The sequence below is a fragment of the Hippopotamus amphibius genome, chromosome 2 (genome assembly GCF_030028045.1).
Source record: "Hippopotamus amphibius kiboko isolate mHipAmp2 chromosome 2, mHipAmp2.hap2, whole genome shotgun sequence".
NCBI lineage: Eukaryota > Metazoa > Chordata > Mammalia > Artiodactyla > Hippopotamidae > Hippopotamus > Hippopotamus amphibius.
In genome coordinates, this window is record NC_080187.1 from 143,768,371 (window position 1) to 143,890,266 (window position 121,896).

Sequence of the window (121,896 nt, forward strand, 5' to 3'; positions counted from 1 at the left end):
TCCCCTTGCTATCTTAGGCTTGGTCTTCAAGTCTCCCTTTTACCTGTTAACTTCCCGAAATCTTTCCCTGATCCCTCACTTGGAGTTTGGTGCCCTTCTCATGATGGGCAGGGCATCGATAGCCTCTTTTGCAGTCATAATAATGTAAACACTATTGATTTAGTTAAAATTGTGATGAACTGTCTTGAGAAGATAAGGAAGGAAAAGGCAAGTGTGGGATGTGTGGGTGCGGGAGTGTGTAGGCGGAGAGGTGTGTGATAAGACAGCTTCATCTTCATCTTCTAGAATAGGAGGTTGGAGATCAGTATATGATGGTACAAATTTTTTAAAAAATCAGTCAGTAATCATGTAAGCATATGATTGAGAATTAGGGAGGTAAATACCAAAACAAATGGCTTAAGAGTTTGAACTTTGCAGGGCTGGGTTAAGGGACTGTTGGTATTTAACCAATGTTTATTGTACAACTGACCAGATAAAAATTAAATTGGGAAAATAAGTAAAACAGATCAAACCAGAGCCTCTCTGCTTGGGCTAGAGAGCAGAACCTGGCCCCGGCCCAACCCTGGCACTCTCACAGCATAATTTGAAACTAGACAAACCATGGTTTCGAGAAATTCCCAGGAAACAAGAGAGAACTGCTAAATGCCTTAGATGAGAAACAGCCGCTTAAACAACAATTAGTCTCTCTGTGATTCAGGATGAGAGAATTTTGCTGTATTTAGTTTCTGCAGAGAAGCTAATGCAGACATCTCCTTTTTGTAGTTTATTCAGCACTCAGAATCTAGAAGCAGCTAGAGTCTCCCCTCACCCAGGCTGTATTGCCTGAAACCTACGAACTGTCATCGCCCCCACTTTTAAGAAGCTGTATCTTTTTGAGATGTTTTCTCCTGGCTGAAGATGCGCCTTCCTGGTCCTCTGTAGAGATGTGAGGAGGTCTTGATAAAGCATGTAGGGAAAAGCCCTGTTCACAGAGCTGTCTCTGACAATGTGTAGAATTTTTCAGACACAATCTGGGCCGATTTAAATCAAGGAAACTGCATATTTTGCTTAAGTCTTTCCTGGGCCAAGTTTTTAGATAGATTTCTAGCAATGTCAATGCATGGTCTATAATTATAGTATCTTCAGATTAGGAAGAGGCTGTATGAAGATGCTAATGAAACCTACTGCATTTAGGAAACATATCAGCCTGAATCTTGTAGAACAGGGATGTATTTTCACTATCTTATGTCACAGTCACATATGAAATATGTTTTTATTAAGCATCAGGAATTTATATATTTATAAAATGTGCAACAGGGAATGTTACATGTGGGGTCTGCCCCAGGAATTTCCAGGAATACCTCTTTCTGCGGGGTTTGTAACATAGAAGAATTTTTTTTGAGGTGTGTCCCCAGGGTTTTCACACCCATGGCCATTCTCAAGAGTGAGTCCTGCCCTCCACCTACACACACACACACACACACACACACACACACACACAGCCATAGAACAGAGAGGTGGCCAACCCAGAGGAAGCGCTCCAGAGGTTGAGCTAATTGCACCTCCCTGCCCTGGGGATTAGGAATTGGGTTGCCTAGAGACAGGGTCAGTTAATATAGGCACCAAAGTTTAGGGTCATGAAAAGACCAGCCGTGTTTCAGCAGAGATGAGAAAGCCAGTCTGCAGGGAGAGAGAGAGAAAGAGAGGGAGAGAGAGAGAAAAGGGAAAAAGCAGATGGACTGGAAAGCAGAGATGAGAGAGTTCGTGTTCTGAGAGAGACAGGTCATCGGGCAGAGACGAACAAAGGCTAGGAGACAGAGACCAAGCAACAGAGTGATGGAAGGACAAAGACAATGGAACACAGTGAGAAGAGAAAGTGGCATACACTGAGTGAAAGACAAAGGGACGGGGAGACGGCACCCTGGTTCCCCATATGTCCCGCCACCCCCAGCCTGGCTGGCCCTCGGCCCAGGAGGTAAATCATCACTTTTCCTGTCCCTTTCGGCATAATCTGAAATCTGGATGCTTCAGTCACCAGTGCTTGGGATGGAAGGCAGCTCATATCTGTTCTGGTCATTTATTTTTATCCTTTTGCGGGGAGGGGGCATTCAGTGCTTTTTTTTTTTCCCCCAAAGGGATAGGAATTAAGCATGACAGTCAGTGTAACAAAACTCGCTAAACATGTCTCTGTTCAGACAATGGTATTTTTTCTCTGTCTTCAGTCATTAAGTCAATGTTGCTGTAGGAGTGACACTCAAGTGACCGGGTTTTTTTTTTTGTCCCCAAGGGACAAAAACTCCTGCCTCCTTTCTTACCGTGCACTGGTTGGGTGATGTGTCCAAGGTGATTGTTCTGGAGCTTCAGAGAGCTGGAAACAGTTGATCCGTGTAGGGCTCTGCCTTGGTCATCCCTGTGGAGTAAAAACTCCCCAACCTGCAGGTTTCGAGGGTGTTCTGTCCACCAGCTTGTAGTGTGTAGTAGATACTCAATGACTCCTAGAATGCACAAGGGACACACGAACAAGTGCCCGTGAGTATAGCCGGGGCCCTGGGAGTGGGAGGAGGAGAGCAGAGGGCTGAGGTCCTGGGCTTTGGGGGTCTCCCCCGTTTCCAGGTGGGCCATGGAGGCCTCTTTCCTGCCACGGCACTGGCCGTGACATCGCCTGGATGGCGCTGGGGAGTGTCCTGGGCTGTGCCTGCCCTGGGACGGCCCAGGCTCAGGAGCAAGTGGGAGTGAGCAGGCTCACTTCCAGTCTGGCTCATGGCAAAGGACTAGAGGCGGCTCCAGGGTGCGCTCACAAGGGTGGGAACCACGGGGATCTGAGAGAGGGACCTGGCTGCCCTTTTCTCATCACAACGGACATGCTGGGTGAGGCTCCGATAACGCCACTGCCATCTCCTCCCTCCATTGCTTCCTGTGTCCCTGCCTCAATTCTGCAGGGGTAGGGGGTAGGGGGCCCAGCCCAAGCCCATCCCGCTGTGCAGAGGGATAGCAGGGTCTGGAAAGACGGTCCCTCTGGTCGCCACCCAGGGCCAAGGCGCCTGCAGTGTCACAGAGCTGCAGTTGCCAGTGGTGGGCTGGGCTGCAACCTCCCCAGCTGCCCCAGGGGGAGGGCTGAGGCTGCCCCACCAGCCCCAGCAGCCCTGCCAAGTTAAGGCATCACGGCCAACTCTCCTCTCCCAGTGTTGATTCAATTGTCCCTTCACTTGTTCATTGACTGACCGCCTCCTCCCACGAGAACCCAAGGCCCGGGAGCCCACAGAAGGTGCTCCATAAGCATCAGAAGCAGGACGAAGGACTCTCCCTCTTCAGGCGTCCTTTAGTCTCTGCATTTCACCAAAGGCTGGTGAGGCCATTTTCCTGAATTTCTGGGTCCGAGAGTTCCTTTAATTGTCTTCTTGGCTTCAGGAGTTCTCGCAGGCCCTTGTCCCCTAAGGATTCTGTAGTTTTCACTCTATTATCTCAGGCAATGACTGTTGCCCTGTGAAGTTCAAGGCTGTCCTGGTTATCAACATTTTTGAAAGTCCTCTGACTCTGTTTTCTCTGCTTGAAATTTGGGGAGAAGTCTTTATTTTTCCATCAAGTTTAGGAATTTGACCAGGATGTACCTTAGGGTTGAATTGGCTTCTCATTTGAATTGGTACAAGATAACCCATCTCAGTTCATTATAACAATTTATTTAGCAAATATTAAGGGCTTACTATGTGCTAGGCACTGTTTTAAGTTCTGGGGAGACAGCAGTGAAGGAAACAGAAAAAACTCTCTGCATGTGTGGGGGGGTGGGGGGGAGGAGGGGGAGAAGGAGGGAAAGAGGAAGAGAGAAAACAAAAGTTTTGATTACTGACTGTTCCATTGCTTTATTTAGAAACTTGAGGGACTTTTCCCCCCCATATTAAATCTTTATACTTTATCCTAAATGTCCAGCATTCTCCCCTAGCTTTGCTTCCATCTCTCCATGAATTTCCATTTCCCACATAGGTTTTTCTTGCCTATCTCGTTTAATAATCCAGTCTCCTTTAATCCTATTAATCACAGCTTCTGGTGACAAGCTAATGTGACAGGCACCCACTTGCCCTGCACTGTCCTTGTCTGATCGCCCTGAGAATAGGTAATAGCTATTTTCTAAAATCTTTCATTTCACGTGAGCGATCCTTTTCAGAAAATAGGATTATCAGTACAATTTCACTGCTTTCTTCTTTTACTTCTGTGCTCAGGGCTTTCTCACTGGGATCAGATTAGTTTTCTTCCTCTTATATTCAGACTTCCTTGCAATTCCTGTGTAAATCCAATAAGAGCAAGTGGATGGTTTTAAAAAAAAAAAAATCACTAAACCTTGTAGTATATATTCATTCAAAAGGGAGGAGAGAAAGGAAATCAGAAAGGAAAGGAGGGGAGGGGAGAAGAGAGGGTGATGTAAATGGTGCTGGAGATTCTGCCTTCCTTTCTACTCAGAGAGCGCATGCCCCACAATGAGCAGAGGTCGGAGATGTGATGGGAACCTGTGGTTCTCTCCGTGGTCTAGGGTCTCGTGTGCCCCTTATATGTGAGCATCTCATCATGACTTTAATATCTAAAGATGTGTTTTTCATAAAACAAGACCCATAAGGTAAAGCAACTACTTCATCTGCACAACCAAAGAAACAGCTATCTCTTCCCAATTGAAGGGAAAACTGACTGAAGTGGATTTTCAATAGATGGTACTAGACAGCAGAGAAATTTATGGGTAATTTAAGGGGTTTTCATGAGTAACTCTGACTATATGGGATAAAGTCCTTTTTTATCATTTTTTTTTAAGTTTTTTTGGTTTTTATTTTTGGTGCAGACCATTTTTAAAGTCTTTATTGAACTTGTTACACTACTGCTTCTGTTTTATGTTTTGATTTTTTTGGCCTCGAGGCAAGTGGGATCTTAGCTCCCCGACCAGGGATCAAACGTGTACCCCTTCCATCGGAAGGGGACGTCTTAACCACTGGACCACCAGGGAAGTCCCTATATGGGATAAAGCCTTTCACGGAGATTTTTGAATCCAGTCCTCAGGTAAGATGTGACCCCACTGTGTGTGTCAACCACAGTGTCTGGGATGCCATAGCCCCTTCTGATGACCAAAGTGGGCAGACACCTCTCCCCAAAGCCCCCAGTTTACAGGCCCCCCTGACAATCTCTGGCTTGGTACCAATAGGCAACATGAGCCAATCAGACGCGCCCTCCCTGAAACCTGTGATTGGAACTGCCAAAGAAGAAGGCTGTTAGCCATGGCAGCTGAGGCTTGGAAGTCACACTGCCACTTCTGCAGCTCCCTAGTGGTCACACGGGTCAGCCCTGTTCACCGTGGGAGAGGACTTCATGGACACAATTCACTAACAACATTTATGGGTACCTGTGACGTGCCAGGCACTGTTCCAGGGATATAGAGATGAGCAGGCCCCGTCTCTTAAAACACTTACCCAGAGGCAAGCAAGAAATAGGTACGTGAACAAGATGGCCAGAGAACAGCAGAAAGCCCTGAGTGTAGGAGCGAAGCCATGAATTCTCTTTGCAAGGAACTGTTTTCTTTTGGAGAAACAGCTCTCAGCTTTCTATGGGGTTCTGCTGCTGTTCGTAACATTAGGTATGGAAGGAAGGTTGACGAGGGGAAATGATGAAGGGGTAGATCGTGGGGGATATACATCATCAGCTCACTTGGGCTTCCCTAAACCATGGAAAACTCTTCCTATATTTTGAGAAGTCCCCACCCAACGAACCCACACCTCCCCATGGTAGAAGCCAGTTCATTTCCCAGCCTCACTTGCAAATAGGGCAGAGCATGTGACGTAAGACACCACCCATCAGATGTGCTTGCACGAGGCTACGTGTCACTGAGAAGCAGGCGCCAAGGCATTTTCTCTAGACAGGATGACAGCGGGTCCATCCGGCTCTCAAGAGGCAGCAGCGGCAGGCACCCCAGCGGTGGTGTCCATCACCAAGTGCGCCTCCGGGGCAAACGGCCGTGAGTGCAGCGGGGGTGTCCACACAGACGGCCTCCACGCCTGGTTCTCGGCTTTCCCGGAGATTTTATGAGGCACCTAGTATCTTTTAACAAATTCCTTTTCCGCTTAAACCAGCTAGAGAGGAGTCTGTTGCTTGTAAACAAGAACTCTTGCTGGTACATGAAGGGAGAAGAACAATAATCCAATAAACAAGATAATTTCAGATAGGGGTCCGTGCGAGGAAGAAGGTAACACATGGTGATATGAATGGACGTCTCCGAAGGAAACGTAGCGTGACACGGACACTGACTGCATGTGTAAATACATCGTACTAGCAACCCACAGAATGCGCATTACGTATCATCATTCATGTGGTACCTACACATTCGTAACAGTGAACAACAACCAAAAACACAAGGTGATGTGAAAGAGAGTGACAGGCTAGGGCAGGGGCTATTTTTGATAAGGTGATCACGCGAGCCTATCTGAGGAGGTGACATTTGAGTGGAGACCTGAACGACCATAAGGAACCCGCCATGCAACGATCTGGGTAAGGAGACTTCTAGGCAGAGGGAGCAGAAAATATAAAGGATGAACTTGGAAAGTTGAGGAACAGAGGGAAGGTTGGTGTGTTTAGCAGGTAAAGAAGGACATGATGAGGGACTTCCCTGGTGGTCCAGTGGTTAAGGCTCCGAGCTCCCAATGTGGGAGGCAGAGGTTCGATCCCTGGGCGGGGAACTAAGATACCACATGCCGCATGGCACAGTAGGTAGAGGCCAGTTCATGCCAGCCTTTGCAGGCCATGGCCAGGCATTTGTATTTGATTCTGAGAGTGGTGGGAAGCCATCAGAGGCTTAAAACACAGAGTGACATGAGACTGCGGTGGCCAGTCTCCAGAACGCCTCCATTGATCCTCACCTCCGGGTATTTACAGTCTCGTGTGGTCCCTACCACAGAGAATATGGCTCAGGAGTGCAACCACTAGGACACTGCAGAAATGAGCGTGTGACTTTCAAGGCTAGGTCATAAAAGACATTTTGATTTTGGGACTTCCCTGGTGGTCTGGCAGTTAAGACGCCGTGCTCCCAATGCAGGGGGCCTGGGTTCCATCCCTGGTCGGGGAACTAGATCCTGCACGCATGCTGCAACTAAGAGCCTGCATGCCGCAACTAAAGGAGCTTGCACGCTGCAATGAAGATCCCTCATGCCACAACTAAGATCTGGTGCAGCCAAATAAATAAATAAATAAATAAGCAAATAAATAAATATAAAAAGAAAAAAGACACCGTGACTTTGCCTTGCCCCCTGTGTCACTCCCTCTGGGGAAGCCAGCCGCCACATCGTGAGTGGAGAGGCCCACTGGTGATGCACTGAGGCCTCCTGCCCACAGCCTTGCAAGTGACACACCTTGGAAGCAGATCCTCCAGGCCGGTCAAGCCTCCAGATGACTACAATGCCAACCGACATCTTGACTACCACTGCACGAGAGACCCCGAGCCAGGACCACCCAGCTAAGCAGCTCCGAATTCTTGACCTGTACGTGTGTGTGATCATAAATGTCTGCTGTTCTAGGCCACTGAGTTTTGGGGTAATTCGCCACTTCTACCCATGTGACCCCTGGTGTCTGCTCTGCTTGGCAGATGCCCATGCTTTAGTGGTCATTAGGGACCTTGACTATCCGCCCTGAGTGGGAGTAATGACACAGAGAGGAGGTAGAGTCACAAGTGAGATGAGACCAAGTGGTGGAGGCAGAGAGGAGGGGAGCACCCTAGGGAGAGCTGGGTCACTTGTGCTATTTGGAGGAGCACAGAAGAAAGATCTCAGCCCAGCTTGGCTAGAGTCTTGGCTCCTCCTGCATCCAGGTTGTTCTCCTGTGTTCCCAAGTCTGTGTCCTCACTGTAAGTGTCCCACGACTTGGGGTGATACGGGTGAGCTCTCTTCCTTGTTCACCTTGGAGCAATTCCCGAGCTGAGGCTGGAGGATGTGGCCGTTCCCTCTCCTGGTTCCCTCTCCTGGGCTGAACAGAGCGCTCAGCCCAGATATGGGCCCTGGGCACCGGCCAGCTTCCTCCATGCACCGATCATCAGCCTCCCCAGCCAGGCAGGAGAGGGGCTGTGTGAAGGGCATCACTTCTTCATCTCTTCACTTCTTCCCATTAGGAGGGGCTGGGTTATATAGATTCAGATTCTGAGTTGTGCTCCTCCTTTTTTATAAAAAAAACATTTATTTAGTTAGTTAGTTGCATGGGGTCTTAGTTGTGGCAGGTGGGCTCCTTACTTGTGGCATGCAGACTCTAAGTCGCAGCATGCATGTGGGATCTAGTTCCCAGACCAGGGATGGAACCTGGGCCCCCTGCATGGGGAGCGCGGAGTCTTACCCACTGCGCCACCTTTTTTGTTCTGGCTGTGCCTGAGGGTTTGTTGGGGTTGATTTCAAGGACATTTTAATGGGATTTAGGGATGGGAGGTGCTGGAATTTCAGCTCATTCTAAATAACTTCCTGAAAATCAGACACATGGCATTAATTTAAAAAACACTAAATAGAAAAAGTTCAAACAATACAGTAATACAAAAACTGCACTCCCCTTACTCTTCCATGCTCTGGTTATTGATTATCTTCGCTTTTTCTCTGATATAAACACTTCTGTGAGGTGCAGACTTGTTCACATTTCCGCGTACTGCTGAGCAAGAATTTCTAAAGGATAGATTCCTAGAAGTTTATCTGCACATTTTATATGCCGGTAGGTTCTCCCCACGGTCTTTCAAAAGACTGTACCAGCACGTAAATGCCACCGTGTACAGGAGCACGCCTTTCTTCTTGCCAACACTAGATATTATCACTTTTAAAATTTGCATTTCTCTGATCCCTAGTGAGCATAAATGTCATTTCTCAGCCAGCAGCCTTTTGAATTTCTTCTCTTGCAAATTGCCCGTTCTTGTCCTTTGAGCATTTATATATTAGAAAATAAAGCTTCATCCTTCGATATGAAGGGACCCTGCGTATTTTAGGCTATTATGCATGTTGTACCTAATGTCTATCGTCTGCCTTTTATCTTTGATATGGTCTCTGGCCCTACAGAAGTTTTAAATTTTTATAAGGTCAAATCTGTCCACTTTTCCCTTTAGGGCGTCTAGATTTTGTCTTGCTTAGGAAAGTTTTTCCTACTCCAAGAATATTAAAAAAAATATTTTATCATATTCTCTTCCAGTGCCTGAATAATTCTGTTTGATGGCAGATGTCAAATTGGCCTCCAGAAAGGTTGTACCAATTTACATCCCATCAGCCGTGTGCTTGAGCCCTTCCCCACACCCCCACCAGCCCTGCGTCCACGGTCGTTTCAAATCTTTGCCAACAGTGAACAATTTGTATCTCGTTGTTTTAATTAGCATTTCTTTAATTATGAGTGAGATCCAGAAACTCTTCATATGGGTATTAGTTATTTGTATTTCTTTTGCTGTGAACTGCCTGATGGTATTTTCACCCTGATTTTTCTGTTGGCTGTCAGTCTTTGGCCCGGCCCCCGTATGGTAAATACGTCCCCCACTTTGTCCTTACCTCTCTTCTGTCTGCTAGCAGCATCTGTGGCCGGATGCTTGGTGCAGAGGGTGGGGGAGGAGCAAGCCCTTGCCACACCCCTCTGGTCACCTTGTCAGCTGCCTGGGCCCCTCCTGCTCCCTGTGCCCACTTGCCCTGCACTTGGTGCACCCCGAGGGCCAGCCCCTCCCTTTACAGCATCCTCTTCTGAACATTTATGGCTAGATTTTCAGCTTCAGCTCCATCCCAGCTATTTGCCTTTCGCATCCTTTACTCATAATCTCTGATAATGAGACTATCCCTTTGTAGTTTCTAGCCCTATGACAGATGTTTTAAAATACATATTTTTCCACTCGGGTTGGAACAGGTGCTCAAGCTGCCCCCTTGATTCAAATTCTTCACCATTAATTCTTTGCTGGTTTTTTTTTTCACTGTTAATTCTTACCTAATCATATAACTGATTTCTCTTGTTGTTTCTTCTGGTTTTTAAATTGTCTTTTCTCTAAGCTTTCAGGTCTAGAATCATTTGGTAAAATGATTATTTTACTCAAGACATTTTAACAAGCTTGCGTTGTGGCAAGCCACACTCTCATTCACACAAACTAGATGACCATGGAGACATTTTTGAATTGAAAAAAAAAAATCAATCAGCTTCTAGACCAGAAGCTGCCCATCAACCGGTCCTCCGCTGGGTGCCTGGTAACCCTGACCACGAGAAGGTGGTAGAACACCAGGGGGCGCTCTTTACAGGCCACAGCCCCTTCTCCAGTTAGTAGTAGTCTCAGGTGTGGCTTCTTGGGCAGTCCTTTATTTATATTAATACAGGCCATCAATAGATGTAATAATAACATCCCTGGACTGGTGAGAGGCATCTCTCAGGCTTCCCAGAGCCTGGGCCCACTGGATCTTCCATGTTGGAAACTCTGGGTGCCCTCTCATCCTTTTCTTGTGCTCTTTCCTGTTTTGCTCCGTCCTTTCCCTTCTCCTTCTTTGGTCTTTTCAAAGTCGGAGTCTCCTGCTCTCATCCATTCCTACCTGTCTCCATGCCTTTCTCAGTGTGTTCCACAGAACATCAGCCTCCCAAGATGGTCCCGACAAAAAGGACTCAGGAGTCAAACAGGTCTGAGCAGTGCTGACTACCACGGCAGCCTCTTGGAAGTGGGCTGGCACTTGAGAGCCTCTGGGAAGTCCTTCAGTGAAGACAGCTCTTCACTGTGCTTAATCAGCCGGTACCCCAGGCCTGCAGCAGCACTGCTCTGTGCACCCCTTTATGAGGGTTCTGCAGCGTGCTAGTTCCCAGGCCCCCCGGGTGGGAAGTGATTAAATAGCGTTTGCCGTGGCTTCGCGGTGTGTGCTGGAGTAACCGTGGAAGTTCCCCGGAGCTAGCCCAGGGAGTTCTATCTTCAAAAAGAAGCTGGAACCATAAGTGACATGTTGCACCAGCTCCCACTGCTCCCGGTTGATCCGAAAGAGAAGGCAGAGTCAGAAACAGGAGCCCAGACGGCAGACCAGCCCCCAGGCCCGGGAAGACACAGAGCTGCAGAGACTCCCAGGCTGCTCCTCCGGAAGTTCAGCCTCACAAGCTAGTGAACTGAAGCAACTCTTCGCTTCAGTTCTTCTTCAGGCTTATGAGAAAGCTAGTGGGGCAGCACACAGCCTGGGAGAACTGCTGAACAACCAGGCCTCCCGATGGCAGGATAATGGCCGTGCAGGAGCCCGGGGAACCTTCTCTCCAAGGCACTGCCATTAATGTGGCTCAATTTCACTGACACCCCACCCCCACCCCGCTCTCCCATTCAAGCTTCAAAGTCCTTGGAGGGAACATGTGATTGACCAAGTGGATCAAGCAAACACGCCAGGGGACCCTGTGTGCGCGGCCTGGCTTCTGGGAGGGGAGGGCCCAGCAGCCTCCAGTGTGCATGGCTCCTCCTGCAACCAGTAGAATGGGCACCTGCAGGGCTTGGTGGAGGGAAACCAAGGCCCTGCAGAAAGCAGTTGAGGAAGACCCAGTACTTACAAGGCCAGGTTCTGAGCAGATGAGGAAGAAGCATCATCTGAGGTTAGTCCTGAGGTCCTTTTTTTTTTTTTTTTTTTAATATTTACTTATTCATTTGGTTGTGCCAGGTCTTAGTTGAGGCAGGCAGGCTCCTTAGGAGTGGCATGCGAACTCTTAGTTTTGACATGCATGTGGGATCTGGTTCCTTGACCAGGCATAGAACCCAGGCCCCCTGCATTTGGAGCATGGAGTCTTACCCACTGCGCCACCCGGGAAATCCCAGTGCTGAGGCTCCTGAATCAGGAAAGCTGGTGCATTCAGAAGATCCGAGTTTGGCTGCTAGTGCCCTGGCTGGACTGCTCAGTCACACCAGCTCCTTAGAGAGGAGCCCTCTGTGCATGGAGAAAACTATTTAGGGCTCCTTTCGGAGTACGGACTTGGTCTTCTCAACAAGTCCTTTTGTTGTGTTTCTGAGGTCTAGCAGGAAACAACCCCTTTAGTGAAAAGAGGAACAGTGAAAATGACAGCTAACATGTAGGAAGCGCTTACCAGAAGCAGGCACAGCCCCATCGTCCTGATTTCATAAATCAGGAAACTAAACCACACAGTGGCCAAGCGACACAGAGGCCACTCCCTTGTCCTCACTTCACAGCCGGGAAGAGTGGAGGCAGATATGAACCAGGTGTCTACAGCTTCGGAGCCCACCCATGCCCTCGGCCCCTGAGCGGTACTGTGTCTAGGTCTTGGTCCTATACACAGGCTGACCATACGTCCCTGTTTATGCTGGTTGTTCTGGCACAGTTATGAACAGTGTCTCCTTTCACTCAGAAAAGTGTCCTGGTTTGGATGACAAATTTTAAGGAAAGTAGGGTATGTGGAACCAGGATGAGCATCGCAAGATGCTGATGGGTAGAGTTTGGAAAACCCAGTCCACAGCTGCTCTCATTGCCCCAGAACTCTGGCTCCCGGGGCTCATTCTCCCAGGGTGAGTCTGTATTATATTAGTTACCTGATCTTCACTGCCCCTGGATACCCAGGCACTTTGCAAGGAAGCCTTCTGGGATTTCCATACCCCAAGGCTCTTTGTTTATATTTGGACAAAGAGCTTAGTTTTCCTCCTGTTCCCACCCCCCCACCCCCCCCACCCCCCCCCCACCCCCGCTTCTAGTTACCAGGGTCTGCTCCCTGTTTTCATACATGACCTGGCTAGCAAAGCAGCTGCTGTGGTCCCTGGTGCTCCCAGGTAAGGGCAGCTATGCCCTCAGTGTTTTCCCCAGCGGTGGGTACTGAAACTTAGGGCTTTGGAACCTTCTTGTCCACACTTGCAGGTGAATCCTGGAAGCAGAGGCCTGGGCTCTCCTGGAAAGGGTGCTGATCAAAAGGATGATATTGGGTGCCATCTAGCCGGGCACTGGGGAGTCAGAATTGAATGAGACACAGTCCTTTCTTCAAATTGTTCACAGGACAGGGAGGAGGCTGACTCTCTGCAACAAAATCAGCCCTACAGTTAATAAGTAAAGCTGTGGGCACAAAGTGCATCTCAAGCACTAAAGAGCAAATGAACAGAGAAGGTGTATTGGTCAACTATTGTCACAACAATGCTGCCTAACAAATGACCCCATAATTCAATAGCTTACTGTTAACAAGCATCTATTTCTGGCTCATGTGTCTGCACACTGACTGGGGGCAGCCCTGCCAATTTCAGCTGGGCCTGGCTAGACTGGCTCCTGGGCTTGGATTAGGCTGAGATCTGCCCTGCCACCCAGGGTAAGATGTGCTCATGGCAATGGCAGAAACAAGAGTAGGCAGGCTCTGCCACCAGCCCATGCTAAGGCTGTGCTCCAGGTCTTGTCTCCAAACATCTCATTGGCCAAAGTGAGTCACATAGCTGAGCCCAAAAGCAAAGGGGCCTGGAGTTACACCACTCCCAAAGTGGGATGGCAGAGAAGCAAATATTTGTCAAGCAATAATCCAGACCTCACAAAAGGCTTCACAGACAAGGTGTCATTTGATGTAGGTCTTGAAGGAGAAGTGAGATTTTTCCAGGTGAATATGGGATAGGGCACTGCTGGAATGAAACATACGTGTGTGTGTGTGTGTGTGTGTGTGTGTGTGTGTGTGTGTGTGTTGGGGGTGGGTGCTGTTAGGGTAGTGGTGGTGGCCTGGACATAGAGGCTCCTTGATCCAGAAATCTGGCATGTCCTTTCTTTGAAAACAAGGAACTTCCCTGGTGGTCCAGTGGTTAAGACTCCATGCTCCCAAGGCAGGGGGCATAGTTTGGATCCCTGGTTGGGGAACTAAGATCCCACGTGCCACACGTTGCAGCCAAAAAAGAAAACAAAAACCAAAACAAAAAACCCACAAAAAACCAAAACAATATTCTCTAGGCTCCCCACCCCAGTCATTTTCTTTATTTTCAAATTCTAAGACTTCAACTATGTGCCACCAAATACAAGTTGAAGACTCAGTTTTCAGCAAGGAGTCATATTGTCAAGTATTAGTGCTGGTCTCTCCATTGGGGATTTATGCCAGTTTAAATCAGCCAATTTTATAGCCCACTCACCCCCTTTTCGGAACTGAGGTCTCCAACCTTGCTTCCAGCAGCCAACCCCTTGGCTGTGACCACCAAAGCCCTTCCTGAATTGACTTCTTGGGGATGAGGCAGACATGAGGTGAATCACAATAAAGAACTCAGGAACAGAGGGCTGGGAAACCCACTCTAAAAGGACTGGCAGTGAGCAGGGGATCCGTGCACACACAGAAAGGGGGCCGAACAATGGTGGGAAGGATGGTTACAGGACAGGATGCAAGTAGTTACAAACCTTGACAATGTAAAAATAAGAACTCACAACATTTGGGAGGAGGGCGGAGGGAGGAGGGAGGAGGGAGGAAGTGGCTGAGCTCATTTCCTCATCCTAAATCCGCAGGCTGTCAAGAGATGCCATCTACAGTTGAAACATATTTAAAGAATGAATTCAGCCTCTGGGTATTTTTCTTTCCTTTTAATTTATTTGCAGCTCGGCAATTTCTTTTATTACATTCAGCCTCCTCCTTCTCCTTCTGTTTTTTCTTTCCTTTAAAGACTTTTTTTCAAAAAGAGCATGTACTGTGTGAACACTTTGTGGTAGAAATTTCCATCCGTCTACCTGTCCTTTTCTCTGAATAGGTGCGTAGGCAGATGTCTCCATCGACGTTTCTGCGGGTGCTGGCTTTCCGGACCACTTGAAAATTTTCTTTTCGTGTGTGTGTGTGTGTGTGTGTGTGTGTGTGTGTGTGTGTGTGTGTGTGTGTGTGTGTGTGTGTGTGTGTGTGTGTGTGTGTGTGTGTGTGTGTGTGTGTGTGCGCGCTCTTCAGTGTTACTTGAATTTCTAATAATGTGCGTGCACTATTATTATAAAAACAAAGCCTTTTATTTAAAAAATGAAAATACATTTCTGGAAAAGAGAAGATCCGGCGCTCCCTTCTGGCTCGCGCTTCCTCCGCGCGCTGCGGGACGACTGGCCGGGCCTGGGCCCCGGCGGTTCCCGGGTGGGTGAGGGGCGCGGTGCAGCCCCTGGGGGTCCGGCGGGGCCGGGGCGCGGAAGGCGAGGCGGCGCCGCTTCCCGAGCTGGGCGCGCACTTTTGAGCCTTGAGGGTCTGCGATGCGGCGGGTGGGGAGGCTCGGCCGCGCGCAGGGTCTGTGCTCCACGTCTCCCCGGGTGGCCCCGCCGCTCCGGGCCTGCTTCCTCATCCAGAACCCCAAGAAGCCATCCTCGGCCTGCCTCACTTCCAGGTCGCTGTGAGGGCCGTGTGATGTGCAGGGTCTGAGCGTCCACAGTGGAGCGGTCACTAGAGAGACTTACTAATACACAGCCACCATAGGATTCGATTCTAAGTCACAGTGCCGCCACCCCAGGCTAAAGGTTAAATTACAGAGGAGAGGGTCAGGTGGCAGGACGCGCTGTTTCCGGGTTCTAACAGCCACTCTTATGCCTCAGCTCCATCTAGTGTCCACATGGGGACACAGCCCCATATAACTGGCTTAGTGTAAAATGTCCATACTTGCAAATGGTAAAGCGCTCATCAGGCCAACAGGACTTAAATACGACCAATTTAAAACACTCCTCCCCATAGGATATGTGTATAAAAACAGATGATTGATCTTGGTGTACCCCCCACCCCCAAATAATAAATAAATAAATAAATAAAATTTTTTTAAAAATAAAAAATAAAAAAAATAAAACACTCCTCCCCATAATAAGAATCGGTATTTCAAAGCAAGCGTTATACAAATTCATTACTTCTAAAAGATGTGTGCATCCTCTTGTTGGAAAGGACAGCGAATCCGTGCAACATATCATATTTATAATCATTGAGGTATTGAGTGTCTGCGATGTGCTGGGTACAATTCTAAGTGCTTTCATTATGAGTTCCTTGCACCCTCTACTATGCTGTGAAACTGGGGTGGTGGGGGGAGGTACTTCTTGTTTCACTTTTAAGATAAGAACCCTGGGGCCCACAGAGATAAAAGTAAAAGCCGTCACTCTGCTAATTTCTGAGGGGGAGGGGGCAGAGGCTGCCTAGTGGGCCAGAGAGGAGGAGGGAGGCAGATGGGAAGCTACTGCCAGGCTCAGGAGAGGGAGAAGCGGGGCTGAGACAGCCTTTCCGGACTCAGGCTGGATTTGAGGGGTGGATGCTCTGTCTCCAGCTAGAGCATTAGGCTGGGCAGAGGCTGTGATCCTAGAGAGCGGACAGCAGTCAGCAGTTTAAAAATATTTATTGAGCACCTACTCCATGCCAGGCACCAGAGATGTAGAGTTCAAGTAGAAGGCACGGCCCCTGTCCTTGCAGAGTCGAGAGCCCCGCGGGAAGGCTGGCGTCCAAGGTGATGCTGAACGCTCGCCGGTGCACACGGATCTGTGAAGGACGCAGCAGCGGGCCTCACGGGATGGAATGCGGGTGGGGTAGGAGGCTGGATGTGGGGGGTCATCAGCTTGGAGGCGATGGCTTGAGGACAGTGGATCTGAGAGAAGAGATGGCAGTGAAGGAGGGTACGCAGAGGTGATGGATGTACCCTTAGAGAACAAGAGGAGAAGGATTTACTGGAGCGAGAGAGAGGATTTGGGGGGAAAGGGAGCGGCCACAGGGCTCAAATATCAGGGGAGGGCCAGGGAAGAGAGGGTCTGGACGGGTCAGAGGAGTTGAGAAGGGAGCTGAGCACCAGCGACTCTTCAGGAAGGGAGGGAGACAGGGTCATGGTCGCAGCGGGAGGAGGGCGTTGTTTCATTGTTTTTAGCAAGGAGGAGACAATCTACAGGCTGAGGGGGAAGAGCCGCTGGAGAGGATGAAAAGGAGGCCTGGGGGAGGGCAGGGAATCCTTGGAGGGAGTGCAGATCAATCACACGTGAAAAAAAGAGAACCAGGTAAGGCAGAGGGGAGGGAGGTAAGGATGGGGATAGATTTGGGCAAGTTTGCCAGGAAGAAGCATGGAGTAGGGAGCAGGTGGGAGTAGCTGGGATGCTGAGGGAGCTGCCCCCTGAGGGCCTGGAGTTTCTGGTCATGAGGAGAGAAGGGCCCTGATGAGGGCCTCGAGGAGAGGAAGGGCCTGGAGTGCCCCTGGGTGGCAGGAGAGGGATGGGGTTAAGGGACAGTGTCTGGCTGTTGGTTCTGGCGAGACTCCTGCCAGAGAAATGCAAAGGGCAGAGCAGGAGGAGGGCTGGTGAGGGTGGCATGAAGGCCTCTGACCTGGTGGGCTAGGCCCAGGAAGGAAGGGACCCCAGGAGAGAACAGGCAGGCTGAGAGAAGGGACAAGGGACAGAACCCTCAGTGGGGTCAAATAATAGGGTGTGTGTGGACCAGAGCAGAAATGGTGGCTCAGGAAGTTGGGGTCAGAGATGGGATTTCTGAGTAAGATTTCAGAAGAGTCCCCTTTATGACAAGCCCTGGGTGTGGCTGAGGAAGTGGGTCTCTGAAGGAAGCTGAGGCTGTTTGCTGTTACATAGGCCGGGCCTGTGAACCCTGCTGGGTCATGGAGAGGGGGGTTGGGGGTAGAAAACAGAACCCAAGTCTTTGGTGAAGGGGGTGCTGCCCAGGGGACCCGGGCTAAAGACCAGCATGTGCTGGCAGAGTAGCTGGGGGAGGAGCAGCAGTGGCCTGAACCTCGGAAGGGGAGGGGCTTTAGGGGAGGGCTGGAGTGGGGTCTGGAAGGGGCACCGGGGTGTGGAAGGGGCGCCAGGGTCTGGAGGGAGCAGAATCTGAGCCCCTACAAGGATGCCTCTGTCTGGAGCACACGCAGCTTCAGAGGAACTGGTGCCCCTACTTTCTTCTCAACCTCCCTCAGGACGGGGCGCAACAGCACATCTTAAGAGCACTTGAGAAGCTGGCCAGTGCAGGACCTGCGAGCCACCGGCCAGAAATCTCTGACTGAGGCGGAGCTGAGCGAGAAGGGCTCTCCACCAGTTCATCTCACCCAAGGCTGAAGAAAAACGCCAGATGCACATACAACCTTATCGTGCTGCTTTTAATTACGAAAGATGTAAAATGATGCATTATAAAACTTGGAAGCTACTTTATACAAATTCCAATCTTTAAATATTGTTTAATGAGGGACCTGGGAACTAGGATACTGGCGGGAAGTCTGATTAGTTGCTGTGATGGTTCCATCATGAAGCAGTGGAAGAAACACGCTTGGAACCGTCTGTGCGTGGATCAGAAGAGCCAATGAGAGCCGGAGTTGGAAATGTCTTCAGATATGCAGATAGACTGGAATATACACTTCAGCTCAGGTAATACACAGCAGACTTAGGAGAAATGAAACAGGACAATGGAGGATTCATGTTGATCTTGACAAAGTTTCTCCTGACACCGGATGTCCTAAAAACCACAACCGTACGGAAGGGAGAAAATAAAACGTGGATAGGTTTTTCGTTCTATGCTGTTTAACTGCTAGTAAATGAGAGTAGTACAACCATCAATTTCTTGTGAAAAACTAAATATTGAAAAATAGTTTACTGTGAAGTCTGCAGCCACTTGAGATGCCAAGGACCACGCTGCCAAGGCAGCAGTGAGAAGGTCAGGGCGACCCCGTCCATGGGTGCCCTTGACACCATGTAAGCAACGTGACTTGTGTAATGCCCAAGCCTTTTCACAGGAAAAGATGGGACGGATGGACCTCAGGACAAATTGAATTCAGTGCTAAACCTCACTGTCATCATTATACTCCCCCAAACAAGACACTTTTCCCAGGAGCCTCTATTTCCACGAGTCCCTGGTGAACGCCCAGGGGGAGTGCACTTTGTCCTGTAGGTCTCAGGGTCTCCAGCTATAAGGCTAGGCTGCTGTGCAGACAGAGTTGGGACCCTGACACCAGGGATCCCCATGGGTAAGGCACTGTGTAAAGAGCAGATTATCCTGGAACCTCCATTTTTCAAACAAACAAACAAACAAACAAACAAACAAAAACAACCCTCTCATAACATCAGCACTCCTCCCTGTCTGAAAGGCCGGATCAGTTTTGGGGGTCTCTGACGCGAAGGGCAGCCAGGATCTGGCTTCTTCTGGCACACTGGGGTGCTGTGCATGATGAAAGGCCTTTTGCTTTAACAAAAAGTCACTGCCCCCTGCGATCTAGAAGTTTAACTGGGAATAAGTCTTCGACGTGAGGTCAACTGCCCCTTCGTGAGCCAGAGCTCAGGTGGGGAGGACTCTGGTTTGACTTCCTAATTCAATAGCGTAGGTTCAGGGTGAATGTGAAGTGGGAAGGCTTGGGCTCCACAATGAAGATGGAGCAGTGCACCACTGGAGTTACTGGAAAGACTGGAGGGAAGGGATCCCCCTGAAGACAGAAGGAAATGGGACAAGGTCTGGAGAGGTTAACAGCCCAGGACCCTGTGACAGACCCCTCATGCCACCAGGCACACATGGTGCAGCCTTGCTTCTTTGGGTGGGAGCACTCTGGACCCTTCAGCAACACCCCTGGTGTCTCCTAGGACACTGGCTGTCTGGGCAAAAGCTCTGGCATCTTCATTCCTCCTTCAGTGTGCCTGTCCTCCCTATGTTGTCTTCCCATGCCCGCATGCGGCCCCGCTGCCCAGACTCCTCCCCAGGTGGCTTTCAAACCTGCCCATCAGGTTTCTGGTCAGGGGCTGGCCTGGACTAAGTCAGAGGAGGCAGGTGGTGGTGGAAATACAGTAATACCATTTTATGCTAAGGTACTGATGAGTAATGGTGGTTTCTTAAATTAGGCCTTCATTTTACTACAGACTCTTTCTTCAACCTCAGAGAATGAGTCTCTTCTAAATGCAATTGAAAGCAAAACACGGGTCTGAGAAGGAAGATCTTTTGTGGTGGCCAGGACCCCCGAGGTCCCAGCAAGTGTGGGAGGCCTCAGTTTGCTGAGCCGTTCTGGACACACTCAGAAGACAGTTTCCACCTCCCTGCACACCCTGGAGGAGGATGGGGCGTGCGGTCTGACTGTGGATTTGGTCACCTAGTGTTAAAAGCATATTAAAGTGCGTGCTTAACAACCACAGGCACAAGTGTTAGAAAAGCTGAAGCTCAGAGGTTTGGTAAGGAATAGGGGCAGCACAGGATTAGGCTGCCTTGCAGTGAGGCAGCTTCACTTGTTCGTGCACTCACACACCCATTCACGCGTGTGTGCATTCGATGCGCGGTCCTACAGCACCTGCTCCGCGCCAGGCACTTGTCAGGTGCTAGGGGTTCGGTGATGACTAAGGCACAGTCCCTGCCCCCAAGGAGCTTACAGTCTAGTGGGGTTACAAGAACACCCCCATTCCACAGAGAAACAGCTTCCCCTCTGCTGCTGTGCAGCTGCTGAGTGGACCTGATCCAGACCTCCAGCTGCTCCCTCCGGCTGGTCTGCAGCGAGGGAGCCTATATGGTCCGGAGCTTGTCTGGAGGACGTCGTGTGTCTGTGAGATACCGCGGCCCCCTTCGCTTCTTCCCCAGCCACCGAGAAGAAGCACTGTTCTTTTCAGGCTCATCCGTTATCAGGGGATTTTTTTTTTTCAGTGACAATAAAACAGTCTTCCTTTTCCTCTCATTCATAGGAAAAGGGATACTGAAGCAGCAGAAAAGAGATTACAGACGGGGGGGGGGACAAGTTAGAATTCAGTTTGCTTAACTCAAGTCCATTCTCGGACTTGCATTAAAAATCCTTCTTCATGTTAGAACTGAGGACTCTGAGAGAGCCCCGGCCCTCCGCTCTGCCCTGGGACATCCTGCCGCCGCCTGGCGGTGCTGAGGCGCGACGGCTGGACCAGAGAAGGCATCGTGGGGCTGTGGTACCGTCGCCGGAGGCTGAGCCAACTCCCCGAGGCCTGTGGCCCCTAACCGCCCCCCACTCCGGGTCCTTTCTTCAGTGTTAATTGAAATCAGTGGTTCTGAATACTACACAAGGCTACTGAGGCCTCTCGTTATATTTTCTTAATTTTCCACATTGACCGATTAGATGGTCAATAAAAGATGTAACAGTTGCAGTGATGACCAGTTCATCGGAAGCCCCGGAGCAGCCTGCCTGCAGCAACAGGACCTGAGCCGCAGGCCTGAGGGGCGGCGCCCAGCCCTGTGGTCTGGGAGAAGCTACGGCGTCTGAGATGGGACCTCGTCTGAGAGCTGGGCACCAAGGAATTGGTTCCTTCCATGTCAGAAGCCCGAGATAACTAAAGCCCAGGGGTGTAGCTGGCTCCGTTCTTATTCCGTTCTGTGTTAGCTGTTGCAGAAATAAGTCCTCCTGTTCTGTTCCATTCTGTTCACAGTCGGTCAGCTCGAAACGTCTCTTCAACAGAAGGGTCGAGCAGGCCCATGCTGGAATCACTTAACATGTTGAGTCCATCCAGGCTCAGGGGTTCGATCTGGAACTCTCCTTCCGATGGAAACGCAGTGTCCATGTTCAGGCTGACCTCAGGCATGCCTGCCAGAGCGCTGCTGAGGTCTTTGAATAGGCTGGTGCTCGAGTCTTCTGTGAAGAGCAGCGAGAGGGGGAAATGATGCAGGTTAGGAGGCCTGAGGGCCCAGGTCACTAAGAGGACATAACCGATGACAAGCCCCAAACGCCGCTCCTGTCGCCTTCCCAACCAGGACAGTCATCACCTGTGTCCCAACCATTCCTGGGCCTACAGTTTTGCTCTGGAATCTATGTTCTTTTCAGTCAGTCACACAACTCCCAGTTTTGCAGGTGTTCTCCCTCTGAGCAGCTGTCAATCACTGGAAACTAAGGATTGATAGTTCAGAAAAGGCTTGGCTCACCAGGCCCTTTCCCCACTGCCTCACAGTCTCTGGGGCTGGACACCTACATCTCAAAAGGGTAAAGCTGAGCTGCAGGACGTTCACGTCTTGCTTTATATAATGTTATGTTGTTTAAACTATCTTACGGTGAAATAAAAGCAGCAGCTGAGAGGTGGCCCACACTCACCTGCCGGGATGGTGTTTGGGAAATTCCCACAGTTGGAATACAGGTTTGGTCTCAAATGAAAGGAGTCCTGGGGCTCTCGGGGACCTTGTTGCACCAGTGGCACCTGGAAGCATCAAAGGTCACGCTGTAAGGGGCGGTCTCTGCTTCCGAGGAGAGAACAGTGAAGTGTGCTCCCAGAGCAAAACCAGACGTGCACACTGTCCACGCCCCTTCTCTCTAGGATCCCAGAGTGCCCGGCTGCTGCGACAGCCGACACAGAACATTCTGCCCAGGCAGGGGGATCCTGCCGCGGAGGAGGGGTCTCTGAGGGCCACACTGTGGGCGACATGTCCCTGTTAGCGCACCGCCCGGCCCTCTGTGCCGCCAGGCGATGCCACCAGCCGTGGCTGCTGCGGGCCCCCTGGTCTCAGCCACCTTCCCTGCTCCGCACACCGAGGCCTCTGGAAACTACCACCTGTGGGAGCCCTTCCAAGGCCTTGTCCGCAACCAAGAAGGGGATGGGTGCTTTTCTTCTTTGGTTTCTAAAAAAAATCGAGAAAGTAGAACCCTCTCCTTCTCTCACTCGGAGAGAGGAACCACAGGCAAGCCCCTCTCTGAGAAAGCCTCTGTGAGGATGGCCTAGGCGCCCCCTCAGGGCCTGTTTTAGGTGCCGTTCCTGAAATTAATTTTTAAACCATTTTTTAAAATCTTTCAAAAGTAGGAGTTTCCATCATTTTTTCAGAAAGGCAGACTCAGCTAGACTCATCAAACGGCTTCTTTAGGAAACGGGAAGGCAAGGACTACTGGCTCTTAACACATAGCTTCCCGGTGGCCTACTAGGGAAACATCTGTCTTTATTTATTTTACTGTTATTATTAACTTCTGAAAGTGCTCTTCCTTCTCTCCGTAATATATCCTGGAGCCCAAACCATAATTATTGAATACTATAAAATCTAGGGATATTAAAAAATGGTCAGTGTTAGGGAGAATAAAAAGCAAAATAAAATGGCTGAATGAAAGTACCTTCGGGAAAGAGCCCTGCCCCAGGCAGGATGAGCTCCCCGGAGGCCATGCAGTGTGCAGGGCACAGCAACTCGGGCAGAGGCAAAGCCCCTCCCTGGGTTTGAGTCTCCTCAACATGACAGAGAGATTCGTGGATTGCTTGGTTCCTTCCCGTGTGAATGACTCTACAATTCTATGGCTAGAATGTCATCACAAGTCTTCCACCACTTGTTCAAACAGGTCCTCTGCTAAGGCCTGACAAGTAAATAAGGCAGCCAGCACCAGCCTCTAGGGCTCGGGGCAACACCAGGCTCTGCAACGCCAGAGCACCCCTGAGGTCAGAGGACGGCAGCACCAAGTCTGTTTGGTGTGGGTTCCGCGTGTGGCGCAGCCTGACTGCAGGAGTTGTTGCTCCAAGGCAGAGGCAGGCCCCGGCGATCACTCACCTGCTGCGTAAAGGCTGGGTCTGGCCTCATGGACTGCTGGTCAAAGCTCACATCTGGGAAGAAGTTGGTCAAAGATGAGCCCTTCAGGGAACAAGGAGGGGACCGTTTAGCTTGGAACTCGGGGCAACGTAAGCGTTCCCTCCTCCTGGTGTCCCTGGCAGGACTCACCTGGGCTGTGAGGAGCTGGAAGTCTGACTGCGGCAGCGACGAGGCTGCCTGGGGCTGCTGAGCAAGGGGCTCCTGGGCGTGGGGCTGCTGCAGCAGAGGCTGGGGGAGGTCTTGGGATGCGGGGTAAGGGGGCGGTGGGGACACTTGGGCTTGAGCTTCTGTGGGCAGGAAGGAGAGCGGGCTTCGATCTGAGGACACCATCTGAAAAACAAAGCCACCAACTACTTAGCTTCTGAGTTTCTAGTAGTAAGTCCTTTATGATTAGGAAATGTCAAAGTGAGGAAAAACCCTGAGATGTTCCTTACCCTGGTAGTCTGTACTATGCTCTGAGAAGCCTAGTTCTCTTCCTTCAAAGTATATTTCAAATATCACTTCCCCACAAAGCATTTTCCATTCAATGACAATTTCTATTGTCTTAAAAAACAAACAAAACAAAACCCAGCCAATTGAACCAGTTTCGTCTCAGTTTTCTCAGTGAAAATCATGTTTGGTTTTTTACAGCCATAACTTCTGGTTAAAAATGGAAGACTGAAAAAAGCATTTAGCTCTGCTGTCTCCCAAAACTCTACGAAAACCTCTAAAACAACATTAAACAACAATAAACATTAATAAACAACACGAAAACAATAATAAATAACACTACAATCATAATAAACAACACGAGGACAAAGATAATGAGAAAGAAGAAAATGGCAACAAAATTTGGAAAATGAAAAGCAGATGGACAAGTAGTAGCTGGCTGAGCTGAGCTGAGCTGAGAAAGCCAAACACTCAGCTGGCAGCGGGGAAATGCAAAAGGCATCTGATTTACATCACAGAATCCCTAAAGGGGTCTGGAACCAGGGCAGCAGGCAGCAGCGGGTGAAGATGGAGCTAAACCTGGAGCAGCACTTAGGCTCCAGAGCCCTTGCCTGGAGGGAGACTGAGGGCTGTGCTCTGAAGACTGTACAGCTCAGGGTCTCTAGATGGGGTGCACCAGACCCCAGAAGGCACTACTGAAAACACAGGGCTTATGAGAAAGCCCGCTATCGCCTCTTGAGCCCTCCGCCTCTCTTTCCCAACTCAGCTCTCACAGTGCTGGAATCCAGCCACATGCCAGGCGCAAGATCAGGATAAGCATCCTCTGGGGATCTGACCAGCCTGGGAGAAAATCCAAGTTATGACAACAGAGGTTCCCCAAGGAAATAGCTGAGCTACATCACTCTACCATGAAGACCATACTCAACAGGCCCACCCACCTACACAGAGCTTCCTATCAGTTTGTGTGTGTGTGTTCTGTTCTTAAATATAAGCAGGGTACCAAGGATCACCAGACCATGAGAAAAGCATCTAAATGAAAGTCAGAGACCCAAGCAGACAAACTGAGAAGAGAAACCTGGAGAAGTCTATGTAGGAAGAAGTAGTCATGAAAAACAAAATTATCATTATAATATTTAGGGCTATTAAAAAACCTTTATCTGTTAGAAATACATATTAAACTATTTATAATATGTACCTCTGTGTACATTTTTTTAAAGTAGGGATACGGAGGACTTCCCTGGTGGTCCAGTGGTTGAGACTCCAAACTTCCAATGCAGGGGGCGTGGGTTAAATCCCTGGTCAGGGAACTAAGATCCCACACACTGCAGAGCATGGGGTGCACACACACACACACACACACACATAAAAGTAGGGATATGGATAAAACAAGATTATAAAGATGTTGATAATTATTGAGGCTGGATGATGGGAATAGAAGTATTCATTACATTACGTTTTCTGCTTCTATCCAATTTGGAAAATTCCTATTACAAAAAGTAAAAATAAAAGAAACCAGAACAAAAATTACCCCTAAAAACCTCAGAAAGATCAAAGCTGATATGGTGTCCATAGAATAAGTATGATGCTATAAAAAAGGAACATTCGGAGAACAAGAATTAAAAAAATTCTTGGCAATTTAAAAGTATGAGAGCAGACCTGAAAACCTCAACACAAGGATGGAAGATAATGTTGAGAAACTCTTCCCATAAAGAAGAGAAAAAAGAGAGAGAAAAGAGGAGAGAAAAAATAAGGACGTAAGAGGAAAAGTACAGGATGTCCAACATTCATGCATTCAAGAGAGAACAGAGAAAACTGAAGAGAAGAAATCATCAAAGAAATAATTAAGGAAAAATTCCCAGAAATGAAGGAGATGAGTTTCCAGACTGAAGAAACCCACCAAACAGCCAGACATATCAAGCCGCATTATCTTGAAGTTTCAGAACGCGAGTGACAAAAAGAAGATCCTACAAGCCCCCCAAGGGAAAAAGGGAGATTTCATTCTAAGTATTAAGAATCAGAATGGCACTGGATTTCTCAACAGCAACTCTAGAAACTAAAAGGCAATGGATTAATACCTTCGAAATTTCAAGAGAAAATTGTTTCAAGTTTGAATTCTGTGCTTAGCCGATTATTAGTTAAACGGTGGGCAGAATGAAGACACACTGAAGTCATGCCGGGGCACATGTGCTCTTTCCTGTAAAACTACTGGAGGATTCATTTTTAACTGTATTGAGAGGAGATCTACCCAACCCTGAGAGTTTGGGACTGAATAAGTAATACACACAGAGAAAATCAGACTAAGAAAAAAGTAAGACATTTATTAACTCCCGGGAGAAAAAGATGTTCATTTTGTCATTTCATAGTAAACTATATGGTTCAACTCTGACTATGTTATTATAATCATGAAAACACTAAACACTGAGTGTTGCTCTAATCAAAACTAGAATAAAACACATTACGAAGATGAGCAGGGTGAGTAGGAAATATGTGTGGGGGGGGGGAGTGAGGGGATTGGGAGAGTTGAGAGGGCACTAAACCCTAATCTCCCATGGTAGGATGTCGTTAGATAACACCTAACACTAAAAATCTAGAACAAAATAAGCATGAAATAATACTGTTATACCAGAGAGAGCAGCTAAAATGGCTGAAAGTAGCATCTCCAGGCAGTGAGAAACATGCCTAGTGGGGGAGGGGAAGACAACCGTTATTTCACAACAAGCCCTTTAGAACTATCTGACTTTTTAAATTATGTACGTGAATAACATGGATTTAAAAAAAAATTTTTAAATATTAAGCAAACAAAAAAATGAAAGTATCTGAAAAAGGATGCTCTTTATCCCTACAGTCTCCTTAAAATGTAGCTAGAAAGCAAGAGTAATATTTTTATATTCTATAAAATAATCTTGCAAAATAGAATTAAAGGTAATCCAATAACATGAAAATAACCATTAAAAAGAAAACAAGTATGAAACACCCTCTTGCCCTCTCCCAAAAGGGATTACTCATATAATAAAGATTCTGTCGCTAGTAATTGGTAAAGGGTGACTAATAACTGGACCTGCCAAGTCCTCCTGTTGTGTTCTGTCAACTCCTTCTTGCTAAATCATTACTCATTTAGAGTGAAGTGGTGAGTAAGTGATGTTATAATGCATCTAGGGAGTGACCAACAGGTTAAAAACACATTCATTGATGATTGTGGTAAGAACCACCTTAAGAACTTAGAATAGAAACAAAGTCAACAAGTCAAAATATGACCTTCCCACCCTAAATTTCTGTACCAGGCTTGTGACTTCAAAATGTGCCTCTCTCTAAACAGATTTATTCGGATCCTTTTATAGAGATATGATCCTATTGTACCTAGTATTTCATCAACAATACAAGTATTGTTTCTTAAATTTGTTGTCGTAATTAGGGAAGAGGTCTAACCCAATATCAAAGCTTCAGGAAGGTACTTAAAAGTCATCCTTGGCTCTCCTCTGTGGCTCAAAGTGCCCACAGAGTCAGTTATTGATTTTCCATACCAAATTTAAAATTCCAACCTGACTTCCCTTAGCTATTTCGGACATGCCTGGATTGCACCCTCTACACCCAATCCTTTCCTCCAACTCCAGCTTCACAAGAGTACTGCAAACTGTTCAGTGTTGGCTTAAGAGTAATCAACACAACAAATTTGCTGTGGGAAGATCATTAGTGCACTCTGAACGATTCGATTTCACACAGAAGTGAGAACTGACTGCATGTGAGACCTCATGGACAACGCTTGGTGTGAGGACCTAATCCAATTCCTCTCTGTTTCTGTTTCACTGTTAGTTTGCTTTTACCTGTGAGGCAGGATACGGGTTCAGTGGGCTGGTTGAAGAGAGCTGTCTGCCGAAACCTTGATGTGCTTCCGGGCCAGGAGAAAGCGTGAGAGGGCTGACAGGAGGCTGCCTACGCCGAGAGGGGCCGCTCAGGTTTGTGGTGGAAAGAGACGGGTTGCTAAGGGAGAAGAGACGGACTGAAGGGTGAAGCGCGGAGGCGTTGGGAGCAGATGCCTGCGGGTGGCTATTCAGGGAAGAGGAAAGCGCTGTCTTATTGAGCGTGGCCTGGATGGAGGGGTTGCTCCGAGAACTCTGCAGACCTAGAAGACAACACGTTCACAAGTTACTTGTCGTAATTTCAGACCAAATCTTTTGTTTTCCAAAGATTAAAGAAAACCTGACTTCCTACTATTTGTATTTGATGATGATTCTGAATGAGAAGGAGCTACCAGCAACTCTCCTAATGAGAATGGTACCAACAGCAAAGAAAAGGTGCACTGAGACCGAGAGGGATGATGCCATCAAGATGAGAATGGTTTCTTCTCAAGAAGGAGATTGTGTAAACGACCACTGGGAGAGCAGGACCAGGTAAACAGAGGGCAGCAGAGGCGAATGTTCAGTGTATTCTGCTCCAACCCAAGGAAAAGACCCCAGAGCTGGACAACCAATTCTGTGTGGGGCCCCCGAAAGCCTCTGTCCCAGGTGCACAGCCGGGACCCGCAGCTGTCTTCACTGAGACTCTGGCTCTCGGGGAGCTGCTGCAGTGGCCCTGTAAAGACCCTGAGCACAGCAGCGAGTCACGGGAAGGGACACTCTCCCACGTCTCCTGCCTCAGGGCTCCTTTCTCTCTGTTTTTCTGGCTCCTGAGAAGTTGTTCATCACAGTCTACTCCAATTCAGGGAAAACGAAGCTTCTGCTGGTGCTTTGTTTTATTTTAAGGGGAGGGGAGCAAAGTTTAGGGAGAGCAAAACAGTTTGCAAAAAGCATTTCCGTGACACATGCTGCAAGGGCGCAAGCTCCAGGAGGCCAGGGACCCTGTCCTATGCCCTGCTGACCCCTTGGCACCTGGCCCGGGGCCTGGCAGAGTGGCTTCACTCCATGAATGAATGCATCTCAGTTGGCAATCCCCATGTTTCAGAGCTTGGCCCACCATTCCTGTACTAGCAGCTGGGGCGAGCAGAACTGTGTGCTGTTTCATGTTGATAAAAAGTTAAGTATTAGATTAAAATTATAGAAGTGAAGAAATGACAAAATAAAGCATTTTTAGCTGGCAAGTGATTTTTAAAAGGTAGGAACGATGTCTCTTATAAAGCTCTAAGTAGTTATTCCACCACTCAACTCCCCAAGAAAAGATTAGAGATTTGGTAGGCTCAGATAAGAATTAAAATTAGAACTGAAGATATGAATTTAGACTTTCTTTTTAAACCCACCCATTCAGAAAGAAAGTACACACATCTTTAAAAATATGCGTGGGGGACTTCCCTGGTAACGCAGTGGTTAAGACTCCACGCTCCCAATGCAGGGGACCTGGGTTTGATCCCTGGTCAGGAAACTAGATCCCACATGCTGCAACTAAGAGTTCGCATGCCGCAACTAAGAAGCTCGCTTGCCACAAATAAGACCTGGCGCAACCAAATACATAAATAAATAAATTTTTTTAAAAATGTGCAACCTTGCATACCAAGCATTTTTAAGGACTGCATAGAAACTATAAAAGCTTAAGCACTGGTTCTGATATATTCTAGACAAAATAATACTTGTTTGAGGAAAATAACAGCCTGCAATTAAACACAGGATTTTCAGCTGAAGCAGTGTGTCAAAGGCTGTACACCAGCTTCCCCAAGACCCAAGTGAGCTAAGTGACAATGCAGCTTTACTCATGTGACCTTGGATGTCCTAGTTCAGAGACTTCACCAAGGTCACGTAAGCAGCAGGATAATAAATGACCCCAAAGACCCCAAAATAAAGATGGCCTCTGAAATCAGTTCTTCAAACCTAAAATTATGTAGCACAATGGCAGCATTGCTGTAATCAGAGAAACTTCCAGGTGACCACACCGACACACCATCACTGAGGATCCTTTCTAAAGGAAACGGTCTATGGCCGGGGGCTGTAATACCTGTCCTGGACATTGACAAGCGTGTCTGTCACGTTCAAGCAAATGTAGTCATGTTTCAACATGTGGTCTGAGCTGCAGGCACTCAAACTCATACAGTTAACAGCCAAGTCACATTATGGGTAGCTTTTTAGTACAGCTAGATGCCACACCTTTAAGCACTACCAAAAGTCTGAACCAATAATTTTGAACTATGGTAGATTTCTATTTAATATACATATCTATTAAGTGTAAATATTTTCCTTGTATCCACTTGTATCCAAAGTTTCTAAAATTCAAAATATTCTCTTTTGAAATCCAATGGGAAGTTGGAGGAATGAAGAGAGGTACTGGCAATGATTAAATATCATTATACGTTGATAAGTGCTACAGACATTGTTCAGCTAACACAGAACAGAACGGACACTTATTCTTGAGTCTCCAATCTTATTCTCCAAGTCCCCAGGACACGTGGGCTGGTGAAGACACTGAAGAATGAGGTTCTGCAGAGCTCTCCAGAGCTCAGCAAATCCAGCAGAAACAGAACCACCGAAGTGAAACATCAGTGGGGTTGACAGCTATGAGAGCTGGTGAGTTCTTTAACTCAGATGCAGTCACTCTCATCTATGATTTACTAACATGCCACCTGGCCAGGGACCACCGATGGTTAAGCCACCAGAGGACACAGGCAAAGTCCTTACGGAGCAGGGAGTACTCACCAGAAGAACTTCTTATGCCCAGGTGAGTCATGGCAGCAGGAAGGCTGCCCACACTGTTGCCCACACTCATGCTACCAAACAGGTGGTCACTGGCGTCCAGGGAGGCAGGCAGGGGTGCTGAGTAGTGGAGGTTGGTTAGATCTGGCAACGACCCCCCGGTGTTCAGGGTTCCCAAAAAGGGTGAGAGGCCCAGGTTTTGACCATTGTGTGGAAAAGTGCTGAAAAGAGAAAGATGTGTATTACTTTCTAAGATGCATTCGGCTGTTGGGGACCAGGACACGTGTGATACTTTTCCTTGTTCAGTAAAAGCAGTGGGTACCTAAGATCTAAGTCCTCATGAGGACTCTGCCTCTTCCTTGTTCTGAGAACTTGCATCCTTGGCTTAACCTCTCTGAAGTGCAATTTGCTTACCTGTTAGGTTGGACTAACGATGTCATCTATGCCCACATTACAGGAATATTTTCTGAGTCAAGATTAGATTACTGATGCAAAAAGTACTTTGGAAATTATAAAGCACTATATAAAATGTCAGGTCCTGCTTTGTATTTGTTTGGTTCCTTTTGCTACATTGCTAAATTATCTTTCCTACCAAAAAAAACAAAGTATCTCTGTATCAACTAGACACCTTCCAAGATATATTTTTTCAATTACAGTTTTTATAAACTTTAAAGTGAGAAGGAGATGTGACCATTCCTTTGTCAGAATCTGTTGGGCAGTCACTGGGCCCAGGCGCTGGGCTAAGTGCTGGAGGTGGGATGATGAATGAGCAGAGTGTGTGCAGGCCTGGAGCAAGAGTACAGATGGAGGCCTGCATACCATCTGTTTACATTTTTTAAAGTTATAAATCAAATCAATAAATCTTTAAATGAATTATGTTCTATGTTTCCATCTTGACAAATAGTACCTTTGTAATAGCCTAGAAGGTCGGATTCAAGTTTAGAATTCTCCGACTCCTTGGAGCTCTGCATAGAACATGCAGAGAAGCAGCCCTGGCCCTCAGTCCATGCCACTGTCTCTCCCCCCAAGCCCGATTCTGCAGCACAGAGTGTGCTTGTGGCTATCCCAGCCTAGGGGCCCAGCTCTGGCCACGCACCACATCCCCTGTGGTCCCTTGGACTCCTTCCTCCACAGGAGTGGAGCCCTCTGAAGTGTGGGCCCAGCGAGGGGCCGCCTGGCCCGGGGCTGAGAGGGCACTGCTCTTAGTATGCACGGGCAGGAGGGAGACTGGTAAGGCAAGCGACTGCAGTATGGCAGGAAGCTCGCTGGGCCAGGGCGGATAACAAGTGACACAGGGAATGCAGAAGCAGAAGTTGCGGTCGTGAGGATGGTGGGGAAGGGAAGCTTTGACCAAGCGCACGATGCTGTGCTCATGGAAGTGCAAGCAGCGTGGCGTGGCCAAGGCATCAGGGCAGAGTGGGGGCAAGGAGCAGGGGATGAGGTGGGAGAGGCAGGTGAGGGAGAACAAGGGCACGATGACATGCTGTTCTGGAGTCTGGATCAGGGACGGCAAGAGACAGGGAGCCCAGGATTAAGCTGGAGAACCGCATTTTAGAAATGCCACTGTGGCTGCAGCGTGGAAGATGGCTTAAGGGGGCAGAAAGAGAGGTGGGGAGAACCAGTCAGAAGCGACTGTGTGGTCCAGGTCTGATCTAGGAGGAGAACAGAGAGGCTGAAGAGAAGGAGATGTTGGGGGAAAGTGCCGTTAGCCAGGAACAGGGGAAGATGATGAATTCCACTGAGGACACTTGACTCAGTACAGCACACACAGCAGAGTGCCTCCCGGGGGCCAGCCACTGGCATCAGGACCTCGAGAGGCTCAAGACAGGGAGAAAGAGCCATAAGGAAAATAGCTTGCAATATACTACAGTTCAGTAGCGCAGTGACAGAGCCTGATGGTACAGGGTGTGGAGGCCGTGGCTAGCAGGCTGGAGGCGGCTTTCTGGAGGACGTCTGAGCTGAGTTGGAAGGCTCAAGAATTCAGACGACCTGAACAGAAAGAATCATTTCAGGTAGAGTTCCCAGCATGGGCAAAGCAGAGAGGCACATGATTACATTGTGTGCCCTAGGAACTCGGCTGCCGCAGGAAGGTCAAGTTTAGGAGGGGTGGATGTGATGGGAGATGGGCCTGGAGGAGTAGGCCGGAAGCACGAGGCTTAAACTGACGTGCTGATGACAAGAAACCAGCGGAAGGCTGAGAGCAGGGAAGACATAATCATTCTTAGGACAGACGGGGGAGGGAGGACAGGGTGTGAGGAGCAGAGCCTGGAGGCAGAGAGGTGAGTTATGCTGCTGCTGGATAGTCAAGACAGAATGAGAGCATGGAGGTGGAGGCACGGGGAGGGATGCTGGAGATATTTACGGAAGTACTCAAGCATGACTCCTGATTTTCTGGCATGGGGACTGGTGGAACCACCCCCATCAGGATGGGGAAAACGGAGGGACGTGAGTAGACTAGGGATAAGGGTAGGTGGTGTGGGTAAGATAACGAATTCTGTTTTAGACACTGAGTTTCTGTAACACGGGAGGACATGTCATGGGATGTCTCTTGAGAGTTCCAGCGGAACAGTGGGGGTGGAAGCCCAGCCACGGTGGGTTGAGGGACAGACAAGCAGTAAGGGAGAGTAAGTATTCTTTCAGAAAGTGTGGCTGAGAATTCTGAAAATGAGAAAGAAGTAACCAAAAGGGAATGCAGGGTCTCAGAAGGAGCTTTTAGTGCAGAACCCTTAAGTATATTTAAATGCAGAGAGAAAACCTCATAGAGAGGGAAAGGCTGAAAACACAGAAGAGGGAAGCAGAAGTAGGAGAGGGAGGCCTCCGGAAGGGCCCAGGACATGGGTGAGGCTATCAGTCTTCAACAGAGAGACACCGGTGCCCCTGAGACCAGAAACAAAACAGGATGGTGAGGGGCAGCAGAGACAGGAGGGAAGCTGAGCATTCATTCCTGACAGGCTCTCTTTTCTTGGAAAAAGTAGGACTAGGATAACTGTGGAGGCTTGAAAAGAAATGGGGAAGCAGGAAAGGTATCTGATTTGATGGATGAGGAAGAAGGATGATTTTGGTTGCAGAAAAACGGAATGTGATACCTTGTCTCTTAGATGGCTGGTTGCAGGGTTAAAAGCCGAGGACTAGGAAATAAACCTGAGAACCCAGAGCTGCTCGCTATGAGGGCAGATGGGCTCTCTGACTGAGAGAAGAAAGCTCCACGGGTGCTCAGGTGGGAACGCAGGCAGAGTAAGGTTGGAATCATCGGAGGCAGATAATGTTGTCCCTGGTTCAAAACCCTCCGATGATTCCACCCTTACTCTGAGTCGGGCTACACCAGCCTCCGTACTCGCAGGCACACTCCCACCTCAGGGTCTCTGCACTCAGGGTCTTGCTGTTCCCTCTGCCCTGCCCTTCCCTTCATCCCGGGTTCTGGTCACATATCAGCTTACCAGAAAGCCCTCCCAGACACCCACTGTTGCGTCTCTCCTTACTTTGCTTTCTTTTTCTTCACTGCATTTGCCAATACACGGTATATATTTATTTGCTTAATTGTTTCTGCCTACTTCACTCCACTAGAGCATTAGTTCTTGAAAGCAGGGACTTGATCTGTTTTGTTCACTGCTCTACCCCAGCACCTAGAATCAGGGGGTCAATCAATACCTAAATGAATAGGAGTCACTGAATAGAATTCTACCCCTAACATAAGAGCAAGAAAGCAACTTTCCTCATCTAAGAAACACAGCTTCAAAACTCTCACCCCTCTTGGGGATGAGGGGTTTAAAGTACCACAGCCTCTTCTGAAATGTAGGCCTTCGAGGCCTCAATCACTCATTTGTCTAAGGGTTGAGCCAAAATGTGTTCTTGAGAAGAATCTCCTATCTGTGGGGACATCCTACATACCTAGGGCTGCTGTCTTCTCTCTGGGCATGGGTCCTGGCAGGCTTTTTGACTTTCTGAAGAGGTTAGCCCTCATCTCGGCTCAGCGAGCTGTCAATTACACAGGTTTATATTTAACTAGCCAAAAAGAATGCCTGTACTCCAGTTACTGAGCAGGGAGTGCCCTGAACTCTGCTGCTAGATACCCAGAGAGAGCTTTCCTTGCGGGGGAATGATAAAGAAGGACGGTCTGATGTGGATTTAGTTCCTCTGCAGACCCTCTAAAGTGTGTGCCTGCAACTCAGCTAGATCGGGCAAGGGTCTTGGTTTCAAACCACATGATCTTGGCCCCGGAAAGAGCTGCCGCTTCTGAGCGGGGGTTTTTGGTCCCAAGCCTGCAGGGCAGCCCTGAGGGATGCTGTGCTCAACAGCCCCACACGGCTCCCCCAGTGCTTCTGAGGTGCGGTGTCCCAAGGGCTCCCCACACGGCTCCCCCAGCGCTTCTGAGGTGCGGTGTCCCAAGAGCTCCCCACACGGCTCCCCCAGCGCTTCTGAGGTGCGGTGTCCCAAGAGCTCTCCACACGGCTCCCCCAGCGCTTCTGAGGTGCGGTGTCCCAAGGGCTTGGTCCTCTCTGCGACGATTCATGGGAGAGAGTCCGCCCAGTGTCTGTGTCACCTGAGTGATGGTGCTGGTGGCTCCGTTTCGTGTCTCTGTGGAGTCTGTCAACGTGTGGGCTTTGTCATCTCTGTGGTCTCTGTGTTCTTCCTTGGTCCCAATTTCTTCAGGAACGTCTTAATCTTTTAGTACTACACATATTTTTGAAAGCTGTCTCAAATCTCTCAGGGAGTAAAGTTGTATTCTCCTAAATACGTGAGTTAATTGCTCCACAGAAACTCTTTTTATATTGCAAATTTTCCTATTTATTCATCTGCCATTACTTTTAAAAACTGTAAAATATACATAAGATAAAATTTATCCTGTTTAAGTATACCGTTCTGTGGCATATTCAGTACATTCGTCAGACTCTCTTAGTTAACGTCTGTGTCCCTAGGTGGCCAGGGGCCCACAGCTGCCAAAGGCACGAGGCCGCTGGGCCCCTCTCGATGCCTGCAGCTTCTGCGTCTCCCAGTGGAGCTGTGTGTTTACTGAGAGTCATCCGTGTTATTCTCAAACATATTTATGGCCGTGTTATTTGTTGTTGCAGTTATGTAATATAATTACTTTAAACAGACAAAATAAGAGTACCAAAAGAGAGCTGCTGTTGTGAAAATTCAGTTGACTTTCAGCTTATATCTAACAAGTGAAATTTCTCAAGCGTTCTCTGATGAAGCAGTAAGACTTTCCTTTGGGAAAACCTTCAGGACGGCCTCTGAGCCAAGAACGGAAAGAACAGTATTTACCTGCCACCTCCGACATCACAGGATCGAGGGCGCCCTGACAGGGACTGGATCTGGGGAGAGACACAGAAAGCCGGGCTTACTCACGGTCGAGCCAAATTCAAGTTTTAAAAAGTGTCTCTGCAGGTATCTCGGGGCTCCAGGCAGCGCGCGTGAGAGCCAGCACACGTGAACAGGCGGAAGTGGTCAAGCACGAGACAACACAAGCAACTGCAGCAGCACATCTCGGGGCCGGGGCAGACGCACTCTTTTCTTTCAAAGGAAAGAGCTTCTCTACGGGGAGAAAGGCCAACTCAGGTACTGTGGGACCTCCCTCTCTTCCGCAGCAGGTGAGTTACAGAGAAAGCCACGGTGAAGACAGGGACAAGCATTCCAAGGCTTGTAGAGACCATTAAACAGAGGATGACTTCCTTTCTGACTTCCGGAGGGCTTGGGTCAAATGGCCTTGATTAAAGAAAGGAGTATCTGGTGGACCAGCAATTCTGGACAGAAGCTGGTGACTGGCAGGAGGTGTAGGCTACAAAACAGAAAAATCTGCCTATGACGTGTAACCAGGTTTCAGCGCTTCTTGTAATGTGAATGAGATATGAGGGACCAACAGATTTTTCTGAACGAGTAAATTCACGTGAAAATTAGGAAGTCAAGAGATGGCTGCACTAATTCATCAGCAGCACTATGATAATTTTTATCTGAACCATCATTCAAATCAATAGCCATCATTCCTAGTATATTCTTCCTCTCTCTGTCCCTAGACACCCGCTCTGCCTTTTTTCCCCCAATTCCTCTTGTTTTCTCCTCGGCAGGATTTGACGATGACCTCTGAAGTGCAAATATTCAACAACAACAAACATAGCTGTCCACCCACCTCTTTGGTCTCCCACAGCTGTTTCGGCAGTGGCTTGGGAACATTTAGCAGACTCTCTTCCTTCAACGGGCCGGGGAAAGACACGACTAAAGGGGAGAAGAAGCACATCCGCTGCGTTAGAAGGCAGCCATCCCACCTTTGGCCAAACAAATTATCTTTATAAAAATGATTGATTTGACACATATTTACTGACTGTCTACTAGGGCAAGTGTTTTGAGCGTCACTGTGGGGGTTGCTTAGGTGAGTGAGATACGGATTCAGCCTCTGAGGACTTTATACTCCAGTCAGGGGAAAGGACAGCACGTGAATGCCCACGTCTGGAAGGAGAAGTGGAGGGAGTCCTACGAGAGCGAAGGGCTCAGAGCTGCTCAAGGGGGGACCAGGAAGAGCCCATGCAGGCCTCTGGGGCTCAGCACTGAGGCAAGCCCTTTAGGGACACAGGAAACAGGCATCCCCAGAGAGAGAGGAATATAAACAAAGGCCTAGAGGGAGAGGAAGTGGTGGACAACTACTGAGCAGAGCTGCTCTTTTCAACTGGAGTGTAGGGAAAGGAAAGGAAAGGGGTAGGAAGGTCGAAGCCAGATGAGGGAGGGCCCTGCAAACTTGGCGAGGAGAGCATGGAAGAAAAGGGATGAGGAGAGACCCACAAAAATCCAGGAGAGAGGAAATGAGGACGGTACAAACAGAGAAGAGGAATGTTACATGGAAGACATGGTGGCAGTGAAGCTACCTGGTCATGGGCTGGGCATGGGGGTAAAGAGGAACTGAGAACCCAGAGGACTGAGGCTGGGCAGCTGAAGGGCCCCCTCCTGACTCTTCGAGGCTGTAAAACAGCCTGGCTTTGTACCAGGGGACCAATCCAAGGCTTTCTGCTTTAACATTCTGCCAGGTAAAACGGGAGTGCTGAGCCATGAAAAAGGGAAAACTTTTTGTTCTCAGAGAAACAAGAAGACAAGGGCCGGCCCTCGGGAATGAAGGGGTCTGAAGTCAGGAAGGGGATTCAGTAGAGAGACAGCAGACTGCTCAGAGCTAGGAACCCTGTTAGGTTCCGGCGATCCTGCAAGCTCCCGTGTGACTGTCAAGACTGTCCTGTCTTAGCCCCACACAGGACGGCCTGCTCACCCAAGGATGACAGACCCCAGAGAGAAGCCACTTAAAGCAGAGACTGAAATTTCAGAGTAAATTCTGAGAACGATGCAATGCTCTTTACAGTAACCCACGCAGCACCACCACAGCAGCAGTCGTTGCTGCTCAAACACTCCAGGCTTCGTCAGTGATCCCAGGGGAGTGTCTTAACCCTGATATTCAAACCACTCTCTTTTGAAAAGTTTGTCAACATCCTTGTTTGGCTTCCTTTTCTTCAAATGTTACCTTGTCTAACTATCAATATAAACTGCTTCAGAAATGTAAGCTCCATGACGGCAAGGCCTTTATTTTATGCACTCCTGGGCAGTGCTTAAAATAGTACCTGGTCAACACCGGCCCTACAGCCCTCTCTCAACAAACTGGAGGACACGAATAATAGGTTTGAGAGCCTTTATAAAGCAATACAATGACTCAAGAATAAAAAAAAAAAAACTGCTCTGAAAGGTACCGTTAGATGATAGGAAAAGTTTCAAGGGCTGAGTGAGGCGGCTTCATGACGCAAGGCTACTTCTTGTAAGACTTTAGTCACAGGAACACGGCTGCAGTGTACTCCAGCACTGCAAAGGGATTGTTCCCTTGGAGCAGTTCATTGTTTTTAGTCTCTTCACATCCAAGATTGGTTGGGAATTCTTCCAAGAACTCACTGGGGGAATGCAAACAACCTTGAAGCCATTTCTTTATTTCAGTCCTAGTGGATCAGATATTTATTGCTGTTTCAACTTTTCATGATTTTACTCAGGGCCTAAAATGGCTTGTCCAGAAAGGAGTATATAAGATGATGGAAGAGAATTGTGCCTCTGGTGCAAGACGCTCGTCATTCATCATATTCCCCACGAGTCCTGACCGCTGCGATATATAAACCTAATTCAGTTGTTCACTTCCAGATTATGAAAATTAAATTCCAGATTATAAAATTTTAGGGAAAAGAAAATAGTGGCTGGTACTGAATGAATAAATGAACTGTCAGGCCCTCATTTGTCAATGGCTCCGACAGTCATTTAGTAGATCTCCAACATCACTTTAATCAGCTTCACGAAACTCATTATCTTCTGTAAGATTTGTAATTCCATTTTGCAATCAATTTGCATTTTCCTCACATTATTTATATCTATCAATTACTGGCTCACAAAACTTTCCAAATGGGCAGAAAAAGGCAGCTGAGGAAGGAAGGATGTTAGAATAACTAATGGCTTAAGTGACCAATTTATTAATATTTTCATGTGATTACAACTTTTGCTCCCCCACACAACCTTGTGACTGTGGGACTGTGGGGACTCAGATGATGAGGAGCCTTTGTAATCTAACCACACACTTCCTTTCTCGTGCCTTGATCATGGCTAGCCTTAATTTCATAGAGCATCTCAGAAAAGTAAATCAATCAGCAGTTGTCAACATTTTGGGAAGTCCTGAAAGCAGAGTATTAAGTAGTTCAGATGTTGAAAGAAGGTTATGAATACCACAGTCAGTATCCCACTCAGCACAGGTAGGTAAAAACAGTTCATACCTTCCCCATGTATGTCGTTCTCACCATCACAGAAACCTAGTGGGAAAGAAAAAAAACACTTTCATATGGTGCTTTTATCTTTATTTATTCATGAATTAGTAAGTCTTGTCTTTCTGATTTGAAATAGAATTTTGAAAATTCCAAGACAATTTTGGTACAATGATGTTCAAAGTGCATTAGCATTTACACTAAAATTAAAATAGATATGGTTAATTCAATTCTAAAGTTGGTGCCTATCTACTTTTCTTTAAAATTATCTCTGTCTTAAAGATTTTTACTGCCTCTGTCCTGAAAGAACAATTTACAAAGTCTGAGAACCTATAACCAAATCACTAAGAAAGGAAGTATACAGATCGAAACTCTCTTCCAAATGCTGTATCGTGGGGGAAAGGGGAGGTAACTAAAAAAGTCTACATCACTGTTTCATACTCACCACGAGTGTCTAGAGGAATACACTGGAAGTTCCATGCTGTATATTGTTATTTGTATTTCTTGCAAATAGTCATTTTAAAAAGAAACCTGGGGCTTCCTTGGTGGTCCAGTGGTTAAGAATCTGCCTTGCAATGCAGGAGACACAGGTTTGATCCCTGATCGGGGAACTAAGATCCCACATGCCGTGGGGCAACTAAGCCTGAGAGACGCAAATACTGAGCATGGGAGCCACAACTAGAGAGCCTGTGTGCCGCAAACTACAGAGCCCACACACTCTGGAGCCCGCATGCCGCAACCAGAGAGCCCTCATGCCGCAACGAAGATCCTACGTGCCACAATTAAGACCCGGTGCAGCCAAAAATAAAATAAATGAATGTATATGGAAAAAAAAAAGAAACTTACCTGGAGTCTCAGGCAATTTAAATAGTATATATGATAGCTATTCACAAAGTTTTAAAAATTTGACTTGTAAGAAATTCTGACTCCATAAAGTACTTTTAATCCATAAAATATATTGCAGATGACAAGTAGAGTATACATCCTATTGCTCTAAGCTAAAACCAAATAATTGTGCCAAGAATGTAATATGTCAGCATTCTCCGTGGAGCAATCAAATATACCACGTGAGTTTTCAGTACAAGGTCAGGACAATTTTTTTTTTAAGTTCCAAGCCTTTAAATATAGCTTATGTCAGGTTTAAATATGTTTCTGAGTAAGCTTAACCTATAAGTTAACCTGATTAGTCTATAAAACTTAAGCCAAATGTCTAATAACCATTCATTTAACATCATTAAGTTCCGGCACTGACTGCTAGATGTGGCCAGACGATACAGTGTAGATGAGGAGACAGCATGGAAGCAAATTCTGTAACACAGGCAGAAGATGCAAGATTTGAGTGGTGCCCAGGGGCTGGGTAATACTGAGAATCCCCAGAAGCACTAAAATTAAAAATTAAACACACTCATAAAGACAGCATTTCTCTTAGGCCCATAGGAACAGAATCCACATTAGTGATTTAAAACTCTGTTTAGTGCCCATAAAGACCACTTGGGTAAGCTTGCTAAAATGCAGATTCATGGGCCCCAACCACACAGATTTTGATTCAGAAGCTGTGAGAATGGGCCCAGGAATCTGCATTTTAAACAATCCGTTTAGAGGACTTTACTGCAGATGGTCTTTCGGAGAGACTTGGACTAAGCTGTAACTTCCTCGTGGTCCAACATGTCTGCTAAAGACGGGCAGTGTGAACAGAACACTAGGAGACAGGTGCAGGGACAAAAGGTGTGGCTCTACAATCAGCACAGCAGGAGGATGGGGAGAAGCTTTTGATTCACAGTTTGGTTTCCCTGGGACCCTCATATTGGGAACCTGACCATCTGGATCACTAAAAAGTGACTACTCTATTGCAGATAAAAAATGAAGTTTGAGGTTCAGGAGGACTGCTGTCAGCACAGAGCCAGAAAGGACCACAAATATATTTCAAAAGTCCTACAAGATCCTTCAGAGACAGCAACACGCCTTTAATGAGGCCAAGAGCAAAATTCAGCTTAGCTATCTCTTTTTTAGGGGAAAATATTCCTGATATCCTACCTTGTATACCCAAAAGTATGTCTATCACAGCATTAATTACACTGTACTGTCACTCTCTGTATTGTTCTTCTCATCCTACTGCCTTCTGCGCTTTTATCTTTGTGCCTCCTACACCCTCACACTTTACTAGAAAATAGAACATTCGTTTCAGATCTTCCTGGCTGAAGTGTCAGACAGTCCTTGGGAGCCCACAGTTCTAATCACTCATGAATTTCCTGCACCACTGTGGGCAAGATTACCCATTTCTCTAATCCTCAGGTTTGTCAATACACGAAATATATGAAGACATATTATAGTCACAAAATACGTGTCTAATATATGTTAGGTTTTGCTTTTCTCTAAATGAATAAAATAAAAAACTGACCTTTTTAAAAAAAAATGAAGTGTGACACAGCAATCTGCTATAGCACAATATGCTGAAGGCCGTCTTTATCACTGAGGCACCAATCACTCCAGGTTTAATTAGTAAGGCCAGTTTTCCGTTTAACTACTAAGTCAGACCTGTCCCTGGAGCTTGAAGACTCAGCTAAGGGCTACCTCGTGGAAGTGCCCGAGGGGCCAGCAGACACCCCACATAGTATTCTGTTAGTGCCACCCTCTCTGTCAGACTGGGACAGAAGGAGGGCTTCATGGAGGAGGTGGCACCTGAGTCAGGCACTGAAGGACAATGACAAGGATGATAATAACAAGAGCCAACAAGACTGTCTTTTCACTACGTGCCAGACACTCGCTTGGATGATCTCAGGTCATCCCCACAGCAACCCTGTGAGGCCGGGGCTGTTATCACCCCCAAGATCACATGCTAGGAAGTTCGAACCAGAACTCCGGCACTGTGTGCCTTCAGAATGTCCAACTTGCTGCACCTGGAGGGGTTTAGACACTCAGAAGTGAGGAGGAAGGGGATCCCCAGTGTAAAGACAGGAGAAGGAAGAGGGGGAGGTACAGCAGGGGTGGAGAACAGTGTGGTCTGGCTGGAGCTCAGGATGGGAGGAAGGGGAGAGGAGGCTGGCTTGATGCAGGGAATAGAAGGTTTTGGTTAGAGAAGTGACACGACTATAGCTAAGCTTTAGAGAGACTGTTCTTGCAGCAGAGTGTAAAATGGATTGAAAGGAGAAAGTCTAAAGGCAGGGAGACCAAGTGGAAAACCACTGTAATTGTCCAGGCAAGAAGGAAAGAAGTGGGGCATTTATTGGCAGTGTAGACAGAAAAGAGGTGGCAGATTTGAGATACACTGCAGGCAAGGAAGGAACAGGACTTGGCTACTGAATGGACGTGAGGGGTGTGGAAATGAGAGTAATTCAAGACAACTAACTCCTGGTTTAGAGTTTAGGTAACTAGAAGGATGGTGGTGGCAATAACTGATACGTTAGCACTAGGCTAATGTATAACCAAAATATCCAGGCCTGGATTTTTACTACTGGATAAAAAATACCATGTGATACAACTATAAATAAAGGGATAAAAATAAAAAGGAACGAGTTGTGACTGGATATCTAGAAACGGAGGAAACTCGTATCAGTCCCACAGGGGATGGAGCAGCCACGACCAAGGCTGCATCTGGGTTCTGAGAAACCTCGAGGTCTCAGAGCCACTGCGGGCTGACCTCCTGAGTGTAACCAAGACCATGTTCCCTCGCCCCACCTCCCATGCCTGATGGATCTAAAATAGCTCCTAGCACAGCCTTGATTTGCTGATTAGAGGTGGAGGCAGGGGGTAGATCCCTTAACCAGAGCGTGTCCTTAAAGAAGCCTCCTGGGTGCTTTTCAGCCACCCCATTCTGGGCCCTCCTATCATCCAGGTGACACTTTTGCCTCTCTTTAGATCCAGGGTACTTTTGCCATCCCCCTCTTCCTCCTATGTGTGCAGTCAAGCTTCTTTCAAGGGTTATTTGCATTTTAAACCTTAACTGTGCTGGTCAACGGTATTGCCTCTGGCAAGGTCACTAAGGTCCAAGGCAGGCCTCTTTCCCTGGGGAGGAGCTCAGGGCTGTAGTTCTCAAAGCTGGTGAGACTCAGCATCTACAGCTCTGGGTGCAAAGAAGACAACTCTCACGCCCTCTTCTGCCCATAGCTCAGACTGCTCCCTGAAAGGGCAGGAACCACCCCAGCCCCCTCCTCTACTGGCTGGTGAGGAATGGAGAGGGGTTAGGGACAGTCCTAGGCTATGGGACACGGCACGTGTCACAGAGTGCTCTCATGCTTTCCCATCGGGGGAGGGTGTGTGTGTGTGTGTGTGTGTGTGTGTGTGTGTCTGCGTGCGTCTGTCAGAGAAATGATAATTAAACCACACATGCTGCCAGGGAAATGATCAACATTTCTCTTTATAAATTCTGGATAATTAAACAAGAAGAGAGAAATTATAAAAATCTTGTTTGGTTGTATAAAAGTTTATTTCTATCATTCACATCAACTACTTACCATGCATGCCTAATTGCTGTGCAACTCAATAACCATTATGAAAATTACTAACCATGTATCAGTCTAATGGCTTTGTTTTCTTGGGACACAAATCTCTGCTCATGAATGTATCACAGGCTATTGCTTATGTAGTTAAGCTGTGCTGATGCTCCCTTATCATCTGCCCGTAACCCAAAAAAGAAAAAAAAAATAGTGGGAATATTAACTGCGGTTACATCATTACGTTCAGGAAAGATTCCCAGGGAAAGAGCGGGTATTGCTTCTGCTACGGAGCCTGGTTCTGGGCCTCAATTATATTTTCCCATCACTTTTTAAATCTTGACTTTATTTGGTTGGTCCTATAATAAGAAATACCTTTTTGCAAAGCTAGTTGATATTTTTAAAATCCAAAAGGAAAGAAAATGAAAAACTTTAATGAATGACGGGGGAAAATACATGAAACTATTTAAAAAAGCTCCCACCAACAAATATAATTCTCCAGAAATAATTCCTATCCTTGGAGACTTGAATAATATTTTAAACACACTGGCTTTCCCAAGTAAACACATCCATATTTGGATGTGTTTCTGAGTTCTGCTATACTTGCAAGGCAACTGTGCAGAAGCAGGCACACAGTTCAGACATTCAAGCTGGAGGTTGGCCCACCTTCCACAGCTGTCAGATATTGGGGCCCAACGGTTTCTAACTGCTGATTTGAAAATGAGTGACCGCCATGATTCTAAAGTCAACCCAGGAATTCTGCTCCAGGATTTCTGCTTTCCGTACAGCTCTGTCTCCTAGGATCCACACTGACATCCTTCTGCTTTTCTTATTCATCCTCACTCACACCTTCTGACATTTCTCACCTCTTCCCTCACAGGCAATGTCACTCAGCATAAATACTTCACTTGATTAATCACTTTCTTTAGTTATTTTTTTTTTCTCTCTGCATGCAGGCCTCAAAATCTCGTTACCCATGATTTCCTTGTTCTCCCTCGGCCTTGGCCCTTTCTAGAGAAGCATAAACTTTAAACAGAGGGCAGCACGAATGAAGGAATGGCAGAGGCAGAAATGCAGCTCTTTATTTGGGGTTCCAGGTTAAAACCTATCAGTCTGGTTCCCTCCCAGTCCAGGGAGGCTAAGAGCTTGCTGCACTTCTTTTAGGCTTATATATTCCTATGCTCTACCTATACAGAAGCTAAACTACTCCATCTTCCCACATATCCTGCTTCTCTAAGCGGTGAGCAGTGGACCCACCTCCAATTCCAGCATAACTGCCAGCTTTACCCTCACATCCCCAGGTGTGGAAACAAGGAGCTCATACTTGACAAACAGTGTGGATAAATGTAGCATCTCTGTATTTCACCAAGGGAACAAATACAGCATTATTACAACAAATACAGGGATAATTAAATCCCATCCCCACTACGTGCAAGGAAATAAGACCCGGAATGTTCTCCTCAGGAGGAACAGAGACTATTTAGGCTTTAAACTATCTAAAAAGTAAAGAAAACTACAAAAGCTACTATTATCTTGGCCAGGGATTTATTTACGCCCCTGTTTCAAGACCAAACACAGAGCCCTGTTTATGAAAAAGAGTCAGTGTGTGTACGGAATGGATAGTTCAGGACCATTGTTCCCAGTAGGTTATAAACCCCAGGAAGGCAGGCCTGGACTGTGTCTTAGTGAATTAGAATTGGCTCACGCGCAGGCTAGATGTCAGCAACTAGAGTGTGCTTTGTACGCGTAAGCCGTTGAGTAATTTCTCCACACTCTCCATCACTGAGGGCTCCTTGGTACCAAGCACTGTGCAGAAGGTAAGACCATTAAGATGCTGACCGAAAGAAATCTACTCAGAGCAGAAGGAGGGAAGCATATCCAAGAGAAAGGCAGTCAAGTGACACAGGTTCCAAGATGGCCATCTACAGGCAGGAGCTTTGGGATGTTAGAAGGACATGGCGAGCTCTGGGCTGACCAAGGGAGGAAGGTCAAGAACGGCTCCACGGATGTGGGGACAAAGCTGAGGGTGCTGGTCAGGTGAGCCAGGAGTAAGTTAAGAGAGAAGAGATAGGAACAGGATGAAATATTAATAGAACCTGAAGTAGTTCGTAGGCTTGAGCAGAGGGGCTGGGAGCGAGGAGAGAAGGGAGAGACGTGGGCAAGGGCCATATCCTGGAGTCCACGCCATTCCAAACTGAGAGATTTGGACTGTCCCCTGGAGGTGGGGGGAGGGGGCACTGAGATTTTCAGCAGGAAAGGAATATGATCAGATTTGGGTTCACTCTGGAAGCAGACAGCATGAATCTTTCCCCACTCCTGGTCACCCCTGGCCTCTCTCCACCCCTTTACTCACTCTGGCCCTAGGGAGATGGAATGATGACCTGCAGTAAGGTGGGGAACAGCCTAGCTCCAGCTCCTCCTGGCCAGGGGTACGCCTTCCCTCAGAAAGCAGCCTCCTTGCTGGCCCTGCCCGGCAGTCTGACCTCAGTGCTCCTGCTGTGGGGGGGCTGCCCTCGGCCAGTGCTGCCATCCACTGGGGGATTCAGTCTCCCTCTGGGGTTTACTCGTAATAGGCATGGACCCACAGAAGGCACTTCCACTTGTCAGGAAGAAAGATGGTATTTAGCGCCACCTGTCACTTCTACTTTTATTTCTCAGGTTGTCCAGATCTGGGACGGGAAAAAAGGACTGTCAGAGAACCCAACATAAAACTGGACCGGAAGGACATAAAACTGGAAATAAGAAGACCAGTTAGAAAGTTGTTAATAAGTCCCTGTAAAAATGATGAGGGCCCCAAAATGAGAGAGTGTGGAAGAAAGGAAGCTTGAGGGCCAAGAGATGCCAAGAAGAGAGAATCTGCAGAAGAAGAGGCAAGAGAGAAGCGCCATTCTCATTTCATCAGGAGCATACACACATCTCCTCTGCCAGGAGCTTTTCCCTGAGGACGACAAACAGGGGAAATGCACTCGCCGTTTAAGCTTTTCTCTCTCCCGGTTCCCACAGGACAGAATGAGAAGGCACAGATGCTGCGAGCACTGGGCCTGCGCGTCTTACCCATGTACGAGGCAGGCCAGGCCGATGGGCCCACTCCTCCATAGGGGTCCTGGGGCTTGGTGCTCAGAGCACTCGTGTGAAGAGCGGAGTCGGAATTGGTCCTAAGGGAGGGGGGAGGAGAGAGTCTGGCTGAAAATCCATTTTTTCTTAGTGAAAATGCAATGTTCTTTGCTGAAAATTACCAACGGGAGAGAAAGCAAGAATAACCAATTTACAATTATCCCTAAAATGAGGGGTTTGGACCTACCTGAAGTCCCTCACATCAGTAACAGCCACTGGGGATGGACTACACCCAAAAGACTGTAATTTGTACCTGTACGATCTTACACTTTGAAGTTAATGGCATAACGATCTGGTTCAACAAGGCAGACCTTGGATTCACAGCTTCCTCTACAAAACTTCCCATTTTTCCTTGCAACTCAGAAGATTGCTGTGACCAGTATATTCTCTGCGGCTGCACCAGATTTTCTCCATCTGAGGATAACTCCTCCAATATGAAGAATCCCCTATAGCAGTGACTCTCAAACCCTTCCAGGGAGAATGCAAGGTCGAAACGACTTTCAAAATAACCCTAACATGTTCTTTGGCCTTTCACTCTCACTCTCTCATGACACAGTAGTTTTCCAGCAGCCTTGTGACACGTGATACCACCGTAGGCTGAATGCACAAGCGGAGAATCGAGCTATCTTCAAGAGATCTGTAAAAGGTGCAACAATGCCACTCTTCTCAGTAATTTTTGTTTGTTTCAGAAAATATAACTGTGCTTCTTAAAAAAAAAGATATGTTGACATGTAATGAGTTTGTTGGTATTTTGTTATTTCTAAATGCATTAAGTATCTTCTATAAATCTCTCAATTTAATTTCCAATATCAATAGCTAAATATAAAGAAATATACCCACATAAACAAACACTGTTTGAGGGCCTCAATGGTTTTTAAGATTGCAAAGGAGTCTTCAGACAAAAATTTGGGGAACGATTGAACTTTAGCAAATTTCTGGAATTCTCCCAGGCAGCTCCAATTTATACACAGCTTTGACTCCAAGGGATATTATTTACTTATCTCATCCAAGGGTCAAACTGTCTGCCACAAAAAGAACTTCTGAGAGACTTCAGATTAGCCTAAACTGCTTCGTTATGGGCTGTTCCAGGTGATGGCCTCCAGCGGCCACTAAGCCACGTGGCTTGACTGTGCACCACAGCTGTGTTGTGTCAGACAAGTGAGAGGTGGTTCAGAACCTACATGAAAAAACAGGAAGAGCGTGGACTCTGGGATCAGAGATGCCTGGGTTCAGATTCTAGCTCCTTTACAGATTCAAAGAGACTCAAGAGAATATCAATCCAATGCAGAGAGACAACTGGGAAAATCTGAATATAGACTGGGTGTTAAATAATATTAGGAATTATTGTTAATTTTGTTAAGTGTAATAATGGCATTGCATTTATGTTTTTTTACCAAGGTTCCTATCAGCCTTATACTGTTAGAAATATTTACAGGAGAAATATTCTATTTGGCCGGTGGTGGGTTGGGGGTGGGAGGGGTGGGAGGGTGCAGATGGAAACTGAACAATGGGGACACAGATTTCTTAAAACTATTTTCCCTTCTGCATATGTTAAAATTTTGCACTAATTTTTTTTTAAATCCCAGTTCCATCACATATTAGCTAAGTGGCCTTGGACAAGTCATTGATAATCTCTTAGAACAGAGAATAATACTCATTCTTGTAGAATGTTATCGGGATTGAAAAAAATGACCTATGTGGAACACATACCACTGGGGTCCAGCTCAAAGTGATCATTTAATAGCTACCGTACACTGAATACTTACGCTTCCCACGTTCCTTGTGTATCTTATTTAATCCTCGCAACCATCCCTTGATATTGGTACTGTTATCTCCCTTTTGCAGATGAGTAAACTGAGGCATAGGGAAGCTACATAACTTGCTCAAGGTCACAGAGTAAGAGGCAAACCCTGTCATGCGCTCAGACCTCATGTTCTCACACTGCTGTACTGTCCTGAGCAGACGTTCTCTACATGGTAGGAGACTTGGTTGCTTTTCTTTTCTTTCTTAACACTTCATATAAACACAACTGATATAAACATACTCTGGCAAATGGATGATATATTAAAACAATCAGGAAAATCAAGGTGACGGGTCTTCTTTAAAGTTTATTTCTACTAGAAAACAAGCCATGTACCTGTTAAGTGCAGATGTTAGCCTGAACCCAGGGTGCTTCTCTTCCTTCCAAGGAGGCTGCTGCCTTTAAAAACCAGAACATAAAAAGAAAAGAAGTTCAATCCACAGGGGGCAAAGGAGACCCTCTGGCCTGGGTTTGAGAACTGGCTCTTCTATTCACCCAGCTGCACAGCTGACCTCTCCAGTTCCTGTGATTTCTGATTTCCATGATAAATCTATCACAAATCCACGCAAACAAGATGAGCAAATGAGCTAGCTGGGTATAAAACAAGGTTTTTTTTGTTTTGTTTTGTTTTGTTTTGTTTTTTAATGTGTCATCCTTCTCTCCCCTTTTTTTTATTTTTTTATTTTATTTTATTTTTTTTGGGTACACCAAGTTCAATCATCTGTTTTTATACACATATCCCCGTATTCCCTCCCTTCCTTGACTCCCCCCACCCTCGAGTCCCCCCCACCCTCCCCGCCCCAGTCCTCTAAGGCATCTTCCATCCTCGAGTTGGACTCCCTTTGTTATACAACAACTTCCCACTGACTATCTATTTTACAGTTGGTAGTATATATATGTCTGTGCTACTCTCTCGCTTCGTCTGTAAAACAAGGTTTTATTTCTTTGTTTTTAAGGTCAAGCAAGCACCTTTGAATGCCTTTTGAAATATTTCAAATCTATGACCAACTCCTCTCTGGGGATGTGAGGTCTTACTCCAGATGTGTGAAAAACTACTCCCGTCACATACCCTGAGTGTGCACGTAGGGGGTGCCTGGCAAGCCTGGAAGCAGAAATGCCACACCCCCATAGAGACTTCCATGAAGAGGAATATAACTGTTACAGTAACCCAGTTTATGAAAATATTAATCTAACTAATACTCCTGTTCTAGAAAGCATGAGACAATTTTTCTTGAATACAAATTTTTAAAATCTCAGTTTGGAGGTATCTTTGTATGATCTAAAATAAAATACTGTGTTTATCCTACAACCATGGATCCCAAGATTCTCAAGGGTTGCTGGAAAGCCTACCTGAGGTAGGGGCCAGCCGCTGCCCATCCTCATCCTGACCTTTCCCAGGCCCTGACTACATTATCCTCAGTAAGTGCTGCCAGCGTTTGCTCCGAGAAAGGACGGAGAACAGACCTCAACCCAGAGAGCTAAACTTTCTCAATACGCACTTTTCAAATGCCTCTTAAATCTGACTAGGTGATCTGAAAATGATACCATGCATCCACCGGATAGAACAATCTTCTCAGTTAATTTTATATTCTGTCACCCTCAGGATTTAAAAATACTCAATTTGGGGGTATGTGTTCTCTACATACAAAAATACTCAAATCCACGATGCAAATTACAGTTTCAGGAGCTTACTAAAGACTTTGTTTCTTCCAGTAGCTTACCAAGACACATTATATATTTAAATATAAGACTATCGAATCAGAGTATTATGTTGGTAAATGTATTCCTAATGTGTTTCTATTGGTGTTTAAAATGAAGATCTAGGTTGATTTAAATAACTTTTGGTTTTAGACCTTCATATAACCCTATACATGGGAAGACTTTAGTTTTATAAGAGAAAACAAGAGTCTGTGCTTTAGATTAGAAGTTTCTAAAACAATATTCAAGGTGAATAAAATAAAGCGAAACCATCCAGAAACAGCGTATGCCCACTGTATCTCTGAAAAAATGGCTTGCTTACCTTGGCCAACTCTCATCCAGGGGCTGGGAGGCGTAATTAGCTCCAAACGCACTACCATCAAAGTAGAATTTTCAATAAAGGAAAAATAAAATGAATGGAAAGTAGAGGCAGAACTAAGAGGCTAGAATCGCGGGGAGTTAAGCAACTGAGTTTTGGGTTCCTATCTGTACCTCTACACCCGACAGCTCTTCCTCCACGCTTTGTCTTATCAACTTCCTCTGGAAAAGTCTATTCTGTCTTCTAACCAGCACCATCTTCGCATGATTCATGTGGGGGTGTTTCTTTTCTTTTTTTTGCCTGTCCAACATCTTTTACTTTCAAGAACTGCCTCCACCCCCAACCTGAAACCTGGTAAAGTTGTCACCCTGTGTAGGCCTCCCAGCCCACAGCATGCACCCAGCCCCAGCATTTCTAGTCAAGGTAACTTATCCCCCTATGACTGGTTAAGGGATGGGCTTATGATACAAACAGGGGGGAAAAGAAGTGCCCCTGGCTGAGGTGGTGAGCCTGGGGACCACGTGGACCTGGGTTTCTCTCCCTGGAAGTCAATTCAGAGGTAGCACCTCACAGATACTGAGTCTCAATGCTATTGTATGAACCCTTGGATCCAGCCCCTTGGGCTTCTAGTGACATGAGCCAATAAATTTCCTTTTTTTCAAGTTGAGGGTTTCTGTTTCTTACAACCAAAAGAGAGCAGCATTAGGCTTGTGGAGAAATGTGAACTTCCCTGGGTTTTCAGGGGCCCCATTTTATAAATTCTGTATTCTTCCCTGGGTCTAGCCTGCCTTAGAACATATTCCAGATTAAATGGAAATATGGAAAAACAAATGCGATGTTACACTATACATGCTGAGCACAGCAGAGCCATTTTGGTGAATTTAGTTAGTTATAGCCACAGAACAGCCTTCTTAAAACATTTTACATCATATTATTCTTCTGCTAAAAAATCCTCAATGACTCTGCATAAAAGAAGCCATCCTCAGCTAGGGCTCAGGAGGAAGCGGGAGCCTTGATGGAGAAGGAAGTTATCCTGCAGATAGAAGCTGGCATTAGTAACACATGGGCACTAATGAACTCTTTGTGAAATATTTCCTTTGCCAGAAGCATTAAGATCACAAGTTTCACTTCCTGTGTATTAATTCTGTCATGTCTACTTACCTTCTTTCTTAATCTGAATCTTAGTCAATGCGATAAGACAGAGATATTTTCAAAAGGGAGAATAGGCATTTCTTCAACATTAACTTAATGTATGCAAAGCGCAGATGAGAATACACCACCACAGGAGACAGAAGAGGAGAAGGTGATAAAGAAATAAGAAGGCCCTCTGAGGAAGCACAGCAGCATCTTGGTCGGCAAAGCCTAGAGGGAGGAGGCACGGGGCCTTTCTCTTTCCTTCAGAATTGGATGAATCTCTGTCCAGAAAAGCTTCATTTCAGAAGCAGAAGGTTACCACTTCCCTCAGGACACTGCCACCCTTCAAGTCACTAAGTCCACTTATCTGGAATCTGTAATACAAATGAGAATGCAGTGGTGTAATAATAGTGCAATGATCAAACATCGATCATTTCAATGTTGAGGTGTAAGTCAGCATTTCAGCCATTCTGATGTGTATTAACAACACGGAAATGTAGTAAATTCCTGAAATTTTAATAGGCATAGGCTGAGGCATCAAAAGCTAAGAGATGTGACCTCTGAGCTCTCCTAATTCTCACCATCCACATGCCACTTTAATGGATTTTCAACCCCAGCAACTGTCGGCATCAAGAGGACCACCAATGTTAGCAGCCACTAATGTCGACAGCTTACAGCTAAATTCAACAGAAGAGAACCTGGAAAAGGTTTATTTGTTCTTCTGAAGATTTCAGAAAATTGTTCAGGTGGCTTTAATTACTCCACAACACTACTACGTCCCAAAGAACATCCTAAAAACAAGAAAAGATACCTTTATTTGTAAACTTCAATTTACCACTTAATTCAACGAACATTTCTAGAGTGCCTGCTAGTTGCCAGCAAAAAACCAGAAGAGCAGCATAGGTGACAGGGTTTTTAACAAGCCAGATCAGCTCCTCACCCAGTACCACATCAGTAAACCTAAGTCAAAACACAGTTCCACAGGGACTTCCCTGGTGATCCAGTGGTTGGGACTTCGCCTTCCAGTGCAGGGGGTACGGGTTCGATTCCTGGCTGGGGAGCTGGGATCCCACAAGCCTCACGGCCAGGGAGCTAAGACGTGGAATGGAGGCAATATCGTAGCAAATTCAATGAAGACTTTAAAAACGGTCCACATTAAAAACAAAAAAATCCCAAACAATCCCGCATGATAATGGACCTTATTATTTCTCCCCCCTGTGCACTCCTTTTCAGCTCCTTTTCTGGCTTCTCCTCTTCTGCCTTCAACCCTGATGGCCCCAGAGTTTCTATGGCCTCGCAGCCTCTCAGCCCACATCTGCTTACACTGCTCTCAAAAGCACAGGATGAGGAGAAGGGTCTCAGTACCATGGGTACCATGTAGAGAGGGAGCAGGGCGGGTGGCTGGAGACAGACTCTGGGTGCAGCCACTTTGGGAAAAGCGTCCTGTCCTCCATGCTTGCCCTGGTTGGTCCCACCCTGCCTTTGGCTCCATCTATCACCCACAGTCCAGTAACTCATAAATCCATACCTCCACTCCTCACGGTTCTCATGAATTTCAAGCTCGCATTTCTAACTGCCTACTCAGCCTCTCCACCAAAAGTACCTCAAATTCCATGTAAAACTCCACTCAGCATCTTGCCTCTCATCTGCTCATCTTGTTAGAGTTCGTCATGTGTAATGGAGGGAGCCATCCACCCAGGTGCTCCAGGTGGAAATGTCAGTCATCCCGGGCTCTTCTCTCTCCCCAGGTCCCTGCAGTTCTCTTCCTGCCTCAGTCTATCGACAAGGGGACTCCTGCTCCTCCTCAGCTCAGGGAGTGTTAGAGGGAAAGTTCTCACTCACTCTTCCCCAGAGGAAGAGAAGCAGCCCTTCTGTTGATAAGATAGGACATCTGCTGGCCCACTTCCCCATGGGTGGGGTCACTGACCCTCAGAACTCCAAACAAGTCCCACCCTGTCTTTTTCTTGTGCTGTCTGCTTGTGGCTGGTGAGCACAGCCAGGTTCTTCTTTTGGCTTCCTGTTCCCATGCGGTAAGGGCACCTGCAGGGTTCAGGAACTGCCTGGGGGCAGCCATGCTCTCTCCTCCCCTCCGGAACTCCACGTTCTACCAGGGACAGAGTTTGTGGGGCAGGCCTATGATCGTCCACGCAGCCGGTGGGGAACGTGAACTCCAGGTCTGGTAGGTTAATAGAACTCACCCACTAAGACAAGTGCCAGGGTCAGATTTAATATATAAAATTGGACACAATTTAGTTCTTTCCTAATTTTTCAACCATGTCTTCAACATCACTCAACTTCCTCTTGTCCTTTTACTTCCAGCTATGTCCTGCTAGAATACATCTTAAAGTCAAACATGAAGGGAGGTACATGAGTGAGATCTTTCTAAGTCCCTGTGTGTATGAAAATGTATTCCTGTTTCCTCAGCGCACGAGTACAAATAGGTGGCATGTGGAATTTTTAAGTGTGACTATTTTGTCCTTAAAACTCTTAAAAACTAGCATTTCCTTGTCCTTTGAGATGGAAATCTTTAATGGGTGTTAGGTAAAAATTGGGTTTTCTGATCAAGTAAGTTTTGGAAACCCTGAGTTAAAGATAAGACATTTCTTAACCACCAGGCTTCTCAGAGCCCTAATATAAACTGTGAAGCTTCAAGAAGAGACAGAGAGCCCGACATTTCTCAAATATAACAGGCAGTGCATTCCAAAGAAACAGTGTTCTATAAACCAATGTCCTAAAAATTTCATCTTGTATGAAAAGTATCAAAGCAAGGCCTATTCCAAAGAGGAAAGCCATTCCTAACTTTGGCGGGTCTTAAGGTATCTCTTCACGACTGTTCATTCTAGTTTTCTGGATGCAATATACTCTTAAACCTTTTGGGGAACGTACATCAGAAAACTTCTAAACATTGGCTTTTCTCTCTTCCTAAAAACATCTCTTTTAGAGGAAGGCACTTCTATGATTCTTCAGTGTGTCCCCTTTTTCTTCAATGTATTACCCACAGGTCTGAGATAATATTACGCTTGCTGCAAATTTATGTTAATAGTTCAGAAATTCAACAGGATGGTGTTTGGGATACATGTTTGTTGCCTCTGAGGAGTGAGAAGGGCTGTTGAAGACATGAGCAGCTGCGGGAAGGCAGGAGAGCCTTTCCTCTGAGTTCTCAAGTCCAGGCCGCCAGCCAGGGAGGGACCGGGCAGTGCCTCCCCTCTGCCTGGAGTGTGGCTCCAGACCAAAGCTCAGCTGCGCAGTGTCCAGGTCTCTGCCGGCGGCTCCCCGTGCCAACAGCAAAACCCAGAGCCCACCACAGCAGCCTTCTCTGCAGCGATGGCCGCTCAGCGCCCAGGGCAGGAGGAATGCCCCTGCGCCCGCACTGCGCTGCTTGAGGCTGCCACACTGTTAACAACGCTCATTTTATTTGAGATCCCTGCAGTGGAGGACTGAACCCTTCCCTAAGCCGCTGGACGCATTCTAAAGTAACACCCAAGCCAAGAAACAGCAGGAAGAAGAAAATTCTGAATACATTTCTTCTCTTTGTTCTAAACAGATTCAAACCAGTGTTAATACTTCCAAATAATAAAACTTCATTAAAGAGGTAATAGACTGGTGAGAAAGGCAAACATTTTAAGCAAATTATTTCAAAATCAAATGACTGCAGTCCAGGAAAGGAAAGATGGAACTGCAGCCCTCTTCCCCATCTTCTCCTGAATATATTCGTACCTTTGACATAAAATCACCCCACTTTCTTTTTTTTGTTTTTTTTTTTTTTTTTTTTTTTTTTTTGGCACACGGGCTTAGTTGCTCCGTGGCATGTGGGATCTTCCTGGAGCTGGGATCGAACCCGTGACCTCTGCATTGGCAGGCAGATTCTTAACCACTGCACCACCTAGGAAGCCCTCACCCCACTTTCATATCTTACTAGGAACTCAAGATCCCTTGATTCCTCAAAAGAGACTCGCTGTTTATTCATGGGCAGGCCTACACTAAAGAACTCAAATTTTCAGTCAGCAGATGTCCAGTCCCAGGAACCCCATTAGGTGCCTCAGAGAGACGTCTCATGTCTATGAGTCAGACTCGCACTGTCTGATGAACAACTTTAATTCATCTGTGTATTTGTTTGGCTCTAGCTTCTCCTCCCCTTAGGAGCTGATCTGTGTTGCTGCTGCTCTCATAAGCTGACCTGTGTACATGGTCAAGTTATAACCAGTGACTTATTACCTGAAAAGAGACAGAGTCACCTGAATACACAGTGACGTCTCCCCTTCTGGCACTTTGCACAAGCTATTCCCTCTGCCTGAAGCATTTCTTCCCCGGCTGTCTTCCTCCCTGTATGTCACTTACGATCACCTGAAATTATTTTCCTTTAACCATTTTTTTTTACCTGTCTGCTGTGTGTCATCTCCCACAGGACCGTAAACTCAAGAAGACAGGGACGGGACTTCCCTCGTGGTCCTGTGGGTAAGGTTCTGCACTCCCAATGCAGGGGGCCCGGGTTCCATTTCTGGTCGAGCAACTAGATCCCACATGCTGCAACTAAAGATCCTGCATGCTGCAACTAAAGATCCTGCATGCTGCAACGAAGATCCCACGCTGCAACTAAGACCTGGTGCAGCCAAATAAATAAATAATTTTTTTTTTTTTTAAAGAAGGCAGGGAGATGCCTGTCTCATTCACCACTGAGTCCCCAGTGCTTAGAACAGTTCCTTGTAGAGAGAAAGGGCTCTGTGAATACCTGTTAAGTAAATAAACACATCATCCCCTCACTTGTTACCTATCCGTCAAGCCTCAGGCTTTCCTCCAAGATGCCTTCTCCATCCCCCCAAGACTGGTGCAGGCTGTGCTCCTTTGAGCTTGCACAGACCCTAGGCTGTGTCACCACACCACACTCAGACTGCTCGCTCACCCAGCTGCCTCTCCCACTAAACTACAAGCAACATGAGGGCAGGGACTATGTTATGTTCGCCATGATATCTACAGTGTGTAAATGGCACCTGACACTAATTGTTTTTAAGTGAATGAACATTTTTCTGTTGCTTTTCTTCAATTTCCTACTCTTCCAGATATTCCTCTAGTTGAAAAAGCTGTAAGTATACGCATATATTTAGACTATACTTTCTGCAAAAAAGGATCTGAGATAGCTACAAATATATCTATATGTATTATAATATTTAGAGAGAACACCTACAAGAAAAAGAGAGAATTGAGAAGTTAGAAAAAGATATAATGTTAGTTACATCAAGCAAAGAAACACTCTTTTATTTGAAAGTTCCAAGCAATTTAGACAGTGGCTCCATGTATTGCTCCACCCACACAAGTGTGAATTAGCTGAAGAACGGCCTCAATTCTGCTTTCCCTTTTGCATTCTATTGGAAAAGTTATTACACATTCCAGAAAGGAATGTGAGGGGCCCATCAGTGGTTAAAATGGTAGAATTCTCGCCTCCCAGAAAGGAATTACAAAAATCAGTTATCAATTTCACTTTCCCTGATAGTGGTCACACAATATACAAGACTAGAAGTCAGGGTATCTCAGTCGACCAAATGTGGTGTGACCTGGACCTGGAAAAGAGGAGAAGTAACCATTCACTGGGGTCATTAACCTCACCTCAAACTGACAGAGAACTGCAAGAAGCCTGAGGGCAAGAGAAGCAGTGGTTTCCTCTGTGTGTCCCCACAACTCCTCCCACGGGGGTCTCTCTTGAGTGTGGTCCAGGGGATGACTGAGTGCGGGATCGAGGGAGATGCCCAAGCTGGGGGATCGGTCTGACCTGGGCTGAATCTGGGCCCCTCCAACCTCAGCAGTGGAATTTTGGGCAAGTTACTCTGACACTCAGTTTCCTCACTGGAAAATGGGGGTTAAAAAAAAGTAAAGTGCTCAGTAAGTTTTGAGGACTAAAGGACGTACGAATTGCCCAGCACAGTGCCTGGCATGGGTAGGTGCTCAGTAAACAGGAGTGCCCTCCCCCCCACTTCCTGGTTTCTAGGCTGGTGAAGCCAACTCTACCATCACTGCCAGGAATCCAGCTCTGCAGTAAGGCTCACCCCGCCTTTCTCGTCTTCCTCCACCCCCGTGGGTGAGAAGAGCCAAGGGAGAGCGCAGGCCCTCCTGGCACACTTATCTGTGTCCTCTCCCACAGAATCCAGCTCAGGTCTGCTTCCAGAAGCGCTGAGCACAATGCTGGACCCCCAGCAGCACACCCCACTCTGACCTCACAAATAAAACTGTCAGATGAATTCACAATCTCCTTTTCTGTCTTCCGACTCAACAGCATAGGATTTGGTGTGAGTGAACATCACTACGTAAGATTTTCCTAAACACCAGCTTTATGTTTTAGTTGTCATTTAGTTGTCTTTTTTTTTTTTAGTTGTCATTTTTTGAGTTTGAATCTCCATAAATAGAAAATCATAGAAAATTTCTTCTGTAAGTTCTAGCAGCAGGTCAGTGGGTCAACAGAAATAAAAATAAATCACCTATCTGTATGTCAGTGTTCGCTAGACAGACTAAATCTCTCTAACCTGATTCAAAGTCAGGTTTAAGTCTGACTTTGCTGATTTCTGAAGAAAATGCTGAGAAGGTCTTGCAATGGGGCTGAATTACATGTTGTTTATGTTCAGTTACTTCATTAAACTGAATTTTATTGACACTTTCATAAAGTAAACGCCTACAATGATGCCTCCATTTTTAGCTGCAGAGATGTTTCTGGTTTCCAACTCACTTATTTTCATTGCCTTCGTTCATCAGATAAAATGAAGATTTTTGAGGCCAAAGGGGAATGACAGGGAAGATAAATCCTGAAAACCCTTCAAACATTTCAAAACTTATCCTCTCCTCAGACAATGAAAAAGGATATCTGTCGTCCCGGCTTGTCCCCAGGCCGTCGGTGGAGGGGGTGGAATCGGGTCCGGGCCGGCCTCTCCACCAGCCCGTGGTGGCGGGTTCCCCGCACGCTGTCAGCTGGGTGGAATGCCGGCTGCAGAGAGAATGACAAAGAGTTGGCCTGTGACTGTGACACTGGCACTCCCCCTCAAGAACAACAACTGATAACAACAGCAGATGACACGACTGACTTCATAATTTTACCGGTGTCTATGGCTGTGCCTTGAGTCAAGGTAAATAAAACGCAGCATATGGACCTGTTTCTATGTAATTACAGAATAATTTAATATAGTCTGCTGAAAGTGATATATTAACAGTTGTCACAATTCGGAGACTATGGATTCATACATCAAATCCCAGGAACTAGGAGGTGCGCGTGAAATGTAAACGAGGTATATACTTAAGACAGAAATGAACTGAGTACCTACAGTGTCTAGGGTACAAAAACACAGATGTGGCATCCAGAAATAAAATGGGATACCTACAGACTGGGGACTATACGGTATCTTTTTAAATTTTTGATTGACTCGACACTGTTTAAAAATTCAGGGACCTCCCTGATGGTCCAGTGGGTAACACTCCACACTCCCAATGCAGGGGGCCCGGGTTCGACCACTAGTCGGGGAACTAAGATCCCACACATATGCCACAACTAAGAGTCTGCATGCCACAACTAAAGAGCCCGTGTGCTGCAATAAAGATCCTGCGTTTCTCAACTAAGATCTGGCACAGTCAAAATAAGTAAAATAAATAATTAAATAATAAATAATTTTTTTTAAAAAGAAAAAAAATTCAGGTTTGGGGCTTCTAGTGAAAAATCTGAACATCTTGGCCACATTGGTCCCAAATTCCCATGTGGCAATAGGGACTGAAGCTGAGAGTAGCTGTTCTCTGCAGGTGGGACACCAGACCACTTTCATGACTTCTTACATTAGTCATCTGAGTTTGTGATCCCTGAGTCAAGGAGAGATAAAAGAATACTACCTGAACACAAGTGGGAAACACGCAACTCATTATACCCCAAATGGCACAAATGAAAACATAAACAGATCCAAGATAAATCCAAGATCAATAAATCCAAAGTCCTTCGCTAAGGTACATTCTTAACATTTTTGAGTTTGGCATCATAGAAGGCAATCTTTCTGATCAGCAAAAACCAAGTCCTAGGCTAGACCATTATATCTCACATAACAGAGCAATGTGTATACAATATTCTGCCAGAGATGTTTGTGAAATACATGAAAACAGATTTTCTTTTATGTAAACTGAATCATATGTGAAATACCTAGCTTACTATGAAAGGAATCCTATGACAGAGTATGTCTTTCTGAGGGAGCTTCTTTTAGTTAAGAATTGGTCGCTAATTTTTCTTTGTTAAACATACGAATTTTCTCATACTGGATTTGGGAATGACTCCTATTTCTCCCAAGTGGACTGATAAAATGTCTGGGCTAGCTTAGCTGAACAGGTCTGTCAGCAAAGGGTCCCAGGGTCCCAGCCTGTCTCAGTTTAACTCTATTTTTACGATCCAAATCTATTAACTCCTAAAATAAGAGATCTTGCTGAGGAACAACCTTGGTACTAGAAGGAAAATATCCACTGTGATAGGTAAGATGGATGTTGATTTCAGACAAGAGAGCACACTAACCTAGGGAGTGATAAATGGGAACACCTCTGTTAATCGACAGGATGAAGACCCACAGCACACTTTATCAGGACCTGCTCATACAACAGACATAATTTTAAGAGACAGATGACTTTGTTCCAGGATAAAAGAAAAGGGAGGACTCTCTGGTAATAAAATCACACGAATGATACATGTACTTGAAAACATTTTCATCTAGGAGTCTTAGAGCACAATTACTGCCAGATTGGGCTCCCGGAGGCCAGCCTACAGAGGGGGCCCTGAGGGTCTTTAGAAGGGGATCCAAGGGGACGTCCCTGGCAGTCCAGTGGCTAAGACTCCACGCTTCCACTGCAGGGGGCGCGGGTTCGATCCCTGGTCAGGGAACCAAGATCCCGCAAACTGCATAGTGCGGCCAATAAACAAATTAATTAAATTAAAAATTAAGAAAGGGGGGGGTATCCAAAAAGCAGAAAGCTCCTGGAATGTCTTCCAGACTTCCTATTACACATATATTTTCTATTTACACTTGCCTTTTTCGCCTTCACCCCTGCTAGCCCAGATCCTGTATTACTTGGACTTGAGGGTGGGAGGGCATAATCTCTGCCCACATTTGATATTTTTTTCTCGCCCTTCCCCGTGGCACAAGTTCAACTCTCTGCCCCTGTAGTAGCTGATCTTCTTCTAGACTATATTTGACTTTAGCCCTCTCAACTCACAGGGACTTGCCTTGCTCATCAAATGAATTGGAGCAGTTCAGTCAGGGAAGCTGGAACTGCATGAGGTTTCACAGTGAAGGAGTCTGTTAAACACTATGGTGTTTGGTAGTTGGCCTAAGTCTCTGGGTCCCAAAAAGCTAGGGACAGACAGACTCACAATTCTGTTCCCACCAACTTCCAATCTCTTCCTCGCTAAGAGCTAAAATTCTGCTATTTAAAAATGTATTTCTTAAGCCAACTTTAACACAAAAAAGGAATAAAACCCTACCACCCTGAAGGCCAAGTACTTCATTTTTTTCTGTTCCTTTTCAAGTTTTATCCACAGTTTTTACATGGTGGTACCCACAGCACATTTATCTTTGTGATCTATTTTCTGTACTTAACATTTTATAAACAATCTTCCACATACTACGTAATCCTCACAGTGATTAATTCAGTAAGTGTATGGTATTTCATGTCCAACATTCATAGGGCCAAAACTCCATGATACAGTTCAAAGAACATGTGATTTGGAATCAAAGAAACAGTCTCAGTCCAGAATCCTCCACTTACTAACAAGTTACTTCATCTTCCTTATCTATAAAGTAGAAATGATGATCAGGTAACTTCTTCACAGGCTTGTTGAGAAAATGAAATTAGATTATGTATGTGAAAGCTGCCTTATCCCAAGGATACTGGGTGTTAGGGACTGAACTGTGTCCCCCAGAATTGACTGTATTTGCAGATGGGGCCTTTAAGGAAGTAATGAAAGTTAAATGAGGTCATAAGGTAGGCTCTAATCCATAGGACTGGTGTCCTTTTAAGAAAAGGAAGAGACACCAGGAGGACATGCACACAGATGAAAGGCCACGTGAGGACAAAGCAAGAGGGCAAGGTGGCCATCTGCAAGCCAGGAAGAGTCCTCAATAGAAACCAACACTACCAACACCTTGATTTTGAACTTTCCAGCCTCCAGAAAAATGAGAAAATAAGTTTCTGTTGTTTAAGCCATCCAGTCTGTGATATTCTATTAGGGAAGGTCAAGCAGACTGGGCATCAGAAGGAGGATGAATATCCAGGCGGCGGGACAGTGGAGAGCATCTGGTTAAAGGTGAGGCTACCCTGCAGAACCCTTCCGTGGACAGCAGGAGTGACAGCATCGTTAGGGGCCTCCCCAGCACTCTGAGCCCCCCCACGGTATTCCTTCGCCTCCGCTAGGCACCCATCTGCTGCCCATGCCATGTCACCTCTGAAAGCCGCAACCTGGGATGAATGCCTGAGAAGAATGTTGGCAGGGCCTCGTGACTTGCTTTAACCAATGGATCACGAGCACACATGATATACACCTTGTCCAAACAGAGACTCTCACAGCCTTCCCTCTGTCATGAGAATGCCATGTCCCGAAGAGGGGATGCTCCTTCAGCCACAGTTGCAGAAGGGGAAGATACAGGGCAGAGAGCACAGCGGGGAATAAGGTAATATGAGTGAAAAAGGTTTGCTGAAAGGCCGAGAGTCTTTGAATTGGTTGTTACGGTAGCAAAGCTGACTGACATGGCAGTGACTGCAGAGAGACTGCAGTGAGAGGGAGAGTCCTGTTTTTCCTGACACGTGACAAGGGAGCTGTAAAGTCGAAAGATCCTGCAAACTGGTGCCTCCGTGTTTTGAGGAGGGCCTCAGGCTCAGGCTCCGGCTCCAACAAGCACCACCCTGTCTCAGAACGTGGGAGCCGGACACCAAGTGGAGGAGAGAGGACGCCTGCGCACGCACCTGTACACAAAAGCTCCTGCACGTTGATGCCTGGGATCCGGTGCTGGACGACTCATAGGTAGACGGAGCACGTTCTAGGATACAAGCAGGAAAAGGGCAACACAGAAGAGGAGAACTCTATGCGAGAGACCATCTGAGAGTTGGCAAAGCAGTCACTGAAAAAATCAGAATTTAGCTGGATTTCCTTATCTTTTTGTTTGTCTGCTCTGGATGGCTTAATAGTTTTTATTCTGAAATACACAGGGATGGGAGGTCCAATAACCCCTACAGGGCCTGGGCCAGCACAGGTCTTACTGCAGACGGGAAGGGCACACTGGGAGCGGCGGTGCCCTTGCTGGCAGCTGAGATAACGCGGGGGTGCCAGCGGCCAGCCTGACAGTGAGGTTTAGCACCAGGAGGCTCAACAGGAACCTGAGCAGCAAAGGGGTGGCCAGAGAATTCTGTTTCACACTGTGACTGAACTGCCGGGGGCCGCGCATGGGGAGGAATGGCCGAGTGGTAACCCAAGGCAGGGGAAAGGTGGTTTCTGGGCTCAGGTCCCCTAATCTGAGAGAGTAGACTGGGTGGAGTCCAGCCCAAACACCAAGGTTCCCTGAACCTCAACAGTGAAGGGCAAAGAGGCCGTAGCCATAGGCAATTCTTACTTAGTGGTTGGGCTTTGGTGGGGAGGAGGCAAATTCAAAGTGCTTCAAGGTACTACTTGGAACTGAATGTTCATTTGCAGAGAGGCCCCGTCTCAAGTTCTCCCCGCTTTGCAGAACTTCATGCTCCTGATTGTTTCTGAAAATATCTCTACGTGGATGGCAAATTGGTTCAGGTTTGCAGGTATTAGGATGGCTAATGGGGTGGGGGTGACACAGCTAATGCTGATGGCAGAACTCTTTCTGAGATGAAAGAGGACATGTGAATCTTCCAAAAGAAGTAGCGTTGTGGGGCTTCCCTGGTGGTGCAGTGGTTGGGAATCCGCCTGCCCATGCAGGGGACATGGGTTTGATCCCTGCTTCAGGAAGATCCCACATGCCGCGGAGCAACTAAGTCTGTGTGCCACAACGATTGAGCCTGAGCTTTAGAGCCCGTGAGCCACAACTATTGAGCCCATGTGCTGCAACTGCTGAAGCCCATGTGCCTAGAGCCCGTGCTCTGCAACAAGAGAAGCCATGGCAATGAGGAGCCCACGCACCACAACAAAGAGTAGCCCCCACTCACCGCAACTAAAAGAAAGCCCGTGCACAGCAAAAAAGACCCAACACAGCCAATACAATAAATAAGTAAATAAATGTATACATATAAAAAAAAGAAGTAGCGATGTGAATTTGCAGGCCAATGGCACACTCTCAGAGCAGTGCCGCCAAGAATTGAGACCTCACGCGGGCGTCTTTACGTGTAACACCATCTGCTGTCACCTCACATCACCTCTGAAAGCTGCAGCCTGGGGTGAATGGCTGAACGTGGCAGCTGGATTTCCTTACCTTTCCTGGGGGAAAGGTTACTTCCTCTAATTAGGCACTATTGATCTACTAACGTGACCTACATTTGCACTGACTCTTTTAGCATAAGTACCACATTGCCGGCATATCATTAAGTTTGTAGTTAATTAGAAACCCCAGATTTTTCTCACATGACTAATAAACCACAAGCAGATTCCTACTAAGCCTATGTTTAGTCATGAAGTGAGCTGAAGTCTGAGAACTGGAGAGTTGCTTATTGCCAACTCAAGGAGACTGTCATTATTAAAGGTGTATACGCTATAGCATATTCTTTATACATGAATGACCAAGCCACACTTTTTTCTTGCAGCAAAATCAATTCTAGCTTACAGCTCTATTTCTACATGATGTTATTAAAAGCAAGAGAAATGTAATTTGCAAGTTCTCTCAAGGGAAATATAGATTCCTAAATGCTAGTAGGATGACCAAGTACACTCTTGCAATATAAGAAGTTCTATTGAGTTTTCAAAAATATATTTAAAACATTTTAGAAGACTGAGATTAAGCATATAGATGGTCCCTTTGAAAAGTCTAGATCCAGAATACCATAAGCTTGGTATCTTCACAAAGGGACACCCAATCACTATTCTCAAACAGAAACAATTCTACAGAAGACAACTCTCAATAGCTTCTCTTGTAGACATTATGATGACTAAAGAGCAAAAAAAAACAAAAAACAAAAAACAAAACAAACAAACAAAAAATATATATATATATAAAATTCCTGTGAGAGCAACGAATATTTTTCTGGAATACCACTGTCAATACTAGAAATACATACAGACATGAATTGCACGGGAGGTGATGCCACTGTTATTTTACGGTATGGGGACAATGTGCTAGCTTGAACCAGGGATCATTTGTGTGACAACGTCATCCATCTCAGCAGTGGGCCAGGAAGCAAAGAGAGTCTCTAAGCAACAAAAACAGAACCCTCCAGGACAGCTCTCGGGAGGCAGCCCCTCTGATTCTCCACTACCCCTTACCTGAGCCTGATAAGCGGGGCCACGTGGCTTTTCAGCCCACAGCAGGTGAAAATAAGGCGGGGACGAGCGACACGAGGGAACGGGCTGCTGACCACAACGGCGTCCAGCTCCGTGCTTTCCTCCTACAGACAAGCAACCAGGCTCCAGGGAGGTGACGGGATTTTTCTCACGCTCACACAGCCTGGCAACTTGAACTCAGGATTCTAAGCCTCCCTCAGGCTTCTCTTCACCTCTCCATTCTGCCTCCTTTGCTCAGTCGCCCACATGAAATCTGTTATTTTTGAGACTGTAAGTGGATTTTTGCTGACGTATACAGAAAAAAAAAAAACCATTTTTCCAGAAACGTTCCAGATAAAATTTTATTATGTTCTCATAAATCTACTGAAGACCCCAAGATTCAATTAAAGGGTAAGAGCCCTGCTAAGCTATCTGGCTATCTTGTAGTATAAACAGCATACTTACATCTTTATACTGGATCCAACAGTCTCATTTAGGGTAGGTGTCTGACCATATTTTATACAAGGTTAGTTACAAGTCCCAAGGCTATTTATCAACCATCCCATGCTTCCTCCTATACAATTAAAATGCTACCTCAATCATTCTAAATTCCTCTATATATCTGAGCTCCCAGCTGTTTCCCTACTCCCCAGTAGAGCTAGAAGTGGGTCAGGAAACTGGGTGGAAGTTTAACAGACCATAAAGGTACTGCTAGACACAGTGAGTTAATGCTTGGCCCTGAGGTCACGCACACTCACTAACTTGCTCTAGAGAACATCCAGCCCGCCCACAATGCTGTTGAGCTCTTCTTTAGTTCTTGGTAAATGCATGAAAGACGGACCCCTGGTACTGAATACATTTCTCGGGGCGGGGGTGCAGTGGGAAGAGTGGAGACTTTAAAAGGTCAGGAAGTAAGGCAGGTCCTTGAGCTTGCAGGGTTTCTTATTCATATGCAGGCTATAGTTAATGGAAGATGTTATAGTTCCCCTCTTTTAAAAAGGGTAAGTCTTTAAAAAAAAAAAAAAAAGGCAATCTAACAAATGGACAACCATGCCTCTCTTGGGAACCCAGCTGGAGATCATTTCAGCCACAGCTAGTGCCTCCTTCGGTTCTCATGATAAAGGGAGGGAGTCAGGAAGACCTGCCCACAACAAAGAAGAGGCTATTAATTCACTGTCTTGGAGTTCAATGGAGCGTTTTAAATCTATCTTATAAAATGTGCAGAATAAAAAGGATTTCATAGCTTGGTTAGAGACCCTATTATATCACCATCGAAACAAAACAGAAAAACCTTAAAGTGAAATTCAAAAAACTTTACAAATCTCCAGGGTCAGACCCACCAGGGCCCTGCCAGCCCACCCTGACCACAGCTCCCTAACCTCTTCCTTTGCCTCTGTGGTGGGCAAGAGCTGGTGCTCAGCCCTGCCAGAGGGCAAGATCTTGAGTTCACAAAACTGTAATGCTCCTGACTTCTGGGAATAAGGTCAGGCTCTTCTCCCAGCAGTTGGCCAGTCCTACACTATCTTCAGGCTGGTCTTAGTCCAGTCTTACAGGGTACTCTGGCCCTCAGGGTCCCTGAATCACCTGAGTGGGTAGTTTTTATTTTATTTTTAACATGAAGACTATGCTTTTTTTGCCAACTGAATTTGGGATCCAATCTCCCAACGACCAAATGACTCCTGCTGTGAGGATGAAAAGAAGCTATGAAGAGCAGAGCAGAGCAGAACAGAGACGGTGCGGGCACCCAACCTTCTAACCTGAGACCTGGCCTGTCATCATCTCAGTGTCCCACGCGCTGCCCCTTCCTACTCCTTATTTTTAAACGAAAGGTAAAAGGGGAGAAAAGTTAATAAGATAAACTAGGCATAAAGATTACTCTAAAAAATGACAGCGATAAAACTGTTTTTTTTAAGACAACAAAGGTCCAAACAGTAAAAAAATCACAGCAGTCAAAATTATCTCAGAGAACCAGGAGAAATAATTTGTCAAAATAAGAAAAAACAACAAAGCATAAAACATGCCCAGAGTGCAGGGTCTGGGGCTCATGGCGGAGCGCCTGCTTAGGAAGAGGCAGTTGAGGTCAATATCCCAGGTAGGGCTCGCACAGGCGTCTCACCTGGAGAGGTCAGTCGTGACATTCTGCTGACCTAGTGGGCTGCCAGTAGGGAGACCTGTCATCCTGCCCCAGCACCTTCCCTCTCAGCACTCACACAGGGTCTGTGACAGTGGGTTCCAATACACATTTGGTGAATTGCTATTATGTTTCTAAATAATTAGGATCCAAAGCAGAGTGTGTGCCCCCCCCAGGGGTGGCACAGAGGGTGTATACAGGGTGTAGAGAAGATATCAGAAGCCCTGTTCCCACCACTCAGTTTTCTATTGGTTGAGTAATGATATTTAACAGTACAGGGGTATGGGTATATCATCAATACACAAACAAACATACCCAGACTGGGGATATGAAACTCTCTTTTACTACTACGATGCATGATTAAAAAGTTTAAACAACAACATGTTGATAATTATTGAAACTGGTGATGGCTATGTGGGAGCTTAGTATTCTATTCTTTCTACTTTTGGGGATAGCTAAAATTTTCATAAGAAAAAGAAGAATTTCAACCTCAAATCCTCAGGGATGGGCATGGGCATGGCAGAGGCTAATGCAGACCCCAAGTCTCTGAAGGCATATTACTGTCTTTCCAGGACAGGCCACACAAGCCCCCACGGAGGCAGAAGCTGTAAGTTGTCTGTTCCCATCCCCACCTTCCTGCCTGGTGCAATGTCTTTAGTGGAAAGTGGGGCCTTCTGCTGAGTGCAGTTCACCTCTGACTGCTAATATGATCAGGACTAGAGACATGAGTTCTGGGTAAACGGGGTCTGGCCATTTATCTCCTCCAGAAGAAACTGCTTTGCTTTTTATGTGATGACAGAATGATGGAAAGGAACTGTGGAAGAGAGGAACTGGTTTTTGTGAACTAAGACTTGAGCAGTGACAGGGCCGGGCAGCAGGAGCCTGGCCTAGAGGCAGGTTAAACAGGAGAGCAACGGGCCAGTAGAGTAAGGCCAATGGCGTCCTCGGAGGCCAGAGGGGTCAGGTAGGTACTTGAGGTCCGGTAGGAAAGGAGTCAAAGCACCTGACTGTGGCTTCATGCCATCACCTGCCTCTTCCTGCTGCAGGAGAGAGAGGTGAGGAAGAGTCGTGTGTGGGCACAGACCACGCTTCTCCCCTCCTTTCAGTCTTGCTGAGTCCTGAACCACACCAGATACACCACTGCGATGAAACTTGGTAAGATATTTCACTAAGTTTAAAAGAGATCTGTAATTTGGAATTAAAAAAAAAAGTAAGGGAGATACATGAAACAAAATTGACAAAGTGTTGAAAATTACTGAAGGAAAAGGGTGAAGGTGGTCAAAAGGCACAAACTTCCAGTTTTAAGATAAACAAGTTCTGAGGATGTAATGTATGGCATGGTGACTAGAGCTAATAATACCGTATTACATATTTGAAAGTTGCTAAGATAGTAGATCTTGTGTTTTTTTGTTTTGGTTGTTATTTTTTTCATTTAGTGTGAGGGAAAGAGTTGGAGAGAATTATTAGAATTATTATAGATGTGAAAAGGTCTTAGGGCTTTTTTTCTCCCCTTAATTTTTGTTGGTGTATAGTTGATTTACAATGTTGTGTAAGACAGTAGATCTTAAAAGTTCTCATCGATGAAAAAAAAAATTGTAGCTGTGTGTGGTGATGGATGTTAACTAGACTTATTGTGGTAACCATTTTGCAATATATACACATAGCAACTCATTATGTTGTATACCTTAAACTAATACAATGTTATATGTTAATTGTACCTCAATAAAACTGGAAAATATTAAGATTGGTGATGAGTATGAGAGGGTTCATTATTCTATTCTCTACTTTGGGGTATATTTTAAATTTCAAATAAAAAGTTTAATTTTTAAAAATTAAAATTGTGACACTATAAAGGGTGCTTTTTTAGCTCTAACCCAATAACTTCTATAGACACGCAAAAAAAGAGATGAAAGATAAGTGTTTTACCATATGGCCTGCAAAAATTATTACTAAAATACCTTTTATCACATGACTTTAAATGACAAAATAGGTGTATAATTTCACAAAGGAACTAGAAAAGTGTCATAAAAGAAAATGTTTCCAGAGGGAATAAAATAATCTGGAATATTTAGATTAACTGAGCACATGGCAATTCTAAATAAATCATATTGAGTTTTAAAAAAAACAACAAAATGTACATCCTGTTTTTGAATTAAAAGAGCCTTGGGTATGTTTCCTCATCTGACCACTTGCTCATGAAGAGGCACACACAGTGTCCTGTTCCTCCTGGATTCATACAGTCAGTCACAAGAGTTAGGAATGCCCTTACAGGCCTGGCAATCCCACTACATAGCACCCTCACCGTGGCCACCCGGCCTCTGCCAGACCCCACTGGAGATGGGACCAGATAACTTTCCCAGGCAGGCCATTCCTTTTTCGTAACAGCCCTGCTTCTGGTATATTTTCCCTTAGGCTAAGCTGTAAAATATTCTTGGGAGAATCTCTTGGGGGAATCTGCCCAGATGAGAGGTTTCTAAAAATTCACCATTATAAGGTCATTCTTCTCCATGAGGAACCAAGCTACAAAAAAGTAAGAGGATTGGTCTGTGAGACCAGGTTCTCCATTTAATTTGAGTTCAAACTGAAAATGAGTCTGGTTGCTTGTTTGGAGACTCCAGTTAAGTGGGTTTGGCATTCCTTTTGTCACCTAATACAAAAACTGGCAGGACTCATAAGGAGGAAGCCTTTTCTTCTCACGTGCAAGTGCCCCCCTCTGCCTACAGACAGAGGAGAGAAAACCAACCACGCAGAGGTGAGCAGGTGAGAGCGGCCAACCTGAGCCAGGCCCCCGCTCTGGATGGATTAATGTGCTACTGACAGCTTCTTGGTTCCCAACAGTAAGGCAGGGTCTCTCCCTTACGAGGAAGGTGGGCCTTTCTCTGGCCTGGCCTGTGACTGGTGAGGTGAGCCTGGTTGGTCACGCAGGTGCAGGTGACCTCTCTTCCGGGAAGAGGGAGCATTGGGGAGGGATGTCCCATTTTGATCCCAGAGCCCCGCCCAAAAGGGCCCTGGGAGCCAGCCAGCAGCTAGTAATAAAGGGAATAAAGCTAATGGTCTGATCCTGCATCGGCTCCCCAAGTCCGCTCCCCACCAGTAAGAACCCAGAAAAGGGAACGCGGGTCAATCGGCTCCCTCAGCTGCCGGAATGATGCGGTTCAGCTGACTCACATTAGGCACCACAAGCACAGCCTGAGCTGACTACCTTACCCGGCACCCTACAAAAAGGATAAGGAAAATGATCATCGGTGAATCTGGTGATTTTTGTGGGATGTCACAGTTTTGAGGTGACTGTGTTTCATCTGATGCTCCACGGCGGAGGTGTGCAATCAGCATGGAGTATAAAACCAGAGATTAAAAGTAAAATGCTTCATCAGTGCAATAAGTCATATGTTTCCTCTAAAGCCACCAAGAAACTTACTGAGAAATGCTAAAGAATTGTTTTTTCATTTTCTGTGTATTTTACTCATTTGTGCTTAGGGAAATTTTTGACGTGTTTTGAAAAATTTTGGAGTTTCTGGAAATAATTTATGGTAATGGAGAGACTGACACGTCACAGGATTAACTGTCAGCGGGATGTGCCACAGCTGGGAAGGGGACAGCCAGTGGGAGACTTCTGCCTGTGTCAGAGTAACGACTGCCCCCCTTCTCCTTTCTCTTCCCCATAAACCAGCTTTACAGCTGTGGTACTGTGACTTTTTTTAAAACAAAAGTCATAGTGTATTCGGATTTTCTTAGTTTTTCTTGTGGTATTGTGATTTTTAATAAGAAAAATATATTTGATCTTCCTCCTCATTTCTGGCACAGAGCTTCTAAAGCCTTTGGAATTTCCTACGTGATGACAGCAGGAATGGTGTCTTTCGTTATGTTAATCAGGTGACTTTTGGAACATACCTAATGGTAGGGGCTGGCTGTCAGGTGAACCAACCCTGTGATTAGAAGGTTGAAACGTTCAGTGTCCCCACCACCACTACCAGCAGAGAGGGGAGAGGGACTGAAAGTTGAATCAATCACCAACAGCCAATGACATAACCAATCATGCTTCTGTAATGAAGCTTCCATAAAACCTCAAGAGGACGGAGTTTGGAGAACTTCTGGGTTGGTGAACACATGGTAATTTGAAGAGCGTGGTGTGCTCCGGAGAGGGCATGGAAGCTCTGTGCCCCTTTCCTACATACCTTGTCCTACATACCTCTTACATCTGGATGTTCATCTGTATCCTTTATCCATCCTTTTATAATAAACTGGTGAGTGTACGTAAATGTTTCCTGGAGTTCTGTACGCTGCTCTATCAAATTAATTGAATCCGAACGGGGAGGAAGTTGTGGGAGCCTCTGATTTGCAGCCAAGTTGGACAGAAGTTGTAGATAACTAGGGGACCTAGACTTGAGACTGGTGTCTGAAGTGTAAGGGGGGCAGTCTTATAGGACTGAGCCCTTAACCTGTGTCATTTGATGCTGTCTCCAGGAAGATGGTGTCAGAACTGAGCTGAATGGTAGAACTGCTTGCTGGTGTTGGGAACTCCCTTCTACCCATGGTGGAACTGGGTGCAGAACCTTTAATAGCCCACTCAGTCAAACTGTGCACAGTAGGGCCCAGGACTTGCCAGGCCAGGGCACAGTCCTTTTCCCTGAACCAAGATCTAGAACTGTCCACTTTCCCAGGGCTGCTGGTGTCCAGTGGGATAGAGTAGAGAAAAGCCAAAGATCCACACCTCACAGGCATAAAGCAAGAGCTTGTGTCTTCTGGTTCTTAGATGTGGGAGAACAGACAGATCCCACTTAGAAAATTCAGGCTCTGCCGGAACCATTCCTTTTAAAGACAACCAACCAGCTTAGATCAAATTATTTAAGTAAGTAATATACTTACACTCAAATAAAAGATGGACAGTGAAGAGACAACCTCCAACGCTTGTCCCCCTTCTCTCCAGTTCCCACCTCCCGATGGGTAACCAGATTATTAGTTTCTTGTGACTCCTTCCAAATACTGATGATGCATGTACAGCAAATATAAATATACATTATTTCTGCCCCCCCACTTTTTACACAAATGGTAACATACTAATACATTGTTCTATACCTTGCTTTTTTTTGGTACCTTGCTTTTTAACTTAATCACCAATTAAATTTCTAACTAATTTCTAAATTTCTGACTCCCATTTCTTACTTCTCTCTCTCAATTCTCAAGATATAAAAGGAGCCAAACAAAAATATCAGAAAACAACAAAATTAAAAGTGAAAACCATCAGAGGACATACACCAAGACTCTAATTGGATTACTCCCTTCTAGACAGTTCATGTTCGCCAATTTCTCTAAGCCCTTATATCCATCTCAGGATTAGCTGGTGCTCAAAGCCTAGGATCACTACCCTGTTCCCCTCCACTGCCTCCATCTCATCTCCATTTAACCACAGCCTAGCTTCTCCCATGGCGGCTGGGGGTTGAAACAGAACTTGATGCTCTATTCTTCTCCACAGCCAAGCTTCTTGATGAAGGAGTTGCCTCAACCACCTCAACTCCCACTCACCCCTCAGCCCCCAACCCCTCTACTCCACTGAAACTGCTCTCCCCAAAATAAGCATGAACTTTCCTTGTTACTAAATCCATTTGGACTTTTTCAGCTCTTAAATTACTTGACCTCTTAGAAGCATCTGAAATTACTGACAATTCACTCTCTTTTGAAAACATTCTTCTCCATGCTCTCGGTTTTCCTCCTACCACTGTGGGCGTTTCTTTCCAGTCTTCTATGCCGACTCTTGAACTTCCTGACCATCCTGTAAGTGCTGGCCTTCTTTGGGGCTCTGTCATGTAACTTTGTATCTCCAGCATACACCTCTCACCAAAGTGTCAGGCTTGTAGTTCACCAGCTCACTGGACACCTCTTCTAGGTCTACCCGGCAGGCATTTCAATCTCAGCATGTTGAGAAGTGAATCTGTCATCTTCCTCCCATACCAGCTCCATCTCATGTGTTTCGAATGTCTGGGAACGGCACCACCCCACAGCTAAGCCCTGGGGTCCTCCTTAAGCGCTTCCTCCCAGCCCCTCCCCATCCCAGGCATCGCCAAGTCTGGTCACTCTGACCTTCCAAACACTTCTCAAACCCACTGCTATCCTCAATTTCCCATCTACCCACCCCCCAGGATTACTGCAACGCAGCCTTGTAGTTGGTCTTTTTGTCTCTAATCGTTTCCTCAAAACTAGTTTCCACATTACAGTCAGAGTAATCTTCCTAAGGCACAAATCTGATCACATTAGTCAGCTACATAAAACCCATTAATGACAGGATTTTTTTAAATAGATCCTAACAAGCTGATTTTAAAGTTCACCTGGAAAAATAACCATGCAAGGATAGCCTGGAAAAATCACTGGAAGGAAGCATGAGAATGAATTAACCCTACTAGAATTTTAAAACGCAATATAAAGCTACAGTAATCAGTTAAAACAGTGTGATTCTGGGGTATGGATAGACACATAAATCAATAAAAGAGAATAGGAAGTCTCAAAATATAATCAAATATGTGGGAATTTAGTATATGATAAAAGTGGCATTTTAAATTAGTGGAGAAAAGATGATTATTCAATAAATAGTGTTGGGACAACTGGCTAGCAAACTGGAAAAGAATTAAGTCAGATCCACATGGCACACCCTACGTTAGCATAAGCTCCTGACGGATCAAAGATTTCAAATCTGAAGATGAAGGCACAAAGTATTACAAGAAACAAATAGAAGAGTTTTTACAAAACCCTAGAAGCCACTGAAAAACAAATTTTGATACATAAAAAAATGTAAACGTCTGCATGGAAAAAAAAATCCTATCATAAAAAAAGTCAAAAGACAAATGGCAAACTGGGAAAATATTTACAACTCATAACACAGATAAATGTCTACTTTTTAATATATAAAGAACTCCTAAAAAATCAATAAGGAAAAGATTAACCACCCTAAAGAATCAAGGGCAAAGATATGAACAGTTTGTTCACAGTAAAGATAATATATAATTCATAAAGATAGGGAAAATAAACCTCACTCATTAATAAGAGACGTGTAATTTAAAAGTGCATAGAGACATGATTTTCCATCTATAAGACTGACAAAGATCAGCTTGATAAAACACTGAGTTGGCAAGGATGTGGGCAAACAGGCACTTCCATACATGGCAGGTAGGGATGTAAACTAGTGCAACTTCTGTGGAGGGTGAACTGACACTACCTATCAAAACCATAAATGCATATACTCATTGCCCCAGCAATTCCACTCCTGGAAATTTTTCTTGCAGTGTATTTGTATGTGTATAAAATTATATGTGTATAGGTTGTTCATTTGCAACTTAGTTTGTATATTTTTTAAAAGTCGGTAAATTATGGTAAATTCATTCAATAGAATACTGTGCACTCGGGACTTCCTAGGTGGTGCAGGGGTTAAGAACCCTCCTGCCCGTGCAGAGGACACAGGTTCGATCCCTGCTCCAGGAAGATCCCACATGCCGCAGAGCAACTAAGCCTGTGGGCCACAACTACTGAGCCTGTGCTCTAGAGCCCGTGAGTCACAACTATTAAGCTTGTGTGCCACAACTACTGAAGCCCATGCACCTAGAGCCTGTGCTCTGCAAAAACAGAAGCCACCGCAATGAGGAGCCTGCACACCACAATGAAGAGTAGCCCCCACTCACCACAACCAGAGCCTGTGTGCAGCAACGAAGACCCAATGCAGCCAATAAATAAATAAATAAATAATTTTAAAAATAATACTAATAACACTGTGCACTCAAAAACAAAACAAAACAAAATAAGAATGAGGATGTTCTTGGGTTGCTGATACGGAAAGATCTCCAAGATATATTAGTGAAAAATGCAAGGTACAGAAATGTGTATAGTTAGCTACCTTTTGGGTAAAAGGGTGGGGTGAAGTGAATTATATATTCCCATTTCCTAATACTACGTAAAATATTCCTGAAAGAATAAACAAACTTGATAACACTGGTTGCCTACTGGGAGTGAACTGGGTGACTAGGACAGAGATGGAAGGGGTATTTTCACTGCACACTCTTTTGATTATCTTTAATTTTAAACCACATGAATATAAATACATATATATTCAAAAAAACAAATAACTAAAACTAAAATCAAAGAGCATATTATAAAGCTACAGCAACTACACTGATGTGGAAATAGAGGAAATGGGCGGCCACCTCAACATAACAAAACAAACAGAAAGAATCATATAAAAAATGAATTACTCAAGAATTGAGACAATAGGTTGGACATGGAAGAAAAAGGGTGGGATCTGTCTCAAGGCTCAAGACAAAATAAATCTCAAAGTAATAATAGTATTAGAATATGGTATAGGTTAAAAAAATTGGGTAAATGTTTGAGAAATCTTGACATGATAAAGGCCATCCTAAACATATAAATTATAACAAACAAGCCACAAAAAGATCAATACATTTGCCTCATAAAAAGCAGAGCAGAAAACTCCCAAACAAATAAAAATTACTAAATGGAGAGAATATTTGGAATATATATGGCAGATGGTGGTGGACAGACTCTAAGGGGTCTCCTGATGATCTCCACTTCCTGGTTCATGCCTCTGTGTAATTCCCTGCCCTTAAGTGTGGGCAGGACCTGTGACTTTTTTCTAACCAATAGGATATGGCAATGGAGTGATTCTGTTTTGATATTTATAAGACTCTGTCTTGCGAGCAGAGATGCTGGAGAGACTCCTTTTCACTGGCCTGGAAGAAGTAAGCTGCCATGACGTTAGTGGCCATGCTGGAGAAGTCCACATGCCAAGGAAGTGTGGGTGGCCTGTAGGAGCTGAGGGGAGTCCCCAGCAAGAAACTGGTGCCTCAGTTCTGCAACCACAGGAAATAAACTCTGCCAACAGCCCAAGGGAGCTGGGAAGCGCATTCTCGGTTCGGCCTCTGATGAGCCCACAGTCTCAGCCAGTATCTTGGACTGCAGACTGGTAAGACCCTGAAGCAGAGAACCCAGATAAGCCGTAACCAGACTTCTGGACCTACAGAAACTGTCAGATGATAAAAAGCGTGTTGTTTTAAGCCACTAAGCTCATGTAATTTGTTGCAATTAAAATAGAAATATAATACACAAAAAGCCAATTTCCTTAATATGTAATTTTAAAAAGTCTTAAAAACCAATAAAAAGGTAGAGTACTCAATAGAAAAATCGGCAAAAGACTTTAAAACATAGTCTGCAGAAAAGGAAATACAGGGACTTCCCAGGTGGTGCAGTGGTTAAGAATCCGCCTGCCAATGCAGTGGACGCAGGTTCGATCCCTGGTCTGGGAAAATCCCACATGCACTGGAGCAACAAAGCCCATGTGCCACAACTACTGAGCCTGAGCTCTAGAGCCTGTGAGCCACAACTATTGAGCCTGTGTGCCACAACTACTGAAGACCGTGTGCCTAGACCCTGTGCTCCACAACAAGAGAAGCTACCACACTGAGAAGCCCGCGCACCGCAACAAAGAGTAGCCCCCACTCACCACAACTAGCGAAAGCACACAGCAACGAGGACTCAACACAGCCAATAAATAAATAAATAAATTTATTTTTTTTTTAAAAAGGAAATACAAATGGTCAAAGAAACATAAAGAGATGCTCAATCTGTCTTTTGTGTTATATCCTTAGCAACTTAGAACAGTGCCAGACAAGTAGGGGCTGCTCAACATTTATTTGTTGAATGAATGAATAAATTGTGCTCATAACTAAAGGAATGCCAACTGAAACAATAAGTTTCATTTTTCACCCATTAGATTAGCAAAGATTTAAAAGATGGATATAATTTGAATAGATGTTTCTCCAAAGATGGCCAAGTGGCCAATAAGCATATGAAAAGATGCTCAACATCACTTTTCATTAGAGAAATGGAAATCAACTACGAGACATCATCTAACTCACATTAGGATGACTACTACCAAAACCACACAAAATAACAAGTGTTGGAGAGGATATGGAGAAATCAGAACTCTGTACACTGTTGGTGGGAATGTAAAATGGTACAGACAGTATGGAAAACAGTATGGCTGTTCCCCAAAATATAAAACAGAATTACCATAAGATCCAGCAATCCCACTTCTAAGAGTACACCAGAAAGACCTGAAAGTAGGATTTCAAAGAGATACTTGCATACCCACGTTTATGGCAGCATTATTCACAATAGCCAAGATGTGGAAACAACCCAAATGTCCTTCCCTGGATGAATGGGTAAACAAAATGTGGTATATACATACAATGGAATACCACTCAGCCTGTAAAAAGAAGGAAATCTTGTCACATGATACAACATGGATGAACCTAGAGGACACTATGTTACATAAAATAAGCTAGTCACAAAAAGACAAATACTGTAAGATTTCACTACTGTGAGGTACCTAGAGTGGTCAAATTCACAGAGAGAGAAAGAATGGTGGGGCTGGGGGGAGGGGAAAATGGGAGTTATTTAATGGGAATAGAATTTCTATTTTGGAAGATAAAAAAGTTCTGGCGACTGTGCAACACTGCAAGTATACCTGACACTACTGAACTGTATGGTTAAAAATGGTAAAGATGGTAAATTTTATGTTATGAGTTTTTTAGTTTTTACCACAATTTTTTTTTTAATTTTTTTGGCTGCATTGGGTCTTGATTGCTGTGCGTGGGCTGTCTCTAGTTGCGGTGAGCAGGGGCTACTCTTTGCAGTGAATGGGCTTCTCATTGCGGTGGCTTCTCTTGTTGCAGAGCATGGGCTCTAGGCATGCGGGCTTCAGTAGTTGTGGCACATGGGCTTAGTAGTTGTGGCTCGTGGGTTCTAGAGCACAGACTCAGCAGTTGTGGCACACGGGCTTAGTTGCTCGGCGACATGTGGGATCTTCCCAGACCAGGGATCAAACCTGTGTCCCCTGCATTGGCAGGTGGATTCGTAACCACTGCTCCACCATGGAAGTCCTTACCACAAGTTTTTAAAGTAGGTATACCCTGTGCTGCAGACAATATGAAGAAATAGACACTCTCATAATGCTGGTGGGAGCAGAAAGTGTAACTACCTCTATAGGGACTAATTCGGTAGTATCTACCTTAATTTTAAATGTATACATCCTCTTACCCAGTTATTTTACTTCTAGGAGCATATCCTACAGGTATTACCCTTACATAAATACCCAAAGATACATATAACAAGAATGTTCACTGCAGTTTCCTTTGTAATAGTGAAAAACTAGACAGTTTAAGTGTCTAGACCTCAATAAGAGACTGGTTAAGAAAATGATGGGATAGGTATGTAAAAGTATATGATGCAGCCACTGAAAAGAATACATATCTTCATGTACTGATATGGAAAGATGTCCAAGACATTCAAGTTTTGTTTTCAAGGTGGAATTTATTTAGTAGGGCATGGTTCCATTTGTGTAAAAAGAAAGTACAAACACACACTATATATATATATATATGCTTGCATATACACAGAAAACTCCTGGAAGGATGCAAAAGAAATCCTTGGCAAGGAGAGAAAGGGAAAATTTTACTTTTCATTTCATATACTTCTTTATTATTTGAGTTTTTGTAACAAACGTATTACGTTTACATAAAAATTAATTTGGAAGAATAAATAAGTGAGCAAGCAGGCAAGCAAATAAATATTTCCCCAGTATCTTTACACTGCCCTTAGGACAAAATCTAAATCCCTTAAAAAGAAAGTAAAATCCTTCGTGATCTGGTTCCTGTTTCACCCTCCAGTCTCATCTCTCACCACCCCACCTCACACTCAAGCTATGCTCCAGTCTCACCAAACCTCCAGTTCCTCAAACAGGACACGCTTTCTCTTGCCTCCACGCTTTGCCAAATGCTGTTTCTTTTGCTTGGAACACTCCCCACTCTAACGTTCAGCCATATGGCCCTTAAGACCCAGCTCAGACATCTCTTCCCCCAGGAAATCTTCCCTGGCACTCCCCCCACCCCCAGTCTGGGGCAGGCACCACTCAGATGTGTTTCAGCCGCTCTCCGAACCCCTCTGCCCTGGGTTTATCTCATGATGACTTGTAAAATCATCCGCCTTTCCCAAGGGACTGAAGTTCCTCCAAGCAGTGACTGTGCCTATCTGGGTCACTGTCCTGTCTCCAGCATCAAGCACAACGTCTGGCACATAGACTGTGTTCAACACGTTATCTGTCAAGTTGGCTTTCTTTACAAAAGAACTATAACCACATTATAGACAAATTAGGAACACAGAAGGGGGGGTGGAATTATAATCCTACCACCCAAACACAAGCACAGTTTCTACTCAGTGTCTTTGTTCCTATGCATGTTTTTTCATAGCTGTATTCCCAAGCTGGACATTCTGACAAGACCCTTCTGACACAGACATTTTGGTCGGGAAACATTTTGCTGCACCCTGTCGAAACATGAGACTTTAATCGGCCAAAGTAAAGATTGCTGTTTTTATAATCAAGTAACGTGTACAAGAGCCCACAGACATCCCAGACTCTTCCTCATCACTAACCTACCTCTCATTCCCGGGGATTTGACTTGTACCCCATTAATTACTGGGTTGTCTGAACTCTTATGAGGATGGATTACTATCAGAATTGTTTTAAAAGCAATGACTTACTTAGAGCCTACTTGATTAACTTCTAAAATTTATTACTCCTTCTCCCAAAGAATCACTATGAAGAAATGTTAAAACATCAATAAAATGTGTGTGTGGCTGAAGAAACTGTCAGGAATTGCACTGAGGACGTCCCTAACGGTGGTAAGGCCAAGAGTAAGAAACCATGCTGATGCTCACATACCCCTCTCCCCACCGCCCTCCCCAGGTCTACAGAGAGAAGTTTGAGAACAAGAAGAAACCCGCATAAGACACAAGTGACTCCTCAGAGAATATCTGAGCCCTGCCTCATCCCTCACTACCTGCCATCCTTTACCCTCAGCCTGAGATTAGAGGTTGGCAACAGGGGAGAAGACTCAGGCATGAGATTAGGTTCTATGTGTTGCTCATTACTTGACTTGGGGTTTTTTTGCCACATTAAAAAAACAAAACAAAAAAACCAGTGTCACAGTGGGGAGTGTCAAAAAGTCCCTGGGGACAAACCAGCTATGTCCTAGCAGCTGTGTGGAAACTTCATGCACTCCTCTAATCATCAGCACATACAACTGTGTACCTCCTTTTATTTATTTATTCAATTAATTTATTTATTTTTTTTGGCTGCGTTGGGTCTTTGTGGCTACGCACAGGCTTTCTCTAGTTGTGGCAAGCAGGGGCTACTCTTCGTTGCAGTGCATGGGCTCGCGGTGCATGGGCTCGCGGTGCATGGGCTCTAGGCGCATGGTCTTCAGTAGCTGCAGCATGCAGCTCAGTAGTTGTGGCATGCAGGCCCTAGAGCATGCAGGCTTCTGTAGTTGCAGTGCATGGGCTCAACAGTTGTGGCGCACCAGCCCTAGGGTGCCCGGGCTTCAGTAGCTGTGGTGCGCAGGCTCAGTAGTTGTGGCACATGGACTTGTTGCTTCGAGGCACGTGGGATCTTCCCAGACCAGGGATCGAACCCATGTCCACTGCATTGGCAGGTAGAGTCTTAACCCTTGCGTCACCAGGGAAGTCCCCATACCTCCTTTTAAATTGTTTCCTTAGTACAGTAATATAAGCATTTTTCCGTGTAGCTACAGTCTTTACACTCATAATTTTAATACTGAGCAGATGTATCATATTTTACTCAAGTCCGTTATTCACTATGATAAATAATTATCAGACCTAAAGTCTTCTTTTCATACCTTGGACTAGTTTCTTAGGCTTGAGTCCCAAAAGTAGAATTCATCAAAGAAAATAAGTATCTTAACACTTTATATATACTCTTAAACTGCTTTCAAAAAGATGTATACCAATTTACAATGTCTATAACATATACAAGAACAAATTCCATTACTCCCTCACCAACACTGAGTATTAACTCGAATTTTTTCCTAATTTAATGAGCAAAATGCTAAATTATTACTTTGATAATAATTAACCTTTATTGGCATTTACAATGTTCTAGGCACAGTGCTATAAGCTTCATATGTGTCATCTCATTTAATTTTACAACCACCTTGTGAGAAGGTACTTATGTTATTCCCATCTTATAGATGAGGAAACTGAGGTTTAGGAAGCTTACATTCTTGAGTGCAAAGCTCAGCAAGGGTGGAGGCAGGCTTTGAACCCAAGCTGTCTAAAGCCTGAGTCCACATGCCAACCACTCCTGCCCATGGCATCTCATTATTGTTTTACTCAACGTATCATTGCTTATACATAGTGACAAACACACTCCCAAAGCTCTCTTTGCTGGGTGCATTTCCTATTTCCTGCTTTTTCTATTCATGGCAAATACAAACAAGTCCAAAGGGCCAGAGGTAGCTTAAAAGTCAGGGTTTCAGAGCCAAAGTTTTAACAATGGGCAAGACAGGGTCTGCAGTAAAAGCAGAGAAGAATGTCTACAGTAACTGCAGGGATTAGACCTGGGGCCTTTGCTGTCTGCTTTTCCTCAACAGCTGGGATGGTAAGGCTGCAAGGGAAGGATGTACTACAGAGAGAATTAAAGAGGGGGGTCAAGCTTCTGGCCCTCCAAACAGCCTCATAAGTTCCTAAAGAATTACCTCACTCCATTCTGGTGTGTGAAGGCAAGAGGGCAGCTAGTACTAGCCCTAATGATGTCACAGGGTTAACAAATGAAGAAATCAGGAAATGGTTTCTTTTTTCTTCAAGAAATACTCTGGTTGAATTTCCTCAACAGGTTTCAACTTCTGTATTTAGGGAAAATAGTTCTGTTTTAGCAATCCAACAAAAGAACAACAACAACAAAAAACTGCCAGAAGGATTGCTAGTAGTTATAAGCGTGAACTCCACAATCAAAGAGCCAGGACTTGAAACCTGGTGCTACCATTTATGGCTGTGAGATCTAGGGAAGCTTCTTAATCCTTCTTAGCCTCTGCTGTCTCCCTTTAAATAGAGGCAGTAACCGTACCTACCTCTGGGGTTACTGGGAAGAGTAAACAATGTATGCAAAGTACTTAGCAATAGTGCCCGATGCCTGGTACAAATTCGGTACATTTTCAACAGGAGAGGCAGTGATAGAAGTGGTAGCACTAAAATACTAACGGTAGTAATCTTGTTTGGAAGGAAGAAGGAAGGAAGGGAGGGAGGATGGAAGGAAGGAGTCAATTTTCTTTTCCACTGTATTCAGAAATAAAGGGGTAAATGTGCTGGTCAAATGGTATGGAATGGCTAAAAAACTCTAGACAAAGTAAGCAGAATTTGATTCTGGTATCTGCTGCTTACTAGATGAGAAACATTAAGCTAATCATCTACTTTTTCTTGCTTTCAATTTTCTGACCTATAACATAAGAGTGCTGCATCAAAAGAGCTGCAGGGTCTATTCTGGTTCTAAAAATTCTACTTCATCTGCCAGGACAAGCAGTCAATATGGAAAGATCTCTGTTCCAAATTAGAGCCATCCTTTACTAGCAGAAGCCTAGTCAAGGCTATGCTTTGCTTCCCATAAATGTTTCCCTTTTAATGTCCTTCTCTCTGCTTCATTTTGAATTACATTTTAATTTATAAGCTGCTTCAAACCTTTCAAATGATAGCTCTAAATTGATTAATTCTAAATTAACCCTGAAAACTACTTAGAGACCAACAGGCACAGACTGGTAGAAAGCATGTCTTGAGCAATTTCATGAATGACAAGATGGTAGGTGAGATATACTGAGAAGAGATAAGCACAGCCTCTAATTCAAAAGCAAGTCCCTGAGCTCTTTAGGTCACAGGCCTCCTGGCAGACTTGGCAGCCGTGGCAGCTGGGTAAGAGTAGAGTCACGACCCGTGTGGCCATATCTGCTTTTGTTAACCACCCCCGGCCCCATCCTCACTAGCTCCCTGATCTTGTGGACCCTGCCTGCCTTTGGTCTTGCGCTTCCCTTTGTTATCTGAGCCCCCTTTTTTTTCATGGCTCTAGCCTCCCAGTTCTAGCTTTCCTGACCAAGTTCCAGTATAAAAATCTCAGTTCGTGAGAGACTTAAGACTAATCCAATGACAGATTTCCTAGATAGTTAAGGGAAGGACGGAAAGTAGGATTCAGCTGGCCAAAAGCCTTCTCAGGTGGCTGACAAGTGAACAGATATATCTAAGAGCAGGAACCGAGCAAACGTCACACTGAACTGGGCATCTGAAGGCCCCAGGGGACTAGAAAAAGGCATCTACCTAGATTGAGAAAAAGAAAGAATAAAACGCTTTCTAACTGAAAATGAATGGATTTTGTGTGTCCATACTAGTTTAATTTGCAAAATAAAGCAAAAGCCTGGGAAAGATAAACCTGGGTTTGAGTCCTGGCTCCAACACTTAACACTTCGGTGACCTTGGGTATGTTTACCATTTCAGCACCGGTAAAATGGGGATAATAATACTTCTCTCAGAGGGCTGACTTGAGGATTAAATGATACACATAGTCAGGTACTCAGTAACTGTACTCTTCTCCTCACCACTGTTAAAAATCTATCTAATTAACATCTGTGGGGGAGTGTTTTCCCTTGCATTCAAGCAAATTAGCATAAAAGAAGGTAGTTACCATGGTGACTGCCTCTTCTGAGGTTACAGGAAAAAATGGATAGGGGAGAGCTTTCACGTCCCCAAGAGGCTGGGGGTAAAGATGGAAAAGGGCTAAGATGTTAGCTAGCTGTTGCCGAGGCAGCCAATTTCTACATCCAGGGAGTTCCTTGAAGCACAGACTATTGCCTTTGAACAGCGAAACCACTTTGGTACCTGACAGCAAGGCCTGTATAGAATCTTCTACAGATGTTGTCCTGACTCTTGGAAAACATCCAAAGTAATCATAAACAACTAAAGCTTCATTTTAAAAGTCTAAAGTATAAAAACTGGCTGTTTCATAACATAGGCACCAATTCTGACTCCTGACTGTTGTGAAACTTTGCAGGGAATCAGAACAAAACTTTGGCTGTTCCTACTGCCAGAAAGTGTGGGAACTTAAAAGTTTAGTTAGCTGCTTTAAACGTAGTGCCTCTTCTCCCTCTCTTTTATGATTTGGCAGTCAGAGGCTGGATTCAAGGAGAAAGGTATGAGGATCACGTTATATTAATACGATATGAACTTAACATGAAATCAAAATGCAAGGAAATCCAGAGACCTGGGCTCTGTCCTGGTGCTGGCTCTGCCACCGCCCAGGTCTGTCTTTTCTATCTGGACATTCCTTCTACATTTCCTGGAAGGTGCGCCGGGTCAGGGGATGAACACAGCCTAGCTGACCCCATGAGAGGCCAACGAAGCCTTTCCGCAAAAGTGTTTTCATCTAGTCAGTGAAGGAGCAAGACGTAACTAGCCTGTCTGGAATTTAAGCAGCTTTATATAAACAGCAAAAGCTTAGTTCTCTAGCCCTAGAAAGGGTACTTGCAATGAAAGAGGGAAAAATGATACCAACAATTTATTGATGTCAAATTAGAAGGCTGGGATGCCTAGCTTCTCGTATTTCACTCAACAGGAGAGTTCGTACCAGGAACTCTGCAACATTTCTCAAGCAATAACTATGTGTTGGGCATTTTTCTAAAGACACACATGTACTAATCTAATCCTCACAACAACATTATATGAGGTACTATTTAGTAGCCACATCTCAGACAAGTGAGCTGAGGCCCAGGGAAGTTATGGACCTTGTCTAAAGTCCCAATGCTAGTTAGTGGGGAAAATGGTAATCGGATCCCCAGTGTGACTCCAAGGACTGCACTCTTGACCACATGCTGAGATACCAAGACAGAGAGTAAAAACTGTGTTTATTTTGATGCACTGGATGGCAGGTTGTAGAGACTTATGGAAGAGATTTACTGAAGATGCTTTTTTTCAAACCAAGGACTTTTGTGTTATTAAAGATTTCTGAGAGACCCATTTTGTTTAACCCTCAAGAGGCTTACAAGACAGTTCTTGTGTGAGACGTCTCCACAAACTAAACCCGGACCAGAGGGTTAAACCAGGAGTATTGGTGACTCATTCACAGGACGTTTACTATTCAGACGCCCCTGGACCTGCAACTGGGGCTGCCCTCAGTCCCCACTGCTGCACCACCCTGATCTTCAGGACCTGCAGAGCTGGAGGCCTGGTAATATGTCACACGATTTCAGAAGAGCCTCCCGGGTTTTGACCATATGAACTATGCTTCTAGTTTCTGAGGCTGCCGTTGGAGCACACCCCACAGGGCAAGTCTGAAGTCTTCGTCATCTGCTCTACTCATGATGGGGAGCTGCAGGGGGAAAGCCGATCTGCCCACGGAGAAGACCCCGTAGACCTGATCATTTGGAGCCACACCCACAAATTTCAAGACTTGAAATTTCTGATTATGTGGCCAAAGTCTGGGAAATGTTTGGGTCTACTTGACTCTGAAAAAATACATTTTCTTTCAAGAATCTGCTAAAACCAAAGCTGAGAGCCACCATCAGGAACACAAATGCAAAGGCAGGATTTAGAGCTGTCCTAACTGAATGACCAGCCCACAAAGTCCCAGCACTCAGTCAGTATTTGTTGAATGAATAAATCTGTATTAGCTTGATCAATCACTAACACTCAACCGCTAACTACAGGTACCCCTTGTTTTTATCGTGCTTCGCAGAGATTGCGTTTTTGTTTTTTTTTTTACAAATTGAAGGTTTGTGGCAACCCTGTATTGAGCAAGTCTATTGGTGCCATTTTTCCAACATCGTTTGCTCACTTCGTGTTTTTGTGTCACATTTTGGTAATTCTCGCAATTTCAAACTTTTTCGTTATGATTATATGCATTGTAGTCATCTGTGATCAGTGACCTTTGATGTCACTATTGTGATTGTTTTGGGGTACCATGGACCGTGCCCATATAAGACAGTAAACTTAAGCAATAAATGTTGTGCGTGTTCTGACTGCTTCACCGACCAGCCGTTCTCCAATCTTGCTCCCTCTCCTCAGCCTCCTCATTCCATGATACACAACAATATTGAAATTAGGCCAATTAACAACCCCACAACGGCCTCTAAGTGTTCAAGTGAAAGGAACAGTCGCATGTGTCTCACTTTAAATCAAAAGCTAGAAATGCTTAACCTTAGTGAGGAAGGCGTGTCAAAAGCCGGAAAAGGCACAAAGCTTGGCTTCTTGCACCAGTTAGCCAAGTTGTGAATGCAAAAGAAAAGTTCTTGAAGGAAATTAAAGTTCATCTCCTGTGCACAGATGAATGATAAAAAGCGAAACAGCCTTGTTTGATATGGAGAAAGTTTCAGTGATCTAGATAGAATATCAAATCAGTCACAACATCCCCTTAGACCAAAGCCTAATCCAGAGCAAGGCCCTAACTCTCTTCAATTCTATGAAGGCTTAGAGAGATAGAAAGCTGCAGAAGAAAGCTTTGAGGCAAGCAGAGGTTAGTTCATGCGGTTTAAGGAAAAAAGCCGTCCCCATACATAAAAGTGCGAGGTGAAGCGGCAAGTGCTGACGTAGAAGCTGCAGGTTATCCAGAAGACCTAGCTAAGATCATTAATTAGGTGGCTCCACCAAACAACAGATCTCCAGTGCGGATGGAACAGCCTTCTATTGGAAGAAGATGCCATCTTCATAGGACTCTGATAGCTAGAAAGGAGAAGTCTATGCCTGGCTTTAAAGCTTCAAAGGACAGGCTGACTCTCTTGTTAGGGGCTAATGCTGCTGGTGACTTGAAGTTGAAGCCAATGTTCATTTACCATTCTGGAAATTCTATGGCCTTAAGAATTAGGCTGAATTTACTCTGCCTGTGGCCTATAAACGGAACAACAAAGCCTGGATGACATCACATCTGTTGGCAACATGTTTGCTGAATATTTTAAGCCCACTGTTGAGACCTACTGCTCAGAAAAAAAAAAAAAAGGGTTCTATTCAAAATATTACTGCTCAATGACAAGGTACATGGTCACCCAAGAGCTCTGGTAAAAGTGTACAACAAGATTAATGGTGTGTTAGCAGGTTCACACCATTCTGCAGCCCGTAGATTAAGGAGTAATTTCAACTTTTAAGTCTTATTATTTAAGAAATACACCTCGGGGACCACCAGTTCGATCCCTGGTCAGGGAACTAAGGGAACAAAGATCCCGCATGCCAAGTGGTGCAGACAAAAGGGAAAAAAAAAAAAGGAAATAACACTTCATAAGGCTATAGCTGCCATGGATAGTGATTCCTCTAAAGGATCTGGACAAAAGTCAATTGAAAACTTTCTGGAAAGGATTCACTAGATGCCATTAAGAATATCCATGATTCATGGGAAGAGATCAAAACATCAACATTAAAAGAAGTTGATTCCAACCCTCATGGATGACTCTGAAAGATTCAAGACTTCAGTGGAGGAAGTAACTGCAGATGTGGTGGAAACAGCAAGAGAACCAGAATTAGAAGTGGAGCTTGAAGATGTGACTGAACTGCTGCAACCTCATGATAAAACTTTAACGTAAGTTGCTTCTCTGCATGAGCAAAGACGGGTTTCTTGAGATGGACTCTGCTCCTGGTGGAGGTGCTGGGAAGACTGCTGACATGGCAACAAAGGGCTTAGAACACTACATAAACTTGGTTGATAAAGCAGCATCAGAGTTTGAGAGTATTAACTCCAATTTTGAAAGAAGTTCTACTGTGGGTAAAATGCTATCACACAGCATTGCCCGCTACAGAGAAATCATTTGGGAAAGGAAGAGTCAACTGCTGCAGCAAACTTCACTGTTGTCTTATTTTAAGTCATTGCCACAGCCATCCCAACCTTTGGCAACCAACACCCTGACCAACCAAGCAGCCATCAACAAAGAGGCAGGACCCTCCACCAGCAAAAAGATGACCACTTGCTGAAGGCTCAGATGATGGTTAGCATTTTTTAGTGATAAAATATTTTTAATGAAGGTATGTAGATTGTTTTTTTAGACATAATGCTATTATACTTAATAGGCTACAATATAGTGTAAATATAACTTCTATATGCACTGGGAAACAAAAAAATTTATGTAACTTGCTTTATTGCAATATTTGCTTTATTGCAGTGGTCTGGAACTGAACCTGCAATATCTCTGAGGCATGCCTATATATGAATAAAAGAAGATTTCAAAAACATTATCAAAAGACAAGTGACACTGTCTTTTGGAAAATTATTTGTAACACACAGGACAGTGTGTATATCTAATATTCAAAGAACTCCTGCAACTTGATAAGAAAGAAAAAAGGAAAAGAAAGAAAACTGGGCAAAGGTTATAAACAGGAAATTCCCAAAAGAAATCTGAATGGCCAATAAATATATGAAAAAATGTCAACCTTACCAGCAACTAGGAAAATATATATGAAAATAACATACTCATGATCTCATGCAGTACAGATCTACTTCCACCTGAGAGGTGGAATCACTGCTCGTTTTTTATAACTGAGAAAACTGAAGCTTGAAGAGGTTTTAACTCAACCACTGATTGACAGAGCTGGGACTTGAATGCAGATTTGTCTAGTAAAAAAAGTCTATGTTCGTTCTAACATGATGCCCTATCCAATTATTTGTGTGTGCTCAGATCCTCTTGGTCTAGTCACTTAACCTCTCTAATTAGACTCAGTTCTCTCATCGGCAAAATGGGATTCACAAAAGTACCATCACATAAGGTTACTGTGAGAATTAAATGAGATACTGCATATAAAATGCTTGGAACAGTGGTGACACATGGCACATATTCAACTGGCTGATTCATTCATTCAACAAATATTTAATGAACTCATACCCTGGCCAGGCACTGTTCCAGACTGTGGAAATTCAGCAGTGAACCAAAGTGCCCTTGACCTCATGAAGCTTACATTCCAATGGAGGAAACAGAATATAAATAAGATAAATAAATAGAAATATATAATATGTTGGATAGTGAGAAGGAGAAAAAAAGTGAAACAGGAAAGAGGGTGGGGGGTTACAATTTTAAAGAGGGAAGGCCTCACTGAAGGGAGATACTGTATTTGAATCAAGAGCTAAGAGAAGTGAGGAAGTAAGCTGTTCAGATATCTTGGGGGGAGAGCATTCTTGGCAGTGAGATCCTAGGGAGGGTCCAAGGAGCAGAGAAAAAGCCTAGCGCGGAGCAAGCGAGAAAGGGTGCTGGACAGACGTGCAGCAGGTAAGAGCAGAGAGGTAACGGGCCTTATGGGGCAGTGACTGCACTTTGCACTTTGGTTTTACACTGTGAGATGGGAAGCCAGAGGAGGATTCTGAAAAGAGAAGTGATATAATCTGGCTCATCTTTTAAAAGTATCACTCAGATGGCAGTGTTGAGAATAACTGAAAGGGGATAAGGCAGAAGCCAGGACACCAGTCAGGAGGCTCTTTGTAAGAATCCAGGGCAGACCAGGGTATATTCAGTCTGGATATATTTTTAATGTAGAACCAAGAATTTGCTAAAGGCTCAGATGTGGGATGTGAGAGAATGGGAGGAGTTAAGGATGAGTCCAAGGTTTTGGCCTAAGTGACTGGAAGAACAGAGTTGCCATTTGCTGAGATAAGTGTCCAGAACAGAGGCTTCCTGACTGCAGGCACTGCGAGACGATGAGAAATCTAGGGCACTCTGGAATCCAATCAGAAAGCCAAAACGGGTGGCTGACATCAAGAAAGTGCATCAGTCACTGTTTCAGGGCAGGACTTCAGTCCCTGGGAGGGAGGCCGATAAAAACAAGGCACTGGGATACAAGGCAGGTTACCATGGGATACTGGCACCCAGGAACCAGACGAGTCCAGTTATCAGAGCCGAGGCACAAGGCCAACGATGGTGACTTGAAGCCAAATTACAGAGTGTGAGGCAGCCTCAGTCCCTCTGTTCAGCTCTGGCTGGGTCTTAGAGACAGCAAGAGGCTGGCTAGTCAAGGGTCACCTGGCCTCTGGAGCCTGGGGAAGGCGGCTACACCAGAAGCCAGAAACCAGACAGACCTGACTCCACCTCTGTCCACAGCCGTATCATCGGGGTGATGGTGGCATATTACAGACTGATTCTAGGCCTTTAACATACTGGGTAGGGCCACAAGGTCAGATCACTATATGATAGGTGCAGAAATTTAAGTCCCTCCAAGAGGGGACCCCATTTTGTGCGTGTCTGAGGCCCTGTCGGGGGAGGGAGGAAAAGACAGGTCCTGAGATGGGAAGAGTTGGGAGTGACCGTTTGCCAAGGAACTGTGAAATAAAAGCAAGAAACGTTCTAGGGGCCAGCTAGTAACTGTAGCTGCTGCCACTTCCCTGTGACCAAAAGGAGAGAAAGCAACCCTTTCAAAGGGAACAGTTCACATAAAGCAGGTAGGGGGAAGCTGCTCGAGACTGTGATGCCGGGGGCTGGCAGGGTGGGTGGTTCCACTTAGAAGTATAAGGTTAGGGATTCCTAGGTGGCGCAGTGGTTAAGACTCCGCCTGCCAATGCAGAGGTCACGGGTTCGATCCCAGCTCCAGGAAGATCCCACATGCCGCGGAGCAACGAAGCCCGTGTGCCAAAAAAAAAAAAGAAGTATAAGGTTAAGCAGAGATTAATTTGCGATTGGTCTAAGCAATATCTCTTTTACTAAGTGTGCTCTCTGACTCCTTCCTGGACACTGATTAAATTGTTTTCCACACTCTTTCTTTCCTGGCTAGAGTATAAGACGTTCCCACCAAAATACAAAGAACTTCTTTTAAAATTAATGCAAGGGGGGAGATATCTGTTGCAGCTCACTGTCTGATGATTTCAATAATGCATTTATTTTTATATTTTATTATAAAGGTATATATAGCCATTTCATGACTTATTATAAACAGTATAATTTCTTGGGACTTCTCTGACGGTCCAGTGGTTAACACTCCGTGCTCCCAATGCAGGGGGCCCAGGTTTAATCTCTGGTCAGGGAACTAGATGCCACATGCTGCAACTAAGAGTTCACATGCCGCAACTAAGAGTTCACATGCCACAACTAAGGAGCCCGACTGCCGCAATTAAGACCCAGTGCAACCAAATAAATATTTTTTTAAAAAGGAACAATTTCTTCAGTTGGCACTAAAAATGAAATTGTGTTTATTTTCTAGAAGTGATAGGTTAATACACACTATCAAACAATTAGAAAGTAAATCTTCAATTTTCTAATACGGAAATATCTGTACAAACTCGTTTTTTCTTGAGTCACATTTCTCTGCCAGTCATAGATTTTTCTATGCATATTTGTACATGATAAATTAATGGCTTTTTAGGTTTTCACAAAAGTTCACTATGCTTAAAGAAATTAATTTTTAAAAAAATATACGAGAGGTATTGCAGAAAGAACCATGAAGCCCCAGTGAAACATGTGCTAGGCAGCCTTGGTCATTCAACTAAGTAAGGGACTCAACTCTGTACACCAGCTTCAAGGTCCATGTGATTAAATTCTGTGCTTCAGTAAATATGCAAACTACTTATGTCATGAACTTTGGAGTCATTCTTTTTTTTTTTAATTGAAATATAGCTAATTTACAATGTTGTATTAGTTTCTGGTGTACAGCAAAGTGATTCAGCAATAGATAAGATAGACAGACAGATAGATAGATAGATAGATAGATAGATAGATAGATAGATAGATAGATAGACAGACAGATGATAGATAATTAATTTCCCCCCTTTGGAGTCATTCTTGAATAGTCAATATTTGGGATGTAAGACCTGCAAAAGCTAAGGACCTAAGGTAATAAACATTCAGGCTAAGGCAATAAATATTCAAATCAGAGACAAAATTTTTGTCAGGTTAAATATTTTTGCCAAAAAGCACCAAAGCCACATATATTAATAACCTCACAAATATTTCTACTCTTTGAATAATTCTACCTATGGGAATCTGTTTCAGAAACACAGATGACTCACACATCAAGATGTTTTTTATTACTATGTTATATAAAGAAAAATCAGAATCAACCAAAATATCCGACACATAGTAAAAGTAGTTATAAATTATGTCATGTGATGAAATATTATTTAGCTATTAAAATTATACCTATAAAGTATCTTAATAACTTAGGGAAATAATGATTATATAATGGCTGAAATTTTTTTAAAGGATATAAATACAGAGAATGATATCACCTATATAAAAGATGCAAAAATAACTAAAATAATACATTCAAATGGTTATTTCTAGCTGATGAAATACACTGTTTTCTGTTCCTTTTTCATTTTCACATATTTTAAAGTTTTATACAATGAGTATGTATTACTTTTACAATGAACAACAAAGAACTAAGGACCAAGCTATAAACAAACACAATGCATTACTTTTCCTGAATATAAAAGTTTAAAAATGGAAGCTAAAAAAGAACACTAGAGCCAATGTTTTTCTGCTACAGTTCTTGTGTATACAACCTGTCTCTCAAAGTTGATTACAAGCTTCTTAAATGGACATTCTCATAGTTATCTTCACTAGCCCAGTAACAGCTTTCTCTTCACAGGCACTCAGCAGGTACTTACTAATGGGTCAAGTCAGGGCAAGTCACAGTAGCTGTTTAACGTATAAGGAAAGTGATTTTAAGAATCAAAACAAGTATTTCCTTGGTTTCTACATATGTTTGGACAGGAAAAAATGGTTGGCTGTGGGGAGGGTGGCACTCTGGTCTGCAGAGCAGCAGGAAGAGAGGTCTGCCGTGAACGTGGAACTGTGGTACTGTGAACAGTACCTTCTGTGGCAGAAAGGACCCGGACCAGCGGTTCCTGCACTTGCTTTCTGCCTCACGCAAAGCACTCAGCTTTCAAATGCGGGACCCATGTTCCAGCAGATGTACCCGGGGTGTCCCCACCCTCCAGGCCCTCACCGACTTCTCAATACGGAAGCGAACAGCCATGCTGTGTGGGGATAACCTTGACTTAGTTCCAACTACCTTTTAAAAATAATACTCAAGCACTGACAGCTTATTAATAAGAACAAATTTCTTGTGACACCCCAGCACTCTGTGGGTGACACCTTGGTTGCAAGGTGCCACAGTAACAATAAGACAGCAACAAGCACCAATGGCTCCAGGAGTGGACACAGAGCCCCACGTGCACTATCCCAGTGTCACCTTCGCCAGGACCCTGGGAAGCACACCACTAACACCTGTATTTTACAAATGCAGACACGGAGGCTTTTAGACTTAAACAGTGGCAGACCTAGAACTCAACCCAAGCTGACGCCAAAGCCCAAGAGGTAGTATGGCCAGAGCGGTGGCTGTGGACGAGGTGGTAGAAGTAACTACAGTGGTGGCAGCAGTGGGCTGGGGGTGGGGGACCAAGACCAATAACGGGAGGAAAGGTCTCCAATGTGCCCACCCTGTGCGGGGCACTGCTCTAAGAGTGACCCATCACATATCAGCTCACTTAGTTCTCATGACAAAACTCTGATATCGGCATTACTGTCATCCTCACCTTACAGGTGAGGAAACGGAGGCTGAGATGTTAAGTGATCCGTCCCAGGTCACCCAGCTGGAAGGTGGCAGAGACCAATTTGAATTCGGAGTCTGACCTTTTGGCCATCATACGGTGCAGCTTCTGTGGTTGTACTAAAACTTTTATTCTAAAGCAAAATGTCCGTTGGCACGTTAGTCTTCATGGTATTTCTTCTCAAACAGACCCCTGGTTTTATCCAACAGATGGACTTCTCAGGAGAAATTCCCATCTCTTCTTCCCTTTCTGGCATAAAAAATTTAAATTAGTGGAAAACAGTTCAGTCTTTAAAGCACTATTTGGAGTATCCACGCTACTCCTGACCCTCCATTACATGAACTATTGGGAGCACGTGAAAGGCAGAATGGAAGTGGCAATATTCCAGGTCTCTTGTTCAAGTTCTCATGGATGCAGATGTTCCTAATTCAGAGTGTGGAGCCAATGTTCCCTTGCCCCTTGTATAATATCAAAGACCTTTATTCCAGATGACTAGATATTCATGAGCTGTCTACTTTTCTCTTTCATTCTATAAGTTTTCTATTCAACACAGATGGTTAGATAAAAAGGGAAAAAAAGTACTACTCAAATCTGTATTAAAAATATGACCACCATATTCTTGGTCACAGTTCCTATTTTGGGACAGATACACATTCCAAAGCTATTAAGTAAGCCGCTAACTTTCTTTGCTTCTCACTGTTTCCTTAGGCAGAAGAGAAGAACATCTCATTGGAAGTCAAAATCAAAGGCAAACCAGGGAGCAAATCAAGCACAGAGAAAGATAGTAAAAAAAAAAAAAAAAATTCAAAGTTGCAAAGTGCACGTAGTTTGGGAGGTACCAACTCCGAAATAGAGTTTAGGGACAAATTCAGAAAAATATCATTTGCTGAAAAAGAAACTAAGACATAACATAAAATAGATATTAGTAATCAGTGAAAATCTATCCTGGGAATAACTCATGCTAAAATAATTTGTAAATGTGGTCTTCTAAATCTCACGCAGAAGCCCAAGGTTACTGCCCTATTTCATTATATCTAACAGTATTTGGATAAAAGGGTATTGTTTGGGGGCTGACAGAGAGCACGCTGTACCCAAGCGCAGAGCTGGCTAAGGTTTATGACCTTGGGAACAAAATTCCCTCTCACTTTTAAGTTTTGAGCAGATGACTATGCCACAAAAGCCACAAACTATGACGAATGAGCATATATAAACAGAATTTAGTTAGTAGCTTGGGAAGGAATCAGTTGTCTTTACACCCTAGTTCCCTAAACTCACTCCAGCTCCCAAATCCCTTGGTCAATGCTTCCGTGCCTCCCATTATCTCAGTCTATCTTATGGATAATTATTATTATCTTTATTTTATATACCAAAAAAATGGGGGCTTAGAGAGGTTGAGAGAAAGCCCAGCATCACAGACCAAAAGAGTGGTGGAGCCAGGACTCAAGCCCAGGTCGTCCGGACACCCAAGCCATACTCCTCATCACACCACAGCCTCCTCCTGCGCGGAATCCAGAGGAAGCTGAGGCTTAGGGCAAGTTCACCTTGCAAGTTGCTGCCAAAATTCCAGGAGATGAGAGAACTAGAGGAGAGACAGTCAGGAAACATGAGGAGCTGGCAGGGAGCTGAAGGTAGAGATAGACAATTTCTGAAGAGCAACAGATGGCACAAGAGGCTGTTCTGAGGTCTCTGCGGAGACTCCTTCATCTGTGACTCAAGCCATAACCATTTTGGGATGGTCTCCGAGATCCCACGATCACTCACGGCTGAAGGAAGAGCAGCCTTCCCTCTGTGAGGGGCAGTGGCCGAACGTAAGCTGCCCAGACCTCAGGACCACAGCTGACGGGTGTTCGACAAAAGTTAACTGGGCCGCGATCTTCTGCAGAGGGGCTGACTTACTCATTTCCATGTTTCCTATGCTTCATACAGAAATATGTTTCTGCCACCACAGTAGGTGCTCAAAAAATTTTGAATTTATTTATTGATCATCTGTCAATTAATAAGAAGTGAGAAAGAAGAGTAGTTAATCTCCTCTTAGAGGAGGGAAGGAGCAGGAGAACACAGAGCTCTCCTAGGGTCAGTCTGTTCATTCAGATGCCCACCTGCGTGCGTCTCTGTGTGTGTTTGTGTGTGTGTGTGTGGTGTGTGTGCATGCTGTAAATTAAGGATAAGCCCTTCCACACAGCCTTTCAGATTAAGTTCTACCATTTTCTGTGTGAAATTCTGCCAACTGGAGACATGATTGCAAGGCATCCTCTTTTGAAATACATGTGCCTCAGAGCAGTGAAGTGGAGGTTAAATTTCTTTTTTCTTTAAATATAGTTGATTTACAATGTCATGTTAGTTTCTGGTGTATGGCAAAGTGATTCAGTTTACATATGTGCATTAATACTTTTTCCATATACTTATTCCATTATGGTTTATTATAGGATATTGAATACAGTTCCCTGTGCTATACAGGAGGACCTTGTTGTTTATCTGTTTTATATATAGTAGTTTGTATCTGCTCATCCCAAACTCCTAATTTATCCCTCCCCACTCCCTCTCCCCTTTGGTGACCACAAGGGGAGTCTGCAAGTCTGTTTCTATTTTGTAAATAAGTTCATTTGTATCATATTTTAGATTCCACAAATAAGTGATATCATACCATATTTTTCTTTCTCTGTCTGACTTACTTCATTTTGTACGATAATCTCTAGGTCCATCCTAAAATTTTTTACACGAATTTAATCAGAATACTTTCCTCCCTCCCTCCCTCCCTTTCTCTTTCTTGTCTGGCCTCACTGCACAGCTTGTGGAATCTCAGTTCCCCTTCCAGGGATGGAACCCAGGCCCCCCAAAGTGAAAGAAAGCACTGGAGTCCTAACCACTGGACCACCAGGGAATTCCCCCAGAATACTTTTCTTGTAATCCAAGTAAGCATGTTAGCCAAGACACAGAAATGTGACTGACTGATGAAGAAAAGGAGAGAGGGGCAGATCATCTGAAAGCACCAGGTTTTTAGCAGCAGGTAAAGCCTTAACACAGTGCTGAAATGGGGACTTGAGCGCAGCATGAGAGCACCAACCGTGGCCACCTGCCACAGCCACCTACTGAGTGTGGTGCCTTGAAGTGTGGCTTGTGTGAGTGAGAAACTGAGTCTTTCACTGTATTTAATTTTATTTCATCTTAATTAAAGATTTCAATACGGCTAGTAACTACCATACTGGACAGCACAGGTCTTGGAGGGTTGGGGAGAACGGGAAGAGCACAGGAAAAACAGAGGTAGAAAGTGACAGAAACTTCCTACTTCAAAATTGTTCCTGAGCACTATTTGTGTTAATATTATAACTGCCGGTTGTTTCACACTTGACAGTTTCCAAAAATCTTCTGCATTTATTCTGAATTCACTAGATGCACATAACAGCCCCATCAAGTGACTGTCATTATCCTGACTGACAGATGAGGGTCGGAGAATCCTGTGGTTGGCCTGAGGAGGCTCAGTGGGAGGGCAGCCGCAGGCCCTTCAGTCAGTTAACTCCAAGCTGACGAGGGGAGCATCCAGGAATCTCAGCTCTTCCTTCAGGAAAAGAGAAGTACGAGGTGCGCAGGTGCCCTGCCGTCTCATCCTTCTGCCCTACACCATCTGCGAGGATACTCAGTGAGAATCAGTCTCTCTTGTTTCACTACATAAGCTTCTCGCCTTCTTGGAACTCAGCTCCTCACAGCTCGGAGTGTTCCCTGTGCCATGTGGTGGTTGCACAGATCTCCACCCTTCGTCCAAACCTGCTTCTGCTGCCCTCTCCCTTCAGCAGGCCCCACGGCCCACAGTCCCACAATGAGGAGGACGAGGGCCTGGAGGAGCTCTGAGAGGTGCACTTCGACTACGGAAAGTAGAGGTGTTTGGGATTATCACGGTGGCACCTTTTTCAACTTACTGAGAAACTGTCTGGCCTAGTATAAGATCGATTTATGCATACAACACACACACACACACACACACACACGCACACACACATCCTATGAATAGTGAAAACAACCCAAAAGTCCAACAATAAGGGATCAGTTCAATAAACTGTGATGCATCCATGTACTAGAACATCATAAATCACTAGAGATAATGTTTTTGAAGACCATGTAAGCATAAGAAAATGTTCATGACATAAAAAAAGATATAAAACTATACATGCAGTACCATGTTGATTTTGTTAAAAATATCTATAGTCACAACAAAACTACTGAAAGAAAAGAGCCAAAATGTGAACAGGGGTGTTACCTGTTTTCCATAATAAGCATTACTTTTATAATCAGGAAAAAAAAATGTTGTTTTTAAAATCTGTCTATGAATACCTATAAAAGGTATCTTAACCTTTTTAGAGAAAAAAATTATAGAGAATAAATTTTTGAACAGGGAACTATACCCAATATCTTGTAATAATCTATGGTGGTTATTATAAGAGAATGTAAAAAAGAATATGTATCTTTTTACATACATGTAAACGAATCACTTTGCTGTAAACCCAGAACTAACACAACATTGTAAACCAACTATATTTCAATAAAAATTATAAAAAAAAATACTTCAAGGACCAGGGCTTCACTGGCAGAAGCTGAAGAAACGATGTAATATCTGATTTTATATATTCTATATTGAGTAGAAAATAAAAGGGATTTTTATCAAAAAAAAATTTGTATATAGTAATCCTGATTTGCTAATGATATCACTCTATATTTTGAGTACTGACTCAACCATTATAGTGAATTAAAAATCTACAATTGTGCTGTCACATTCTCCTCATTTTACTAGTTTCTGCTTTTTGCAATTTGTTGCTATGTTATTTTATCACGTACAACTCAAATAATGCTATGACAATTACCAAATACATATACCAACCCTAATGGGTTTTTGTGAAAATTAAATAATCTATGCAGTGAGCTTAATGCAGTGTCTGGCACAGAGCCCATACTCAACAAATGTTGGTTATTATTAGCAGTAGTATTTGGAGGTTAATGTTGCTACTTACATTCTCCATTTGTTTGAATTTAACAGATATATCTTTTGCCAATCTTCTTTTTTTTTTTTTTTTTTTTTTTAAAGCCACGCTGTGCAGCTTGTGGGATCTTAGTTCCCTGACAAGAGATCAAACCGCACCCCTGGCAGTGAAAGTATGGGGTCCTAACCACTGGACCACCAGGGAATTCCCTGCCAATCATCTTTTAAAGAATCTAATAAAAATTTTAAAGGAAATGCAGCAAAGGAAAGCCATTAAAATCGAACTAGGAGTCAAAGCCTCGATTTTTAAGTTCTGTTTCTCCTACATACTTGCTATGCCAACTCTGAGCCTCACTACACCCAGTCGTATTGGTGGTGGGTCTCAGAAAAATCACCGTTCTGCATCTGGCCAAGTCTTTGCTGCTTGCAATAGGGCTTTCTCCCTTTGGCCACCAGATTGCTCTCTAAATTAGTTAGATCTTATAAACTCTCAGTAATAAACATGATGACCCAATTTTTAAAAATGTACTAGTCAGTGAAGGGGAAACTGAGACGAAGCGAGAGAGTAGCACAGACATATATATACTACCAACTGTAAAATAGTCAGTGGGAAGTTGTTGTATAACAAAGGGAGCCCAACTCGAGGATGGAAGATGCCTTAGAGGACTGGGGTGGGGAGGGTGGGGGGGACTCGAGGCGGGGGAGTCAAGGAAGGGAGGGAATACGGGGATATGTGTATAAAAACAGATGATTGAAACTGGTGTAGGAAAATAAATAAATAAATAAAAAATAAAAATAAAATGTACTAGTCAGAAATGTAAAAAGTATGATTAGTTTTTAGTGATGTAATTTGAAAGGACTAGGGGGGTTATGTGTTTTTATGAAAGGCTACAACTGTACCCAGATAGCACGATACAAAGAGATGCCCTCTGTCCCTCTCTCTGTAGCTGCCTGACCATCAGGCCACAGGGCCAACAGGTGCCCTCTCTGTTATGCAGGCTGGAAAGCGCTAGAGAACAGCAAGCCCTCCCCTAACCAGAAGAGACAGCCCTAGCCCTCAGAGGAGAAGATAATGCCCACTTCCTCTCTCTGCCTTCAGTGTACACACACCAGGCCCTGCCTAGAAACTGGAGGGCTGTAACCCTAGCCACCCCTGACTGATGACCTGTCCCTTGCTAAGGATTATCAGAAGGTAGCCTGAAAAGCTTTTTTTGGTTTACTCATCTGATAAGTTTATGTTCTCTGAATAAGGGCCCAATGGGTTAGATGAAAAGAATGTACTTTTAGATCCTCCACTAGGATAGAAAATTGGTCTTTAACCAATATTAATATAGTGCTATGCTTACCAACTGATGTATTAAAGATCAAGTAGAATAAGAGATGTGAAAACATTTTGTAAACTCCAAAATGAACTATAAACATAAAAGGAAGTGGACTGTGTTTAAATAAATAATTATAAGCAACTTAACTTGAATCAAAACTCTCTACTTCTGGGGCTTCCTAGGTGGCGCAGTGGTTGGGAATCTGCCTGCCAATGCAGGAGACATAAGTTCAATCCCTGCTCCAGGAAGATCTCACATGCCGCGGAGCAACTAAGCCCGTGCGCCAAAAAAATAAATAAATAAATAAAAAATAAAACTCTCTACTTCTGCACCATGTTCATGGATTAGAAGGCTCAGTATTAAAACATCAATTCTCCCCAACCTGATTACAGATTCAATGAAATCCCATTTAAAATCCCAATAGGACTTTTTGTAGAAGTCAATAAGCTGAGTCTAAAATTCTATGGATAAGCAAAAGAACTAAAATAAGCAAAAACAACTTTGAAAAAGAACAAAGCTGAAGGACTCCTGCTAACTGATTCCAAGCCTTCCTATAAAGGTACAGCAATAAAAACAGTGTGATATTAGCAAAATGACAGGCATAGAGACCAATGGAACAGAAGATGAAGTCCAGAAATACATCCACACATATATGGTCAATTGATTTTCAACAAAGGTGCCAAGGCAATTCAATAGGGAAAGGAAAGTCTTCTCAACAAATGATGCTGGAACAATTCAACATCCATATACAAAAAGAGTGGTCCTCCAACCCATACTTTGCACCACATAAAAAAAAAATTTTCACTTGAAATCACCTAAGTGTAAAACCTAAAACTATAAAACTTCTTAAGAACACACAGGAAAAAGATCTTTGTGACCCTGAGTTAAGCAAAGAATTCTTAGATAAAACATAAAAGGCACAAATCATAAAAGAACAAATTTGGTAAACTGGACCTCATCAAAATTTAAAATTTCTGCTCATCAAAACTTTAAGAAAATTAAAAGATAAGCCACAGACTGGGATAAAATATTTGCAAAATACACATCTGATAAAGAAATGGTATCCAAAATATATAAAGAACTCTCACAGGTCAATAATAAGAATATAAACAACTCCATTTAAAAACTGGGCAAAAGATTTAAACAGACATTTCTCCAAAGAAGAGATAAGAATGGCAAATAAGGGACTTCCCTGGTGGCGCAGTGGTTGAGAATCCACCTGCCAAAGCAGGGGACATGGGTTCGATCCCTGGTCTGGGAAGATCCCACATGCCGCAGAGTAACTAAGCCCGTGCTCCACAACTACTGAAGCCCACATGCCTAGAGCCTGAGCTCCACAACAAGAGAAGCCACTGCAATGAGAAGTCCATGCACACAACAAAGAGTAGCCCCTGCCTGCTGCAACTAGAGAAAGCCCGTGCACAGCAACGAAGACCCAATGCAGCCAAAAAAATAAATAAATAAAAATAAATAAATAGCTTTGTTTAAAAAAAAAAAGAATGGCAAATAAGCATACAGAAAGATGCTCAACATCATCAGTCATCAGGAAAATGCAAATTAAGACCATGAGATACCACCAAACATGCACTAGAATGACCAACCTTTTTAAACTGATACACCCATTAGGATGACTACTACCAAAAACAACCACAATGAGAAAAACAAAACCAGAAAATAACAATAACAGTAACAAGGTAGAGAAATGGGAACCTCTGTACACTCTTGGTAGGAATGTAAAATGGTGCAGCCACTGTAGAAAACAGTATGGAGGGTCCTCAAACCATTAAAAATAGAATTACCATATAATTCAGCAATCCCACCTCTGCGTATGTATCAAAAAGGATTGAAAGCAGGATCTCAAAGACATATTTGCACATGTGTGTTCACAGCAGCATTATTCACAATAGCCAAGAGGTGGAAGCAACCCAAGCATCCATCAGTGGATGAATGGATAAACAAAATGTGGCATACATGTACAATGAAGTATTATTCAGCCTCATGCAGGAAGGAAATCCTGTCACATGCTGTCATATGGATGAGCCTCAAGGGCATTACACTAAATGAAATAAGCCAGTCACAAAAAGACAAGTATTGTGTGACTCCATTTATATAATGTACCTAGAGTAACCAAATTCATAGAGACAGAAATTGGAAAAGTGGTTGCCAGGGGCTGGGGGTGAGGGATAGGGAGGTGTTGTATAATGGGTATGGAGTTTCAGTTTTACAAGATGGAGAAGTTCAGGACATTGGTTGCATAACAACAGTGAACATACTTAACACGACTGAACTATACACTTAAAAATGGTTAAGGTGATACATTTTATGTTGTGTTTTTTACCACAATTAAAAAAAAAAAAAACCCTGAAATACCAAGGGCTGGAGAGAGAGCAGAGCCACTGGAGCATTGCTGGTGGGACTGTGAAATGGTATAGCCACTTTGTAAAACAGTTTGGCTGCCTCTTACAAAGTAAAATATACGCTTACATTTGACCCAGCAGTTCCACGACTAGGTGTTTACACAAAAACTAAATGTATCTTTACTCACAATTGCCAAAAGGTGGAAACAATACAAATGCTCATCAAGTGATGAATGGATGAACAAATTATAGTACCTCCATACAATGGAATCCTACTCAGCAACAGAAAGTGAACTACTGATAACTGCAGTGTAGTGGGTTGAACCATGCTCCCCAAAAAAGACATGTTCAAGTCCTAACCAAAAGTACCTGTGAATGTGACTTTATTTGGGAAGAGAACCTTTGCCGATGTAAACAAATAAGTGAGGTCATACTGGATTAGGGTGGGCCCTAAATCCAATGACCCGTCTTTATAAGAGAAGGGAGGGGGAGATTTGGACACAGAGACACAGACAAACAGGGAAGAAGGTCATATGGAATGGAGACAGAGAGTGGAGTGATGGAACTACAAGCCACGGGACACAGAGACCTGATGGCAACCAAGAGAAGCTAGAAAGAGACAAGGAAGGATTCTTCCCTAGAGTCCCCAGAGAGCATGGCCCTACGGACACCTTGATTTCAGACTTCCAGCCTCAGAACTATGAGTGAATAAATTTCTGTTGTTTAAAATGTAAGCCACCCAGTTTGTGGTACTTTGTTACAGCAGCTCTAGGAAACTCATACATGCCACAACTTGGATGAGTCTCAAGTGCAATTGCTAAGTGAAAGTACAACTATACTTTTGATTCTGTTTATAGGACACACTGGAAAAGGCAAAACTACAGATCAGTGGTTCCAGAGGCTGCAGGTGGGGGATGGAAATAGATTACAAAGGCATATTAAGGGAACTTTGGGGGGATGATGAAACTGTTCTATATCTTGATTGTGGTGGTAACTATACAACATAAAACTGTAAATCTAAAAAAGGTAATTGTAAAAAATAAATAAATAAAAAATAAAATAAAAAAGGTAATTGTACTGTATATAAACTACACTTCAAAAATGTTTTCTTAAAAAAATTTATGCTTCTGGGATTCCCTTTTTTTCTCAGTTTGACAAGAATCCTGGGAAGGGACTCCTATCGGCCTATCAGGGATAATAGAGGATCAAAATAGCAAAAACAGTTATAGATTATAACCCACTGAATAAAATAAGAAATCACAGAACCATATATAGAGAAATAAATAAGTGTATAAATTGAAAGTTTGATGAGAATCAGGATAAAGTATCTCCTCACAAAATGCACATTAACTTTCAAAGGAGAAGAGTAACTTCAGAGTGGAGAAGACTGACAGACACCACTTTAATTACATGATAAAAGTGAACATCATGAAAATGAAAAGTCCCCCGCTTAATGGGATACAACAGAATCACTTTTGGCTATTTCTGCTGAAGATGCATAATCTGAATCTAATCACGAAGAACCATCAGACAAACCCCAACGGAGGGATATTCTACAAAAGAACTGGCCCGTGATCTTTAGAAGTGTCAAGGTCACAAAAGTCAAAAATAATTTTTTTAATGTCAAAAATAAAAGACTGAAAAATTGTTCTAGACTGAAGGAGACTAAAGACAAGGCCTGTTCTCTGAACTGGATCATTTTGCTGTAGAAGACAGTAATGCGACATCTGGTGAAAACTGAATGGGGTCTCAGGATCAAATGGTAATAATGCTAATTTCCTGTTAATTTCCTGATTTTGATGGCTCTATTCAGATTATGTAGAACAGCCTTACTTGTAGGAAATACACAGTGAAGTATTTTGGGTTGATAGGGTATTAGGTCAGCAACTTATTCTCAAGGGTAAAAATACGGTTATTTTTACTGTACTTCCAACTTTTCTGTAAGTTTGTGATTGTTTCGAAGTTTAAAAATTACTCAAAGAAAGAATCCTGGAAAGCCCAGTGGCTGTCACTTCATCCCATCCCCAAATACACCAGGAGAAGGACCCTATAGTACAGTCTATATTCCTCTAAAGTTGACAGGAAAGTACCACAAAATCGAGATTTCAAACACAGCATACATTGACAATGTTCTATTTTCTGAAGTATGAAATCCAGCATAAAGCAGAGATCTACTTTATTTGCATACCAGATGACCCATTAGGCCAGCAAGTAAGATAGTTTGATCTACAGAGGTAGATTTCTAAAGCAGGCAGTATTATAGAGAGATTCCAAAGTCATTATATTAAAGATAAGATTCCAGTGTACTAAGGTACAAATATGTTCATATAGTACTTTTTCTAATCACATTATATTTAAGAATTCCTATTAGCACTCTCAAATGGAAGTCTCCATTTAAATAATATTTCTGCTTTATGGGACATCATCAAACAAGTGAACCAGATTTCACAACAAAGAAAGAAGACAGTACTTTTAAAATGGAGAGGCATCCAAATGAATAAACTTCATTTAAAGCTTACATCTCAAATTTAACACCGAATCTTAAATTGCATAATTAGAATGTCAGGCTCCCAATTTTTCAGAGACGAGGATATCTAAATCTAATTCAGATCTTAACAACAGTATCATATCCCATGTCTAAATTACCAGTTCCACACTGTTTTGCACAAGGCTCTTCACTAATATGAATGATTAAAGCACCCTATAACACTGCATTAATCTAAATGCAATACAGACCACTTATCCAGGCTGCAGATCTGTCCTCTCCAATATGGTGGAAACTAGCCACATGAAGGTAGTGAAACATGGCTGGTACAAACTATGATGTGCTTTAAGTGCAAAATACACATCAGATTTCAAAGACCTAATTGAAAAAAAAATTGAACTATCACATTAATGTTTTTTAATATTGATTGTATGTTGAAATAATAATATTTTGAATAGATTGGGTCAAATAATTATTTAAATAATGTTAAAATTAATTACACTGGTTCCGTTTTCTTTAATGTGGCTACTAGAAACGTTTAAATGACATATGTGGCTCACATTATATTTCCAGTGGACAGTGCTGCCTTGGACCATTTGTGAAATAACACTATCTTATGCTGCAGAAACCAGGAAAAAGAATAACAATGGACTTCCCAGAAGAACACTGAACTCTACCCAGTTTATCCTTCAAGATCTAATCTTTTCAAGGAAACTTTTTACCTCTCTTTTTACAATCCACCCAGCTCAAAGGAAGTAAGTATCTCAGGTACCTGAAACTCGGAGGCACTGCTCCGCAGCTGGCTCACATTGGGTAAGGATCCTCCATGGTACTGGGTAAGGCGCAGTTGCTGAAGCTTCTGAAATTGAACCTGGGAACAAAGAGATTTCAAAGCTGTTGAGAGATGACAGCAAAGGTCTGAAAGAAGCATCAAAGGATGGTGTTGTGTAGCGAAACGGTTCAAGAGTGAAAGTCTTGGTTTCGATTTCTTCTCTACCTAAAACCTTCAGGTTTCCGGTGCTTTCTGGGTTTTGATTAGCCTATTTCTGGAAAGAATTTACCCGTGTTCTACATGTCCCAGCCATGACAGTGAGGTACTCTTGCACGGTCTCTGAGGGTATGTGTGTGGGGGCATGCAGGCACAGTCTTTAACAGCAATAAAAAAATTTCTTAAAAAAAATCTAAGCCACTGTCCATGACTCTGAATACACTGACTACCTTCCCTTCCCCACGCTCTTTTCCAGTCTCCATTTACATTTATGTGTAATAACTGCACAGTGGTGATCACAACATAGGTACAATCTTGCATGCTTACATCATAACTCTTTTCTATGATATTACATAAGCATTGTTAATGGCTATGTAACATTTCTTCTTCTGAATTATTTCCTTAGAACATGTCCCAAAGAGTGATACCTAAGTCTTTGGGTTTGGGCCTTCTGATGGCTCTCTGTACACACTGCCAAAATGTTTTCCCAGAGGGTATACCAATGTATGAGAAAACAGTCTCGCCAAAAACTCACTAACACTGGATATTATCATTAATTGGGGAAAAGAAGAAGGCCAGTTCAACAGGTATAAAATGGTATCCCACTGTTTTAATATGCTTTTCTTCTGCAAGCTCTTCCTTGCTTCATTTTTCAAAAGGCAGTAAACTGCCTACAGTTCTTGTAAACCCCAGAGTGGTCCAATTTGGTCTTTAAGAGTTCTGTTTCTAAAATAATAAATTACCTCTGTGGTTATATAACCCTTGGCACTTGTAATTCACGTAGGGAAGAAAGGGTAGATGGGAACCCTGAGGCAGACTTTTACCCTTTCATTTCATTACTCCCTGTCTTTGTCTAATAATAATAAAAACTACCAGATATGAGTCCCTAAGATGAGCCCGATGCTGTCCTCAGACACTCTGCCCACTTTATCCCTAACCCTCTCAGCAACCACCAAGGGAGACCACATGATCCTGCCTCTACAAACCTGGAGACCCAGACTCAGGGAAATTCAGAGATTTGCCCAAGGTCACACAGCTAGAGGAGGCTGAGCTATGGCTAACTCAAAACCCACATTCTTACTTCTGCCAGCTTCCTTTCCTTTGTTCCATTTCTCCCTCAATATTCTTACTACTCACAAGCTCAGAGAAGAGTGAAGTTTGGGTGACCAAAAGCATCGCTGCACCTATGAAGCACTCTGATTTTCTGTTTTTACATTTATTAGGAACATTTTCAAATACATACAAAACAGAGGTGGGTAAAATGAAACCCCATCCCTTCATCTTCCAGCTCCAACAATGATCAACTTACATCCAACCTTGATCCATCTTTACCTCCTCCATTACCCACTGCACTCCGCTGAAAGAAATCCAGACATCCCAGCATTCCATATTTCAACGTGCATCTCCAAAGAGAAGGACTTGTATCTATTTGGAAGTTTTAAAGGCATATAAAACACTTTGGCAGCCTTAACTTCCTTACACCCTCAGTATTTAATTTCTCAAACATACTGCACAGTAACAATCTATTCATCAAAACCCAGCTTTTGATCTTAACATTCTCAACCAGAAGCATTTGACTCTCTATCCTTGAAAGTCTCTAGACAAAATTCTCAGCCCCCTTGATCTAAAGCCTTTGATACCTTCTTCCATCCATCCATCCATCCATCCATCCACTCAGTCACTTACATAAATATGCTGAACTGTGTGTCAGGTACTGTGCCAGGCACTAGCTTAATAAGATGAATACATGCCAAAGTTCCTACCTTCAGGGAGTTCTCACAAAGACTTCAACTCTTACCCAAAGCCCTGACACTTCAGCCAAGCTAAATTCTAAGATCTCACTAGAGATCAACTAGGCTTGAGGCCCTCTCACGGTCAACCGTATCTGCTGTCACTACCAAAGCGCCCATTTCTAGAGTCTTCAGAGACTCTTTTTACTGTAGCACACTGTTGCGCTACAGTAAAAAGAGCACTGAATTTGGAACAGGAAGACCTGACTTTGTAACCTAGAGCTCCCATGTGGGTGTGCAAATTATTCTCCTGCCTACTTCACAAAGATGATGGAAGGATTCAAACAGAGAACAGGGACTTCCCTGGTGGAGCAGTGGTTAAGAATCCGCCTGCCAACGCAGGGCACACAGGTTCAATCCCTGGGCCGGGAAGATCCCACATGCCGCGGAGCAGCTAAGCCCGAGCAACACAACTACTGAGCCTGCGCTCTAGAGCCCACGAGCCACAACCATTGAGCCCGCGTGCTGCAACTACTAAAGCCCTTGCGCCTAGAGCCTATGCTCCTCAACTAGAGAAGCCACTGCAATGAGAAGCCCACACATGCAACGAAGAGTAGCCCCCACTCGCCGCAACTAGAGAAAGCCCTCAGCCTGCAACGAAGACCCAACACAGCCAAAAATACAAACATACATAAATTTTAAAAAATATAATAAAAGTTATCTTTTTTAAAAAAAGAGAACAGACATGACGGTGGTGTGTAAAATGTAAAGGTCTGGACAAGTGCTCAAAATAGTATCATTATTGTTGATATCCTCAACTATCTCCTAAACCCTTGAATAATTCTGACACTTTCCTCTTCTGAAATTTGGAACCACCGAGCTAGAAAGGAGCTCAGAGACTGCCTTCCACACTGCCATGCCCAGTGCTGAGGAAAATGAGGACCAGAGAATGAACAGCCTGGGGCAGAGGCCATGGACCACAGTCAGCCTGGAGCACTCTGTGTGACCACGTGACACTGACCCACTCAATGTTTTAAATTTTAAAACTGCAAGAAGGCACAAAAATCTGGATCTGCATCTTCTCTTGATTGAAAGATGTAACAAACTCTGAACCCATATTCTTCATGGTAACAATGCATGGATTTGAGAAGTGACTGCCCCCTTAGACAGGGCCTGGGTGTTCCGGTTTGCCCAAGTCCTCACTGTACCCTGTTATTCTTCCACTATGGCCCAAGATCAGCTACCATTTACCATCTCATTCCTGGCCCCTCTACTCTTTTTCCTTACCTGCCTCACCCAGTACTTTGAGTTAGCAACTTTTAGCCTACAGTCACACACTTCAGTGGAATTTCCTCCAATGTCCATATGAAATGAGATTTAAGTCTCACTAATTCCTTTTTGAAAAAAATCTTGTAATAGTCAACATGATCCTAAACAAAATCCCAGCAGGCCTTTTCACAGAAATTGACAAGATAATTCTAAAATCTGCAGATGTGCGAGTGACCTAGAGTAGCCAAAGCACTTTTTAAGAACAGCAAAGGTGGAAGACTTAAGTCACCTCATTTCAAAACTGACTATAAAGCTGTCATAATCCAGGCAGTGTGCTACTGTTCAAAAGATGAACAGATGAACAAAAAAGATCAATGCAACAGGACAGAGTCCAAAAACAGACCCACACATATATGGCCAACTGATTTTTGACAAAAGTGTCATGGAGAAAGAAAACTTTTCAACAAATGCCGCTGGTACAATTAGATATCCCGATGGGGGAAAAAAGCAGTCGAGCATGTAGACATTCAGTGTGACATCCATAATCAAACCCCAGCCCTGCCTCTTACCAGCTATGCAACCTATGTCTCAAGTCTCAGTTTGCTCTCCCGCAAAATGAGGAACACTCTAGATACACAGTCCACAGGGTTACTGTGAGAACCACGTGAGAAAAGGAATGTAAGGTGCTCAGCAAAGAGACAGCAGTCCATATGCAGCCCAAACCTAATCTTTCTAGTCTCCTCTCTCTAGTCCTCTTTCAAGAGGTCTCACGACACCATAACATATCTATTGTTTGTTTTAATACAAAAGTAATGGTTTTTCCCAAATATTCAAGCAAAATTTACACTCCAGGTTGATGTGCTATTTATCCTGTGGTTTCTCAACACTACCAGTTGTCCTTCAACGTCAAACTTCTCGAACAAGTTCCCAATCCTGTCCCATTTCCTCGATTCAAGTCCTCCATACCTCACAACCTCCCTTCCACCCAGCATGCTGTGGACGTGGTAGCCCTCACCAAGGTCACCAATGACCTCCACATGACTGGACCAAAGGACACGTCCTTATCACATCAGACCAAGTCAGCAGCACAGCACCGGGCTCAGCTGGTCCACATTCCCTCCTCTTAACCATAATCCTTCTGGCTTTTCTCCTACCTCTCGGGTTACTCTTCGGTCTTCTTTGCTGGCTCCTCCTCCTCTACCTCCCCTTTAAATGGTGGAGCTCCTTGGACTTCCCCTAGGCCCTTTGCACAATTCACTCTACCTACAGCAGGGGTTACAAACTCAAAAGCCTACAGGTGCCAAGTATGGAAGATGAGTAAGCGAAGCGGGCCAGGATCACCGTGGGGAAACCACAGGGAGTGATAGGGACTGAGGCAAACCGAACTGACACATCTGTGCCCTGTCTAAGGGGGGCAGCCGCTATTCGGCTCCAGGCAATCTCCACCGTGCAGAAATGTAGGGTAAGTGTTGTTAGATGATCTCATTTTTCACAAGAAGCCAGAGTCCAGATTTTAAAGTAAAAATCTCAATATTCACTGTTGGCCCTAATTAAAAACAAACAAACAAACATGTGGGGCACCCCTCCAAAAAAAAAAAATACATACAGGGCCAAATTAGAATTTAGGCCACCAATTTGTAAGATCTGTTCTGGAAATTCCTCCTAGGCAGCAGAATCTACTCCTGCTGCTACACACCACAGATTCCCACTCACCTAAGACTTCCCTCCTGAGCTGCGGGACCATACAAACAACTATCTGCAGGCTCAACTCTAATTAAATGCCTCACAGGCACCTCAAGAGCAGCATCTCCTGACACTGAGTCTGTTCCCGCCTTGCTCCTGCCAGCACTCCCTCTCTTCACAGAGGGTACCCTGAAACGGCTCAAGTCTGAAAGCTGGGGGGCCATCCTCGAGGCTTCCCTCTCCCTCACCTCCCTCATCCATTCACCAAGTCTGGTCCTTTCTACCTCGCAAGTATCAACCTGTTCACCTCTCTGCCTCCCTGTTGCTACCACCCTTGTCCATGGCCACCATTACATCTCCTAGACTCCAAATGACTTCCCTGCCACCTCCTCCTCGGATCTATCCTACATTCTGGAGCTAGAGGCATTCTTTTAAAATGCAAATCTCCCCTGGGTCAACCCCTTCAATTACTTTCCATTGTCCTTAGGATCAAGTCCCCAATCCCTGTGAATGCCTCATCTCAAATTACCCTCCTCATCCCCTCACTGAACTTCTGTCCCCTGTGCCTAAAACATTCTCCCTCCCTCAACCCACAAGCATATACCCTCACATGCCTTCCCCACTCCCACTAACACCTTATGCCACTCAAAGAGGTGAGGACTCCCTACCATACACTCCCAATTGTTCCCCTTTCGTAATATTCATCAAAATGTGTCCTTACTTGTCAAATGAATGTCTTCCCCGTTAAACCCTAAAATCTATGAGGAGACACTGCTATATCCCCAGTGTCCATTCTAACTTCTGGCATACACTAGAGACTCAAAAAGTATTTGCTAAACAAATTAATAAGCTCGTTGAAGCAAGGTACCACATCTTCACTCCCCCTCACCCCACCCCAGCACCCCTCACTGGGGACTCAAGCACCAACAAATTAATGAGTAAACAAAGGAACAGCCTCCTTCCAGGCATATCTCCCTCCAGGAATTCTTCCCTCTCCTTATCATCTCAGGTACCATAACTGAAATGATCCTTCTAGCATTCTCTTCTCAAAAATTTCCCACTACTTCCTGATAAGGCTGAACCCCTAAAGCTAGAGTGAAAAATTCTCCATAATCTAATCTATCCCACCAACTAAGCAAATAGGATTGAACTCCAACTCTGAAGGACTGACTCTGATTATATGAAGAAAGACTCGAAGCCCAACACAGACTCGGAAATGAAAGAGTATCTAGATTGATTAGTAATGTCTGTCCCATCCATAAGCGTGCTTGCCATGGGCTGATAATGGAAAGTCAATATATCTGCCATCTGGTTACCAATAATGAACCAGATAGATTCTTCTCCATCTGGGATCCTTGGACCCTCGGGGGTTCAGACCTATGCTTGAGGATCTAAGAGTTTTCTATGAGAAGTGCTTCAGTTTTGTGATTTCATTATGAAAGTTAGCCTTAAAACTTCAATTAAGCAAACACTGCTAGGCAAATTCAGTGTTATCATTTGCCTTTGTGTTTATGAACACAGTGGAGCCAAGTAGCATTTATTATTTTACTTGCAATTGGTAGAGCAGAAAAGAACATAGGCAGAAGTAACATGTAAATGATGCCCTGTACAAGGGAAGGACAAAATGACCTCATAATTTTATAGTAATTAGAATAGAGAAAAGTGGTGGCCAGATTGAGTTATCATATGGGGCACAGTTGATCAGACTTGCTAAACTCAAGAGAATCTGAGTTATAGGGTTTAGCACTAGATTCACACTGAGAGCCTCAATTCAGTTCAACAAAACAGCATTTATCACATTAACTTAATGTCCATTTGAATTTACTACATTTGTAACTTTGAATTTATTTGTTACCTGTGTTTTAGTTTATGGTTATAGCGCGGTTAAAGCAACTCTGTGTACAAGTTTATGTTTGAACATATTTGAGTAACAAACTCATTTCAGTGAACACAGGACCTGTGAAAAGTTTTTGCCTTTAAAAGAGTCTGTACATTACTCATGGCCTCATTAGTCTGGGACACTTTAAAGGAGATTCATGAATTGGGTGAGTGATTAGATCAACTCCAGATATATAGACATACAGAGTGCATGTATCTGTACATATAGCCCTGGCATTAATCCTCAGCTTTCACCCATCCTCCTCCATGTGCTCTGAGCTTGTCACACTCATCCCCGAATCTAACCAAGGTCACAAATGTAAATGCCTGTGGACACCAGGCAGGTAATAAAGGAGTGAAGCCAGTCAGGGCCTGAGGGGGGAAGAAAAAAATCTTGAAATCCTCAGCCTTTTTTATCTATATATATTTCTTCTCATCATGATAAAATATAAGAAATATTTCACTTTCTTCTTAACCTCACTAAAAGAAAACACCATCCCCCAAAATATGGTAAATGGCAAGTGACACCTGGCCTCAGCAGTAGGGGCTCACGACAGGGTGTGGGGTGAACTGTAGCAAACCAGAGAATGCATGCTCCATTTGAGGGGGCAGCCACCACCCAGCTCCAGCCAGCTGGCTGTCCCATGGGAAATCAGGATGAATGTTATCAGGTCTCCCAATTTTAAATGTATATAAATATATATATATTTAAAATAGGAGAAATAAATTTTGATTGTACATTAAAATCTGCCACTTTGATTTCTGTGAAAAATCTCCCAATTCTGGCAACAGATTCCGAAGTTTTCCCGGGCACTGCTGGCCAACAAATAACGCGTCTGCATCTCAGCGAGCCAGGGACCACCAGTTTGCGACTCGCTCTCAGCTCTCCTTCGGGCTGTCCCCCACCCCCGCCTCTGCATATTCTCCCCCATCCTCCCGATGGTCCTTCAAGGTCAGCATTCAGGATCCTCAAGGCCTGCCCCAGTCACGCTAACCCTCCTTCTCCGCAGTCCTGCGCGGACACTCCTGTTGGCTCTCCATCCTCCACTGCCTCCCGCGCGACAGTTACCTAACACCTCGCCGGGTGTTTGTCCCGGCTGGCGTCTTACTCATTCCTCCTGGTCACCAGCAACGCTGTGCACCTCCCCGGTTCTCCTGAACTCCGTAAACCCGACCCACACAGCACCTCCATGGAGGAAGAGCCGCTTTAAAGCCCCGGACTCGACACGGAATCCCATCTCGATACCCAGACGGACCCCAGACCAGCCCGAGGCCGGCCCTGGATTCACCGGTGCGCGGAGCTCTCCCGAAGGAGCGGGTGGGAGCCCCGGGCCCTCCGCGCCGAGCCGTGCAGGCGGGCTCGCGGGCGGTGGATGTTCGCAGCAGTGAGAAGCCGCACCGCCCGCCTCCGAGCTGTTTGTGATTTCCTCTCGGGGCTCCCAGTCACCCTCCCCCTTAGGCCGCCCTCACTCGGCGGCCCGCCCTCCCGGGCTCGGCCCCTTCCCATCTGCCCGCACACCCGGCCCCGCCACCCTCCCACCTCCGCGGCGACCGCAAACGGCCAGCGGGTGCGGGAAGGCGGGCAAGCGCCGAGGCCGCGGCCGCGCCGGCCCCGCTCGCGGGTTCCGCTCCCCGCACGCGGCCCCCACCCGGCGCCGCCGCCGCCTGGGCCGCGCGACCTCTCCCCAGCCGCGCGGGGCCCGCCCGCGCCCGCGCCCGCGGCCGCCCCCGCCCGCGCCGGCCCGGGGCCCTCACCCGCGAGAGGGAGAGGTCGGTCATGAGCTGCTCGAAGGCCCGCGTCTCCTCGGCCTGCCGCTGCGTGTGCAGCGCGATCTTCTCACTGAACTTCCGCGGGTTGGCGCTGCCCGAGCCCGGCGGGGCGGCCATGGCGCGGGCCCGGCGTCGGCAGGAGCGGGGGGAGACGGCGGGCGCGGGGCCTGCGCCTCGGCCCACCCGTGCGTCCGCAGGCCGCCCGGGCCGCCGCCCGAAGCCCGTCCTCCGGCACGACCCGGCAGAGGAGCCGCCGCGGCCCCGCCGCCAGCGAGCGGCCGGGAGCGCGCCGGGGTCCGCCCCGTGCGCCCGGCCCCGCCCTCGGCGCGGCCCGGCCGCCTCCCGGGCGCGACCCGGCCCCGCGCCCGCCGCCCGAGGGCTTTCCCGGGCGTCCCCAGCCCGGCTCGCGACCCGCCGCGCGGACCCCGAGGAAACCCGGTCCGCACGGCAAGACGGATCCGACGTGAGGGAGCGGCGAGGGTACCATTTTGCTGACACGCTCCCTCGTAGGGCTGTCCTGGCCTGTGGAGTCACGTTCCAGTTTTAGGACGGTTCTTACATCCTTCTCGCCTGTCTTCCCCCCACTTATGCTGATTTCCTTCAGGGGGTGAAAACGGGGCGACCTAGGCTTGAGCAGTTCCCTCCCTCAGTCCCCACACTGTGGGGCCTAGCGTCTGCCCTCCGTCCTCCGCCTCCCAGCCTGCTTCCTCCCGCGAGTTGTGTCGCTGACAGTCCACGCAGGCCCACCCAGGAAAAAAAGTTACGAAATCTGGATCTCAGTTTCTAAAACTAAATCCCGAGTCGCACGAACTTGAGGCACTGTCCCCGCTCGGGGGCACCCGCCTCGCTCCTCAGCCCCGGCCCCTTTCCCAGGCGCTTTCTGAGCATCCGTGGCCTCTGCGAACTCCAGCTCCAGCCAGAGGTCAACTCCCCGTTTATAACTGGCTGGTCAATCTCAACGATTTTCTCCCTCTCCTGCAGCCCAGGAGCTCCCTTCCGTGTACCTGTTGATGTGTGTAAAGATGTCCTGGAGGGCTCCGAGAGCATGTCTGTGTTTCGTAAATTAGGAACTATTCGGGGCACGCAGAAGAGTGCAGGAAATGAAGTTAGCAACACCCACGCCCTCCACTATGGGGATTAAATGTATCGTTGTGCTTCATTTACCTGGTGTGTATTAAAGAAATAGAAAATTAGAACTAAAACCCCACCCTTATTCTTTCTCCTTCCTCTCTAGAGACTGTCGGTGGGCTCAGTTTGCTGCTTACTATACACATTCATGTTTTTACACTTTTATTACATACGATGTATGGTTCCACCAACTGCATATGGAATACCACATTTGGGGTTTAAATTTTACAAAAACGACATCATGCTGAATAACCTTTGGCAACTTTTTTCATTTACCATTGTTTCTTAAATTCATTTGTGCTGATTCATTTGTTTTAATTACTGTGTAGTATTTCATTGTATTTTTCATGTGTCTTTTTTTTTTTTTTTTAGAAAATTTAATATGAGAACATATCTATTAGCTAGAGGTTAGCTTGCTTAATTATAGTTGGGTTTATTTCTTCTGTTTTATTTTGTACTATTTAACATGCTTTTTCTTTATATTTTATTTTCTGCTTTCCTGTTACATTGTGTGGGTTCAGTTTCGGAGAACAGAATTCATTCTAGATAGTTTAAGTACAAAAGGATTTACTATAGGGTATAAAATGGTTTAAGGACTTGTTTGGAGGGCTGAGAAAGCAGACTCCAGGTTGAATGGTTCAGGAATGACCTTGAGAGACATGCTGCAGAACCAGGCCACCCAGAGAACCACTGCCTCTTCTAAAATCTGGAAGCTACTTACTGAGTTGGAGCACTGTCACTACACTTGCCACTCCTGAACTAAATGCAAAGGAGCCACTGTAGAAAAATCCAACAGTCCTCACCAAGAGAAACAGCACAAACACAGGCTCAGTTTCACTTCCTCCTTACAAATCCAATAAGAGAGAAAATTGGATTGAAAGTGCCAAAATTGCATACAGAATCCTAGCTGCAATAACATCTAGGAAATGTAGTTGTAGCCTTTCAGCTTCTGAAATACAAGAAGGCACAGTAGGACACTGGAATGGGTGTTGAGCTAAATCTTCCGTTTTCATTCACCAATTCACCAGTGCAGGGATCTATCATACCTGGATTCTATTGCATTGAATGACTGTTTTTTATTTCCAGGTTTCCCTTGTCTAATTTGGAAGATAGTCATCCTACTTCTATTCTTATTATGGTTAATCTAATATTTTTCCATTTAATTGTTTAATCAAATAAATACATGTGAAATTTTTAACAATGTTTTTACAAGGCATACAATTTTAAAAAGAAGTAATTCCTAATTCCCACGGTAAATAAGTGTTTCCTGCTGTTTTGTGATTATTTTTCAATTTTAGTTGTTAACTATTCATTTTCTGTTATGGGAAAGGATGCTATTCTGTGCCCCCAACGAAAATATGATTTTCCCTGCTCACATTCTTTCAGTGTAGTTATATGATAATTTTTGGTAAGTCAATATTAAATGTTTACACAGTGTACTATAGTTCCAATTGTTTTTTGTTTTCTTTTTTTAGTTAAAAACTGCCTTCGTGGGACTTCCCTGGTAGTCCAGTGGGTAAGACTCCACACTCCCAATGCAGGGGGCCCAGGTTCCATCCCTGGTCGAGGAACTAGATCCCTCATGCATGCCGCAACTAAGAGTCGGAATGCCACAACTAAAGATCCCGCATGCTACAACTAAGACCCAGTGCAGCCAAAATAAACATTTAAAAAAACCCAGCAACTGCCTTTGCTTTTTATTTGCTTAGATTTCTCTAAACTCATTAGAAATCCTTTCCCAAACTCTGATTTATAGTGTTTGGATTTTCAGCTCTGTCCCTCCCTTCTTCTGGTGCCTCTGGTCTTCCTTCTTAAGTTCCCTGAACTGTGAAAGACATTACAGAACCCATGAGTGATCAGTTTGGGGGAGAGAAATTCTCTCCTAGAGCACTTGGCCTTCCTGCTCCATCCTGGACTGGTTGCTCTCCAGACCTGCTGCACTGCTATCTGCTGGCTGTCCTCACCATCATCCTGAGGTTTCCCTTCATCTCCTGTCTTCTGACCTCTGCCTCCTACATCCCAAGTTGTCGTCTTGCTCCGTGTACTGCTTCATTTAGTGGAGGACGTTTTCCAATAGTTTCCTGAGAAAGAAAGAACACCTGAAAGATAAAACCCTTGAGACTCTCTGTGTATGCAGATGTTATTTTTCCCTCAGACTTGGTTGGTATTTTGACTAAGAATAGTCCTTCTTCATCAGAAATTCTTTCCATTTAGCTCTCTGAATGCATTGCTTCACTGTTTTCTCACTTCCAGTGTTGCTATTGGGAAGGCCACTCACATTCTGTTGCCCTTTCCTTTATAGGTGACCTGTTTTTTTTGAGGGCTGTTATTGTTTATTTATTTTCCTTCCCTCCCGCCCCCATCCCCCATTCTCTGAAGGCTTCGTGTGCTGACAGTTTATGCTGATGTGCCTCGGTGTGAGGATTTTGTTGTTTGTTATTCACTGCACCGGGCATTAGGTATGTGTGTGGAAACTGGACACGCATATCCTTTAGTTCTGGGAAATTGTCCTACCTTTTTGATAATTTTCTTCTCTTTATTTTCTGTGCTCTTCCTTTCTGGAAATTCTGTTGGTCAGTTAATGGATCTCCTAGATTGCTCTTCTAATTTTCGCATCTTTTCTCTCCTATTTTCTATTTCTTTGTCTTTTGTTGTTGTTATTCTATTTCCTGATAAATTTTCTCAACTTTGTCTTTCAACCCTTCTGTTGAAATTTTATTTCTGTGATTGTATTTTTATTTTCTAAATGCTCTTTCCTGATTTCTGAATGTTTCTCTTTTTTTTTTTTAAATAGTATCCTGTTCTCATTTCATGGGTGTGCTATTAATTATAGGTTATTTCTGTTTTTACATTTTCTTCTGCTCTTTGTGTTGTCTGTCTCTGTTTTGTCTGAGTTTATTTTTTAGTTTGTTCATTTTGGTCTGCATCTAGAGGCTTCCCTCAAACCTGTGGTGATCCTTGACTCTAGTCATAATTAAGATAGAGACACTAAATAGGTATAGATACCTTGTTTCTGGAAATTACAATGTTTTAAAATAAATATTTGTAAGGGCTTCCTAGGTGGTGCAGTGGTTGAGAATCCGCCTGCCAACACAGGGGACATGGGTTCGATCCCTGCTCCAGGAAGATTCCACATGCCGCGGAGCAACTAAGCCCGTGTGCCACAACTATTGAACCTGCGCTTTAGAGCCCGTGAGCCACAACTGTTGAGCCCATGTGCCGCAATTACAGAAGCTCACATGCCTAGAGCCCGTGCTCCACCACAAGAGAAGCCACGGCAATGAGGAGCCCGCGCACCACAACGAAGAGTAGCCCGCACTCACCACAACAACAAAAAAGACCCAACACAGCCAATAAAATAAATAAATAAATAAATAAATAAATTTATAAAAAATAAAAAAATATTAAAAAAATAAATATTTGTACATACTCTGGAGCATAGATTGCTAATTGTCTCTCAATATTCATTCTCCCCTCCTTCCTTTATCAAAAGAAATCCTGAGCTTTAGCTGGGTGCTTCACTGGCCAGCTAAAGTCAGCTAAAGACTACAATTCCCTCCTGCCTTGCAAATAGGTTTGGTCATGTGACTGTGTTCCACCCAACAGATGTTAGCAGAAGAAATATAGGCAACCTTGGGATCATGCCCTTAAATGAAAAGGAGAAAGGCTTTTTTCCTCTTCTTCTCACTGGCTGGAATTTGGATGTGGTAACTAGATCAGCAGCAGCTCTCTTAGACCATTAGATGAAAACTATGAGTTGAGAATGACAGGACAATGGTAGCAAAAGCACCTGAGTTCCCAGCGCTGGGTAACCACGATATTAGCCCTAAACTGCTTCTAGACTATAACATCACTGAGAGAGAAGCATCAGTTTCGTTTAAAGCCCTGTTGTGTTGGCCTTTGTTACAGCAACCAAACCAGGACCTGTTATACTTAAATAGGTAAAATTTTGTAAACATATCAAGATATGGTTAACAGTAGTTGTCTTTGGGGAGGTAGGGACTACTGGGAAATTTACCTTTCACTTTAAACATTTCTAAATTATATGCAATTTTAAAGACAAGTATGTATTACTATTAAAATCGGGGAGAAAAAGAAAGAACAAATATCAATTATTTTTAAATGACTGGAAGCTCTGTGCACCTGTGAGGCTTCTTGACTAGAGAGCTCGCTGTGGGTTAATAGGGCAGATACCCCAGAATTTTCATTGCATGTCCCCCAAATAACAATATTCCTAGGGTTTGGGGAGTTTTTAAAATTTGTTTTGTTTTGTTTTTTCTCTTGGGCAGGTGCATTTCTCTCACCTAAAGAATCTTCCAGTTGACTATAAATAAACTGCTGGCATTCTGAGAGTCTTGCAGGGAAAAGAAAGAGCTAAAGGTCTCACTATTTGATGTGTTGACTTGCTCTTAATCTCTGTTTTCAGATGGCACCTCACTCTAGCTTTTTCTTTGCCTCACCCCAAGTCCAGAACTTCTCTGACTCTATTTCCCCAGAGTTAACCTCGTGTCTACAGTCATGGTGAAAAGGAGTCATCAGCTCTCTTTGAGCAGTGGGGGAGGGGATCTGGGTGTCTGCTCCTTGTATACACTTTTTAAAAAAAAAATTATTTTTTAATTAATTTATTTATTTAGTGGCTGCGTTGGGTCTTCGTTGCTGCACACGGGCTTTCTCTAGTTGTGGTGAGCAGGGGCTACTCTTCGTTGTGGTGCACGGTCAGTGCAGTGGCACCTCTTGTTGCGGAGCACAGGCTCTAGGCACTCAGGCTTCAGTAGTTGTGGCTCACGGGCTTAGTTGCTCCGAGACGTGTGGTATCTTCCTGGACCAGGGATAGAACCCATGTCCCCTGCCTTGGCAGGCAGATTCTTAGCCACTGCGCCACCAAGGAAGTCCCTCTTGTGTACACTTTTGACCAACATTTGTATTTTCAGCTTTATCCCTCCCCTCTTCTGGTGCCTCTGGTCCTCTTTCTGAGGTTCTTTGGTGTAAATCATCTTGCTTCGTATTAGCTTTTCCCTTTCCCCTGGTTCTCAGGCACTTTAGTCTCAGCTTTTTATGTTCCACTTTGTCAATTACCATTGGTCCATGGGTGGAGGTGGGAGGGCATGACTAGGCCTGCTACTGGAAAGTCCCTAACTGGACAAAAGTTAAAAGTTATAAGTAGAAGTGCTGGGAGGGTTAAAAGAAAAAGTTAAAAGTAAAGGCACAGGCAAAGAGAGATTGCATAAGTTGGACACACTAAGAATTCCAGGACCATGAACCTGGACCCAGAATTAGGACCCAGGTGACCTGGCTTGAAGCATGGCAAAATTATTTCCCTATGTGCTACCACAACCTAAGTTGTTTCCAAGCCCTGATATGGCTTCTCTGGCAGGAGTAGAATTTAAAACTGGGAGCTTTATTTTGAAGCTCCTCAGATCTGTTGAGCGTTGGCTACCACCATCTGAGCATCGCTCTAAGAGGAATAGAAGGGAAAAACTGGGAATCCACACTCACTGAGATGCACCATTTGTCTAAGTCATCTTAGACTTGGTAAACTTTTTGCTGTAAAGGGCCAGATAGCAAACATTTTAGGTTTTGCAGGTCATCTGGTCTTATCTCCTTGTCTCTACTCACCTTTGTCATTGTATCATGCAAGCAGCCATTAATAAGCCATGTAAATAAGTGGACACAGCTGTATTCTAATAAAACTTTATTTACAACAGCGGATAGCTAGACAGATTTGGCCTGTTGACTATAGTTGGCTGACCCCGGTTGTCTAAATTGTTCTCATACCTTTTCCTTCTTCATAAAGATTGTAAGAGAACTGCTCACTGTCTGTGAGTATCAGTTATTTTCAGGTCAAACTCAGAACTTTTGAGTACTTTTTTTTTTTCTCTTGGTCTTCTGGTCTCTTTTGTTGCTGTCGCTCTTAGCTTAATTTCTGTTCCTTTGGAGATAATCTGTCTCCTCTCCTTGGTTACTTTGCAGTTGTGTAGCAATACGTCGAGATATGGATTTTTTTGTTTTGTTTATCTTGTTTGGAATTCAGTATATTTCAATCTGAATACTTGTATCATTTATAATTAGATTTAGCTGTAACAGAAAACCTCCCAAAAGGTAACCTTAAACAATATGAAAATTTATTTCTCTCACATGTAAAAGTCAAGGTACTATCTTGTTGTTCTGCCATTCACACCCTCACCTTCATGATACAAGGTGGTAGCATCTCCATTCTAAGCAGCAATACGCAGGAGGGTGCAAAGAACGGGAGAAGGGCACGTGCATTCTGTCTCTTTAAGGAAGTTTCTCATAAGCTGCTACATGAACTTCCTTCTATATCCACTCCATTGAACAGAACTTAATTTCATGGCCACACCTAGATACAAGGTAGACATGTGTCCAGCTAAATATCAGGATTCTATTACGAAGGAACAGTGATTCTCAAACTTTAGCATTCATCACAGTCACTGGGGAGTTTCTTAAAACACAGATTGCTGAGTGCCTTCTGAAGCTCAAATTCTTCTGAGTTCAGAAACCTCTGAGTTGTTTTTTTTAATGTTTTATTTATTTATGTATTGCCTGTGTTGGGTCTTCATTGCTGTGCGTGGGCTTTTCTGTAGTTGTGGCCAGCAGGGGCTACTCTTGGTTGTGGTGCGCAGGGTTCTCATTGCGATGGCTTCTCTTGTTGCGGAGCACAGGATCTAGGCACACAGGCTTCAGG

General features: G+C 44.7%; 1 protein-coding gene and 1 long non-coding RNA gene across 4 annotated transcripts; one reads left to right on the top strand and one right to left on the bottom strand.

The window, feature by feature from the left end:
- Positions 1-18,889: 18,889 nt before the first annotated feature.
- Positions 18,890-114,346, bottom strand: CRTC3 (CREB regulated transcription coactivator 3). Of its 3 annotated transcripts, none has more exons than XM_057721753.1 (15): positions 114,051-114,346; positions 105,520-105,618; positions 58,501-58,620; positions 50,523-50,584; positions 48,839-48,901; positions 46,642-46,742; positions 39,170-39,205; positions 36,520-36,605; positions 35,658-35,707; positions 30,396-30,613; positions 27,603-27,901; positions 23,482-23,682; positions 23,314-23,394; positions 21,887-21,989; positions 18,890-21,430 (listed from the first exon to the last, which is right to left on the bottom strand). In XM_057721753.1, exons 1-15 carry the CDS (start codon positions 114,180-114,182, stop codon positions 21,225-21,227), a joined length of 1,857 nt encoding a protein of 618 aa, XP_057577736.1. In that variant the 5' UTR covers positions 114,183-114,346; the 3' UTR covers positions 18,890-21,224. The 3 variants fall into 3 exon arrangements, with proteins under 3 accessions (XP_057577736.1, XP_057577735.1, XP_057577737.1); XM_057721752.1 differs by having other exon boundaries at positions 18,890-21,433; XM_057721754.1 differs by lacking the exon at positions 18,890-21,430 and adding an exon at positions 21,472-21,685.
- On the top strand, positions 113,347-116,867 carry LOC130845098 (uncharacterized). Its single transcript, XR_009051323.1, has 3 exons — positions 113,347-113,586; positions 115,047-115,232; positions 116,669-116,867. It is a non-coding gene; the product is annotated as an uncharacterized LOC130845098 (long non-coding RNA).
- Positions 116,868-121,896: the final 5,029 nt, after the last annotated feature.

Coding starts and splice junctions, on each gene's coding strand:
- CRTC3 (XM_057721752.1), bottom strand. CDS start 114,182: ATGGCCGCCCCGCCGGGCTCGGGCAGCGCCAACCCGCGGAAGTTCAGT. Junction 39,206..46,641: donor CTGGCCTGCCTCGTACATGG/GTAAGACGCGCA, acceptor CTTTCCCACTAG/GTTTCTGTGATGGTGAGAAC. Junction 21,434..21,886: donor CCCAAACACCATCCCGGCAG/GTGAGTGTGGGC, acceptor TGCTCTTCACAG/AAGACTCGAGCACCAGCCTA.